We start from the raw sequence: 144,179 nt of genomic DNA, 5'->3' as shown, positions 1-144,179 counted from the left end.
ACCCCCTCCACCCGTATTATGATTTCTTTAATAGACTATATTTACAACCTAATGGAAATATCGATATGGATCTTGTCCAAAGACCATAAATAAAATAAGATAAACTTATTCCCCAGTAGACTTGTTAAAAGTGTTTGAATTTTGGTGTAGGTTTAGCTTGGATTACACATGAATAAATAGTGACTGTGAAACGCATACACTGATGAGCCAAAACATTATGACTACTTGCTTAAATGCTTGTTTATCCGTCTTTGGTACGAAATACATCACTGATTCTGCGTATCAGGGATCCGACAGTTTTTGAGGTATGAGGCAGTAGATATCTATGCACAGGTCACGTAACTCACGTAAATAACGGGCCGCTGATTTGCGTACGCGGTCACGGCGCCCGATAGCGACCAAGATGGGTTCAAAAATGGTTCAAATGGCTCTGAGCACTATGGGACTCAACTGCTGAGGTCATTAGTCCCCTAGAACTTAGAACTAGTTAAACCTAACTAACCTAAGGACATCACAAACATCCATGCCCGAGGGGGGATTCGAACCTGCGACTGTAGCGGTCTTGCGGTTCCAGACTGCAGCGCCTTTAACCGCACGGCCACTTCGGCCGGCAACCAAGATGGGATCCATAGGATTTACATCCAGCGAATTTGGTCGCCGAAACATCAATGTGAGTTCACTAAAATGCTCCTCAATCCACCGTTCTGGCTAAGAGACAGGGACAATTACACTGCTGCCGGATGAAATCGCAGTGGGAAAGACACCAAGCATGAACGGATGCAGTTGGTTCGCAGCTGTCAGCGCGTCTTCGACTGCAACCACAGGTCCCATGCAAGCGCAGGAGAATGTCTTCCATAGCATAATACGGCTCCCACCAGCCTGCGTCCGTGGCGCACTGCACGTTTCGAACATAGTTCACCTCGATGACGGCGTTTGTGGAGACGACCATCGACCTAGGTACCAAAATGTGACTTCCCCGAAGAGCCGACGAGTTTCCATTGATCGAAGGTCGAATTCCGATGATCCCGTGCCCGCTGCAATCGTAATTGACGATGTCGTTAGATCAAGATGTGCATATGTAGGGGTGGTCTGCTGCAGAGCTCCATATTCAACAATGTACAAGGAAGGGTGTGCTTCGAACCACTTGTGCGTGCACCAGCATTGTGCTCTTTCGGCAGAGATGCCACAGATCACCGTCCACGCTACTTTACAGGGCAGACAAGCCTCCGTCTGCGTAATAATAATCTGTCCTTTTAGAAAGTCGCTTATCTCAAGTGATTTTCTCACTGACAGCCCATATCTTCGCTTGCGTGAACCCCCATCCGTGACTACTCTGTTTACTTTTTTGTTATCGCGTCACGTGCCTGCAACGCAACCAGGCGGTATCCAACGTCGCGATGGGCATAGGTCATAGTGTTCTGGCTGTTCAGTAAAAAATTATCGTGTAACATTGTTGGCCGTGAGGCCCCTTCAGGGGAAGTTGGGCCGCCGGATGCAAATCTTACCACAGGTGACGCCGCAGTAGGCGACTTGCGCGTCGGTGATGATGAGGACAGCACAACACCCAGTCCACGGGCGTAGAAAATCTCCAATGCGGCCGTGAATCGAACCTGCACCCGCTGCATGGTAGCACAGCACATTACCACTCAGCTAAGTAGGCGGACGGCCGTTCGGAATATTGTCTGTTTAGTCGTCTAAAAACTAATAAAATAAAAATTAACAAAATGTCTAATTGATTATTCCACAACAACTTATTTTGAACTTCCCGAAAATAATAACACATCGAGGAATGTACACAGCAGTTGTTATATGTATACTGAACTGGTGGCCGCGGTTTCACTGTACAAGTTTTTAGCGCCTCACTGTTACTAGTATCCGTATGATAATGTTGTCTAGAGTCTGAAATTAGACTAAGTGATTATTCATCTTACCCTGCTCATCAACTTCTCCTGGTCCTCCCTCCTGCTAAGTGCGGTCCAAGAGAGCCCTGAAGTCATTGAAGCGTGTGCATATTCGAAAGATATGTCCAACTGCCCAGAAGCTGCGATAATAGTTTCTCGGTAGCCTGAGGGAACAGGGGCATTTTCTGCAAATCCCAGCATAGTGTGGCACTCGAGAATGGTGTCGGTGCACAATGTACTCAAAGGCTCGTTCGTGGCGCTATAAATATTTACTTATTATTAGTATTGCAAAATCCTATTACAAGAGATCCTGCTAAACGACAGTGTGAGGTAACGGGCGAGTCGTGGCGCCCTGGAAATATTCTACGTTCAGAGTTGGCGGACACCGCCCGGGCCGCTCGGCAAGGCACGGCTCGTTTGCAAGCGCGTGGTGCCTCAGAACGGCCGGAGCACGCGGTCCATCGAGCACGTGGCTTCGAATTCCTTGGTGACACTGTGCGCCGGGAGGGTCAAATTCCGTTGTGACGCTGTGTCGGTGAAGGAGACACGCTGGGAGTGTCAAAGATGGCGGACTTTGTGAAACCTTAATGGCAGACATTTCACAGGTCGTATAGAAATTAATAGCAGCCAGATGAATCATGATACCTCAAAAAGAAACATGTACATTACTATTATTTGCACGACGATTCTGATGGTGTAATGAGATTTTCAATATCTTTATTAGTTTAAAGTTTAGTATCTGAAGGTAAATTATACAAGTAACACCCAGCAACGAATTTCCAAAATCTAAACGCTTCGTCCGATTTTGTCGAGAGACGTGTCTTTAGAAAGCTATTAGTGTAAACCTAAATTGGTATAAATTACAGGCATGTAACATGAATCGTACATGAGTTATTGCAGGTCAAAGTGGCCGATTACTATCGATCAAAAATGGTTCAAATGGCTCTGAGCACTATGGAACTTAACATCTGATGTCATCAGTCCCCTAGAACTTAGAACCCAGGCCATAAGTACTCCACAGTTACACGAGAAAACGGTAGCAGCATGCTTATAAATATGTTTATTCATCTATGTCTTTGTTTATATCGAATATATGCTATTCACGAAGAAATTGGTCAGTTATTTACTGTGTTTTAGAAAGCACAGAGACATTAGGCTACTGGCCTACCTTTCGTTGCTATTCCTTTGATATATGTTTATTTAATTTGTTTATGTATTTAATAATGTATGTTAGAGTGTTTTTATGGTCCGGCCGTAGGAATATTTATTTAATTTCAAGTTATTTAAACATAAATAAAGTATTTCGAAAGTGTCTTATGTTTATGAGTGTGCATTGGCTTCAAGATATGGCGGGAGCGCTCTAGCCAATCACAGCGCTCGTGAATGGGGAGACTCGATGGAAGTGGGAGAAGAGTACGAGACAGGACACGGGGAGGGCTGGGCGCGACGGCTCGACGGACGCGGAGTCGGCGGAGAGACTTGGAGAGTGTGGAGCGGTTTACGCGTGGTCGCGGCACATAGAAATACTTTGGAGTGCCGACTTGTGCACTTGTGAGATTTCCGTGGCTTCTACAGTGGAGACGTAGTGTGCGTTTAGAAGTGAAGATCTCACAAGCTGTGTTGTTGTTCATAACTAATTACGTGAAGTAGGAAACTATTGTTTCCCTGTTATTCAACTTATGTTATATTTAATTGCTGGACCATCGACACCAATATGTGTTTTGCAGAAATATACCGTATTCTAAAAAGTACTTTTACTATCGTAGTCGTCATTTAAAGTCATTAAGATAGTACCTGCAGATTTTATTTAATTTCAATCTTTCATTTGTAAATTTATATGTTACATTCATAATTCGCAATTGCCGAGTGATAGAAACCTTCGACTATTCGATTCATCTGTGTATTCTTATCGTATACTGTAGACTCAGCAGTAATGCGGCAACTACGTATTCCAGCCCCTAGACAACGAAACCAGCCAAAATTATTAATATTGCAACTCTGAGTCGGTGGGTACGTAGTTGAGGGCCATCACACAAACCTTATTTCATTCATTTATTATTTTCACAATCAACATGTGTGGGCTGACGAGAATCCGCACGCAATTGGGCAATCACGTCATCAACACAGATTTTCTGTGAACGTTTGGGCATGCATTGTTGGTGATGTCTTGATTGGGCCCCATGTTTTTCCACCTACGCTCAATGGAGCACGTTATCATGATTACATACGGGATACTCTACCTGTGCTGCTAGAACATGTGCCTTTACAAATACGACACAACATGTGGTTCATGCACGATGGAGTTCCTGCAGTCGAAGTGGATGCATGTATCCTCGCTAACGGAGGACATTTTGAACATTTCCTCTAACAAAGTATTTGAAGTCACGCTGGTACGTTCTGTTGCTGTGTGTTTCCATTCCTTGATTAATGTGATTTGAAGAGAAGTAATAAAATGAGCTCTAACATGGAAAGTAAGCGTTTCCGGACACATGTCCACATAACATATTTTCTTTCTTTGTGTGTGAGGAATGTTTCCTGAAAGTTTGGCCGTATCTTTTTGTAACACCCTGTATCTTGCTGATAAGCGTGCGTGATCACTATCTGTCTCTATCATCTTTACCTGAACCTGCCACTATTTTCAGGAAGATTCCCTTGAAAACCACACAGACCTGTATTTATACATTTCGAGAGGACAAGAAGAAACTTTGAATGGTTGGTTGGTTGATTTGGTGGTGGGGACCAAACAGCGAGATCATCGGTCCCAACGGATTAGGGAATGATGGGGAAGGAAGTCGGCCGTGCCCTTTCAAAGGAACAACCCCGGCATTTCCTTGAAGTGATTTAGGGAAATCACAGAAAACCTAAATCAGGATGGTCGGACGCGGGTCTGAACCGTTGTCCTCCCAAATGCGAGTCCATTGTGCTAACCAATGTACTTTGAATACCAACATGTTTCCTACACCATATTAGGCATGGTAAACTATTGTGTTTTGGTGTTTCCATATTTCTGTTCAGCATCTGTATCTATCCATGGGTGGCCAAAAAGACAGTTAAAGTTTTCCTTGTAGAAGCTAGAAAGTATCCATAGGTGAGGCTACATACCAGCTGTTCCTGGTGATTCCATACACATATATTACTCAGATTCTTACTTCTATACGTACATCTTCCACATAATTTTCACGGTGAGGTCTGCATTGAGATATCTCGCCTTTCCCGCTTTTAAAACAATGAGCCATTCTGAAGGTAAAATTCGATGCGCTCTGTCATTTCAGCTTTTAAATCGTCTCCCTTGCACCAGATTTCTCTCTTACCAACACGTCTGTTAGTGGGAATAAATATTCCTTCATTAAGTAGAGACGCAATACGCCTAAGCCGGGAAGCGGAAATACCAGGCAAGGTCAAAGGCAATATTTTCATTATCCCATATCTTTACCTGAAGTCAAGAACAAGCCACTAAGTAGAATTACCCCGAATGATTTTTTAAAAATATCGTAGGCTTTATCCGATAGCGAAATAGATGAATGAGTTTTTCGCGATTCTTCTCTCTCTTGTTGACATAGAAACAGATATCAACCTTGAAAGGTACGTATTAGTGCATTCTTGGAACCCCTAGTGTTCTACTGTGTAATCAGGAAGTTCTTTGAAGTTCCAAATATTCGACATGTACTTGTGCTTGCACCTAAAACTAAAGATCAGAGATATTGTCAGTGATATCTCCGAGAACTGAAGTAGTGTTATAGGAAATGGTTAACTTAATTGGAATTTACCCTTTTCATTAAATGACATAAAATATCTGTTTTAATAAACTTAAAACTTACGTACAGTAGTTCTCTCTGGCATAGATTTCCCAGACGAGATTACGCGAGGCTGACCTGAAATTCGCAGACTTTTAAGGAGCCGGCCGGTGTGGCCGATCGGTTCTAGGCGCTACAGTCTGGAACCGCGTGACCGCTACGGACGCAGGTTCGAATCCTGCCTCGGGCATGGATGTGTGTGATGTCCTTAGTTAGTTAGGTTTAACTAGTTCTAAGTTCTAGGGGTTGGTTCAAATGGCTCTGAGCACTATGGGACTTAACATCTATGGTCATCAGCCGCCTAGAACTTAGAACTACTTAAACCTAACTAACCTAAGGACATCACACAACACCCAGTCATCACGAGGCAGAGAAAATCCCTGACCCCGCCGGGAATCGAACCCGGGATAAGTTCTAGGGGACTGATGACCTCAGAAGTTAAGTCCCATAGTGCTCAGAGCCATTTTTGAACTTTTGAGGAGGTCTTCCTAAACGACTACGGATTTGATTTTCGGTATTGGAACTGGTGCGTCTTCTGCACAACTATTACAGGCATTCATACTAAAGCTTCCTAAAAAAGGGACCATAACATTATTACTCCAACACCAACCGCATCTCAGAAATACATATACACTCAGTGCTGCAGTCTGTTTTTCCGCCAGACAGCAACGGCGCGTGAACAAATAAGGTTGAACATGTGCGGTTTTGAAATTCAACAGCATGAAGTGCATCAGCTCTGCTGACAATTAGAAGAGCACTAGGTCAAGTACCTGTGCTGTTATGAATGTCACTCCCTTTATAAAATGCCCCCACATTGAAAATTTTGTACTGTTCTCACTGTCAATGATTCGCCTAGCGTGTAATGAATACACTGACTCCAGTAGCTGATATAGTGACGAAAGGTGTGTCGTTTTGAAATTAATGGCTTCAGTTGCAACTTAACGCAAAATAACATCGGTCTATGCATCTGTAAGCCTACCTCCACAGAACTTTTCGTGCATTCATTGCTAGATTAGCCGGAATGTTAGCCGGAATGTTAGCCAGACGAGAGGGGTATCCCCAGAACATGGTCCATCCGCGTGGCTGGGAATTCCGTTGTGACGCTGTGTCGATGAAGGAGACACGCTGGGAGTGTCAAAGATGGCGGACTTTGTGAAACGTTAATGGCAGACATTTCACAGTTCGTATAGAAATTAATAGTAGCCAGATGAATCATGATACCTCAAAAAGAAACATGTACATTACCATTATTTGCACGACGATTCTGATGGTGTAATGAGATTTTCAACATATTTATTAGTTTAAAGTTTAGTATCTTAAGATAAATTATACAAGTAACACCCAACAACGTATTTCTAAAATCTAAACGGTTCATCCGATTACATCGATCTACGTGTCTTTAGAAAGCTGTTAGTGTAAACCTAAATTGGTATGAATTATAGGCATGTAACTTAAATAGTACATGGGTTATTGGAGGTCAAAGTGGCTGATTACTACTACACGAAAACACGGTAGCAGCATGATTGGCTGGCTCTGAGCACTATGGGACTTAACTGCTGTGGTTATCAGTGCCCTAGAACTTAGAACTACTTAAACCTAACTAACCTAAGGACATCACACACATCCATGCCCGAGACAGGATTCGAACCTGTGACCGTAGCCGTCGCGCGGTTCCAGACTGAAGCGCCTAGAACCGCTCGGCCACCCCGGCCGGCGCTATGTTGCTGCTCATAACTAATTACGTGAAGTAGGAATCTATTGTTTCCCTGTTATTCAACTTATATTTTATTTAACTGCTGGACCATCGACACCAGTAAGTGGTTTGCAGAAATGTACCGTGTCCTCAAAAGTACTTCTTCTATCGTACTCATCATTTAAAGTCGCTAAGATAGTACCTACAGAATTTTATTTCAATCTGTCATTTATAAATTTCTATATTAATTCGCAATTGCCGAGTGATAGGAACCTTTGACCATTCGATTCATGTGTGTATTCATATTGTATGCTGCAGACTCAGCAGTATTTGGCTTGTAATGCAGCAACTACATATCCCAGACCCTAGACAACGAAACCAGTCAAAACTTTTAATATCTCAACTCTGAGTCGGAGGGTACGTAGTTGAGACCCACCACACACCTCACCACACCATTTCATTATTAATTTGAAAGCCCGCAAGGGGTTGGACAGAACTATGGAATACAGAGTGAAATGCATGCTTGAACATAAGGGCAGATGTTAGCCAAGTATGCAGCTTGAGCTGTTGTATTTGACCGCGAAAGGCACCTGTACAATGCCATTACTACTTCGTAATTGTCAGTCGTGGTCAGCGTTCTCTGTAGTTGTGAGTGCATGATGTCGGAGCTAACTAAATTCGAGCGCGGACGAATTGTTGGGGCTCGTGTGGTGGGTGCTTTCGTAACGAACGGAGCCGAAGTGTGTGGTGTTTCAAGAGACACTGTTTCGTAGATTTGTACCGCATTCGAGAAAAGCGGAGAGACATCCGCTGTCACGATGCCGACAGAAGTATGTGCTGCGTAATCGTGACAGACGCTCGCTGAAGAGGACTATGACGAAAAATGAGAGGATGGCAGCTGCAAAAGTCACTGCAGAACTGAATGTCACACTCGCGAGCCTCGTCAGCACCAAAACAACACCCCGGGAGCTCTATTATCAGGGAACTGCAGGACGAGCTGGAACTCCAAAACATTCGTCAGTGACGCAAACGGCCAGAAAGACGAGAATGTGGTGCGAAGCCATAAAACTTATACTGTGGAGCAATGGGAGGAAGCCAATTGGTCAGATGAGTCTTGTTCCACACTGTTTCCAACTTCGGGCCGACTTTCGTTCCAAGACTGAGACATAGAGGGGGTTCGGTGATGATTTTGGCAGTACTCATTGAGTCCACAGTTAATCTGCAGGGCTGTATTACTATTAAGGATTATGGGACCAGTTTGTCTGATCAGGTCCATCTCATGGTATAATGTTTGTTCCCCAGTGGTGATGCTGTTATCCAAGACGACAGGGCCCATGTTCACGCAGCTCACATCCTCCAGCACTGATTTTGTTAACATGAGGATGAATTTTCGCAACTCCCATGGCCACCAAAGTCACCAGATTTCAATGTTATTGAGCCTTTCTAATATACAGGGTGTTACAAAAAGGTAGGGCCAAACTTCCAGGAAACATTCCTCACACACAACTAAAGAAAAGATGTTATGTGGACATGTGTCCAGAAACGCTTAATTTCCATGTTAGAGCTCATTTTAGTTTCGTCAGTATGTACTGTACTTCCTCGATTCACCGCCAGTTGGCCCAATTGAAGAAAGGTAATGTTGACTTCGGTGCTTGTGTTGACATGCGACTGATTGCTCTACAGTACTAGCATCAAGCACATCAGTACGTAGCATCAACAGGTTAGTGTTCATCACGAACGTGGTTTTGCAGTCAGTGCAATGTTTACAAATGCGGAGTTGGCAGATGCCCATTTGATGTATGGATTAGCACGGGGCAATAGCCGTGGCGCGGTACGTCTGTATCGAGACAGATTTCCAGAACGAAGGTGTCCCGACAGGAAGACGTTCGAAGCAATTGATCGGCGTCTTAGAGAGCACGGAACATTCCAGCCTATGACTCGCGACTGGGGAAGACCTAGAACGACGAGGACACCTGCAATGGACGAGGCAATTCTTCGTGCAGTTGACGATAACCCTAATGTCAGCGTCAGAGAAGTTGCTGCTGTACAAGGTAACGTTGGCCACGTCACTGTATGGAGAGTGCTACGGGAGAACCAGTTGTTTCCGTACCATGTACAACGTGTGCAGGCACTATGCGCAGCTGATTGGCCTCCACAGGTACACTTCTGCGAATGGTTCATCCAACAATGTGTCAATCCTCATTTCAGTGCAAATGTTCTCTTGAAGCGCCTAGAACCGCTCGGCCGGCTGTTGTTGAGCAATCCATCATCGAAGATTACAAAACTTTCTTCTCCAGTTTGAAAGAACCTGTTCCTGTGATAAATAATCAAGGGAAGTAGAAAGTGGTGATATACAGGGTGTTTCAAAAATGACCGGTATATTTGAAACGGCAATAAAAACTAAACGAGCAGCGATAGAAATACACCGTTTGTTGCAATATGCTTGGGACAACAGTACATTTTAAGGCGGACAAACTTTCGAAATTACAGTAGTTACAATTTTCAACAACAGATGGCGCTGCAAGTGATGTGGAAGATATAGAAGACAACGTAGTCTGTGGGTGCGCCATTCTGTACGTCGTCTTTCTGCTGTAAGCGTGTGCTGTTCACAACGTGCAAGTGTGCTGTAGACAACATGGTTTATTCCTTAGAACAGAGGATTTTTCTGGTGTTGGAATTCCACCGCCTAGAACACAGTGTTGTTGCAACAAGACGAAGTTTTCAACGGAGGTTTAATGTAACCAAAGGACCGAAAAGTGATACAATAAAGGATCTGTTTGAAAAATTTCAACGGACTGGGAACGTGACGGATGAACGTGTTGGAAAGGTAGGGCGACCGCGTACGGCAACCACAGAGGGCAACGCGCAGCTAGTGCAGCAGGTGATCCAACAGCGGCCTCGGGTTTCCGTTCGCCGTGTTGCAGCTGCGGTCCAAATGACGCCAACGTCCACGTATCGTCTCATGCGCCAGAGTTTACACCTCTATCCATACAAAATTCAAACGCGGCAACCCCTCAGCGCCGCTACCATTGCTGCACGAGAGACATTCGCTAACGATATAGTGCACAGGATTGATGACGGCGATATGCATATGGGCAGCATTTGGTTTACTGACGAAGCTTATTTTTACCTGGACGGCTTCGTCAATAAACAGAACTGGCGCATATGGGGAACCGAAAAGCCCCATGTTGCAGTCCCATCGTCCCTGCATCCTCAAAAAGTACTGGTCTGGGCCGCCATGTCTTCCAAAGGAATCATTGGCCCATTTTTCAGATCCGAAACGATTACTGCATCATGCTATCTGGACATTCTTCGTGAATTTGTGACGGTGCAAACTGCCTTAGACGACACTGCGCACACCTCGTGGTTTATGCAAGATGGTGCCCGGCCACATCGCACGGCCGACGTCTTTAATTTCCTGAATGAATATTTCGATGATCGTGTGATTGCTTTGGGCTATCCGAAACATACAGGAGGCGGCGTGGATTGGCCTCCCTATTCGCCAGACATGAACCCCTGTGACTTCTTTCTGTGGGGACACTTGGAAGACCAGGTGTACCGCCAGAATCCAGAAACAATTGAACAGCTGAAGCAGTACATCTCATCTGCATGTGAAGCCATTCCGCCAGACACGTTGTCAAAGGTTTCGGGGAATTTCATTCAGAGACTACGCCATATTATTGCTACGCATGGTGGATATGTGGAAAATATCGTACTATAGAGTTTCCCAGACCGCAGCGCCATCTGTTGTTGAAAATTGTAACTACTGTAATTTCGAAAGTTTGTCTGCCTGAAAATGTACTGTTGTCCCAAGCATATTGCAACAAACGGTGTATTTCTATCGCTGCTCGTTTAGTTTTTATTGCCGTTTCAAATATACCGGTCATTTTTGAAACACCCTGTATAAAGTCACTGACTACTATAGGCACTATATGACTAAGCAGTACTACAAGTGGCTGTAATTTAACGGACTACAACTAATTACTCCCCGATAAGACGAAACTGCTGCAACATACCAGGTTGGGTTAATGTTAACAATATTATAAAGTGAAATTAATCGCCAGATGAACTAATTTGTTGTTCTCCAATCACCAGATGGGAGAGCACACAACCATATACTAAATTTATGGATCGACTACTCGTCTTGGGGGTTCTGGCTGTGCACTGCTGGATTGTGCCCTAAGGAAATCTTTTAAATCATGAAAGTCTAGCCTAAGGAATGTTTAATGAACATTTATTACCAAATATGAAATATTAAACAAGATGAAGCAGGGAAATTTCGTAAGGTCAAGGATGTACTTTAACAGTATAATATTAAATTTCAATTTTATATGAGTCAAGAAAACACGTCATATTGAATGGTGGCCGTATAGAGGCTACTGTGTTATACTGTGAGACAAATGTGATTTGATATGGCGCAGTCAGCGGGACCAGACCGCACACAGGCAACGTTCGACACGTGGCATTGTGCAGTGCACCAGCACGTGAATCTGTCTCAATATCAGTTCACCAACAGCAACGTTCAGTGTAAAAACTAATTGCTGATTTACAATGAACATGCTATATCAATTTGTAAACCGATTATTGAAATGACTATGGTCAGTATAGCGACACTCCACGATTATAATTCAATACACACACGGCCGACAGGCCATACAAGCTTTTACCACCTCTTACCCCAACCAAGAACAGCGACCACAATATCACGACACATGCTCTGCTGCTCCCACCTCACGTTCTGCTGCTCCCACCTCACGTTCGTTTGAGCAGCCGCCAGTGCTCTTGCGAGCAAGTGCAGAGCTGAAGCCGCGTTTGCGTGGCGTCTTCACCCGATTGTGGCTACTTGAGTGTGGCAGTCAGCTGTTTGAGCAGCGGGTAGCATGTAACCAGAAGCTGCCCTGAAAAATTTTTCTGGGCCTCTCAAGCTGCAACATTCGCACATGCACGTAGCTGAGTTGTAGCGAGGATAATCTCCACGTTATCCACGTTTACTGCTTCGTTTTCGAAGCTGTTACAGTAGCCGTGTTAGCGGCATTTTCGTGTTTACGGTTCATACCTCACGGTATAATTGTAATGTTTTAATACAAATGAACTTTATACACTCCTGGAAATGGAAAAAAGAACACATTGACACCGGTGTGTCAGACCCACCATACTTGCTCCGGACACTGCGAGAGGGCTGTACAAGCAATGATCACACGCACGGCACAGCGGACACACCAGGAACCGCGGTGTTGGCCGTCGAATGGCGCTAGCTGCGCAGCATTTGTGCACCGCCGCCGTCAGTGTCAGCCAGTTTGCCGTGGCATACGGAGCTCCATCGCAGTCTTAAACACTGGTAGCATGCCGCGACAGCGTGGACGTGAACCGTATGTGCAGCTGACGGACTTTGAGCGAGGGCGTATAGTGGGCATGCGGGAGGCCGGGTGGACGTACCGCCGAATTGCTCAACACGTGGGGCGTGAGGTCTCCACAGTACATCGATGTTGTCGCCAGTGGTCGGCGGAAGGTGCACGTGCCCGTCGACCTGGGACCGGACCGCAGCGACGCACGGATGCACGCCAAGACCGTAGGATCCTACGCAGTGCCGTAGGGGACCGCACCGCCACTTCCCAGCAAATTAGGGACACTGTTGCTCCTGGGGTATCGGCGAGGACCATTCGCAACCGTCTCCATGAAGCTGGGCTAAGGTCCCGCACACCGTTAGGCCGTCTTCCGCTCACGCCCCAACATCGTGCAGCCCGCCTCCAGTGGTGTCGCGACAGGCGTGAATGGAGGGACGAATGGAGACGTGTCGTCTTCAGCGATGAGAGTCGCTTCTGCCTTGGTGCCAATGATGGTCGTATGCGTGTTTGGCGCCGTGCAGATGAGCGCCACAATCAGGACTGCATACGACCGAGGCACACAGGGCCAACACCCGGCATCATGGTGTGGGGAGCGATCTCCTACACTGGCCGTACACCACTGGTGATCGTCGAGGGGACACTGAATAGTGCACGGTACATCCAAACTGTCATCGAACCCATCGTTCTACCATTCCTAGACAGGCAAGGGAACTTGCTGTTCCAACAGGACAATGCACGTCCGCATGTATCCCGTGCCACCCAACGTGCTCTAGAGGGTGTAAGTCAACTACCCTGGCCAGCAAGATCTCCGGATCTGTCCCCCATTGAGCATGTTTGGGACTGGATGACGCGTCGTCTCACGCGGTCTGCACGTCCAGCACGAAAGCTGGTTCAACTGAGGCGCCAGGTGGAAATGGCATGGCAAGCCGTTCCACAGGACTACATCCAGCATCTCTACGATCGTCTCCATGGGAGAATAGCAGCCTGCATTGCTGCGAAAGGTGGATATACACTGTAGTAGTGCCGACATTGTGCATGCTCTGTTGCCTGTGTCTATGTGCCTGTGGTTCTGTCAGTGTGATCATGTGATGTATCTGACCCCAGGAATGTGTCAATAAAGTTTCCCCTTCCTGGGACAATGAATTCACGGTGTTCTTATTTCAATTTCCAGGAGTGTATATTGTGTGTGTATGGAAATTTTGAGTATCAGTCATTTCTTTTCATTGTATTACGAAGAGAAATCCTGTATCATTGTGAGGTGATCCCTAGATGATGGCTCGTTGCATACGTAAGAACGTAAGGCTCGGAAATTCTTGTGGTTTGCATTCGCATGAAACCTAACAACTCAGTGATTATCAGCACCATAGAAAACAAGCAAATGTTTCTTCAAGAGGCTTTTACAAATAATATTTCTCGAAATAAAACATAGTGCACAGCTGTTATACCGCATAATTGCCAGTATCTCAATCACATTCATTTATTTCACTATATGCCTGAAATAAGTAATGAATTCCCACAACTGTGCTAAGTTTCCTCCCAGCCAATTCCAGTGTAACACGTGTGGTCATATTTTCACTAGTTTCTCTAAAGTATATCCATTTGTAGATGCACTCCTGACTTTGCTAAATTGGTACTGATGTCCAGTCATCAGTTCAGGTTTCTTTGCGTGTGTCTGAATTGAACCTCATGCCAGAATAATTAGAACAGTATAAAAACTAAGTGTTAGTATGAACCTTCAGATTGTATCGGATCATGATAGGATCATGCAACAACTTTAAGGCTACTGTGTGCCATGTTAGTACAATTAGTAGGCAGTATTCAAATAATTTTTATTCTGCAAGATGCAGTAGTGTGACGAATTCATTCTAGAGACTGTATTTGAAGTGTGAAGATATGTACAGAGAACTGTTATTTGTAGTCGTAGTTCTTTTACTGGTGGATTGGCAATTTGGCCTTTTTGGTAGGTTTAGCTAGGGAATTGTCAGTAGTTAGTTAACAAAGAGTACCACAAGTGGGAAAGGTTAACGTAAAATTCATACTTCTTGCATGATAGCACCAGAGGTAAGTTATCTGCTTTAATATATTAGCAACATATCCTTCAGCTGTCACTGTCTCGTATTTCACCTTCTTGCAGTTGTGAGGTAACGGGCGAGTTGCGGTGACCTTGAAATATTCTACATTCAGAGTTGGCGGCCACCGCTCGGGTCGCGCGGCTGGGCCGAGCTGGTTAGCATCCGCGTTGTGCCTCACAACGGCCGCAGCACGTGGTCCATCGAGCACGTGGATTCGAATTCCTTGGTGACGCTCTATGCCGGGAGTGCCAAAGACGACGCTTTGTGAAACCATAATGGCAGACATTTCACAGTTCGGATAGAAATTAATAGTAGCCAGATGAATCATGATACCTCAAAAAGAAACATGTACATTACTATTATTTGCACGACGATTCTGATGGTGTAATGAGATTTTCAATATCTTTATTAGTTTAAAGTTTAGTATCTGAAGGTAAATTATACAAGTAACACCCAGCAACGAATTTCCAAAATCTAAACGCTTCGTCCGATTTTGTCGAGAGACGTGTCTTTAGAAAGCTATCAGTGTAAACCTACATTGGTATAAATTACAAGCATGTAACTTGAATTGTACATGAGTTATTGGAGGTCAAAGCGGCCGATTACTATCGATCGCGTCAGATCATAAGTACTCCACAGTTACACGAAAAAACGGTAGCAGCATGCTTATAAATGTATTTATTCATCTATGTCTTTGTTTATATCAGATACATACTATTTATGAAGAAATTGGTTAAATATTTACTGTGTTTTAGAAAGCAAGGAGACATTAGGCTACTGGCTTACCTTTTGTTCTATTCCTTTGATGTATGTTTATTTAATTTGTTTATGTATCTAATGTGTGTTAGAGCGTGTTTATAGTCCAGCCATAGGAATATTTATTTAATTTCAAGTTATTTAAATGTAAATCCAGTATTTCAGAAGTGTTTTATGTTTGTGAGTGTGCATTGGCTTGAAGACATGGCGGGAGCGCTCTAGCAAGTCACAGCGCTCGTTACAAAGAGAGACGTATGGAGGTTGGGGAGGAGCATCGTTTCCGGAGAGCACACGAAGTAGTCCTGGCAGTACGGGAGTGCTGTAGGGTACGGGACAGGATACGGGAAGTGCTGGACTCGACGGCGCGACGGACGCAGCGTCGGCAGAGACTTGGAGAGTGTGGAGCCGTTTTGCGTGTGGTCGCGGCACGTAGAAATACTTTGGAGTGCCGACTCGTGCACTTGGGAGATTTCCGTGGCTTCTACAGTGAAGACGTAGTGTGCGTTTCGAAGTGAATATCTCGCGAGATGCACTTGTGAGATTTCCGTGGCTTCTACAGTGAAGACGTAGTGTGCGTTTCGAAGTGAATATCTCGCGAGATGCACTTGTGAGATTTCCGTGGCTTCTGCAGTGAAGACCAGGGTACGATTTGTGCTTTTACCAGTGGGGGGGATGTCTTCGGGGGTTATTAGGATTATATATGTTACTAGCTTGGACCGTGGCGTTACGCATGGCTAAACAGCTATTTATAAATAAATGTTAAGCCGAAACTCACTATTCACGCGTATGCACTATCAGAAAAGCCATCCCTTGTTATATCTTTAAAAGTGCATTATAGGTAAAGCTTATTTACAAAATACTCTACATACAGGTATACGAGGGGAACTCAAAAAGTAGAGGCACATTTGTGAAAAGCTGTACTTATTCTGATGATAGAAAACTGAAACATATTAATAGTATTAATAGTAAGACTTCTTAAAAACTTTCAGTATTCGGCTCCACAAATTTAAATTATATGTAAAGTTTTACTCCAGTGCTTGGGAAATAAACATCCCAGGTTGGGACGCATAAACTAAAACCAGAGGAGGGGATTGTCTGATGCAGAGGGGGGGGGGGAATCCCCCCCCCTGCAAATCGCACACTGGTGAAGACGTAGTGTGCGTTTAGAAGTGAATGTCTCGCGAGCTGTATTTCCATAACTAATTACGTGAAGTATGAAACTATTGTTTCCATGTTATTCAACTTATATTTTATTTAATTGCTGGACCATCGACACCAATAAGTGTTTTGTAGAAATATACCACATTCTCAAAAGTACTTCTGTTATCGTAGTCATCATTTAAAGTCGTTATGATAGTACCTGCAGATTTTATTTAATTTCAGTGTTTCATTTATAAATTTCTACGTTATATTTGCAATTGTCGAGTGATAGGAACCTTCGACCATTCGATTGATGTGTATATTCATATTGTATACTGTAGACTCAGCAGTATTTGGCCCGTAATGCGGCAACTACGTATCCAAGCTCCTAGACATCGAAACCAGCCAAATCTTTTAATATTGCAACTCTGAGTCGGAGAGTATGTAGCTGGGGGCCACACCACCACCACATCCTTTCATCATTTATTGTTTTGAAAGCCCGCACAGTGTTTCGAATTAGTTGAACAAGTACCAGCACAAAGCTATTAAAATGTCTAATTTAAGGACACTGCTATAGACACAAAACCAAACATTTAGTACCTTCAAAGTAAACTCACACTGCCTCAAGTAGGTACTTTATGCCAAAAAATGCTTCCTTGTTTTCCATTCATTATCTGGACAGGCTGTGATAAAATAATTGCCCTGAGTTCAATAATTCCATCATTCCTCTCTGAAAAACATGCCACAGTACTGCACATGTTCACGCGATGCTCCAGTACAGACGTAGGGCCTAATTCGAAGCAGACAAGGGACGAGAAGCGTTTGAGGACAACAAACTCCGAATACGGGGTTCCTAAGTCCATATTTTCTCAGTATCCTATGTGCAAATCACGAGAATGTTTGTGGTCTTATTTACTACCCTACCAGGCTCCTTTAGCATCAAAAAGTGATTCGACTTCCCCAACCAAATCAAAGATTCTATGAAGTGTCTACAAGACCACTTCTTCCTCTTCTTCGAAATGCGTACCCAGAAAAAAAACTTCTGTCAACAGACAATGTGAAAGCCAACACTCATATATGCTAAAACAACTACACGAGGATTTTGAAGAAAATTATCGCTTACCTGGTAGTCTTCCTTTTGTACGAATAAGTTGTTGTTTAATGTTAGGTAGTCACACATTTCCATTTTGTTAAAAAATTTCAACAAAGACTTGCGTTGTATCCATAAGGTGATAATCATCTATAAGAAGCTGATGCAATAGTCCAGGCACTTAACCTACTAGATTTTAACGTTAGCCGACTCTACTTTATATGGCATAGCCATAGGGGTTTCATGTTTCCTCTAAAGGGTTCCCAGCACTTCTCTCCTAATTTTTCCCGACGTCCCTATTTCTGAAGCAGTACAGCCCACGTGTAGAGGAATATGACAGTTTGGTCTTTACACCATGTCTCTAGAATGTCCTGTCTTTCCACTATTAAAGCACTTGTATGTTGTATCATCTCTCTACTATGGTTACTTAAAGTTACTTAAAGTCCTACAGCTTCTACCGCAAATTCCGGTTATTCTCACTGTATTACGATTTTTTTCTAAGTGTATGTGTGGTGATTTGGTACCTGTATTCTCGTTTTGTATCACAATTTTTTCTACATTTCACATATTTTTTCCGTAATTTTCATAATTTTTCTACATTTTCCATGTTTTTCCATATTTTCTTCATATTCTATGTGAAAATGTACAAAAGTATTTGTGGTCTTGTTGCTTACCTTACCAGATTTTTTTTTAGCATCCAACAATTATTCGGATTCCCGCACCAAGCCAGAGAGAATCTACAAAGATATCAGCAAGATCACTTGTTCCTCTTCTTTTTTCAAATGTCAGTACAGAAAAAAACGTCAACGCACAATGACAACTGCCAAAGCTAACCCTTATATTCACCAAAACACACATGGGCTGCGGTTGAGGTGCAGCGCTAATTTAATTATCTTAAATACAACTTTATGTTTGCTGATTCTTCCAAAAACCACCTACATGACAAACTAACAACGATGCCAATGGTTCAATGGCTCTGAGCACTATGGGACTTAACATCTGAGGTCATCAGTCCCCTAGAACTTAGAACTACTTAAACCTAACTAACCTAAGGACATCACACACGTCCATGCCCGAGGCAGGATTCGAACCTGCGACCGTAACAGTCGCGCGGTTCCAGACTGCAGCGCCCAGAACCGCTCGGTCACAGCGGCCGGCAACAAAGATGGCATTCGTTTGTACTTTCTCGATTGTTGGCAATACAGAATACTATCCAATTACGCCTGTCAAAGCTTCGTATATACTCTAAAGATACAAGATGTACGTAACAGATTGAAATAATATTTGAAATGTATCCACATCATAAAAATGAGTGTATGTGTGTACGGATGTTCCTCATCTGCTCCTAAATCACTGTATCTATTTCAAACAAAATTCGGTACATATATCATTTTCTGTTTGAAAAGAACCACAGTGAGAATAAGAACCACCTATCTCCCAAAGGGGTGGGAGGGGGGAGGGGGGGAGGGTGAAGATGGATCGTAGCTCACGACGCGCAAATAGCCAAACTCTGTTCATAGACTACTCGAGAATGAGAGCAATTAGTGACTTGCAACCAACTTTACACATAATTATGAACATTTACGAGGCTTTTTCTCGCTGATACCCCACCCCTCCGCCCCAAAAAAATTATGAAAGGAAGAAAGTATATCGCTTACTACATTGCTGCTGTTCATGCAATGAAACTGCCACTTCAGGCTTGATCTTTTAATTTATCACTTTTTTACTACTTATTCTATTTGCAACATGTTTTACAGAAAATATTCAGGTATACCACTGAATGTACCTTGAAAAATGTATCTTTGTACGACACATAGTGCATGAGATATTACGTCATAAACACTGAGATGCGTGAAAAACTGCCGCACCATTCATGAAGTTTTAATTTATTACTTCTTTACTACTAATTCTAATTCTATTAGTAACATATACCACTACAGGTACCTGGAAAATTATATCATTTTACAACACAAATTTCAGGATATATGACGTCAAACTCTGAGCTATGCGAAAACTAAACTATAGGGCGAAATGCTCTAGAGATAAAGGTGAAATATATGTACAGATATGTGTGAAATATATTACATACGTGCGAACTATATTTGTGACATGTGTGCTGTGGGCCAATTCACGGGTAAAAAGCTCTTCCCAAACCTCTGAATGGATTTCAACAAAACTTGGTAAAATATTATTTAATATCTGGAAAAAAATACTGTGGGATAAGATCCAGCAACCACATATTGGGATGGTGGTGATGACTTTTAGGGAGAGAAGGGGGCAGGAGATGGATAGACAGAGGAAGAGAGGCGGAAGGAGGATATGGACACAAACAGTGGGGGAGGGGGTGGGGGAAGGAGGAGGAGATGGACAGAGAAAAGGAGAGAAGCGAAAATGAACAGAGAAGAGACGGAGCAGGAGACGGACTTCGAGAGTGAGGTGGAGAGAGAGGGGAAGGAAGAGATGGACTTTGAGGGAGGAGAAGATGGGATGAGGGGGAAGGAGCAGATGGACAGAGAAAGGAAGGACGGGGAGATGGATAGAGACAAGGAAGAGGAAGAGATGGACAGAGAGCAGGTAGAGGAGGAGAATGAGAGAGAGAGAGGGATGAGAAAATGGACACAGATAGAGGGAGGAGGAGATCGACACAGAGAGAGAGGTTAGGAGAAAGGAAAAGAAAGAGGGGGGAGAAGGAAAGGACTTGGAGGGGGCGAGGTGCAGACTGAGTGGGTAGGAGGAGATGGACAGAGGAGTGAGAGGGAGATGAACTGAGGAGGGAGGCGCAGATTGACAGAGAGAGGTGGGAGGAGTAGATGGTTGGCGAGAGAGGAAAGGAGTAGATGGATATAGAGAGAGGGACGAGCAGAGGGGCAGAGAGTGGGGCAGGAGGAGATGGACAGAGTGGGTGGTTGATGAGCTGAACAGGAGAGAGCGAGAGAGTTGGTTGGTTGGTTGATTTGGGGGAAGGGAACAGACAGCGAGGTCATCGGTCCCGTCCGATTGTGGAAGGATGGTGAAGGAAGTCAGCTGTGCTCTTCCAAAGGAACCACCCTGGCATTTGCCTGAAGCGATTTTGGGGAAATAGAGACGGACAGAGAGGGAGGCAGGTTTATATATATACATATATATATATATATATATATATATATATATATAAAATTCCCCCCCCCCTCATGGACTGAGTACAGAGGTTTTATTCATATACTGATTGGATAACCACCAATTTTCTGGGCTGTAATAAGTTTTTTGTGTCAACTACTGTTCTTAAGGCATTACACGTCTCTAAAGTGACCAATTTATTTAGATAAAATGGCAGTTTTAGAGTCTTGCCGCTCCCCCCCCACCCGCTCCCCAGCCGTTCACCCACCCGAGAAAACGTTCTGCGGACGACCATGGCTACAGGCTACAGCTCTGTCTCATTCCCTTCTCAACCACTGCTTTCTTGCGATTCTTAAAATTGTAGATAAAGGAAGATTAAGGTTTAACGTCCCTTCGAGTTCGAGGTCATTAGAGACGGAGCAGAAGGACGGAATGGGGAACGAAATTCGGCAGTGCCGTTTCAAAGAAACCGTCCAGAATTTGCCATATTTAGAGAAATCGCGGAAAATATAAATCTGGATGCTTGGTCGCGGATTTGAACCGTCGTCCTGCCGCATTCAGATCTACCTTACACCTGCAATAAGGATTCTGTGAAATTGAAAATAACCATTCGCTCCGTGGATTTTATCCCTGCTACCTTCAAAACATCAGTGACTATATTCCAGTCTACATTTTCGACAGCTTTCTATAAATTTGCAAAAGCTATAAACGTAGATGTGCCTTTCTTTAACCTATCTTCTAAGATAAATCATAAGCTCAGTATTGCGTCACGTGTTCCTACTTTTCATTGTATACCAAACTTATTTTCCCCAACGTCGGCTTTTACCAGTTTTTCCATTCTTCTGTAAATAATTGGTGTCAGTATTTTGTAAGCATGACTTATTACAACGACAGTTCGGTAGTATTCACGTCTGTCAACACCTGACTTCTACAGAATAAGAATTATTATATTTTTCTTAAAATCAGAGAGTATTTCTTCTGTCTCATATACATGGTTGTCAGAAACGGTCTGAAAAGCAGGGTAGGTTTCGCTGGGAAAAAATTCGATATGTTGTGCCGTTTCCTGCTTAATTAGCATTGAAGTTAGCCAATAAGACCGCTGCGTGCGTAATTTCAAGCGGCACGCCAGATACATTAAGCGTCAGTGTTTACCATAGCACCGGCCTCTGCGGCCGAGCGGTTCTAGGCACTTTAGTCTGGAACCGCGCTGCTGCTGCGGTCGCTGGTTCGAATCCTGCCTCGGGGATGGATGTGTGTGATGCCCTTAGGCTAGTTAGGTTTAAGTAGTTCTAAGTCTAGGGGACTGATGACCTCAGGTGTTAAGTCCCATAGTGCTTAGAGCCATTTGAACCATTTGTTCCCGTAGAGTACATGACAGCGCTCGAGACTGTTCAGCCTTTGAATGGGGCTCGATTCTTACTACCGTCCCATGTCCAACATTTGTATCGCTCCTTATTCGGTTTTAGAAAACTAAACGGAGGACGCCTTCGGCGACACCAAATCTGTCAGGCCGCTTGCATTTGCATGCGCTACATACTGACTCGGTAACTGCAATGCTAATTAACTCGGAAACGGCGCAACGTGACGAATTTTTACTTAACAATTATTTCTCTGAAACTTCCTGGAAGATTGAAACTGTATGCCGGACCGAGACTCGAACTCGGGACCTTTGCCTTTGCGGGCAAGTGCTCTACCAACTGAGCTACCCCGGGTTCGATTCCCGGCGGGGTCAGGGATTTTCTCTGCCTCGTGATGGCTGGGTGTTGTGTGCTGTCCTTAGGTTAGTTAGGTTTAAGTAGTTCTAAGTTCTAGGGGACTTATGACCACAGCAGTTGAGTCCCATAGTGCTCAGAGCCATTTTTGAACTGAGCTACCCAATCACGACTCAGGCCCCCTCCTCCTCACAGCTTTAATTCCGTCATTACCTCGTCTCCTACCTTCCAAACTTTGCAGAAGCTCTCCTGCGTACCTTGCAGAACTAGCACTCCTGGAAGAAAGAATATTGCGGAGACATGGCTTAGCCACAGCCTTGTCTGCGAAAGGCAAAGGTCCCGAATTCGAGTCTCGGTCCGGCACACAGCTTCAATCTGCCAGGAATTTCATATCAGCGCACACTCCGCTGTAGAGTGAAAATTTCATTCTAATTATTTCTCTGCACAATCTACCGTACAACACCCTTTACAAGCTTTTCAGACTGTTTACGACCTCCTTCTATGGTGCATACCACTTGGAATAGTTTTTTCATTTCAGGATCTGCGGGAATGTCGTTTGCTTCAGGAGCCTTGTTTCGACTTACGTCTTTCAGTGCTCTGTGAAAGTCTTCTCTTAGTATTATATCTGCCATCTCATTTCGTTTACTTCCTCTTCTGCTTCTATAATATCGTCTCCAAGTTAAATTCACTTGTATAGGCCGCGTGGGATTATCCGAGCGGTCTAAAGCGCTGCAGTCATGGACTGTACGGCTGGTCCCGGTGGAGGTTCGAGTCCTGCCTCGGGCATGGGTATATGTGTTTGTCCTTAGGATAATTTAGGTTAAGTAGTGTGTAAGCTTAGGGACTGATGACCTTAGCAGTTGAGTCCCATAAGATTTCACACACATTTGAACATTTGAACACTTGTATAGCCCTTCTATGTATTCCTTCCCCCTTCAGTTTTTCCTCCTTTGGAAGTATGTAGAAGCCCATGCATACGTAGGAGAAAGACTTATGCCGTATACAGGAAAATTAAAGTGGATTTTGGAGGAAAGAGAAGCAGTTGTAGGAGTATCAGAAGCTCAGATGGCAAGTCAGTGCTAACGATAGGCAAAGAAGGCAAAGCTGAAAGATGGAGGATATATACAGAAGGGATGCACAAGGAAAATGAACTTGAAAATAATATTATAGAAAAGGAAGATCGAGTAACTAACTGGGTGGTACTGAATCGAATTGGGGAAAAAATAATTTTTTGGTACAACCTAAATAATTTTTGCGATATTTCCAAGGCACTGATTGTGTAGTTCATTTTACTCTCTTAGAAAAACTGAAATTTTATGGAACTGATGGCTTTACAAACAAGTAGTCTGAGTCATATTCAACAAACAGAATGCAAAAGGTTGTGCTGAACAGTTCAAACAATGTTGGAAAGATAAAAAAATTAGAGATTAGGGAGAAATCACAACGCGACACCCACAGGACTCAATTTTGCGTCCACTCCTATTCCTTATGCTGGGTATCCCATTTGTCTTTTTCACCTAAAATAACTTTTTTCTGATGCATTAGATGAAAAATTGTTTCAACCAGTGTTTTTTAACATAATTTATTAGTTCTTGCTGAAGGTATACATTTTATGTATTCCCACAGATGTAGGAGATACGTGGTAAAGGTTAATTTTTTTAAAATGGAACCAATTACATTTCCTTCAAGAATACACTCACCCTCTCCAAGAAGTATTCAAAAATGTATCACACTGTACCATCGTATCCACGAAACTAAAGAGCACCTCATGTAGGAAGGGGGCCGAATTTTCAGCCGTTCTGCGCGTCCCCCCTGTATTAGCTGCTGAGAGCCAATAATAATCATTCTCTCTCCCAGCGGCTAGCAGCTAGACGGAGAGAATCTCGCTCTTGGATGCTGCACTGTTGCCGTACTTCGCAACAAACGAATTATTCATTCAACTGTCAGTTTTTGTGTTTTTTTTTGTTTTTTGTTTTTCCTTGTAGCTGCGAATTTGTATCTGTAAATGTTTTAGTGCGATTAAAAAAATTCATGTGATGGCAATAAACGTGAAATGGTTCACACGCAGGCGAGGTGTATTATTTCCCTCATTTATAACTTTTTCAAACGTGAATTTAGAAGCAGGTTTCCTACTGTTGACATTTGTAGACACAGGAACGGACTGAAGAAGCTTGTGGTGTCGGCAAGAGAACTGTAAACAGAATTGTAAACGAGATTGTCAGGGCTGTAGGAACAGTAGAAAAAGTTGGTTTCATGTCGTCGGGAAAGTATCGAATTCGCAAGAAACCAATAACACAAATGGATGGTTTTAACAACGATGTCTTAAACTGCTCTCTGTGAATGGTGAATACCCGACATCACGAAAACTTGTTATAGTTATGCAGGACAAAATTGGCTTCAAAGGTAAGCCCTTCATCAATATAAAGAATTTTATTACGTTGGTTCCAGATATGATAAGAAGAGAGAGTTTAGTTCAAAGAAGTGACATAGATGCCGTACGAACTACATTCCGAGATCCACGATACAAGAGGAGGAGGTACTTCAACAGGTCCTGGAATCATTCCAGAAAGAGCTGCTGGAAAATGAGTCATGGTACTGATGGTTTTAAAGTTCTAGATTCCCGGAAAGCACAATATTTCTCGTAATGACAATTGTCTAAAGACAAGTTCATTGCAGGCTGTTAACGAAGGTACGAGCATATGGAATAAGCTCACAGACATGCGAGTGTCTCGAAGACATCTTAAATAATAGAACCCCGTATGTTGTCCTCGGCGGTGAGTGTTCATCAGAAACAAGGGCACCGTCAAGAGTGCCCCACTTAAGTGTGATAGGACTGCTGTTGTTCTCTGTACATATAAATGATTTGGCGGACAGGGTGGGCAGCCAACTTCGATTGTTTGCTGATTATGCCATGGTGTACGGTAAGGTGTCGGAGTTGAGTGACTGTAGGTAGATACAAGATGACTTAGACAAAATTTCCAATTGGTGTGTTGAATTGCAGCTAGCCCTAAATGTGGAAAAGTGTGAGTAGGTAGATCACCCTAGTGTCCTGCCTGACACATCAAGTCCTTTCAATATCTGGGCGTAACGTTACAAAGCGATGTGGGATGGAACGATCAGGTGAGAACTGTGGTAGAGAGGCGAATGGTCGACTTCGGTTTATCGGGAGAATTTTTGGAAAGAGTGATTCATCCCTAAAGGAGACCACATATAGGACGCTGGTGCGACCTACACTCCTGGAAATTGAAATAAGAACACCGTGAATTCATTGTCCCAGGAAGGGGAAACTTTATTGACACATTCCTGGGGTCAGATACATCACATGATCACACTGACAGAACCACAGGCACATAGACACAGGCAACAGAGCATGCACAATGTCGGCACTACTACAGTGTATATCCACCTTTCGCAGCAATGCAGGCTGCTATTCTCCCATTGAGACGATCGTAGAGATGCTGGATGTAGTCCTGTGGAACGGCTTGCCATGCCATTTCCACCTTGCGCCTCAGTTGGACCAGCGTTCGTGCTGGACGTGCAGACCGCGTGAGACGACGCTTCATCCAGTCCCAAACATGCTCAATGGGGGACGGATCCGGAGATCTTGCTGGCCAGGGTAGTTGACTTACACCTTCTAGAGCACGTTGGGTGGCACGGGATACATGCCGACGTGCATTGTCCTGTTGGAACAGCAAGTTCCCTTGCCGGTCTAGGAATGGTAGAACGATGGGTTCGATGACGGTTTGGATGTACCGTGCACTATTCAGTGTCCCCTCGACGATCACCAGTGGTGTACGGCCAGTGTAGGAGATAGCTCCCCACACCATGATGCCGGGTGTTGGCCCTGTGTGCCTCGGTCGTATGCAGTCCTGATTGTGGCGCTCACCTGCACGGCGCCAAACACGCATACGACCATCATTGGCACCAAGGCAGAAGCGACTCTCATCGCTGAAGACGACACGTCTCCATTCGTCCCTCCATTCACGCCTGTCGCGACACCACTGGAGGCGGGCTGCACGATGTTGGGGCGTGAGCGGAAGACGGCCTAACGGTGTGCGGGACCGTAGCCCAGCTTCATGGAGACGGTTGCGAATGGTCCTCGCCGATACCCCAAGAGCAACAGTGTCCCTAATTTGCTGGGAAGTGGCGGTGCGGTCCCCTACGGCACTGCGTAGGATCCTACGGTCTTGGCGTGCATCCGTGCGTCGCTGCGGTCCGGTGCCAGGTCGACGGGCACGTGCACCTTCCGCCGACCACTGGCGACAACATCGATGTACTGTGGAGACCTCACGCCCCACGTGTTGAGCAATTCGGCGGTACGTCCACCCGGCCTCCCGCATGCCCACTATACGCCCTCGCTCAAAGTCCGTCAACTGCACATACGGTTCACGTCCACGCTGTCGCGGCATGCTACCAGTGTTAAAGACTGCGATGGAGCTCCGTATGCCACGGCAAACTGGCTGACACTGACGGCGGCGGTGCACAAATGCTGCGCAGCTAGCGCCATTCGACGGCCAACACCGCGGTTCCTGGTGTGTCCGCTGTGCCGTGCGTGTGATCATTGCTTGTACAGCCCTCTCGCAGTGTCCGGAGCAAGTATGGTGGGTCTGACACACCGGTGTCAATGTGTTCTTTTTTCCATTTCCAGGAGTGTATTTTTGAGTACTGCTCGAGTGTTCGGTATCCGTACCAGGTCGGACTGAAGGAAGACATCGAAGCAATGCAGAGGCGGGTTGCTGGATATGTTATCGGTAGGTTCGAACAACATGTAAGTGTTACGAAAATGCTTCGGAAACTCAAATGGGAATCCATGAAGGGAAGGCGACGTTCTTTCCGAGACACACTATTGAGGCAATTTAGAAAACCGAAATCTGAAGCTGACTGCCACACGATTCTACTGCTGCCAACACACATTGCGCCTAAGGACCACGAAGATAAGATATAAAAATTAGGTATCATATAAAGGCATATAGATAGTCGTTTTTCTCTCGCTCTATTTGCGAGTGGAACAGGAAAAGAAATGTCTAGTAATGGTACAGGGTACCATCCGCCACGCACCGTACGGTGGCTTGCGGATGTAGGTGTAGGAGTAGAAAATGTTCTCTGCTCTTCTTCTGGTTTTGTTCCTGAGAGTAAACCTGTATTTAGCTGTAAGAAAAACAGCAGTGACTACCATTCGGAAATGAACTCTGTCAGTTTTGTGACGTGGTTCACAATTCTTGTCTTATCTTGCCTCGAAGTCGGTCAGCCGGCCGGGGTGGCCGAGCGGTTCTAGTCGCTACAGTCTGGAACCGCGAGACCGCTACGGTCTCAGGTTCGAATCCTGCCTCGGGCATGGATGTGTGTGATATCCTTAGGTTAGTTAGGTTTAAGTAGTTCTAAGTTCTGGGGGACTGATGACCTCAGAAGTTACGTCCCATAGTGCTCAGAGCCATTTGAACCATTTGAAGTCGGTCATTGCCAGTTATAATTCAACTGTTACAGAGAAAGCACCAAGTACAAACACCAGAAAAACGGATTTTTTTTCTGGCTTAAAAATACAAATATTTCGCACAGTATAAACCAGTGACGATCTCCTGCATCTATTTAATTTATACAAGTCTCGCGACAAAACGTAAAAATTTGACTTCTTTGCTCGTGAATGCGGTCACACAGTTTTGCGTTTACCCGCGTATCACTGTCAGAACAGCTCCATGGAATTAATATGGGCAAAGGGTAAAGGCTATGTGGGAGAAAAAAAAAACATTCAACATAACAGACACTGAATTACTTGTGGGTGAGGTAACAGACAACGTCCTCCCTTTAACGTGGGCGTAGTCTATCCGGATGCTGAAAAGCTTCAGAAAGAAAAATCTGACAGGGAAGTGATGGTGGATGTAAGCCTTGAACCATCATCGTAAACTCACAATCAGATGGTTCGGAAACAGACTTAATAGCAGTGACGATGGTATTACGATGTAGACTTTGGATCAAAGTAAACTAATAATATGTCTTAGTTTTAAATACTCGTGGTTTAAAAAATGTGTTTGTCAACATATCAGTTGCATACATAATAATGAGAACTTCCTAGCCTTTACTGATTAGGACTTTGTATCCTATGAATTATGCAGAATATAACGTTCAACATATTGCCCAAGGAGAAATTAAGGTTCTCCCAGCATGTTGTATACTCTAATAACACGCGAGAATGCGGCCAGATAAATTCGTCAAAAGTCCGATATTTCCAGTGATTTCGATTTGTGCTTGAAGTTAATTTTGTTGTGTATTAAATTGTTACTTATAATACAGTACAAATCGCAGTAAATGGTAATTATTGCAAGCAGCTTCAATGAACTTGTCTTTAGACAATTGTCATTACGAGAAATATTGTGCTTCACGTCTTGTCAGCTGTTCTCACGTTCTCACCTCCTGACGTCACGCAGACTAAATCTGCGGAGCAGTGAACGCCACGTCGCACGGTGGTTCAGAACGGCCGATTCCCTGGCCAGAAGTCGAGAAATGAAGGTTGAAAGATCGATGTGTATGGAATGGATTCTCGTATGGGGCATTCAGATCGTATAAGCAGAGGTCACAATATAGTATACCTGCTTCCCTGCGACAGTCGTAAGTTGCCTCTCGTAGAAACACACGCGCGACGCTTCAGTGCCCAGTTATACAATGCTTCAGAAAATCATACAGAATTTTGCAACGAGGAGTCCGATTCCTATTTTCCAAAATGGAAAATGTTGATGGAGGTATATAGAAATATTTTATGTACTTTAATTTTCGAAAATGTTTGTTGTTATTTATGAAACGTTATGCTAAAGGTAGTCGTGATTATCATGTTGTTTCGCTTCTTTAGAAATTCATTTCTGTCGATACAAAAAATTTTTAACACATTTTAACGCTGGCATTGACAGAGACATGTTTATTGAACTATCTATTAATGAAATTTTCAAGTATCAGCTGCTCGAAAGTTGCCCATTTTGAATAATATCGATTTTAGTATTACCGTGCACGCTGCCGTGCGCATTACGCACTGTGGCTAATGGCGATATTCTCCCCTCAACTTTTTATACCTAAAGCTTGAAATGTTACAGGTATGGAGGGTTTTTCGTAAATGTTTTCTGTCTCTTTCTAAAGTATTGTGGAGATAAGTGCGGTATATTATTGCAACGGTGTAGCATTTGAATAGAGATTTTAAATAAAATGTGGGACGGATCCATCTGACCCAGATTATGATTTTTAATTAATCCTATGTATTGTATGGAATTAGGTACGTAAATAAAATAGAAATTTACATATTCTACAAAATTGTTTTTCATTTTGGAATTTCAAATGTCATGAATCTAATATCAAATTCGTAATCAGCGACTCCGAAAGCCCAATGGTGAAAATTTTCGGACCGATGAAGTGATAATTTTTCCCAAATGTCTGCCATTTTGAATTTCATAATTTTGATATCAAATTCGTAATCAGGGACCCCAAAAACCTAAGCCGGCCGCGGTGGTCTCGCGGTTCTAGGCGCTCAGTCCGGAACCGTGCGACTGCTACGGTCGCAGGTTCGAATCCTGCCTCGGGCATGGATGTGTGTGATGTCCTTAGGTTAGTTAGGTTTAAGTAGTTCTAAGTTCTAGGGGACTGATGACCTAAGATGTTAAGTCCCATAGCGCTTAGAGCCATTTGAACCATTTTGAACCAAAAACCTGAAATTGGAAATTTTGAAACTATTATTCTCACTTTTCGAGTTTTGGCCAGGGATTAGGCCGTTCTGAACCACTGTGCGTCGTCGAGACGTGAATTATTATTTCTCTCATGATGATTGATCGGATACGGTTTTAAAATTTATTATTCCCTTCAAAGATTTGATGTACCGTAGACATGGGACACTGTTGTCAGCAGCAACACAGTTCGGCGATGTGGACTTCCTCTGTTAGAGAATGGCGTCTGGTCGATAAGAAGAACATCTGAGAAGAAATTAGGATTAGTCAGAAGTTGTTGATGAGCCCACTGACAAAAAATGGCTCTAAGCACTGTGGGACTTAACATCTGGGGCCATCAGTCACCTAGACTTAGAACTACTTGAACCTAACTAACCTAAGGACATCACACACATCCATGCCCGAGGCAGGATTCGAACCTGCGACCGTAGCAGCAGCGCGGTTCCGGACTGAAGCGCCTAGAACCACTGACAAAATTGAACCCTGTTGTTGAAGTCATTTCCAAGAAGTTCTTTGTGTAAACAAACATGGTGACGATGGAATGTATGACGTTGCAGAGTGTGATGTGCACTTGATTTAGAGACACCAACTTCATGTTGGATTCGTCGTGTGCTGACTTGAGAATTCACGACTACGCAGCGAACGCAGCGATGTCAACAGCTTCGTCTGCTCATATTCTACGACGATTTAAAGGTCTTACATTTAAACTTTCCGTTTCACGTAGACGAGAAATAAAACGGCGAAACTTCCAGCGAGAAGGTGATGGCTTGTCAAGGAATCGTCTGCTGTACAGTAGTTGTGCCTGAACATAATTTCGGCCGCCGACATCAAATTACAGTACAGGTATGTACAGTAGAGTACAAGACAGACACAATACCGTAATAATCATTATGCTCTCTAACAGTATCGAACATAAAAGTTTCTAAATTATTTCCCGTCAATATATTTTCTCTGTAGATCAGCAGCGTTTCTACTTTATCGTCATGCGTGTATATCATACGCCTCTACAAACAAAAATTGTCCTCGCAATGTATACTACCAACTAATCTACCCTGATCCACAACTACACTGGTATGCAGTGGGCGGGGGGGGGGGGGGGGGGGGAGGAGGAGGAGGGGTTGTGCCTGTGTTTACATGAGTCGGAAATCATGGACAAAACCCAAACCTATACTACAGCACTACAATGGGTACATAATGTGTACAATCAAGGCAGTAAACAGCTCGTTTATACATCCACGTTTTATTGACAAAAATGCTACAGTGTGATACATTTTTGAATAGCTCTTGGAGAGGGTAGGTCTATTCTTGAATGAAATATACATGGTTAGATTTAAATAAGTCAACCTCTACCCCGTGTCTCTTATATCAGTGAGGATACATAAAACATATACCTTCAGCAAGAACTATCCAATGAAGTTAAAAAGAACCTGGTTGAATCAATTTTTCATTTAATGCACCAGAAAAAAGTTATTCTGGGTGAGCAAGATAAATGGGACACCCTGTATATGTGAATGGCCTACCACTTAAATCTCAACGAGCAGAATTGGTGCTTTTTTTTAATGCCTTTAGAGAGATAGCAACATAAGAGATTTTCCAAAGAACTATAAAGTGGCTCTCAGTGAATGGACTCTCCCTAAATTTTGAAAAAAAAAAAACTATATCCAGTTGCGTTCAACAAATAGTGTATACCAACAATTGAAGGGCTTATTTCAATAGTGGTACAAGTCCATTTTTGTTCATTCTGAGATACAGAGTCCTAAACTAAAAAGAGGCTGAAAAATCTGCAGTTGAGCTACCAGAAATATTCAAGTATTGAGAGGCACCCACATGCCTTGCTCATACTGTGGCATCAAGCAGTCAGGCCTGCAAGATGAGTGGTCTGCCAAGCGAGTGGATTTATTCTTATTTATCGAGTAACATGAACCCTCGTACTCACAATTAAGTTACAAATTATCCCCCTGTATGAATAATACGCAACGGAAACGCACATCTGACTATCAGTAATTTACGGAACTCTGACTGTTCACTACGCACTGGCAATACCACATTTTCCTTTTTTTTTTTTTATTTAACGGCTTTTATCAACACGTGGCCATCGCACTGAATATGAGTGGCGCACACATTATAAATTCTGGATATCACGACAACATACAATTCGAAGGAAAGGGCCACCAATCTTTTTTCTTTTCACTATCTTATTTATTCCGATAAATTCTATAACATAAACACACAAATTCTATAACCTACAACAATAACACATGAGAAATTCCGCCCAGTGGGCATGGCTTTACATTGGTGAATCTCTATCTTATGGTCTCGTAATTATTTAACGCTACAGTGCACTTTCTGGATAGGATGGTGGATCTTTTATTATTTCTCACACTTCGATTCTCACAATCATCATCACGAAACTTTCCTCCAGACCGAGCAGTACAAAAGGAACACGCATAACCCACTACCTCTGAAACTACCTTGCTACTCTCCCATGCAAGCCACACATACTTAAATTACATGACATACACCACACTACAATATGAAATACTACAAAGGGAATAGTCACAACATTATCACTTTCAGCTTTCCCACTTCATTTAATATATATCCCAGTTTCACACGACACTGCCCCACTTCGTAATTCTACTTTCCTACTATGAACTCTGGAGATATATGCACGTCTTCCTGTGCAATGCAAGCCAAGTGGCGTTGCTGGATAGACGGTTGACTCACCTTGTTTCTCTCTCAGAGTGTTATAGTTTGAATCAAGCGTCACACGGAAACATATCTCGCAAAGTAATATTAAGAACATATTCATCACACACACGAGTCCTCAACTGATACCATGGACGAGTACTTCTCTTTATCCTTTGTCTCATACACAGATTGAGACTCACACAGTACTCACCACGTGGAAGTATTCGCCTCTAATTTCAAGTCCTGCACACGCCATTTCTTAAATATTTCCAACTTATAGTACACACGCTAGTAATTCAGCTTAACTTAAGCACACGGAAGTATTTCAACTTATTGCTACACGTGGTTTCATTGTGACCGTTGGTCACTTCCGAAGATTACTACGATCCCATTAATATTACCTGCCTGACATTTAATTCTCCCCACAAAAGTTCCTGAAATAGAGAAATTATTATTTCAAACTACTCTTAAATATTCCACATGCATACCATGTCTCCACTCTTTTGTCTTTACAGAGCACAACTAAGACAGGTCTTAACAGCACAAGATCCAGCGGCAGAGTGCCGAAACATGGCCGTTCTTCAGGTCCTCTCACACCTCTGCCGAAGTGGGGGAGCACCTTGCTACCGTATTGGTCAGCCGCATTTCAGGCACGCAAAGCTCAGGTAAATTTCATCTCTTTGGTCCCACCAAAGGTGGCCAAAGGATCGTCTCAAAGATGATCATATATTGACATTCACTATCTGCGGTTAGCAGACGACCATACATTCATTCATTTCACAGATCTCACCAAACTGGATGTAGGGATTTATTTTGTGGGAGTGCACATGTGATCAGTTAAATAAATAAATTGTCATTCTTTCCCACACTGGTATCCGGCTTCGCTGTATTAATTGAAATTGAGTTATTTTACAAAAAAAAGTTATGTTCTGACAAAAATAATGAAGTATTTTGTACCTATTTTCAATGTCGGGCGGTACTGTAACCTTTGAGTATATATACCTGAATATTCGAGTATATATTCAATATTCAAGTATATATACTTGAATATTTCTGGTATCTCAACTGCAGATTTTTCAGCGTTCTTTTTACTTTAGGACTGTGTATCCCAGAATGAACAAAAATGGACTTTTACCACTATTGAAATAAGCCCTTCAATTGATGTAGCACATGAGCAGGAACCAGTAAATAGGGTAAAATGCTTCAAATTTTCGGGGATACATATTAATGAAAACTTGGACTGGAAGTAGCGTATTAATGAGCTTTTAAAACAATTAATTTTAGCTACTTTTGCTGTTTTTATAGTTACTGGTCTCGGAAACAAACGAATCAACGTGCTGACATATTTTGTATATTTTCACTCAATAATGTCTTATGAATAATTTTCTAGAGTAACTCATCACTTGGAAAGAAAGGACTGATTGCACAAAAGTGAGCAGTAAGAATAATTTGTGGTGTTCACGTCGTGTACGTACATCTTGGAGGAGTTAGACATCTTAACTGTGCTGTCACAATACATATATTCGCTAATGAAATTTGCCGTATGTAATCCATCATAATTTGAGAAGAACAGTGATGTCCTTACCTACAATAATAGAGGGAAAAACGACGTTTCTTACCCATTATTAAGGGGCTCCGGAACGCCCTATACTTGCGATGTTAAAATAACGCTTATAAATTACATTTTTCCTCACAAAGTATTTGAGGTAGGAGGTTGAACTTTTTACAGATTATTTATTGGAATATGGGCTACAACTTAACACAGGGATTTTACAAAATCTTAGTTCAGTTATTAAAGATGATTTTTTTCATTGTAATGAAAATTCACAACATTTTTTTGCAATTTTTTATTTATATATTCAAAAATATAGTTTTTTTGGAAAAAGGCTGTGTTAAATCATGCAGAAGGTACTGTGTAACATTTGCTGAAAGTTTGAAACAAATATGTTTGGAAGATCCTTAGAAAACATGTAATTAGTATGAGAAAATAAAAGTTTTGGGAATCGAGTGACAAAGATTGGATTAACTTTTTAGTGCATTCCAGGTCCATAGGATGGATTATCTTCATCCTCTGCAAACTCCTTCTCCAGCTTCCTCTTGTTCCTCCTCCTGTTTACTCTTGCTTGTATTTCTAGACTCTTTACAGCCCTGTCTGCAGCCCCTGTCTAAAGCAAGCATCGCTCGTACCATGTTAGAACCTATCTTCATTCCCATATTTCTAAATACCTTCGGCTTTCCAACATTTCTCCTTTTCTTAAAAGCCTTCAGAGGATTTCTAATAACTTTACTTTCACTCATTATTATACTTCAACAAAACAGAGACTCAAGAAACAGAATTAATTACGAATATTTTCGAGATAACGACAGAGTAAATAAACATGAAACAATCGACAATCACACCAGCGATATATATTGAACCATCACAGGTTAGCCACAACACATACTTTATCTCACATCACTAAAATGTACCTGATGAACACGGACGTTAATAATAACACCATTTGACAGCAGTTTAACAGCGCCACAGTGGGTCACGCCATGTAGAACACATTTCAAAAAAAATTTAAAAATAGTCGTAGTCTTCGGAATTTAATAAATTATATATCTATTAGAAGGTAATAGTCTGCAGATTCAGAAAACGCAAAAAAAGTAACAATTGAACTTTTCATGATTTTGAGCCTTTCCGGAGCCCCTTAAAGCTGCCAGTGGCTTAGAAAGGAGTTCAATATGCAGCAACAAAACTCCTTCATCATTTACCCAATAACATAAAATGTCCGACAGGGAGCAAAACAAATTTTAAATCTAGCTTAAAAATCTTTTCTCTTGGTCAAACAAACAAAAATCCTGAGACATGATGGATTCTGAGTGAAGACTACAACAAAATTAATAAGAGGCGCTTTATGTGTTGAAAAATACCGAGATACATTATAATAATGACTTAATATTGTAGAGCTGATTTATGTGATTGCATGTCCATAAAGTTAGGAGAGCAATGTTCACCTGCGGAGAATATTTACAAACGAAAGTTTGAAAATTTTTCCATTGTGCTTGTTTTCAAAAAGTGGCGGTAGGAAACTGTACTAATTCTACCTATGACACAGAGAACAGCTATGTGCAATTAATATTTTAGTTTCCTTAACGAAGAACAGAGATTAAAAGGATTGTACGAGAGTGTGGAAACGGAAAAATTTCATCACTAAAAATAATTAAAAGTATAATAAATCGCTTCTTCACTGCACGTCATAACTCGAAATTCGAGGATTTTTGTAACAGTTTTCCTTTGGCGTACTAGGAAATCATTACGCAGTGCCACCTTTGCAGAGACTTGGCAGTGCCATAGATTGCAGTACAAAACCCAAAAGGCAGCCTCGATTGTTCTTTCTTTCCCCATAATAAAAAATACTGGAACCTGAGCCGTGACCCTAGTCGCAAACAAGCGAAATGATCTATCTGGCTCATATCTTCAAAACCTTAATCCAAGTTAACAGCAGATATACACTCCTGGAAATGGAAAAAAGAACACATTGACACCGGTGTGTCAGACCCACCATACTTGCTCCGGACACTGCGAGAGGGCTGTACAAGCAATGATCACACGCACGGCACAGCGGACACACCAGGAACCGCGGTGTTGGCCGTCGAATGGCGCTAGCTGCGCAGCATTTGTGCACCGCCGCTGTCAGTGTCAGCCAGTTTGCCGTGGCATACGGAGCTCCATCGCAGTCTTTAACACTGGTAGCATGCCGCGACAGCGTGGACGTGAACCGTATGTGCAGGTGACGGACTTTGAGCGAGGGCGTATAGTGGGCATGCGGGAGGCCGGGTGGACGTACCGCCGAATTGCTCAACACGTGGGGCGTGAGGTCTCCACAGTACATCGATGTTGTCGCCAGTGGTCGGCGGAAGGTGCACGTGCCCGTCGACCTGGCACCGGACCACAGCGACGCACGGATGCACGCCAAGACCGTAGGATCCTACGCAGTGCCGTAGGGGACCGCACCGCCACTTCCCAGCAAATTAGGGACACTGTTGCTCCTGGGGTATCGCCGAGGACCATTCGCAACCGTCTCCATGAAGCTGGGCTACGGTCCCGCACACCGTTAGGCCGTCTTCCGCTCACGCCCCAACATCGTGCAGCCCGCCTCCAATGGTGTCGCGACAGGCGTGAACGCTACGGTCGCAGGTTCGAATCCTGCCTCGGGCATGGATGTTTGTGATGTCCGTAGGTTAGTTAGGTTTAACTAGTTCTAAGTTCTAGGGGACTAATGACCACAGAAGTTGAGTCCCATAGTGCTCAGAGCCATTTGAACCATTTGAACAGGCGTGAATGGAGGGACGAATGGAGACGTGTCGTCTTCAGCGATGAGAGTCGCTTCTGCCTTGGTGCCAATGATGGTCGTATGCGTGTTTGGCGCCGTGCAGGTGAGCGCCACAATCAGGACTGCATACGACCGAGGCACACAGGGCCAACACCCGGCATCATGGTGTGGGGAGCGATCTCCTACACTGGCCGTACACCACTGGTGATCGTCGAGGGGACACTGAATAGTGCACGGTACATCCAAACCGTCATCGAACCCATCGTTCTACCATTCCTAGACCGGCAAGGGAACTTGCTGTTCCAACAGGACAATGCACGTCGGCATGTATCCCGTGCCACCCAACGTGCTCTAGAAGGTGTAAGTCAACTACCCTGGCCAGCAAGATCTCCGGATCTGTCCCCCAGTGAGCATGTTTGGGACTGGATGAAGCGTCGTCTCACGCGGTCTGCACGTCCAGCACGAACGCTGGTCCAACTGAGGCGCCAGGTGGAAATGGCATGGCAAGCCGTTCCACAGGACTACATCCAGCATCTCTACGATCGTCTCAATGGGAGAATAGCAGCCTGCATTGCTGCGAAAGTTGGATATACACTGTACTAGTGCCGACATTGTGCATGCTCTGTTGCCTGTGTCTATGTGCCTGTGGTTCTGTCAGTGTGATCATGTGATGTATCTGACCCCAGGAATGTGTCAATAAAATTTCCCCTTCCTGGGACAATGAATTCACGGTGTTCTTATTTCAATTTCCAGGAGTGTAGAATGTAAAAAGATAATGCCTGTTAATTTCGTGTACAAAATTCGAGATACTTCTGAACGATATCTATTTGTACCAGAGATACCACGACATCAAAATCTGCAGTGTGTATACGCGCAAACCTTACGCTACGCCGTCATGTAATTGTAATTATGGAGGCAAAGTATGTTGGAGACAAAAATACTGTTCTGCGCATCTGAATGCTCATTCCGAAGATATTCATACTGCATGAATACGACAATGGACAGTACTGATATTGCTGACGAAATCATAGTTCGAAGATGAAATATTTGCTACATAATTTAGCATACATACAGCAGTCAATAAGAAACATTACTGGTAAGTAGTACCTTCGTCCTTAAGACCAACAAGCAGTGATATGCACAATTTCCTTTACGAAGTCTGAGTAATGTTTTGAAACGGAGTGTACTTGTTGTCGCACCCCCCCCCCCCCCCACCACTCCCCACCACGCACCCCCCGCCCCGCAAAACCATGTCCCGCTCTCTCTTAGGCCAGCAATATTTATATCAACAAACGCTAATGCCCTCTTTTTTCCAGCGGAAACGTAATATCAGATAAGTAGTTACAGAAGAGCATTGCTGCACTGAGTTTCAAAATTACATCCGACAGATAAATATAGATTTGAAGTTTTCATAAACCGAATCATGTTTTTAACGCTCACTCTAGAATAATATCAGTCAGAAGCCTTTAATGTCACGGGTCATGTCCACGTGAAATGAAGTTACACGGTACACGTTGTTACCTTTGTTAAATGGAACACAAAGTCTGTACCACTCTCGGTATTGCAGGTTTCACGGACGTTGGTGTATCGCGTTCGCATGCATTACGACCAATTTAGTTATCGTTTTCCCGCAGGTAAGCTCCCAGCTACCTCTGGGTTCCTGAATTCTAGCAATGGGTCCGTTGCAGCTGGCTGTGATGTAGCTAATGTGAATAGTTATCGCAGCAAGAGAACGGAGAACTTGGTGTAAGCGGTTGGTGCGAGAAGCGAGAGAGCGCAAAAACATCGATTCGGCGTTAGGCAGGCTGACAGCGAATCCCACTCACACGCAGCCTGCACTCTGCGCCTCGTATATACCGCGCTGTATCGTGAAGGCAGCCGTCAGAAGCAAGGCGGTAGTAAAAAAGCTAACAGCAGCCAGCGTAAAAGTTGGCCTGCAGCGAACATCAACGCAGCCACTAAAGCTGGAGCGAAGCCAGCGCTGTGGAGCCGTGAGTCATACACAGCCTTCGTGAATACGGCACCGCTACACGGGCAGCTTTTGCCATCTTGTGTACGCGACCTTCAGTGACACGTGTGGCTGAAACATGAGCAGAGCAGTGCGGCTCGTATGGCGCCCATTAAAAACATCCAAACTACGTTTTTAAAGTTTTGCTTACACAAACGCAGGTCGCTGCTATTTTGTTGTTGTTACGTAGAAGTCTAGATGCTTGGTTGGCTGATTTGGGGGAGGGGACCAAACAGCAAGGTCATCGGTCCCATCTACATCTACATTTACATCTACATGGATACTCTGCAAATCACATTTAAGTGCCAGGTAGAGGGTTCATCGTACCACATTCACAATTCTCTCTTATTCCAATCTCGTACAGCGCGCGGAAAGAATGAACATCTGTATCTTTCCGTACGAGCTCCGATTTCCCTTATTTTATCGTGGTGATTGTTCCTCCCTATGTAGGTCGGTGTCAACAAAATATTTTCGGATTCGGAGGACTGACTGAAATATCGTGAGAAGATTCCGTCGCAACGAAAAACGCCTTTCTCTAAATGATGTCCAGCCCAAATCCTCTATCATTTCTGTGACACTCTGTCCCATATTTCGCGATAATACAAAACGTGCTGCCTTTCTTTGAACTTTTTCGATGTCCTACGTCAGTCCTATCTGGTAAGGATCCCACACCGCGCAGCAGTATTCTAAAAGAGGACGGACAAGCGTAGTGTAGGCAGTCTCCTTAGTAGGTCTGTTACATTTTCTAAGTGTCCTGCCAATAAAACGCAGTCTTTGGTTAGCCTTCTCCACAACATTATCTGTGTGTTCCTTCCAATTTAAGTCGTTCGTAATTGTAATACCTAGGTATTTAGTTGAATTTACGGCATTTAGATTAGACTGATTTATCGTGTAACCGAAGTTTAACGAGTTCCTTTTAGCACTCATGTGGATGACCTCACACTTTTCGTTATTTAGGCTCAACTACCACTTTTCGCACCATTCCGATATTTCATCTATATCGTTTTGCAGTTTGTTTTGATCTTCTGATGACTATATTAGTCGATAAACGACAGCGTCGTCCGCAAGCAACCGAAGACGACTGGTCAGATTGTCTCCCAGATCGTTTATACACTGCTGGCCACCGTAAATGCAACACCCTGAAGGAAGCATCCGAATCGAGTGAAATTTACACCATGAGTTTGCAGCGATGAGATATGCAACTGATTAGAATTTCAGCGCAGACGCACATCACGCGCGCCTGTGGCGCCACCTCATAGCGCCATTTAAGGCTTGGCGATTTCGACGAGTGTACGTTCGGAACGTGTATTTACCTTGTGGTTGTTTCACAAGACGATCAGTTATGCATCGTAGACAACAGCGAACATCTTTTGATCAAGTATCCGAGTTCGAAAGAGGAAGGATAGTGGCTTACCGAGATTGTGGATTATCATACAGAGAAATCGCTAGTCGTGTTGGACGAAACCAAACAACTGTAATGCGGATATGTGACCATTGGATGCAGGAGGGTACGACGGACCGACGTGGTCGATCGCATTCACCTCGGTGCACCACTGCACGTGCTGATAGGCAAATTGTGCGCATGGCAGTGACGGATCGCTCAGTGACATCCCGAACCATAGCACAGCACATTGCGTCTGTAACGCATCATCCAGTGTCTGCGCGTACCATTCGACGCCGTTTACAGCAGAGTGGTCTGTCCGCAAGACGTCCATTGCTTCGTCTACCATTGACGCAGAACCACAGACGTCTCCGTCGCCAATGGTGTGATGACAGACGGATGTGGACGGCAGAATGGAATGACGTTGTCTTTACTGACGAGGCACGCTTCTGTCTGCAGCACCACGATGGTCAGATTCGAGTGTGGTGACACCGTGGAGAGAGGATGCTGGACAGCTGCATTATGCACCGCCACACTGGTCTTGCACCGGGTATTATGGTATGGGGCGGTATTGGATATTACTCTCGCACGCCTCTAGTACGCATTGCCGGTACTTTAAATAGCCGGCGCTACATATCCGAGGTGCTGGAGCCAGTTGTCCTTCCTTACCTTCAGGGCTCGGCCACAGGCATATTTCAACAGGATAATGCGCGACCACACGTGGCACGCATTGTCCAAAGGTTCTTCGTCAATAACCAGATTGAATTGCTTCCCTGGCCGGCTCGCTCTCCGGATCTTTCGCCGATAGAAAACATGTGGTCCATGGTTGCTCAACGAGTGACCCAGATTACATCCCCAGCTGCCACACCAGATGATCTTTGGCAACGTGTGGAAGCTGCTTGGGCTGCTGTACCCCAGGAACACATCCAACATCTCTTTGACTCAATGCCGAGACGTGTGGCAGCGGTGATCTCCAACAATGGCGGCTACTCTGGCTACTGATTCTGGCAGGAACCACATGTCACAGACGTCTGTAAACGTAATCATTTGATACTTGGTCAACATGTTATCTACAAAATAAATTTTGTTGTGCTACCTCTTGTCTTTCTTGGTGTTGCATTTACGGTGGCCAGCAGTGTATATATAAGGAACATCAAAGGGCCTATAGCACTACCTTGGGGAACGCCGGAAATCACTTCTGTTTTACTCGATGACTTTCCGTCAGTTACTACGAACTGTGAACTCTATGACAGGAAATCACAAATCCAGTCACATAACTGAGACGATATTCCATATGCACGCAATTTCACTACCATCCGCTTGTGTGGTACAGTGTCAAAAGCCTTCCGGAAATCCAGAAATACGGAATCGACCTGAAATGCCTTGTCAATAGCACTCAACACTTCATGTGAATAAAGAGCTAGTTGTGTTTCACAGGAACGATGTTTTCAAAAGCCATGTTGTGTGTCAATAGACCGTTTCCTTCGAGGTAATTCATAATGTTCGAACGCAATATATGTTCTAAAATCCTACTGCATATCGACGTGAACGATATGGGCCTGTAATTTAATGGATTACTCCTACTACCTTTTTGAATATTGGTGTAACCGGTGCAACTTTCCAGTCTTTGGGTACGGATCTTTCGTCGAGTGAACGGTTGTATATGATTGTTAAGTATGGAGCTAATGCATCAGCATAATCCGAAAGGAACCTGATTGGTATATAGTCTCGACCAGAAGACTTGCTTGTATTAAGTGATTTAAGTTGCTTCACTACTCCGAGGATATTTACTTCTACTACACTCATGTTGGCAGCTGTTCTTGATTCTAATTCTGGAATATTTACTTCGTCTTCTTCTGTGAATGCATTTCGGAAGGCTGTGTTTACTAACTCTGCTTTGGCAGCACTGTCATCGATAGTATTGAGAGGCACCCACTTGCCTTGCTCATACAGTGGCATCAAGCAGTCAGGCCTGCAAGATGAGTGGTTTGCCAAGCGAGTGGATTCTTCCTTAATTTATCGAGTAACATGAATTCTCGTATCTTACTATTTAGTTACAAATTATCCTCCTGTATGAATACTACGCAACGGAAACACGCATCTGACTATCAGTGATTTATAGAACTCTGACTGTACACTACGCACTGGCAATACCACATTTACTTTTTGTCTTTTATTTAACGGCTTTTATATAAATTCGGGACATTATGACAACATACAATTTAATGAAAAAGGCCACCAATCTCTTTCTTTTCACTATCTGATTTATTCCTAAACACACAAATTCTACAACCTACAACAATATCACATGAGAAATTCCGCCCAGTGGGCATGGCTTTACATTAGTGAATCTCTATATTATGGTCTCGTAATTTATTTACCGCAACAGTGCACTTTCTGGATAGGATGGTGGATCTTTTATTATATCTCACGCTTCGACTCTCACAATCATCCTCACGAAACTTTCCTCCAGATCGAGCGATACAGAAGGAACAAGCATAACCCACAAATCTTTCGAAACTACCTTGCTACTTCCCCATCCAAACCGCACATACCCAAATTACATCACATACACCACACAACAATATGAAATACTACACAAAGAATGGTTACAACATTATCACTTTCCGCTTTCCCACTTCAATCAATATTTATCCCAGTTTCACACGACACTGCCCCACTTTGTAATTCTACTTTCCTACTGTGAACTCTGGAGATAAACGCACGTCTTCGTGTGCAATGCAAGCCAAGTGGCGTTGCTGGATAGACGGCCGACTCACCTTGATTCTCTCTCAGAGTTTAAATCTAGCGTCACACGGAATGATATTTCTTAAATATTTCAACTTATGATACACACGCTATTTCTTAAATATTTCAGCTTATTGTACACACGCTAGTAATTCAGCTTAACTTAAGCACACGGAAGTATCTCAACTTATAACTACACGTGGTTTCATTGTGACCGTTGGTTTACTACAATCCCCTTAATATTACCTGCCTGACACTTAATTCTCCCCACAAAAGTTCCTGAGATAGAGAAATTATTAATTCTAACTACTCTTAAATATTCCACATGCATACCATGCCTCCACTCTTTCATTACGGAGCACAACAAAAAACAGGTCTTTACAGCAGAAGGTCCAGCGGCAGAGTGCTGAAACATGGCCGTATTCCGGTTCTCTCGCACCTCTGTCGAAGTGGGAGAAGCACCTTGCTACCTTATTGGTCAGCCACATTTCAGGCGCTCAAAGCTCTGGTAAAATTTTCATCTCTTTGGTCTCACCAAAGGTTCGACTCAAAGATGATCATATATTCCCATTCACTATCTGTGGTTAGCAGACGACCATACATTCATTCATTTCACAGATCTCACCAAACTGGATGTAGGGATTTATTTTGAGGGAGTGCACATGTGATCAATTAAATAAATAAATTGTCATTCTTTCCCACACTGGTATCCGGCTTCGCTGTATTAATTGAAATTGAGTTACTTTTACACAAAAAATGTGTTGTTCTGACAAGAATAATGAAGTATTTCGTACCTATTTTCAATGTTGGGCGGTACTGTACCCTTTCACCACCGGCTACCCATGCAGAAAAAAATGGCACGGTACTATCCTTGCAATGCGAGGGTAGTTCCGAACATTTTTTTTTTAAGAAAACTGTATTAGAACAAACGTAGCAAGTCATCAAAATACCCAGGAGGAGACCTTAGCCCCTGGTGACCTCAAATAGACGACCAAATATTGTTACTTTACCAAAATATTGACAGTTGTTGCATTATTGTACTCTCCACAATCCGGAGTAACGTACACATACATATTTACAACAATCCAAATGACAAATAAAACATCAGATCATACAAATAAAAAAATAATGTTGAGATAAAAATTTGCTTTAGTTACTGGGACCTTCGTTATTTTTATGAGTAATCCGAATTTCAATAATTCTAAAACAAATAAAAAAATACTAATTGTACTCATGAAATTTTAAATAGCTCACCGTCCAAACACAGAACAAGTAATCTGACATTCATAAATTGCGTTGTAATAATCTTTACACAGCAATGTCTAAATACAAAACAAAATCAACAAAAGAAAAAAAATTTCGTACACTAGTTACACGTAGAATGTCAGGCTCCATACCATTACTCTAAAGTGTACCTCAAACCTACAGAGAAATAAAACTGAGAAGAAAAACAATGAAATATAAGACATCATGCCATACCTCATTAACTATCATCACCTAAGCAATTGCCACAACTACTCGACAGTGAGTTTAACCTTATCCTCATCCACCAGTACAAATACCTGCTGCTGAGCTAGTCAGTCCATCAACTTTGATCAATACACGCAGTAAATAGTTTAGCAATAAGTGCTTGAATCCACCAGTAGCTCTCTTATCTTACTCTACTGTTCATTTCTCTGTTGTCACACATATAGACGACAAGAACTTGCATTTCGACTAACCTTCGTTACACTTTAATGTGAAATGTCACCACTGTGATAATAAAAATAAGTGGCTTCAGTCAAAACACCAACAAGATTATTACTATGCACGACATCAAAATGCATCAATTAATTCCGATATCTGTTGTGCAATGCAAACTCTTCTCCCCTGTGACAACCTTACTGATCAATGCTACAAGAGCCGCTACGTTAGTATTACGGCACTGGCTAATAGTTAAAGCATCATTGTACCAAATATTCTAATAAACATGCTACGTGAACTTGATAACCCAGAACAAACAAAAAACTAACACTAACTATTCTAAACACAAATGTTAATGAAATACAATTACACTTGCTGTCCCTTCAGGAATGAAACATATAAAAAAACATTTACACAATTACAAAAACATTATCCCCTATCTTGCGAGTCACACGGAAACATTTCATTCTGTGATTTTCTTGGCGTCAAAAATTTGCTGATAGTTTTCCTAGAAACACTGTCTCGGTGTCAAAGCTCTCCCTTGGTTACCCAGACGAAAGTCTTTGAGTCACTCAAATCGGCATTTTGAACACGCACTGAACAGTAAACTGTATCTCACATTAAACACAAATGTCATAGTCACTCTCAGCGCACCATCCACACGAATCTGGTCGTCCAGAAAAATGGCCCTACAAACTACTATTACCCACGGTTCTGTCCTTTCAGTTCATGGTGTAATTAAAAGTCGTAAGTTTCAACAAACAGCACTTATTCCCGCGCCAATTCAAGAAATGTCTCCTACTACAGACGCAAATGTCAATGTCCCACTCTAGTTTCTTGCCTTCATACAATAATTGTTCACCAAACGACAACTGTCCTCTAAGTATACCAAGTGTCCCACATGCAATTCACAAAGCACACTTAACAAGTCACTGCCAAAAGTTTATGGATCCCACCATTCAGTGGTCGAGGCAAAACAAAACGATCGTCCTCTCTGCTAAAGACAAAATCTTTTCCACCACTCACAACGTGGAAACACCAGTCCCTCACTTTCCACCTTATGGAGACATACAAGCAGTCATCTTGTTTCACGGCTCCACAGTCCAGTACTAGTTAATAGTTGCTGGTAACAAATGCCCGCCGGGCTCTGCCGCGCATCGTCCATTCTGCTGTGGCGCCTCTGCGCGCGCCGTTGAGCAGAAGAAACCACCCGCTGTTGCCTCTGCGGGATACTTTCCCCAGTCGTAAGGGTGGCGGAACTCATGAACGGCCAGTGGTACGTGCGTGTCGCCCCAGGCCGTTGACCTGCTGTAGCGGGCGCGTGGAGTGTACCTCGACCGGCAGTGGAGTGGGGAGTGCCGTGGCTCTGTCACCCGTCGCCATGGCAACGTCAGCTCGGCCCGCTAGCGGTATGGGCGTTACGACACCCAATCAGTCTGAGCCTTCCGTGCATCTCGCAACATTACAGACAAAAGGATATTCTTACATTATTTAAATACTCATTGATTACGTGTATGATCTCTTAGCTACATTGGTAATAAAAGAATCTTTGTTCTAAAAAACATAAAATTATACACCCTAGTTTTCTACACATACAACACCAACATTTATCTCTTTTCTATACACCGTCCACACTTGTACTATTCATTGTGCCTGTCGTCCCTCATACAAAACATGAAAGTGTAAAATAAAACAAAAGGAATAATAAGCAATCTATACTGCTCATAATTACAATATCAAATAGTAGGCTACTCTAACATTCCATCACAGCGAAAATATTAGAAACAGTTTATTCTAAACTACAATATACCGTGAAGTTTTGTGCTTGTGACAGACTGAAATTAATACCCCTTTAAAGTGTTCTAACAAAAAAAAATAAGAAATAATCTACACAGTTCACAATTACCTACCACATGTTATTAAACAGTAAACTACTTTAACATCCTAACACAACAAACATTTTAGAAACTGATGACTCTAAATCTACAACATACAATGCACCTTTGTGCTTGTGACAGACTGGAATTAGTATCTCTTTACATATTTTACCTTTTATTATATATAACAACATTTCTGGGACACGTATGAACCATCCACATGATGTCAGATCCTGACCTGCCATCGAGGTTCATCCCAATCAAACAATACATAATAATGTTTTAGTTTACAGATCGGTAGCATCCCCTTCACAGGAGTGTGCGCATTGGTCACACTACTCTACGACTCTCACTTACCAGACATCAAATTTTCCCTCTCATTCAATCCATTGATACACTAACAGAATAGGTCTAGAAGTCAGCTAACCTTAAAACCACCACACTCACGACCACATACCATACCTTTGCTCCCTTATACTCATCCACATAACACATGAAGCTGCTTCGGAGATAGCTTTCCCGTCTCCGAATTCGTCCTTTCACTCTGGCACCTCTCTCCATCGGCTTACCTCCGCATTCGCTTTACCCATTAATCATTCTGCTAAACACCAACTTAGAATTGCGACATTTCATCTAAGAACAAAAAAAATACACAAATTATTTAACCTGCAAAATAACTGTACACATTCTTGGTACCGTTTTGATTAGTTATACTGGTACCAGGCTTCAACAACAACAAAAAATATTATTTTTGCCAAATCGCAAATGTTATGCTAAGAATTAGATCTACACTTATATTACATCTTACGTCAGTATTCCACAACGTTCACCATCTGGATCTCATACTCCCTTTATGTCCTTACACATTGTGCAGTTGTCCTCGTCTCTTCATTCGTATTTCGGCTCTCCGTCCGTCCATTACTCCATCATTTCCTGGTCTTCCTTCGCCATTGGCATCAATCTCTATTGCAGCATACACAGGCCTCTCTGTAACATACATCTAAGACATCTCCACATTATTAATTCCACTCACCGTTATTTACCACTGTTTCATCACGTCGAATCTCTCTTTATTAATCACACTGCTTCACGTCGCTTCTTTCCTTACATATCACCTTTATCCACTACTATTTATCACGTCGCTTCTCTATCTACCATCTTTATCCACTCATTAATCATCACGTCGTTTCTGCTTGATCCTTATTCATACGACAAAAAATACGTACATACACCACTCTGTCGACTCCTGTTCATGACTCATTCGACCAGTCTATTCCGTCATACTTCCTGATATCCCGCCTGAAAATCCTTATGTTCGATTTGACCCTGCACAACGTTACACAACACAAATAAATACACTGACTATCTACCATAAATTGCCTACTTTCGATCTATCCTTAACTTTTCCATAATTTCATGTTAGAAATGTGATGAAGCCCACGAGACTGTTTTCCCTTGATCGTCTCAATCAGTACAGCATTTTAATGGACAATCCGCCTCACTCTGAATGGTCCACTATACACAATAAAGAATTCGCTAGTTAGGAATCTGTGCTTACACGAAAATTAAATGTGTGCCGAGAATATACAAGCTGGGAGAATTGGGCAGCCCAAGTGTTAGAAACTTAGGTGCTAGTGGCCTCTTTCACTAACACCAGATTCCGAACAACCATACACAGCACTTCATTATATTCTCTGTTCAGAAGTATGGTATTTGCGTTCCTACATATCAGTAGAGTATGTCTGCTACATAGACAATTTTCAGTGCCAGCTGCATGTGTTTTAAGGCAAGATGCTAAGGGCTGATATGTTGGATTAGTTTACACAAATTCTTCAATCTACTACGACAAGAAAGAAATGCCAGGATTCCACGCTCTCCTGTCATTCTGATAGTTTCTGCCGTTCCTATCCTCGACACTAACTGACCTATGAGTCGCGTTTCCGTTCACAATCTTGCTTTCATTACCCAGTTCCTGTAAGAAGCGCTGAAATGACGCAGAATCGTCTAAGCCGCTGCCTGCTATCGCTATATCTCTGCACAATTTCACTGGCAACTTCGTTATACAGATCCTAAAGAGCTCCCCAGGTTCGTATGGCACATCCAAATACCTATTTCGTCTCAGCATTTCCTGATAGCACGACACTGGATCTCTTATACCACCTTCGTTACGGTTTGGCATCATCAATATGCTTAGCGTAACCTGGTCCTGCTTACTTTTCGGCCAGAATTCATTTAAATAGCTACTACAGTCTTTAATGTCTTCCTGCATTTTCGCTCTAGCTTCGTCCCTCAAATGGTTATACACAAACTTCGTTTTGAGGAGCAGTCCCCTCGATGAAGGTAATGAATCTTGAAACTGAGACAGCCTTGGACTATACCCAGTTGGGTCTGCCACCTGTTTTATCCGACACAACCGTTCTTCTGACTCTCTGTATTCGTCTTGCTCTTTCTGCCTATTTTCGCTTTTTGAGTTTATCTCACTCTCCCTCTGCAATCTACCTGTTGGTGTGTCACCTTCGCTACTGCACGCTAATTGCAACTGTGCTAGTTCTTCACTATGTTTCCTACTTATTTCTAATTGTGCCTCTTTATTTCCCTTATCCAATGCCTCCATACTTTCCTCACTATCTTTATCCATTGCTTCCCATCTTTCCTTATTACCTCTACACATCGCATCCACCATTTCCATAAACTCCCTATGTCTCTCCTTAGTCTCCCTATCTCTCTCCTTATTATCTCTATCCATCGCTTCTAATCTTTCGTCCATCCTCTGTAAAAACTGCAGTATTGCTACTTTCGACGCGCTCACCTCGTTCGCCTGAGAAACCGTAGCCTCGCCAAGGGTAGCTTCACTTTCACTGAATACCTGACCTAGTTCCGAGCCCGCGGCGTCGGGAAAAGCCCGCGTTTGTGGACAAAGCCCGCCGCATAAAGGATCCCCTTGCAGCGGTCCACTGAACAATACAGCCTCTTCGGAGTGTTTGTCTTTCTCGCTCATTAACCCATGGTCAACAGCTACTTCCTGCTGCACTGCTACGTTCACCCCAGAATCGCTATTCTCCATTGTGGCTACGTTTTTCGACTGCGACCTAGTTACTACGGACATTACACAAAAAAAATTATACCACAATCTTCCAGCCTTGAACGATATAGCAATTAATTACATAAAAAAAAAATAAAAGATCCTCACCAATTCAGAAAGAAATTGCAAACAGAAAAAATTTTACTTCTTAGCGCTATCACAATACATTCCATAAAAAAACCCTTAACAGCAAAATAATCTAGAAAAAATATCCTGACAAAGATATCCTGGTAACAAAATTATCGTGGCAAAAAAAAACGGAATCCTGGCAGGGTCGAAATTATGAGAGGCACCCACTTGCCTTGCTCATACAGTGGCATCAAGCAGTCAGGCCTGCAAGATGAGTGGTTTGCCAAGCGAGTGGATTCTTCCTTAATTTATCGAGTAACATGAATTCTCGTATCTTACTATTTAGTTACAAATTATCCTCCTGTATGAATACTACGCAACGGAAACACGCATCTGACTATCAGTGATTTATAGAAATCTGACTGTACACTACGCACTGGCAATACCACATTTACTTTTTGTCTTTTATTTAACGGCTTTTATATAAATTCGGGACATTATGACAACATACAATTTAATGAAAAAGGCCACCAATCTCTTTCTTTTCACTATCTGATTTATTCCTAAACACACAAATTCTACAACCTACAACAATATCACATGAGAAATTCCGCCCAGTGGGCATGGCTTTACATTAGTGAATCTCTATATTATGGTCTCGTAATTTATTTACCGCAACAGTGCACTTTCTGGATAGGATGGTGGATCTTTTATTATATCTCACGCTTCGACTCTCACAATCATCCTCACGAAACTTTCCTCCAGATCGAGCGATACAGAAGGAACAAGCATAACCCACAAATCTTTCGAAACTACCTTGCTACTCCCCCATCCAAACCGCACATACCCAAATTACATCACATACACCACACAACAATATGAAATACTACACAAAGAATGGTTACAACATTATCACTTTCCGCTTTCCCACTTCAATCAATATTTATCCCAGTTTCACACGACACTGCCCCACTTTGTAATTCTACTTTCCTACTGTGAACTCTGGAGATAAACGCACGTCTTCGTGTGCAATGCAAGCCAAGTGGCGTTGCTGGATAGACGGCCGACTCACCTTGATTCTCTCTCAGAGTTTAAATCTAGCGTCACACGGAATGATATTTCTTAAATATTTCAACTTATGATACACACGCTATTTCTTAAATATTTCAGCTTATTGTACACACGCTAGTAATTCAGCTTAACTTAAGCACACGGAAGTATCTCAACCTATAACTACACGTGGTTTCATTGTGACCGTTGGTTTACTACAATCCCCTTAATATTACCTGCCTGACACTTAATTCTCCCCACAAAAGTTCCTGAGATAGAGAAATTATTAATTCTAACTACTCTTAAATATTCCACATGCATACCATGCCTCCACTCTTTCATTACGGAGCACAACAAAAAACAGGTCTTTACAGCAGAAGGTCCAGCGGCAGAGTGCTGAAACATGGCCGTATTCCGGTTCTCTCGCACCTCTGTCGAAGTGGGAGAAGCACCTTGCTACCTTATTGGTCAGCCACATTTCAGGCGCTCAAAGCTCTGGTAAAATTTTCATCTCTTTGGTCTCACCAAAGGTTCGACTCAAAGATGATCATATATTCCCATTCACTATCTGTGGTTAGCAGACGACCATACATTCATTCATTTCACAGATCTCACCAAACTGGATGTAGGGATTTATTTTGAGGGAGTGCACATGTGATCAATTAAATAAATAAATTGTCATTCTTTCCCACACTGGTATCCGGCTTCGCTGTATTAATTGAAATTGAGTTACTTTTACACAAAAAATGTGTTGTTCTGACAAGAATAATGAAGTATTTCGTACCTATTTTCAATGTTGGGCGGTACTGTACCCTTTCAGTATCTCCATTGCTATCGCCCAGAGAAGGCTTTGATTGTTTCTTGCCGCAAACATACTTCACATACGACCAAAATCTCTTTGGATTTTTGCCACGTTTCGAGACAAAGTTTCGTTGTGAAAACTGTTATAGACGTCTCGCATTGAACTCCCCGCCAAGTTTCGAGCTTCTGTAAAGGACCGCCAATCTTCGGGATTTTGCGTGTGTTTAAATTTGGCATGTTTGTTTCGTTGTTTCTGTTGTTTTCTAACCCGTTTTGTGTACCAAGCAGGATCAGTTCCGTCGTTTGTTAGTTTATTTGCTATAAACCTCTCAATTGCTGGCGATACTATTCCTTTGAATTTAAGCCACATCTGATCTACACTTACATTATTAATTTGGAATGAGTGGAGATTGTCTCTCAGGAAGGCGTCAAGTGAATTTTTATCTGCTTTTTTTAATAGGTATATTTTTCGCTTATTTTTCGAGGATTTGGGGATTACAATATTCAATCTCGCTACGACAACCCTGTGTTCACTAATCCCTGAATCGGTTTTGATGCTCGTTATTAACTCAGGATTATTTGTTGCTAAGAGGTCAAGTCACGAGGATGAGAGAGGATTGGGAAGGAAACAGGCCGTGCCCTATCAAAGTAACCATCCTGGAATTTGCCTGAAGCGATTTAGGGAACTCACAGAAAACCTAAATCAGGTTGACTGGATGCAGGTTTGAACTGTCGTCCTCCCGAATGCGAGTCCATTGTGCTAACCACTGCTCCACCTCGCTCGTTCAGAAGTCTACATTTCAGCCACAAAGTAGCTGAGAGGAGAATTCGATATCAACACGGCAGTGCAGTGGACGGCTCAGTTAACGTCTTTTCAGACTACAAAATGGTTCAAATGGCTCTGAGCACTATGCGACTTAACTTCTGAGGTCATCAGTCGCCTAGAACTTAGAACTAATTAAACATAACTAACCTAATGACATCACACACAGCCATGCCCGAGGCAGGATTCGAACCTGCGACCGTAGCGGTCGTTCGGCTCCAGACTGTAGCGCCTAGAACCGCACGGCCACTCCGGCCGGCTTTCAGACTACAATTGGGTTCTTTTGCAGTGTGTACCTACATGGGACGAGGTAGTATAAGTCTCTTACAAACGTGTTGCCAGACTGCAAAATTAATGATAAATACTCCTTCCAGAGGGTGTTAATATGCAGCAGTTTGTCACATCTCAACAAACAGGGAATGGATAGTAGAAAAAATTGTCATTGATATGTGATGGGTAAAATGTTCCAGCGCTTCACATTTTAACGCATATCTTATGAAAAGTCGGACGTATTTGTGCATCAGCACTGAAGAAGGTGGATTCGTTGCCCACGTAGGCGAATCAGATATATGAATGCGTGGTGTCTGCTCTTTCGGACCGGGACTCGAACGCAGGACCTCCTACTCACTAGGCAGTTGCGTCAACCACTGCACTATCTTGACACAGTGTTTACCGCAAATACACGGACTCTCTCGGCACGCTCCATCTAAGGCCACCTATCCGCAGTCCCTGGATTCGCCTCGATGGGCAATGACTCCACAACCTCAGTTGCGGATGCACAATATCATTCCACCTCCGACCGAATCTAAAATTAGCGAACATGGAGGACGTGGACGGGGATTGCGGAGAGGCAGCGCTAGGTGGGGGAGCGTGCCGAGGTAGTCCGTAGTCCGTGCATTTGCACTGCTGTGTCCGCATCGCGCAGCGCCTAACACCACGGTAGCTCAGCGTGTTCGTTCAGAGGGCTGGCTGCCTTCTCTAAGAGAAAAGACTGAGTATAGGAATCAACGATGAACTTGAACGGGTGTCTAGTGAAGTCTCCTCAGACCAGATGCAACGAACAATCAACAACAAAATAGGAAAAGAACGCGATAGCCTAGTAAGCAGAAGACCCCGGTTCGAGTCCCGGTGTGGCACACATTTTCACTGGTCGCCGCCGATTCCGTATAAAGTCCCGATGCAGTTCCATTGCTTTCCTCTTCTGTCTTCCCCGTCCACCTTCAGTTTACATAATCACTTTTTAACTGACTTTTTTCACACTAAGACCTTGGTATCGGAAGAAAAGTGAAGTTAACTGCGTTGTCATCAGATTTTAATTTTTCTTAACGTTTAGCAACTAAAGAGAAAGAGGAAAGCAGCAGTTCAGAGAAATAATCAAGACGTGTGATTTGAATCGGACAGTTAAATGCATTTTACCTGTACTTTTATCGATATAATTGTAAAGAAAATTGGGGAAAATTGTAAGACGACAAAATCTTAATATTACCTGACTCACTTAGACAGTTTTCTTAAGAATGTTCCTTTTGCAATATATTTTGTGTCTTGCCTTAACATTGCTTTTAGTATCTCTATTGGGTTAATACAAATTGTAAAACATAAGTCTGTGTTTTGGGGAAAACCAGAAAGTCATGGATAAAGGCGGATGTCATTTCTGTTTATTTTTTTAAACATTTTACGGATACTTTTGGGGATACGTTTGAAAACAACATGCATTCTATCAATACGTCCGCAGCTTGTGGTCTTGCGGTAGCGTTCTCGCTTCCCTCACACGGGGTCCCGGGTTCGATTCCCGGCAGGGTCAGGGATTTTTCCTGCCTCGAGATGACTGGGTGTTGTTGTGTCGTCTTCTTCATCATCATCATCATCATTATTCATCCCCATTACGGTCGGAGGAAGGCAATGGCAAACCACCTCCACTAGGACCTGGTGTAATACAGCGGTGCGGGTCTCCCGCATCGTCCCTTACGCTCCTCGGAGTATGGGACCTCATTATCATCTATCAATATAATATGATGTTCTACAGTCGTGTGTGAATATTTAACCAAATGATGAACAGTATAACCAGGGAGGGGATTCACTGCACGAAAGGTAATAAGGGCGCTTAGGAAAAGTAGAGCGAACCGTATGTTCAATGTTTGCAATTTAGTTCCTTCCGCTTTCTCCTGACCAAATGTTTAAGCAATAGCCATTGCATTAGTATAGGGGATTCCGCAGAAGTTTCGTTAACTGTGATGCTCCATATATAACACGAACACAACATGCCACTCTATTCTCAAAATTCATACTTGATTTCAGCTATAAATTCGAAAAACTGTGACAGTAAGCTCGACTTAACACAGTGCGTAATGACAGGCACTCGGGCTTATTCCATCCTTTTTGTGACTTAGCTGTTGTTTTCGAAGCTCAGCACTGCAGATAGAGGGACATGTAGAGTCTATATGTATCTATTGTCTTCTGTTGAAAGTTATTCAGCACGGGGCGCATACACCCGATTGCTCCGCTTCCGCGATTTCTGTCCGACTAAACTATTTATCTAGAAGGGTGTGCACACAGCCAGTTAGTTGCCTAATGTCCACTGGGTGCGGAACCTTGCGACAATATGTCCTATGATTTCGCACGACAGTGTGCAGTTAAAACAAACACGTGCAGGGGAATGGGAGCACTACTACTGCGGGCGAATCTATCGTCCCTTGTCGTGCATTGTCATGCGACCGTGCAAAAACTTCAAATGAAGTTAAATTTTGCGAGCCAGACGCCCGACACAGAGATGGACTGCAAGAAGCCCGCTGCAAGCACGAAAATTAGTTGTGGGGCCAAAAATCCCTCAGTATCACATGAGGAATGTTACTTTCAAGTTGTAGGACGAAGTAGCAGTGGAACTGCAAGGGACATATAAGTGTTTAATGACGAATATGGATGATAAATGAGATTTTCCCTAGTTTCTCCCAAATTCTTAAAAGCGTTTTGTGTTAGACACTGCCTGATAAAAAAAGTGAAGCGCCCAGAATGGCAGGAGGAAACGAAATCAAACTTTATGGATTGAGACGGCATGTGGTGTTATTTCAGTGATTCCAAAATCGAATTTTATGAGCCTACTTACTAGTTTAATTACACCCTCTGTAGCCTCGATGCGTGTACTTATTGGTTTGGGAAAGGTGTCATGAAGCCACTATATACTTGGCTGAGGCAAGCTGGCCCATTTGTGTTGTAACTGGTGTTTGATATGCTGGATATTGGTACCGGGACAGAGTGAACGTCTGGGCTGGTCTCACATGTGTTCTATTGGGGCAGATCTGGGAATCCTGCTGGTCACGATAATGTCTCCACTCACGGAGACAGTTCATGGAGACACGTACCGGTTGTTAACCAGCATTATCCTGTTGAAAGGTAGTACCATACTATTGTCCCACGAGAGGTAACACGTGAGGTCGTAGGGTGTCCGTGACATACAGTTCTGCTTTTAGAGTTCCTTCAGTCTCTACCCGCAGTGACCGGATGTCACACGCGACGGCTCTTCACACCATGAAGCTAGGAATAAGACCGCTGCGCCTCTGTAAAACATTGGAAGACTGGGGCCTCTGCCGAGGTCGCTGCCACAGTTGCCGAAAATGATGATCCTGGATCGTTCTGAACGGCGATTCTTTCGCTGAACACAGTGTGATACCATTCAATTGCAGATCGTCCTTCCCAGTCACGGGACCCGTTTGTGATGTGATGTTAACGACGGCCTTCGCACGGAACAGTAATTCCCTAGTCCAGCTGCTGCTAGTCATCGGCCAATGGTGTGGGATGACACAGGGCGTCCATTACCTGCTCCATCATGGCAGGCGCAGATGCGAAGAGGTTACAATGTGTTTGATGCGCAATCCGACGATCGTCTCTTGTGGTGGTCAGATGTGGTCGACCAAAACCTTGACGATTAGTATGCCTGCCCTCACGTTCCCATGCAGCCCAATATCGGGTCACTGTCACATCCGAATGGCCCACAAACTTGGACATTGCGCTGTTTGACTAGCCATTTAAATGGAGACCGAAAATGAAATCCTTTTCTCACTCTGTCAGGTGCTGATAACGCTGTCTCAGACGGTTACATGGCGTCTAGTTGTCCTTCCCAGTGTCCACTCAGCATCTGACTCTGACACTCCCTATGTACCCTACAACACGAAAAACAGTAATATACACTGCTGGTCGTTCTACTTGTCACAAAGAATTGCAACTCCTATAATTTACATACCCGCCGATGGTGCGTATGTGTAGGAAGTTATATCGACATCCGATCATGTCCTCTGCGTGACTGACTTTTCTTTTTAGCAGGCCGTAAGTTTAAAGAACTATTTCTGTAACAGTTCTTGCTGATGTCAAGGAGCAGGTATAGTCTGTCGAGTTCCCTTTCCCTCTCCAGTAAACTAAACTCAGTAGAAATTAATTAAGGCAGAAGGTGGTGCGAGCTAGTGTAATATGTCAAACCTAAAGACATACAGGGTGAGTCACCTAACGTTACCGCTGGATATACACTCCTGGAAATTGAAATAAGAACACCGTGAATTCATTGTCCCAGGAAGGGGAAACTTTATTGACACATTCCTGGGGTCAGATACATCACATGATCACACTGACAGAACCACAGGCACATAGACACAGGCAACAGAGCATGCACAATGTCGGCACTAGTACAGTGTATATCCACCTTTCGCAGCAATGCAGGCTGCTATTCTCCCATGGAGACGATCGTAGAGATGCTGGATGTAGTCCTGTGGAACGGCTTGCCATGCCATTTCCACCTGGCGCCTCAGTTGGACCAGCGTTCGTGCTGGACGTGCAGACCGCGTGAGACGACGCTTCATCCAGTCCCAAACATGCTCAATGGGGGACAGATCCGGAGATCTTGCTGGCCAGGGTAGTTGACTTACACCTTCTAGAGCACGTTGGGTGGCACGGGATACATGCGGACGTGCATTGTCCTGTTGGAACAGCAAGTTCCCTTGCCGGTCTAGGAATGGTAGAACGATGGGTTCGATGACGGTTTGGATGTACCGTGCACTATTCAGTGTCCCCTCGACGATCACCAGTGGTGTACGGCCAGTGTAGGAGATAGCTCCCCACACCATGATGCCGGGTGTTGGCCCTGTGTGCCTCGGTCGTATGCAGTCCTGATTGTGGCGCTCACCTGCACGGCGCCAAACACGCATACGACCATCATTGGCACCAAGGCAGAAGCGTCTCTCATCGCTGAAGACGACACGTCTCCATTCGTCCCTCCATTCACGCCTGTCGCGACACCACTGGAGGCGGGCTGCACGATGTTGGGGCGTGAGCGGAAGACGGCCTAACGGTGTGCGGGACCGTAGCCCAGCTTCATGGTGACGGTTGCGAATGGTCCTCGCCGATACCCCAGGAGCAACAGTGTCCCTAATTTGCTGGGAAGTGGCGGTGCGGTCCCCTACGGCACTGCGTAGGATCCTACGGTCTTGGCGTGCATCCGTGCGTCGCTGCGGTCCGGTCCCAGGTCGACGGACACGTGCACCTTCCGCCGACCACTGGCGACAACATCGATGTACTGTGGAGACCTCACGCCCCACGTGTTGAGCAATTCGGCGGTACGTCCACCCGGGCTCCCGCATGCCCACTATACGCCCTCGCTCAAAGTCCGTCAACTGCACATACGGTTCACGTCCACGCTGTCGCGGCATGCTACCAGTGTTAAAGATTAGCGATGGAGCTCCGTATGCCACGGCAAACTGGCTGACACTGACGGCGGCGGTGCACAAATGCTGCGCAGCTAGCGCCATTCGACGGCCAACACGGCGGTTCCTGGTGTGTCCGCTGTGCCGTGCGTGTGATCATTGCTTGTACAGCCCTCTCGCAGTGTCCGGAGCAAGTATGGTGGGTCTGACACACCGGTGTCAATGTGTTCTTTTTTCCATTTCCAGGAGTGTATTTCGTAAACCACATCAAATACTGGCGAACCGATTCCACAGACCTAACGTGAGGAGAGGGGCTAGTGTAATTGTTTAATACAAACCATACAAAAATGCACGGAGGTATGTTTTTTAACACAAACCTACGTTTTCTTAAATGGAACCACGTTAGTTTTGTTAGCACATCCGAACATGTAAACAAATACGTAATCAGTGCCGTTTGTTGCATTGTAAAATGTTAATTACATCCGGAGATATTGTAACCTAAAGTTGATCAACACACACACACACACACACCTAAAGTTGACGCTTGAAACCTCCGACGTTCAGTTGCGTGTTGTAACAAACACGGGCCACGGTCGGCGAGCAGCATCTGCAGGGACTTGTTTACAATGACGACCGTGTTTACGAGTGTGGCTGTAGTGCACTGCTGTGGTTTGGTCTAGCTGTCGCAGTGTCCGCATGTAGCGCTTGCTGCTATTGTTATTCTGCATTCGTCTCCGCACGCAGACCAACTTTAGTACACCGTGTTACCAGACGTCTGTGATAGTGTAGTGTTGTAGGAACTGTGACCATGGTGTATTCGAACTCTGAAAAGGCGGAGATGATACTCATCTATGGCGAGTGTCGACGAAATGCAGCTGAAGCCTGCAGGGTGTATGCAGAACGGTACCCGGACAGACCAACTGTAGTACACCGTGTTACCAGACGTCTGTGATAGTGTAGTGTTGTAGGAACTGTGACCATGGTCTATTCGAACTCTGAAAAGGCGGAGATGATAGTCATCTATGGCGAGTGTCGACGAAATGCAGCTGAAGCCTGCAGGGTGTATGCAGAACGGTACCCGGACAGAGAGCATCCAACGTGCCGCACATTGCAAAACATCTACCGCCAACTGTATGCAACAGGTATGGTCGTAGCACGCAAACGGGTCCGTAACAGGCCCGTCACAGGAGAAGCGGGTGCAGTTGGTGTGTTAGCTGCTGTTGCCATGAACCCACACATGAGTACACGGGACATTGCGAGAGCCGGTGGACTGAGTCAAAGTAGTGTCATGCGCATACTGCATCGTCACCGCTTTCACCCGTTTCATGTGTCGCTACATCAGCAATTACATGGTGATGACTTTAATCATCGAGTGCAATTCTGTCAATGGGCATTAACAGAGAATGCGTTGCAGTTCTACCTGTTTACCAATGAAGCGGGTTTCACAAACCACGGGGCAGTGAATCTACGGAACATGCATTACTGGTCCGTGGACAATCCTCGCTGGCTCAGACAGGTAGAGCGACAGCGACCGTGGACTGTAAACGTATGGTGCGGAATCATTGGCGACCACCTCATTGGTCCTCACTTCATTGCAGGGGCCCAAACAGCTGCAACATACATCGCGTTTCTACAGAATGATGTGCCAACGTTGCTCGAAAATGTCCCACTGGAAACGCGTCGACGTATGTGGTATCAGCATTCTGGTGCACCTGCACATTCCGCAATTAACACTAGGCTGACCCTTGACAGGATGTTCGACAGGCGTTTCATAGGACGTGGAGGACGCATAAAATGGCCAGCCCGTTCTCCTGATCTTACACCTCTGGACTTCTTTCTGTGGGGTACGTTAAAGGAGAATGTGTACCGTGATGTGCCTACAACCCCAGAGGATATGAAACAACGTATTGTGGCAGCCTGCGGCGACGTTACACCAGATGTACTGCGGCGTGTACGACATTCATTACGCCAGAGATTGCAATTGTGTGCAGCAAATGATGGCCATCACATTGAACATCTATTGGCCTGACATGTCGGGACACACTCTATTCCACTTCGTAATTGAAAACGGAAACCACGTTTGTACGTGTACCTCACCCCTCATGGTAATGTACATGTGCGTCAGTGAAAAAGACCGATAAAAAGGTGTTAGCATGTGGATGTAATGTGCTATTCCAGTCTCTTCTGTACCTAAGGTCCATCACCGTTCCCTTTGGATCCCTACGTAATTCGGTGCTCTCCGATACACACGATCCAACAGCGGAGGAGTGGTACTCAAGCGTCAACTTCAGGTTACAATATCTCCGGATGTAATTAACATTTTACAATGCAACAAACGGCACTGATTACGTATTTGTTTATATGTTCAGATGTGCTAACAAAACTAACGGGGTTCCATTTAAAAAAAAACGTAGGTTTGTGTTAAAAAACATACTTCCGTACATTTTTTATGGTTTGTATTTACCAATTACACTAGCCCCTCTCCTTACGTTCGGTCTGTGGAATCGATTCGTCAGTATTTGATGTGGTTTACGAAATATATCCAGCGGTAATGTTAGGTGACTCACCCTGTATATGCGAGCGGAGATTCACTGCCAAGTAGTTTGTTAGATCGTTTCACCACTTCTGAAGGAATCTGACAAGTTTACGCTAAATCCCATTTGCTTCTAGACCCTTAAATAACAGATGAACTTTGTAATGACAAAAATGAAGAGTAAACTAAAAGTTAATTAATACAGGGTGACAATTATTGAACTACGTTAAAAAACATAAATTAGTTACAAACTGCGGCGTGCACGTGCTTCATTCAACATGTAAACGTCACTACAGATATTTGGATTTAGCTTATGAGATGTTTGATATTTCTGCCATCATTGGAGATGATGTGGCGCAGACGAATAGCGAAATTCTGCGTGTCCTGTTGAAGCGGCGGAACATCGATGTTGTCTATGACCTCCTGAATGGCGGTTTGCAGCTCAGCAATGGTTTTGGGGTTATTGCTGTACATCTTGTCTTTAATATAGCACCACAAAAAGGTGTCGCATGTGTTCAGGTCCGGACAATATCGCGGCCAATCGAGGCCCATGGCAGTGGCCTCTGGGCAACGCAGAGCTAGAATGTGGTCCCCAAAGTGCTCCCCCAGGAGATCAAACACTCTCTGGCTTCGATGGGGTCGAGTTCCGTATTGCATGAACCACATCCTGTCGAAATCAGGGTCACTTTGGATAATGGGGTTGAACTAAACTTCCAAAACCTTCATATACCCTTCGGTAGTCACCGTGATATCAAGGGATATCGCACCGAATATTCCGTGACTGTACATTGCACACCACACAGTCACCCGTTGATGGTGAAGAGACTTCTCGATCGCGAAACGCAGTATCTCAGTCACCCAAATGCGCCAATTCTGCTTATTGGCGAACCCATCCACATGAAAGTGGCCGACAACAACAAGTCGCATGCGTGTGCGCATACTAATTCCCACCATGCCCCGCGGCCAACCGTAGAATTTTAACGTCCTAACGCAAACTGTTCAGAAGTTATGACGGTTTAATTTAATATAGTTCAATAATTGTCATTCTGTACGTTTACGTAAGCGATCTACTTATGTAATTTTAGGTAATGGGGGACTTAGTCGTCTTGTAAAACCATTGCTATTTTCCTCTGCAGTGTCCAATCACAGTATTTTGTTTAACGTAAGTATCTCACAGCATAAGATATCGTACTCATACAGTCTTGCTTTCATCTTTTGATTCTTCTTCCTGCAAACCGTGGTTTGTCCATTGCGTATACAAAAAGTAATGTGGACAACCTCACTACCTAAAATGCCGACTCCACTGACCTAGTTGGACGACATCGCTCGTAGAGGCCGTGGTACTGTCGTGCGATAACGTGATGCACTACACCGTGCGACGGTCTATAACATATTCACGCGTCCAGTGGACACCTAGCCTCAATGTACCTACACACTTGCGAGAAACGTGCTAATGAACGATTCATGAGACGCTCGACGAGAAAAGGTGAAGTGAAGACCTTCGAATAAGCATTCTGCGAGCCAAACTTCTCGCGAACACGTCAACAATTTAGAGCGCGTGCATTCACCATGCTGAGCAGTTAGGGTGTAATGCGAGATATTTTCTTGCGAACACCTCATAACCCGTTCGATTCGAAGTTTGTAAACACCTTCAGTGTGAGTACTTCCTACTCACGCTACACCCTACCAACGAATTAACAGAAAAGCACTCGCCTATTCTTGGCTTGTAGACCACTAGCCTTTAAAATTGCTACACCAAAAAGAAATGCAGATGATAAACGGGTATTCATTGGACAAATATATTATACTAGAACTGACATGTGATTACATTTTCACGCAATTTGGATGCACAGATCCTGAGAAATCAGTACCCAGAACAACCACCTCTGGCCATAATAACGGCCTTATGCCTGGGCATTGAGTCAAACAGAACGTGGATGGCGTGTACAGGTACAGCTGCCCATGCAGCTTCAACACGATACCACAGTTCATCAAGAGTAGTGACTGGCGTATTGTGACGAGCCAGTTGCTCCTGCTCGGCCACCATTGAACAGACGTTTTCAATTGGTGAGAGATCTGGAGAATCTGCTGCCCAGGGCAGCAGTCGAACATTTTGTGTATCCAGGAAGGCCTGTACAGGATCAGCAACATGCGGTCGTGCGTTATCCTGCTGAAAAGTAGGTTTTCGCAGGGATCGAATACAGGGTAGAGCCAAGGGTCGTAACACATCTGAAATGAAACGTCCACTCTTCAAAGTGCCGTCAATGCGAACAAGAGGTGACCGAGACGTGTAACCAATGGCACCCCATACCATCACGCCGGGTGATACGCCAGTATGGCGATGACGAATACACGCTTCCAATGTGCGTTCATCGCGATGTCGCCAAACACGGATGCGACCATCATGATGCTGCAAACAGAACCTGGATTCATCCGAAAAAATGACGTTTTGCCATTCGTGCAACCAGGTTCGTCGTTGAGAACACCATCGCAGGCGCTCCTGTCTGTGATGCAGCGTCAAGGATAACCGCAGCCGTGGTCTCCGAGCTGATGGTCCATGCTGCTGCAAACGTCGTCGAACTGTTCGTGCAGACGGTTGTAGTCTTGCAAACGTCCCCATCTGTTGACTCAGGAATCGAGACGTGGCTGCACGATCCGTTACAGCCATGTGGATAAGATGCCTGTCATCTCGACTGCTAGTGATACGAGGCCATTGGTATCCAGCACGGCGTTCCGTATTACCCTTCTGAACCCACCGATTCCATATTCTGCTAACAGTCATTAGATCTAGACCAACGCGAGCAACAATGTAGCGATACGATAAACCGCTATCGCGATACGCTACATCCGACCTTTATCAAAGTCGCATTTCTCCTCCTTACACGAGGCATCACAACAACGTTTCGCCAGGCAACGCCGGTCAACTGCTGTTTGTGTATGAGAAATCGGTTGGAAACTTTCCTCATGTCAGCACGTTGTAGGTGCCGCCACCGGCGCCAACCTTGTGTGAATGCTCTGAAAAACTAGTAATTTGCATATCACAGCATCTTCTTCCTGTCGGTTAAATTTCTCGTCTGTAGCACGTCATCTTCGTGGTGTAGCAATTTTAATGGCCAGTAGCGTATAAAGTAAGGCTATCAAACGTCCGGATTTTTCTGACGTGTCCTCTTCCTGGTCCCTGAAATTTGCGAACGGAAGGAATTTTAAAATTTGTTAAAATGTGCGGAATTTTGATTCGTTTTAGTTCAGAGAGACATTACACGACAAATTTTCAGCGCTGACGTTGGGAAAACAGCATTATGTAACAAGAGGTTGTTAAAGTCTGCGTGCAACGTTATGGCCGTGGCATGCATTGTTATGATCGTTACGTGCCGCTAAACTTCGTGCTGTAACGCACACTGCCAACTTTAATGATCTAACAGTGTTACTACAAGCTTATTTTAGCTTCATATTCGCTACTGCAAACAAGTACCACATTTGAACATAAAGGTTTCTACACTGCCCTTTCTCGGAACCTTGTTACTATGCTGTGTAACTTGTTTCACGATAGGTGATCGTTAAGAAGTGAGAACCGGGCTTCTATTGTCAGTGCTAAGCAAGACGCTGGAAATTATCTCCCCCGCACCACTCCTCTCCCAGCGACGGTTCACATTCTTTTTTCACCGCTCTCGACCCAACAGATAAAGTTTCATGACATTGCCCACAGACGTCCCAGTCACTGTTTGATCGTAGTTTGAATTAGGTCAGCTACTTATTGAGACTGCAGAAACTATCTCTTCGTTTTTAAAGAGTGCTCTTCAGATTAAGGGGCTCCATGATAAACGTATAGTATTTGCAGCAGATAATTGTAACACAATGTATGGTGGATTGCATCGGGGTTCAGAAGGGAAACGGTTTTTGAAAACTTAAAAAAAGACTTATAGGGAGAGAAGGTTTGACTGGGGACCTCCTAAATAATTGTATTCCTCCAGCTGTGAACACTTTAGACCCTGGTATCGAATATCAGACTGTTTCAATATTTCCAGAACTCTACAGTCCGATTATTGAACTGCAAGTATTTTCAAAATTTTTCGATACTGAACACAAAAAATCGTTTTCCCATAGCAAAACGAAGTAGTTATCACTACTTCTGATGATAAATGGATTGACAAATACACACATCAAGAAAAGTTTTGCATCACCTTGGTTCCCGAGAGTTCCGGAACCTGTACAAAAAATTGGAATAAGGATCAACATAAACATAATTTCCGTCCTTTTTACTGCTCATGGAAACCATACGTTGCATGTTGTACCACAATACAGCGAGACCTTCAGAGGTGGTGGTTCAAAAATGGTTCAGACGGCTCTGAGCACTGTGGGACTTAACTTCTGAGGTCATCAGTCCCCTAGAACTTAGAACTACTTAAAACTAACTAACCTAAGGACATCACACACATCCATGCCCGAGGCAGGATTCGAACCTGCGACCGTAGCGGTCGCGCGGTTCCAGACTGTAGCGCCTAGAACCGCTCGGCCACCCCGGCCGGCACAGGTGGTGGTCCAGATTGCTGTAGACACCAGTACATCTAATACCCAGTAGTACGTACGCTTGCATTGATGCATGCCTGTATTCATCGTGGCATACTAACCACAAGTTCATCAAGACACTGTTGGTTCAGATTGTTCCACTCCTCAACGACGATTCGGCGTAGATCCCTCAGAGTGGTTGGTGGGTCACGTCGTCCATAAATAGCTCTTTTCAATCTATTCCAGTCACGTTCGATAGGGTTCATGTCTGGACAAAATGCTGGCCACTCTAGTCGAGCGATGACGTTACCCTGAAGGAAGTCATTCACAAGATGTGCACGATGGGGGCGCGAACTGTCGTCCATGAAGACGAATGCCTAGTTAATATGCTACCGATATGGTTGCACTATCGGTCGGAGGATGGCATTCACGTATCGTAAAGCCGATGCGGCGCCTTCCATGACCACGAGCGGCGTACGTCGACCCCACGTAATGCCACCACAAAACAGCAGGGAACCTCCACCTTGCTGCACTCGCTGGGCAGTGTGTCTAAGGCATTTAGCTTGACCATGTTACCTCCAAACAAGTCTCCGACGATTGTCTGGTTGAAGTTATATGCAACACTCATCGGTGAAGAGAACGTGATGCGAATCGTGAGCGGTCCATTCATCATGTCGTTGGGCCCATCTATACCGCGCTGCATGAGTCGTGGTTTGCAAAGGTGGGCCTCGCCATGGACGTCGGGGGTGAAGTTGCGCATCATGCAGCCCATTGCGTACAGTTTGAGTCGTAACACGACGTCCTGTGGCTGCACGAAAAGCATTATTCAACATATCACCACCACATGGCTACTGTAATGTGTAGAAGACTTCTATAAGCTGTACAGCTGTAGCTTTGCTTGCACTGTAATAATAACAACGATATCCTCAGTATAACATCATACACACATAACAATAATAATAATTACAGATGGATGAATACTTCCTGATTTGTCTTTCTAGCAACTGCAGTAAGGGCCCAGCCAGGTAATGAATGCATTGCTATTATGTTTGTCGCTACTACTTCTTACACTGTAGGAGCTAGATAGACATTTTAAAAAGGTTATACAATCTCTGCATGTGCAACACGTTGTGTTGGTGAACCGAATCAGGTAATGCATCTTGTTGCCATTCTGTTGACTTACCATTATTTTTTGACTAATATTCCTCCTGTCTACAGTCATACGATCCTTAGCAATCATGCCTTTCCATTCTTACGTGACGTCCAATGCCTCGATACCGTCGCGTAGGAGGATGGCGGTTCCGCCGGCTCTGTCGGTGGATGGGATGCTGTAGGCCGTGTACCCATAAATGTTCAACTGCAGACCTGGGTGGACTTCTTGAAGGAGGATGATATCCCGGTCCACCGACCAGAGTTTGCCATGGAACATGCGCGTTCTGATGCCACACGGAAGGATTGGTTCGTTGATTCGATGGAAGGGACGAAACAGCGATGTCGTCGGTCCCAGCGGATTGGGGAAGGATGGGGAAGGAAGTGAGCCGTGCGCTTTCAAAGGAACCATGCCGGCATTTGCGTGTAGCGATTTAAGGAAATCACGGAGAACCTAATCTGGATGGCCGGACGCGGGTTTGAACCGTCGTCCTTCCGAATGCGAGTCCAGTGTGCTAATCACTGTGCCAACTCGTTCGGATCGGGACATCTTAATGTGGAGTATGTATGTGTAAATGGCAGCCCACCAGTGGTAATGGGGCCGCTTGGCCGCCCATCCTAGTGGCAAGCATGTATAGCGCGGCCCTTTTTGCGGGTGTTAGGCTCTCTGCAAGTGAGGCGCCAGCCCCTTGCAGCGGAGGAGCGTCAACGGCGTCTGGTGCGTCTTCTGCCTCCATTTCAGCACCCCAATCAAAATGGTTCAAATGACTGTAAGTACTATAGGACTTAACACCTGAGGTCATCAGTCCCCTAGACTTAGAACTACTTAAACGTAACTAACCTAAGGACACCACACACATCCATGCCCGAGGCAGGATTCTAACCTGCGGCCGTAGCAGCAGCGCGGGTCCGGACTGAAGCGCCTAGGACCACTCGGCCACACAGATCGGCCAGCACCCGAGAGGGGAAGGGATTGGTGACGGTGTGTCGTCGATGGCAATGGGCTCCATCGCCTGGTGTTTCTACATCTACATCGATACTCCGCAAGCCACCTGACGGTGTGTGATGGAGGGTACTTTGAGTACCTCTATCGGTTCTCCCTTTAATTCCAGTCTCTTATTATTCGTGGTGGTGGTGATGGTGGTTAGTGTTTAACGTCCCGTCGACAACGAGGTCATTAGAGACGGAGCGCAAGCTCGGGTTAGGGAAGGATTGGGAAGAAAATAGGCCGTGCCCTTTCAAAGGGACCATCCCGGCATTTGCCTGAAACGATTTTAGGGAAATCACGGAAAACCTAAATCAGGATGGCCGGAGACGGGATTGAACCGTCGTCCTCCCGAATGTGAGTCCAGTGTGCTAACCACTGCGCCACCTCGCTCGGTCGTATTGTTCGTGGAAAGAAAGATTGTCGGTATGCCTCTGTGTGGGCTCTAATCACTCTAATTTTATCTTCATGGTCTCTTCGTGAGATATACGTAGGTGGGAAAAATATTCTGCTTGACTCCTCGGTGAAAGTACGTTCTCGAAACTTCAACAAAAGTCCGTACCGAGCTCCTGTGCGTCTCTCCTGCAGAGTCTTCCACTGGAGTTTATCTATCGTCTCCGTAACGCTTTCGCGATTACTAAATGATTCTGTAACGAAGCGCGCTGCTCTCCGTTGGATCTACTCTATCTCTTCTATGAACCCTATCTGGTACGGATCCCACACAGCTGAGCAATATTCAAGCAGTGGGCGAACAAGTGTACTGTAACCTACTTCCTTTTGTTTTCGGATTGCATTTCCTTAGGATTCTTCCAATGAATCTCAGTATGGCATCTGCTTTACCGCCGATCAACTTTATATGATCATTCCATTTTAAATCACTCCTAAAGCCTACTCCCAGCTAATTTATGGAATTAACTGCTTCCAGTTGCTGACCTGCTATACTGTAGCTGAATGATAAAGGATCTTTGTTTCTAGGTATTCGCAGCACATTACACTTGTCTACATTGAGATTCAATTGCCATTCCCTGCACCATGTGTCAATTCGTTGCAGATCCTCCTTCATTTCAGTACAATTTTCTATTGTTACAACCTCTCGATATACTACAGCATCATCCGCAAAAAGCCTCAGTTAACTTCCGATGTTATCCACAAGGTCATTTATATATATTGTGAATAGCAACGGTCCTACGACACTTGTCCTGACGGGCGTCGGTCATGGGGACGTCTGGGGTGGGCGAGGCCGCCGTCCTGTCCGTGGCGTCGGATGCATGTCACTGGGCCGGCCGGAGTGACCGAGCGGTTCTAGGCGCTTCAGTCTGGAACCGCGCGACCGCTACGTCGCAGGTTCGAGTCCTGCCTTGGGCGTAGATGTGTGTGATGTCCTTAGGTTAGTTAGGTTTAAGTAGTTCTAAGTTCTAGGGGACTGATGACATCAGATGTTAGGTCCCATAGTGCTCAGAGCCATTTGAACCATGTCTTTGAGCGGTAGTGATAGAGGCTGTTGGCAACGACCAGTCGGAGACTGTGTCGTCAGCTTGGTCCCTGTCTCCGCCCCGTTGGTCGTCTTCCGCCGAGAGGCGGCGTTTCTTATGACGCTTCAGCGACCGTTGTTTCCGGGACCACGTGTCCGTCCCCGTCGGAGGGCTGGGATCAGTACTTTCGGCCATGTGGCCGGCGTCCGGAGCCGACGCTCCTGGTACGACGACGGTGGTGGTGGTGACGGCGTTGTGTCCTTCTAGTGCATCTCGTGCGGCGCGACCGTCTCGGCGTCATCGGCGGCTGAGCTCGCGGTCGCGTGTGGTTGCGTCAGGGGCGCAGCGTGTGTGCACACCGGCCGCACCGCTTCCACGTGCGTATGCGGTAACGCGATCGGCACCTCTGTATGTTCTGGTTCCGCACGTGGCACCTGGACAAGGTGGCGATGGAGGCAGTTCGATCGGACGTAGGCTTTCTGTCGAGAGTTGGCACACGTCTTTGCTTGTCCGTTATAAATAGAAGGCTCGGCAACCGCCGATGAACTCGCACGACGGCATGTATTTGCGGAGTTCTATGCGTACCTGTCGGACGCTATTAAGAACGTGATAGGTTTCAAAAATGTTCCACTTCTCTTCCATGTAGCTTAGAACGGTGCCATACGGCCGTAACGCGTCAGTGACGAGCACGGCCGGGTCTGCGTACAGCAGTTCGAATACGCGCACAGCACCTACCCCTGTAGCCGCGTGGTCCACGGTTACCGTGCTGACGTTGCCGTCACTAGGACAAAAGCGGTAGCCGTTGGTGGAACGCCGGGCTAGGTTGTCACACGCCTCTTCGTTTTTTATCTTGAGATATACTATACTGGATGTGATAGACAGATCGATGCCTATCAGTTCGCGGGAATCGATGCATGTCGTCTCTCTAAAATCGTTCGATTGTAAACCTTTGAACGCGCGTAGTAATCGTCGAACGTGAGTTTCACAGTGACCTGGCGGTAAAACGCCCTATCTAGTGAGAGCTCTAAATCACAACAACGAACGCAGTACCTCGCACAGCGAGTTAACGAACAAAAGTGCGGAGCGCTGCTTTTTTTTAATCTCATTTTCTTCTTTTTTTTTTTAGTCCGTTGCAGCTGCTCTGGGCTGACTTCGTAAGACACCCGTTTCAGTTCGTCGTTGATCCATTAACTCAGTTTTTTTAACACAGAGGGCAGCTGATCCTCTGACCGAACACGCTGAGCTACCGTGCCGTCATCTGCATGTCGCGGCTGAAGGCGGTCTGATGTCTACACACCATTTGTAACCCAATTTCCGAACCGTAAATTCCAAAACAAGGCATCGCTGTGAATTAGCGACATGACAGTAGGAGCAGCGAGCTAGCCAGTGACGTCACAAGCATCACATGAGTCGAATGGAGCGTTTTAGAGGGCTTTCATGTTATTTGAATTGCATTTCCGTTTTTATAAAAGAATACTGAAGTTCAAGAGGAAAAAAGCATGTTAGAAGCATAAAATAACGTAATTAATCATTTAAGTCAATTTCCGGAAAACAGCTAAATACCCTGTTACATACATTATTATTTGTCTCTTGCCGTTTGCTCCTGGTTAACGATAGTCAAAGAAATTTTTTTTGTAGAGCTTACCTTCCTTAACAGTGGTTTGTTGTTCATTAGACAGCTGTGGAGTGTCTTGCAAATAACCCACACTTACCAGCTGAATACCTGGCATTGCCCGGGTATGTATTTATTCCAGTCTTCTATTAGTCCAGCTACTTCACCCCCTCTCTCTGTCCCTCTTCCTTTATCACCCTCTCTGTCCATTTCCTCCATCACTCTCTCCTGCCCACTCTTCCATTCCTCACTCTCTGTGCATCTCTTCCTGCCCCTCTCTCTGTCCATCTGCTAATCCCCTCAGTCACTCTGTCTATTTACTTTTCCCCCTCTGTCCAACTGGTCCCCCTGTCTATCTGCTCAACTCTAAATCTACTCACCCCTATGTTCGTCTTGCTGCTCTCTTTGTCCACCTCATCTTCTCTCTAAATCTGCTCACCCCTGTGTTCGTCTTGCTTCTCTCTTTGTCCATCTCCTCTTTCCCCTCTCTCTGTCCGTTTCATCCTTCTCCTCTCACTTCTGTCTCCCCCTCCCGTACACTCTGTTCATTTCCTCCTCCTACTCTCTTTGTCCATATCTTATTCCCCCTCTTGCTGTTCATATCCTCCTTCCCCCTCTCTCAGTCCATCTCCTCCACCCCCCTCTGCCTGCCCATCTCTTCCCTCCCCTTTGCCTCTGTTTGTCTCCTCCTCTTTCCTTCGTCCATCCATCTGCTGCTCTCCCATCGCTGTGTCCATCTCCTCCTCTTACCTTTCTCTATCCATCCCCCCTCCCTGTATGTCTATCTCCTCCTCCTACTATCTCCACCCATCTCCTCATTCACCCTCTCTGTCTGCCCCTCTCCTCCGTCTCCCTTCTCTCTCCACATTATAACCTACACCCCTACAGTATTTCTTTCCAGATAATAAGTAATATGTGTATCAAATTTTGTTTAAATAGATCCAAGGACTTAGGAGAATCTTTTTACGCATGGCTTTGCCCACATACACGCACGTCACACTTTCTTCACAAGTATTTAACTTATTTCATACGTATTTGTACACATAGATCACTTGTATCTCTAGCGAGTGTCACCCTGCAGTTTCATTGTCATCACATCACATATCCTGAACGATGTGTCTTACAGTTCTATACTTTTGTAGGTACATTCAGTGGTGTATGTGGACACAGTCTGCAAAATGTGTTGCGAATAGAGTGAGTAGTAAAGAAGCAATAAATTAAGACGTCATGCATTAAAGACAGTTTTTCAGAGGTCTCAGTATTTGGCGTCATCTCTCTTGAGCTATGTGTTGTACAATGATATATTTTTGTAGATACCTTCAGCATCATATATGGGTACTGCCTGCGAAATGTGTTACGAATAGCATTAGTAGCAAATAAGCAACGATTTTAAACTTCATGCACGATGCAGCAGTTTTCCACGAATCTCAGTGTTTATGACATCATATGTCCTGAACAATGTGTTGTTCAGTAGAAGGCATCCTGCATGATTTGCCTGCCCCAGAGTAGTGGCCCAGGACGACGCCCTGCTGGCTCCCATAACTACTGAAGACTTAACAGCGGTCTTTGCCTCGGCGGCCCGAACAAATCACTGGGACCAGAAGGCTTACCGAACGAATTCTACCGCTCCTTCTATCCTCAAATGGGCGCTCAGTGGATTCAGATGTTTCAAGACCTCCTCCATGAAGATTTTACCGTTCCCGTGGATTTCCTCGAAGGCGTCATGATACCATTTACAAAACCTAGAGGTTCTCACCGTTGTCACGACTATGGTCCCCTTAAGCTTCTGAACGCGGATTACAAACTTTTCGCTCTTATCATTGGCACACGTCTTCAGGTCACAGACGGGCACATGATCCAACCTGACCAGACATGTTTAGGTGGCGACAACAACATTCACAGGGCACTTGGTGTCTACTTCGCCGTGACGGCGCTGACGGTGGCTTGCCGCCTCCGAGGCGCCCTTGTCGCCCTCGATTTTAAACAGGCCTTTGATCGTATCGACCATGGTTTCCTTCGCGCTGCGCTTGAGTGCATGGGCCTCTCACAGGAATCAACAAAGGTGATCCTACGTTTAATTCACGGGGCGCGATTTCGGATTATGCTCAACGGCCACCAGACCAACCACATCACTCTTGGAAGGTTGGTGCGGATGGGATGTCCCTTATCAGGAGTCTTATTCACGGCGGCCCTCGAAGCCACGCTGCACGGCCTTCGCCAATGACTGGAAGGCATCTGCATTCGAGGTGTGACCTTCCGATGTGGTGCTTTTGTAATGTGTCAGGCAAATCCAACACCTTCCACGAAAACCCTGACATGATAAGCAAGTCCGGCAGTATGTCACATAGCTCCGAATAAATCCTGACATTAAATTAACCAAAGTAATACGATCAACGAGTGAGCAAATGGAATACCGCCTAAATGCATGTCATACCTTCCCACCGTGAAACAGACGCAGTTCCGAGGGGAGAAACGAGAAGCCGAGAGCAGAACCGTGTTAAGCTAGAAGGCCCTATGATAAGGGATGGACACCCACATCGCCTGCCGACCACCAGTACCACGTCCCAGCCCATGTTAAAAGATAGAGCCCTCCAGAAGAACAGTATAGATCTTACGATAACACTAAAAGGGCCACACCAGCTGCAAGTTTTAGCGTGAGACTTTTTCGCGTCTCTGTTACGTTGCAAACGTTAAAAACATTGCCCCACCACGAAAAGTATAACGTTTCCCATTGGATAGACAGAATTTTTGTAGGCGGAGCTTAAGGTTAACATTGAGACCCTGATTGGTCAGATGTAAACACAGCCAGATAGTTTTTTTTAAACCAACTTCGGTAAATTGTAGTAAGGAGAAGTTAGGAGAGAGTTGCTTCCGAGACGGCGAGCTGTATGGAGCTGCGCCGCCCGCCGCCCCCTGACACTGCCTAACCAACGTCAAGGTAATGAACGTATGCGATGCCGCATAACAGCGCATAAAGCTTCACTCAGAACTGCAGAAGTCTCATCTGTTACACCCCCTTTTTACGTAATACTAGTGTCGATCGTCAATTAAATCTCATGATGTTCACATTTGCTACTTGAAGTAAAAATCTGAAACGCGATGATTTTTCTGTTATATAATTATTGAGAAGCCACATCAGCTACTGTAATTTACGACAAGTTAGATAAGTAATTAAAGATAATTGAGGGTCACTGTGGACCAATTTGATAGTTTTCCCTTTTGTGAAACTTAATTTAAACCTAGATTATAGATGTGATATGGCATAGGTCATCCTTCGATCCATTGTAGAACTTGGAAACCCATTCAGGGAATATTCGTTCACATTTTTGTTGAACGCAGTTGGTTTTTATCATCCTGTATTAAAATATTTCCTTTTATCAATAGTGCAAAAAAATGGCTCTGAGCGCCGGCCGCGGTGGTCTAGCGGTTCTGGCGCTGCAGTCCGGAACCGCGGGACTGCTACGGTCGCAGGTTCGAATCCTGCCTCGGGCATGGGTGTGTGTGATGTCCTTAGGTTAGTTAGGTTTAAGTAGTTCTAAGTTCTAGGGGACTTATGACCTAAGATGTTGAGTCCCATAGTGCTCAGAGCCATTTGAACCATTTTTGAAATGGCTCTGAGCACTATGGGACTCAACTGCTGTGGTCATAAGTCCCCTAGAACTTAGAACTACTTAAACCTAACTAACCTAAGGACAGCACACAACACCCAGCCATCACGAGGCAGAGAAAATCCATGACCCCGCCGGGAATCGAACCCGGGAACCCGGGCGTGGGAAGCGAGAACGCTACCGCACGACCACGAGATGCGGGCTCAATAGTGCAATTTATAAAGAATGTTTTGTGAGTAGAATAAAATTTCCAATGGTAAACTTAACTGTTTTTTCGACGTTATTTTACCAGCTAACTAAAAATAGGAAAGCCTTGAACCCCTTCCACTAAATTTAGTTAGTATTAAGATTCTTTTACAGGGAATGCAGTGGAACTGACGCTGAACTCATTAAGTATTTGTTTATATCATCGCTAGTCTCACTGAACTCTTCTAAACTCTTCATGTCATGTGTGGTCTGGCGTCTCCTTACCAGCAACAGGTCCCAGGTTCAAACTAGTCAATTCCCTAAAAAACACGCTCAGAGCGTCGTTGCGCGAATGTGGTAGGGAGACACGACTTAGAACAAACAGACACCATGCAGAATATTAGACCTTTGCTGACGACGTGGTGCACTTGGCGCGGTCGGGCGAAGAAATCCAAGCGACACTTCAGTGGTTGTGTCGCTATGGCGCGGCATCAGGCAGCGTCGTCAACATGTGCAAGATGACGTACATGGATGTCGGGAGAGTCCTTCTCTGCCCGACAGTGATCCCCTTCAAGAAGGTTCCAACACTGAAAGCATTGGGAGTGACGTTCTCCAGTACAGTTCACCGAACTCCGACAGCCACATATCGCCAGCAATTGCAAACAGACACTTGCTGTGCTCCGTGACAGACTATTCCGCAACATGGATATGATTCTCCGGACGCATTACGTCAACACTTACCTAGCGTCCAAACTTAATTATTTAGCCCAAACTTTTCCCCTAACGGTCACCATGACCTATTTTTTCCAGCCAGCGTACGCAAATTTTGTGAGCGCATGCCACATGTTCAAAGTCCGCTACACTACTTTAGCAAGGCCTCCGCTGGCAGCAGGCCTGGGGTTGACTAATGTACACAATCGCTCGTGGGCGTTATACATGCGGCCGACGCTACTCGCATGGACCACGGCCAGCACCAGCTTGGTGGGAATGCTGCTTGAGATCGTCGTGCCCCGAGATTTTCGACCGCCGGTCGCTGTGGGCCATATAGCTCCATCTCTCTCCCACATCCGAGATTTCCTGGTCGAGCTGACAGAGGATCTACCGGCGATGAGGGCGCCGAACACGAGAGACTATTACCGCATCTATGAAGTACGACAACCCTACAACAATGTTGAACAGCAACACCGAACAACCTGCTGGACCAGGGGGTGGCGGGCCGTCCACACCCCATGCCTTCCCGTGTACACTCGTTACTTGTGGTACGTGATGGTGAACGGCAAATTAGCCACATGCCAGCGCCTCTAGTCCATCCATCTTACGGATGACCCTTTGTGCCTACAGTGCGCAATCGTCAACTTGGACGCGTACAGTTTGCCATGTGCTGTGACGGGTAGCTGCTGGGATCTTATACAACGTATGCTGGTGCTCCTGTTGCGGCGAAAGCCAGAGTCTACCACGCTGCACGAACTCCTATGCCCAGATACTGTTTCTTCCCACTGCCAAAACGAACGCTGTCAACTGACTGAAGGGCATGACGCTATATTACGTTTCGCAAGCTGTGCCCATTGTTCTGATGTGTACTTGGCTGCAAAAATTGGAAGACCTCGTGTTGGATGCTGACACTTCCAGCTCCTACGACCTAACAACAATTGTTATACAGGTCTGTCCCAAAAGTTCCCAGAATGAATTTTTTAAAATCATTTATTCAATATCAGTTTACAATCTTTTCAGAACTTTTAGACGTATTCACCCGCATGGATAGTGATAGAAGCTGAAGAAATTAATTAAAATTTGTGCCAGGGCCAGGACTCGAACTGAAGTCTCGTGCTTACTTGACAAATGTGCTAACCACTACACTACCATGGCGCCACGCGGTGTGGCCGCGCGGTTTATGGCGTCTTGTCACGGACTGCGCGGCCGCTCCCGTCGGAGGTTCGAGTCCTCCCTCGGGCATTGGTGTGTGTTGTTCTTAGCATAAGTTAGTTCAAGTAGTTTGTAAGTCTAGGGACCGATGACCTTAGCAGTTTGGTCCCTTAGGAATTCACACACATTTGAACATTTGAACCACCATGGCAGTAAAGATAACACACCTGCATGGACTACCCCATTCCAGTGCCCTCCTTAACACAAACTCCAAATCACGCCTTCGGCCTGTTTTCCCCTTCTTAAACTGTCACTATTGCCGAGGCTCTCCGGTAGAGGAATAGCACCCCAGCTCTGTACATAATGGGGAAATCCTGCCTGTACATCAGGCATAGGTGATCTATTGATCTGATGGAATTACTGTTTTCTTGAGACATATGAGTATCAACTTTACCTTCCATAATGAGAGAAGAAATGAATTAAAATTTGTGCTACAACCGGAACTTGGACAGAGGTTTCTTGCTTACTAGGCAGATGCGCTAATCCTTTAACCACTGTAGCAGTATGGACAATACACCTGCACGGACTATTCTAGCCCACTGCGAAGGCGTGAATTGAAGTTCTTGTTAATGAGGATCCTCAACTAGGGAAGTCTATGAAGCATTGTTCTGAATAGTGCTATGGCGGTGTAACGGTTAGCATATTTGCATAATAAGCGGGAGACCTGGGTTTAAGTACAGGCTGTGGCGCAACTTTTAATTCATTTCTTCAGCATCTGTCATTATCAAAGATAAAGTTGAGACTCATATATCTCAGGCAAACTGTAATTCCCTCATTCTCTCCCTGCTTTAATGCACCATTGCCAATGCTTCACCCAGTCACTGAAGTTTTCAACGGGAATCTCCTTTCGTGTGATCGTCGAAGTTGCTTCTATTGCCTGCAGCCTCACATGCCGAGTTCCTTTCAGGATTCTTTTGATCCTTGAGAACAAAAATAATGGTGCTAGATCAGGGCTGTACGGCAGCTGGTGCAGCGCCGCCACACCCGTTTTGGCCAGCAACTCGGAGATAATGAGCGCGGTGTGGCATGACGCGTTGTCATCGTGCATAATCCAATTGTCACGAAATTATTTTCAGACGCATCGAACCCTGTTGTGCAACTGCTTGAACACTTCACAGTAAACAACCGTTTGAGCACTTCACAGTAAAACTCCTTTTGACTGTTTGCCCTTGTGGCACAAACTCACTGTAACATTTCTTCTGTCACAAAACACAATGAGCATTGCTCTGATTCACGATTTGCTCATCCTTGCTTTTTCGTGGCGAGGAGACTCCTTGGTGTGCCACTCGCTACTCTGACGCTTTTTTTCGGGATCACACTCAAAAATCTACGTCTCGCCCCCTGTGATCACTGTGTTCAAAAACTGTGGGTCTGCTCCGTAGCTCTCACGCAAATCCTGGCACTTCAACAATCGCTGCTCCTTCATCTCACTCGTCAGCACTTTTGGCACCATTTCCGCGCAGACTTTCCTCATTTGAAGATCCTCAGTTAAAACGCGGTAAACTTTTTTTTTTTTTTTTACTCCTCAGCAATCATCCGATCACTTAATTGTCGGTCCTTGTCCACAACTTCACGCACATTTTGTACCGAGTCGCCCATTTGTGTTGTCGATCGGCGTCCCGAGCGTTCGTCGTCGTTGACGAACACCCGACCTTCCCGGAATGTCTTGTGCCACATGAAAGTATGGCGTTGTTTCAACGCATTTAGAGCGTCTCCACCCAATTTTTCCCCAGTTTCACACAGAACTTGATTTCACAATGCTTCGCCAAAAACTGGTCTATTTTTTGGTCGATGAAGGTGCAGTAGTTACTTCTGCGCCGTGCGTGACACTGCCTCAACAGTTGCCCGCAGGCGACTGCCACCGATCTCGTTTCGAAGCTTAGATCCCCCTCCAACGTCTCCGCCCGAATCTTTGCCCCGCCAGTCAGAGTTGCCAACTACCAAAAATCATTCCGGGAACTTCTGGGACAGACCCTGTAACAGCCTCAATTTAATTTGATGTTCATTGTTACAAACACACACAATATTCGAATACGAACGTCTCTTTAATAACCTTTAGAAAACATTAATAATTTCTCGTGTCATTTCTATCACATGAGATTATCGGCACCATTGAGCACAATACCTGACCCCATCAAAGATCACCCGACAACAGTACATGAACAGTCAGTGGTTCTCATTGTAAATATTGCTACTGTAGTATTCGGGATGTTTGGAAAAACCTGTGTCACATGTATGAGAATTACCAATTTTTTCCTTTCTTTTCTAGGTCTCCATATTCATTAGATGCTAGTACAGAAAGGATTCCTGGAAAGTAGAACGTGGAGACCATTTGTGATAGTAAACTGCGCTCATTTGATCACTTTTGCATTTTTAATGTATAATTAATGGTCGTTCAGTGGCTACTGAATAGCGTGTCCTCTTTCTTTTAATTCTAAAATATGAAAGTGTCATAATTTTCATTATTAATGGAAAGTATCGTCTTTTCTGCATTCGCCGGCAGGGTGGCCGAGTGGTTCTAGGCGCTTCTGTCTGGAACCGCGCGACCGCTACGGTCGCAGGTTCGAATCCTGCCTCGGGCATGGATGTGTGTGATGTCCTTAGGTTAGTTAGGTTTAAGTAGTTCTATGTTCTACGGGACTGATGACCTCAGAAGTTAAGTCCCATAGTGCTCAGAGCCATTTTTTTTCTACATTCCAAAATAAGGTAGCCCCAGTATTGAGCATAATAAAAGAAAATGAGGGGATACTGTGTACATCCCAATTATCAGCGGTAGATTAAGAAACAGAAATTTACACGTGAATTATTCCAATCCAAAGAAATATTCAAAAAAGTTTTCGGTGTTTTATTGGAATGAATGGACAGACTATGAATAAAATTGATTCATACATACAACGTCGTAAGATGAAATTCGGAAATTCATGGTAAGGTCTTATGGGACCAAACAACTGAGGTCATCGGTCCATAAGCTTTCACACTACTCAATCTAACTTAAACTAACTTACGCTAAGGACGAAACACACACCCATGCCCGAGGGAGGACTCGAACGTCCGACGAGGAGAGTCGCGCGGACCGTGACAAAGCGCCCTAGACCTGGCGGCTACCCTGCGCGGCATCGTAAGATGAAAGAGCTCTGCAATCACCAGCTAAGTGGGACTTTTTATTAGTTAAACACATCGAAACAGTGACAAGTCGAGTATAACACATTGTAGTGAAGGGCTGAAATTAGTCACTTTCCTTCTCAAGTTCATTTGAAATATGTTTCTTTCACCAACAGCAACTTCTTCTACATCTACATGTGCATCTTAATCTATATCTGTACTCCGCAAGCCACTTTTTGGTGTGTACCAGAGGATACTTTGCGTATGACTTTCAATACATTCCTTTCCCGTTCCAGAAGCGAATGATGAAGGCTAAGAACGATTGTTGGTAAAACTTCGTGTGAGCTAGTACCTCTCTGATCTTGCCTTCAAGGTCTTTCCGCAAAGTATAAATTGGCACAAGCAGTAGATTGGTTGACTCTTTAGGGAACGTATTCTCTCGGAGTTCGAGAGACATCATGACGCATAACGCCTCACTGGCAGCGTCTGCTCCTGGAGTTGGGTGAGCATATCCGTGACGACAACGTGCTTACTACACGAACTTGTGACGAAACGCGCTGCTCTTCTTTTTACCTTCCCTGTTTCATCAATAAATCCCATCTGGTGAGACTGACTAGCAGCAGCCAAATATATGTCCAACGAGGGTTTTGTAAGCTACCTTCTTGGTGGGTGGACTAAACGTCCAGAGGATTCTTTCAACGAATCTCAGCCTGGCATCGGCCTTTCCTATGATTTGTTTTATGCAGTCCTTCCACTTTAAATCTCGTCCTTCACATACTCCCAGATATTTATGGATGTGACTGCATCCAGTTACAGTTCAGCTCTTGTGTAGTCACACAATATCCGTCTTTATGAGCAATACGTTATGTGTGTTTATGTTGAGGGTCAACCTGCCAGTCCCTTTACAAGACATATGTACTTTTGTCGTTTATTTATGTCCTCTTGTGATTTAATTAATTCAGCCTTCAGTTCCCTGGAGAAATGTGTTCTGAAATTGACATTTCTTCGGCATGTCTGCATCGTCTTACGATCTTTAAAAGGAATGTGACCAAGCATTTAGAACATTAAAACATGACTGAACAACTGCGGGTGAACGTAGCTCAGTGTACGGCTGTCGGCCGATAGTTGCACAACTGCTTGTTCGTAGTTCATTGAAAAGAGGGTGGACGGGGTTTTGTGATTTTTCTGCGAGGTGCACGACTTTCCTACCGACCAACTATTCTGTTGAGCGCATGCGCTCACCCATACTATTCCATTAATTTTCCCCATACAGCCAAAAATTGTATGTATGTGCTTTACCTACAATACAGATATTATGTAGTAATTAATCCAACGCAGAATCTTTCGATGGAAAGGAACGTAAGAAAGTAGAATAGAAAGATTAGGGGTCTGACGATATGATCATTGTAGGTGGAGCGAAAACTTGGATGGGAAGTGGATGGGAAAGAAATTGGCAGACGCCTTTTAAAAAGAACCCCTGTGGTATTCGCCTTTTATTCATTTAGGGAGATCGAAAGAAAACCTAAATTTGGATGCACCGATTGCGATATTGGTAGTCTAACCAATGTGGCATTTCGCTCAGTAGGAAGTTATCAACGTTTTAGTATCCCCGCGTACAGCAGGCATCGACAGATCGATACCAGTGGATACTCAGAGATGCTCCAAGTCTCTGGCACGAAAACCGTCATTGCTATTCGCAAGACCGGCATATCACATGGGCGGCGCCGTCAACACGCATGCAAGCCAGCCCCCGGATAGCGTCGGCACTAGGACTAATAATTAATGCCCACCACATTCACTATTCCTGATGTTTCACAGTAACGGTAGTTACTATTAGAGGTACGCGCTTGACCTCCGCCTACAGCTGGAAGTTCAGCACTTCCCCTTACGTTAGTAAGAAGCAGCAGGATCGGCACTTGTTTTGTGCTGCGAGAAGTGCTCAGTCCACTGTTATACTGCTACGCTTACAACGACCCTGCTTTGTTTTTGATCTGTTTGATTTTCGCTGACGCAGTTAATAAGTCTAGTTCCGTTAACAAATAAGATTTCAAATCGGGACTGGACACAAAAAAACTGAGATCAGTCAGTAAAGATGGAGCATTATCTCCATTGGACAAGAGTGGAGAGTGAAAGTGCTGTGGCCAGTTTTAAGAATCGGTTCCAGTACTTGCTAGAAGACATTCACGGAAAACCTACATCAGCACGAACAGGCAGGTAATTGAACTGCCCCTCTTAGCTTTATATTTTGACAGCAACTTACCAGGGAAGCCACCGTGCTCGACATAGAGTAGACCTGAACGCAGCCGACAAAATTTCGGCGGTTATTCGGGGATATTTTCTGAGTATTTCAGTATAAGTAACCCATGGCCCATTTATGGTTATAACATGTATTGCAATGTAAATATCAGCATGTCAAAGTAGTGCCATACTAAAATGAAGGTAGGAAAACCGCATCGTCGTTCTGGGCAAGGTCCTAATGGGAGGCGGTTTGGCGTTGCCTTTCTTCTTCGACCTTTTATGAAGTGTCAAATGTTTATCTGTCATTTCGATGGTTGTTATGAGGGCTTGTACATTGTAGCATCAGGTTTGTGACGGCACGTAGCCTGCTCCTTCGAACAGTATCAAGAGGCCGCCAAGCTTAATGTCCCTGTCGGACGGACGGATCACCATGAACAGTGTCACATGCCGTTACTCACACTGCGAAGAAACTTTAATCCAGGACAACGGAGCAAAGAGTGGTGGTCAAGAATTTTATGCCACTATCTTGTCCTCCCCTTGATGTCAAAATACAGTCAGCGTAAATTTTCTAGCACCAGGATACGAACCAGCTTATCTCCGAGTCGAGAGCTACCGCACAGGCGTGTGATAACGACCTCGGCTGCGGAGATGGATTTAAAAAATTCTGCACAACAGTGCAGATGTCAACGGTATGTGCTATGTCTCTTGTTTCGAAACAAACTTTCACTCACTCATGGTATCTGCTGCAGACAACGTGTCTTGGGTTTGTTTCTGTCGCAGTATTAGATGTAAGTTAACAGTGGTGCACAGTAGTATCGATAGGTTAACGTTGAAGAACTGGTCGGTATGCTTCTTGTGCGTGGGCTCACTGACTACAACGGAAGAGCGGCACAACGATTCTGTGATCAGCTGTTGCTGCAGCGACCGCAACATCACTGTATTTTGCATCTGACGGTTGTCGCATTACTATGTATTTTATGTTGTACATTTTGCTGATTGCATATTATAGGCTTCTGCACTGTTTTGAGGGTGTCTTCACAGAAACAAAGGCAATTGGGGTAACAAAGCGAATAAATTACAATTACACTGCCTACGGGCCTCTAATATCAAAATACACAGAACATATGTCTGAACAATCTCTGTAATTTTTCGGTGGAGTTCAAGTTCACCCTGTGTAGAGAAAGGGGGGAGTTCAGCAGCATATTCACTTCGTAAGGGACGACCAAAAAGTTTCCGTTCGAAGGCTGTACAGTCCAGAATCGGTGTGCCAATCAGGCAAAATCACCGTGAGCACTGAGGCACTCATCCCGCCAACGCGCCAGGTTGAAGATACCCGTTTGTTAATACACCATGTTCTCCCGCGTGAAGAACTCCGTAACTGCCTGCTGCACATTCTCGTCCGACTGGAATCGTCGAACCTTCAAGGCCTTTTTTAAGGAATCGAAGGCGTGATAATCAGATGGAGAGACGTTAGGACTATGGGGCAGGTATGGCTGGCCTCCCAGATTGACCACCGTCTTGTGACGAATCGCGACCAAACCCCGTACACATTCTTCATTCTCCGATGGATATGTTTGTCCTTCGGCAGCCAAAAACAAGAATAACAGCGCATTGGTTCCGTTTGGACACATTTGGTAATAACGTCACCATAGTTCACGTTTCCTCATTTACCTCTCGCACGTCGGAAACACACGAATGCCACACCAATCGCTTGCATACTACTCGGTGACGAGCGAGGTGGCGCAGTGGTTAGCACACTGGACTCGCATTCGGGAGGACGACGGTTCAATCCCACGTCAGGCTATCCTGATTTAGGTTTTCTGTGATTTCCCTAAATCGCTTCAGGCAAATGCCGAGATGGTTCCTTTCCCGGGGCACGGCCGACGTCCTTCCCCATCCTTCCCTAATCCGACGAGACCGATGATTTCGCTGTTTGGTCTCTTCCCCCAAATCAGTCCAATCCAATACTTCTACTCGGTGCTTATACACCCGCATCGAAGTCGGGCTACATTGAGTATACGCTCCAGCAACACCCTCAAACGGAAACTTTTCTATCACCTCTTATAAAATCTGAATGAAATTCGATTATGGTCTAGTGTGTGTTATGTTTTATGTTGTCTCAGTTGCTTTCAGTACCGGGGGTACTTGTATCAACATCTTCCAGCTGTGAGTTTGTGCGACTGTGAATCATTAGTAAGGTGGTAAATCCATTTCTAAATGAAGAAATTAATCTATCATTTTTGTCAGCTATTTTCTGTTTCAGCACCAGAGTGATTCACGAGAGACTGAATGGATCCGTTCATTGACTTTATATCCATCTTCCGCCTGGATCTGACAGCGAGAATTATTAGAGGTGGCACACACAGCTATTCACTATCAGTTTTCCTGCAGCCACTTTTTGCTTTCACGACAGTCTTCGAATGGTACCATTTTTCGCTGTCTTTTATTACTTTACTTGGCACGTATTTATCTTTACCACAATTTGTAACGTCTTTTATCTTTAACTACAATTATTTTACGTTTGTTGAATCTGAACTAAATGTTCTTAGTTCTTCTTTTAAGTAGGTTCTGAAGACTATCGATTCGAACATACAGAAAGATTCCCTTAACTTTCGAATTGACATTTTTGCCTTTAGTGCAATGGCATTATGCTTTTCGTGCAACAGTATTATGATCTTCGTTGCAAAAACTGAAATATGTTCTTAGGAATAAATCGGCAATCACTTGCTATACAACAGATTTTATTTTCCGTATAAACTGCGTTTATTTTTAAAAATATGACCGTTTGCACGTGAATCAGCTTCAGATATTCAGCTGGTTTACAAACAGTTCCTATATTTCATGCAGATGGTGCTCCCGTGGTTTCAGTATACGCTTGATTAACTTTGCAAACTGCTCGTCTCCGTTATAGGTGACATTTCAATTTAGGCTGCAGCGCACTGATACCAACTGTAAAGAAATACAGCGTCCTGATCGTGTAAATCGCGTTTGTTTCCTTCACTTTGACATTCCTTGTGCTACCAGCGCGTCGTGTTCAAATGGAACTCGGAGAAATCGTATATTTTTAATAATTTAATAAAGAAAAACTCTCTTGCCCGAGATTCATAGTAAGCACTCTGAAGAACTGAAGGTAGTTCATTTGGAACCGGAACCGTTCATAATGTTAAAAATAAATGCAATCTAGATGGACAATAAAACCTGTTAAGCATCACAACCGCTAACCTCACTCTCATTGGTGACACAATCGAAAAGACTGCTCCTATATGTAGCCAAGAGGTCTGAATGCTTCTTTCACGTGTGCTTGTCTTAAAAGTTCGCGCCGTTAGTTCCACTGTTAGCCACCGGTGAAGAGGTTTCAGACAGCCAATATGGGCAGGAATGTAAACAGCTGTTGAAATGGTTGCAATCTACCGCAGCAGGGAAGAGCGCCGCTGGGCCGGGAAGTAGGTCAGCGGCTGGCAGCTGGCGTTGCCTTGGCAACCAGCTGCGCCTCGCCTCGCACCGCACCGCACCTCTGCCTCGCCGCCACGATGTTTACGACCGGCGTCGTAATTCCTTTGTTACACAGCCAACGTCTGGACTCGCTCGTTTTAAGGCTCGGTGGTCTTCAGGTGTGCGAAGTACTCGAGGAAAGCAATTAATTTGAACCGTGTTAGCAGTGTAACTGAGGAACCTTAGATATGACGAGTGCACAGGATCGTGCTGTATGTGCAACACCATTTCTTCCCAGCACGCTAATAATCTCGCATACACGCCTAAAACTTGGAGATAAATTTAAAATGAAAAATAGAAATGTGACTTTCGCAACTACTGAAATATGGTTTTCATAGGGAAACATGAAATTTTCAATTAAGAAAGGAATTATTTCCAGAATATTTGCATTTTACAGGGAGAGTTTGGGCTTCAATTGAACCTAATGATCCCTATGGATAGGTAGCTCCATGGCCAAATGTAAATTTACATTTACATTTATATCCTACAATCCACTTTACGCTGAATGGCGGAAGGTACGTTGTATGGCAATAACATATGCCTCCTCCTTGTAACAGTCGCGAAGTATTCCGAGGATAATACCGGGTGGATGCAAATGAAGTGCAGCTACTCACGGAGGTCGACTGTGGGCTGTAATTCTCGTATGGCAGCGAAACTTAGTAGTAGATGTTCTAATACGTTAATGTAGAACCGATTTACGCTGAAAAAAAAATCGGTTCCAATTTTCGCCACTAGGTGCAAATCTGGCGTTCTGAATGCAAGAAAGCCGTATAGAAATGTTTCCATATCAAATGGATTAGGAACGAGACGTGGACAGAAAAAGTCAAACAAGTGAGAAAGGCATAATGTTGATTTTATTGTTAACAACTATCTACACAATTTGTCCAATATGAGCATCGGAGACGTTGGTGTACAACACCAGGTTATGCCTGGTGGCCAAAATTGGAATCAATTTTTTTTTTCAGCGTAAATCGGTCCCGTATTAATGCTTAGAATATCTTGCAAATTTCGCCGCCATATGGTAATTACAGCCTACACTGAACCTTCGTGAGTATCTGCACTTTACTTACAACAACCCGGTACATCGATCTAACTTCTTTTTTTTCTTTTTGGAACATTCGCTCTTGAAATTTTAACAGCACGCCTCACGAAAAAGTACAGCGTCTCTTTGGTAGCGTCTGCCACAGAAATTTGTTCAAATTTCCCGCGAGTCTTTCACGTTGAGGAAGCATATAACTCTTCTCCAAAAATTCTACATTATCTTCTTCTTCTGAGCGTCAGTCGCGACTAGTAAGGGGGCTGCTGTGCTACAGATTTTGAAAATTTATCTCATTTAACGTTGCTTCCGGAAGTCCTTCAGCCATCGCAGTCGTTAGTTACCTAGCACAGAGAACTCGTGAGCGTCCCCTGTCAATGAATTGTGTAAACTTTGTGCTGTGTGTCATCGTATTTTAACTGTTCGTTTATCGTATTTTCTGAAGCGGAAATTGGGGACCAGCACAGCATTTGCCTAAACGAGCGTGGGAAACCACATAAAAACCACACTCAGGATGCAGACACCGTTTCTCGTCAACAGTAACGATCAGGGTAGAATGGTCGGTGCTGTTCACAAGCCAACTGATCATGAGCAAGCAGAGATGCACATATGGCTGCCAGCTGATTTTTGTGATTTTGGCTTAGAGCATGCGGTACCCACACATTCCATTTTTGAACCTTCTCCATTGCATGCAAATGTCGCACGATGGTGAAATGATGACAGTTCATCACATTTGCCAATTCTCAAGTGCACTGACGTGTATCATTGTGGATTAATGCGTTAAACGAGTTTCATCAAACGCCGAAGGTCTTCCTGGATGTGAACAGTCTCTAACGTCATAACAATCCTACTTAAAACGAGAAAACGATTTTCTCGCCGTGCTCTATCCAATAGTATTATCCTCATACACGGCGCAAATGTTTCTGGCTACCTCCGCTGCTGACACCCTTCTATTGAACTCCAACAGAAATATGTTGAAAATGTTCCGATTACTTCATCTTGCGGGGCCGCCCGCATTGCCACCCACGCAGCCCCAGCCAGTCAGCCCGCACACTATTCGTTCGTTTCTTTTGTCAGTCGACTCGACTGAATCGAGTTATCGAGTAGTTGATGAGTTTTGCTAAAGACTGTGTTCATGAAACATACTTGGAGGCATTGGTAGGATCAGACAGTCAATACAGATTTTAAGCTGTAAAACATTTCTAGGGGCACATCCACAAACAGCTGCATGGACTTCCGACGTTTACAAATGGGTAATACTTCATCACAATGTTCGTACATTAAACATTCACATTCACATTCAACAGTGTAGGATGTGAGAATACCAAGAAAGTATTTTTCAAATTTCGGGTACTCTGTGGGTAGTAAATAATGAAACCTTATACTAGCAAAAGGAGGAAAAGGAAAAATAGGCGAGCATCATTGCTAAATTTCTTTAGTTTTAATCTGCAGTTCCTACCAATAAATTGAGATCTGAATCCACATTTGCCCCTGTACTGTTGTATTCAGAGAAATGACGACGCTAGAAAATAGTAGCGAACTGCAGGAAGACCAGCAGATGTTCGCCACTCGGCTCTGGAATTGGTGTTCCACCATCAACACAAACAAAATTTACCGATTTTATATAAATAAACACGACTGCCGGACAGTACAGTGTACGGGGGAATGTGTAAGAATAGATTTAAAATTAAATGACAGCATAAAGTTAATGCTAGGTAAGGCAGCTGCCAGACTGGAATTCAGTGGAAGAACCCTCAGTAAGTGTAGCAGCTCACAATAGATGTAACCTAGAAAAACCTCGTTCGACTGATACTTAAGTACTGGATCAAAGTTTGATGCTCTTAACATGCAAGACTGATAAGGAAAGTTGAAAGAAGGGTACACGTGTCGCTCTAGTTTGTTTTGCAATCGTAAAAGCGACACAGTCAATCACTAAAAGACACATATTGTGCAACATGGAGCGGTTTACTGTTAAACGTCCGAGAGAGTAAATTTATCGAAGGATCGGACAACATATTAATTCCTCTTATATATGTCTCGTGACAAGACTATAAAGGTAAAATTAGATATAATCGAGCTCATACAGAGGCTTCCCAGCAGACGTTCTTCCCACGCATTCTTCGCGACTGGAACTCTACAACTATAGCATATCCAAAGAAGAGCGGCGTCTTTCGTTTCTGTGAAAGATGGCCTGTGGAATATACGTGTAACCTTCTTGGCCGTTTTCTTATACCGATTTATTCCATGGAAGAAAATACGCTACTGGCCATTAAAATTGCTACACCAAAAAGAAATGCAGATGATAAACGGGTATTCACTGGACAAATACACTCCTGGAAATTGAAATAAGAACACCGTGAATTCATTGTCCCAGGAAGGGGAAACTATATTGACACATTCCTGGGGTCAGATACATCACATGATCACACTGACAGAACCACAGGCACATAGACACAGGCAACAGAGCATGCACAATGTCGGCACTAGTACAGTGTATATCCACCTTTCGCAGCAATGCAGGCTGCTATTCTCCCATGGAGACGATCGTAGAGATGCTGGATGTAGTCCTGCGGAACGGCTTGCCATGCCATTTCCACCTGGCGCCTCGGTTGGACCAGCGTTCGTGCTGGACGTGCAGACCGCGTGAGACGACGCTTCATCCATTCCCAAACATGTTCAATGGGGGAGAGATCCGGAGATCTTGCTGGCCAGGGTAGTTGACTTACACCTTCTAGAGCACGTTGGGTGGCACGGGATACATGCGGACGTGCATTGTCCTGTTGGAACAGCAAGTTCCCTTGCCGGTCTAGGAATGGTAGAACGATGGGTTCGATGACGGTTTGGATGTACCGTGCACTATTCAGTGTCCCCTCGACGATCACCAGTGGTGTACGGCCAGTGTAGGAGATCGCTCCCCACACCATGATGCCGGGTGTTGGCCCTGTGTGCCTCGGTCGTATGCAGTCCTGATTGTGGCGCTCACCTGCACGGCGCCAAACACGCATACGACCATCATTGGCACCAAGGCAGAAGCGACTCTCATCGCTGAAGACGACACGTCTCCATTCGTCCCTCCATTCACGCCTGTCGCGACACCACTGGAGGCGGGCTGCACGATGTTGGGGCGTGAGCGGAAGACGGCCTAACGGTGTGCGGGACCGTAGCCCAGCTTCATGGAGACGGTTGCGAATGGTCCTCGCCGATACCCCAGGAGCAACAGTGTCCCTAATTTGCTGGGAAGTGGCGGTGCGGTCCCCTACGGCACTGCGTAGGATCCTACGGTCTTGGCGTGCATCCGTGCGTCGCTGCGGTCCGGTCCCAGGTCGACGGGCACGTGCACCTTCCGCCGACCACTGGCGACAATATCGATGTACTGTGGAGACCTCACGCCCCACGTGTTGAGCAATTCGGCGGTACGTCCACCCGGCCTCCCGCATGCCCACTATACGCCCTCGCTTAAAGTCCGTCAACTGCACATACGGTTCACGTCCACGCTGTCGCGGCATGCTACCAGTGTTGAAGACTGCGATGGAGCTCCGTATGCCACGGCAAACTGGCTGACACTGACGGCGGCGGTGCACAAATGCTGCGCAGCTAGCGCCATTCGACGGCCAACACCGCGGTTCCTGGTGTGTCCGCTGTGCCGTGCGTGTGATCATTGCTTGTACAGCCCTCTCGCAGTGTCCGGAGCAAGTATGGTGGGTCTGACACACCGGTGTCAATGTGTTCTTTTTTCCATTTCCAGGAGTGTATATTATACTATAACTGACATGTGATTACATTTTCACGCAGTTTGGGGACATAGATACTGAGAAATCAGTACCCAGAACAACCACCTCTGGCCGTAATAATGACCTTGATACGCCTCGGCATTGAGTCAAACAGACCTTGGATGGCGAAAAAATGACGTTTGCCATTCGTGCACCCAGGTTCGTCGTTGAGTACACCATCGCAGGCGCTCCTGTCTGTGACGCAGCGTCAAGGGTAATCGCAGCCATGGTCTCCGAGCTGATAGTCGATGCAGCTTCAACACGATACCATTGTTCATCAAGAGTAGCGACTGGCGTATTGTGACGAGCCAGTTGCTCGGCCACCATTGACCAGACGTTTTCAATTGGTGAGAGATCTGGAGAATCTGCTGCCCAGGGCAGCAGTCTAACATTTTCTGTATCCAGAAAGGCCCGTACAGGATCTGCAACATGCGGTCGTGCGTTATCCTGCTGAAATGTAGGTTTTCTCAGGGATCGAATGAACGGCAGAGCCACGGGTCGTAACACATCTGAAATGTAACGTCCACTGTTCAAAGTGCCGTCAATGCGAACAAGAGGTGACCGAGACGTGTAACCAATGGCACCCCATACCATCACGCCGGGTGATACGCCAGTATGGCGAAGCCGAATACACGCTTCCAATGTGCCTTCGCGGCGATGTCGCCAATCACGGATGCGACCATCATGATGCTGTAAACAGAACCTGGATTCATACGGAAAAATGACGTTTTGCCATTCGTGCACTCAGGCTCGTCGTTAAGTACACCATCGCAGGCGCTCCTGTCTGTGATGCAGCGTCAAGGATAACACCAGCCATGGTCTCCGAGCTGATAGTCCGTGCTGCTGCAAACGTCGTCGAACTGTTCGTGCAGATGGTTGTTGTCTTGCAAACGTCCCCATCTGTTGACTCAGGGATCGAGACGTGGCTGCACGATCCGTTACAACCTTGCGGAGAAGATGCCTGTCATCTCGACTGCTAGTGATACGAGGCCGTTGGGATCCATCACGGCGTTCCGTATTACCCACCAGAACCCACCGATTCCATATTCTGCTAACAGTCACTGGATCTCGACCAACGCGAGCAGCAATGTCGCGATACGATAAACCGCAATCGTGATAGGCTACAATCCGACCTTTATCAAAGTCGGAATCCTGATGGTACGCGTTTCTCCTCTTTACACGAGGCATCACAACAACGTTTCACCAGGCAACGCCGGTCACCTTCTGTTTGTGTATGAGAAATCGGTTGGAAACTTTCCTCATGTCAGCACGCTGTAGGTGTCTCCACCGGCGGCAACTTTGTGTGAATGCTCTGAAAAGCTAATCATTTGCATATCACAGCATCTTCTTCCTGTCGGTTAAATTTCGCGTCTGTAGCACGTCATCTTCGTGGTGTAGCAATTTTAATGACCAGTAGAGTATCTTTTCGGGATTTTAGTTCACTTTTTCTTGATAAAAATAAGTTAAATCTGGTTCTTGTTCCTGGATTGTAGAAATGGTTGCGTGCAGTTTGAGTCGTAACACGACGTCCTGTGGCTGCGCGAAAAACATTATTCAACATGGTGGCGTTGCTGTCAGGGTTTCTCCGAGCCGTAATCCGTAGGTAGCGGTCATCCACTGCTCTCTTGAGCGGCCTGAGCGAGGTAAGTCATCGACAGTTCCTGTGTATTATCTCCTCCGTGTCCGAACAACGTCGCTTCGGTTCACTCCGAGACGCCTGGACACTTCCCTTGTTGAGGCACAAAGTAACAATGCGGACGCGATGGATACGTGGTGTTGACCGTCTAGGCATGGTTGAACGACAGACAAAACGAGCCGTGTACCTCCTTCCTGGTGGAATGACTGGAACTGATCGGCTCTTGAACCCCTCCGTCTAACAGGCGCTGCTCCCACATGAATGTTTATATCTTTGGGCGGATTTAGTGGCATCTCTGAAAAGTCAAAAGGACTGTGTCTGTGATACAATATCCACAGTCAACGTTTATCTTCAGGAGTTTTGGGAAGTGGGGTGATGCAAAGCCTTTTTTGATGTGTGTACATATCGAGAGTACGAGTGCAGGATGTAGACACATAGTTGGTGACATATTGAAGTATGGGTCTCGCTGTGGACCGTGCTCGGATAGCCTAATGGTAAGGCGACCGCTCGCGATAAGCGGGAAATGCGGAATCGAGTCCCGGTCCGGTGCAAATTTTCATTGTCCTCATTCCACTATACAATTGATGGTTGTCATTCATTAGAAAATAATATTTAGTCTCTTTGTTGAGTGCCTAAACCACAAGCTCAAAGGCTGTAAAGTTGTCAATAACATCAGTGAATAACACTTCAACATTGTATTGTATTAAACAGATCAGTACAGTCCTCATTTTGTAATTCCTTGTGGAATCATTCCAAAAAATAAAACATGAGCTTCTTCTCTTTCTTAATTTTTAGGCAACAACGAGAAATTAAGGCCTTACAGCTACGCCACATGGCAGAACTAGAGTACTTCAAACGTGTGTGGTGTTCTCGTGTGGATGATTATCCACAAGCAAGAGATCCAATGGTGTTCTATCAGCTACACCCAGGTCAGTAACACAAGGAGTTATAGTGCTTATGTAGCTCAGTATTACTCAAATGACTATTTTGCCTGTTGATCCTGATTGATAATTAAATGAGACTGCATGTTCTAAATAAATATCCACTTCCCCATATGCCAATAGGTCGTCATGTTGGAATTCCATCATTATCCAGTGTCTAGAACTTAGATGTAAAATAGTGTTAAGATAAATAGATTAAAACATAGCTACTTATTTTATTTACTAAATTAAATACTGAAAGCAAGATGAATTAAAGCTCTCCCCATTGAACAGTATATTAGCATCAGCCCCTAGAACAGCATTTTTCAAGAAGAGGGTAAATTTTACCATAATGGATAAATGAATCCAAAGCAGCCAACCAGCTGCAACAAAAGATGGTATTAATAAACCTTTGACCATGGTTTTGGTGCATGTAAACCTGTCTTCAGAAATTCATGTAACCTGGAGACAGTCTAACAGTAATAACGAAGACAGCGTAACAGCAATAACTAAAATGTCGTCAGGTTACATGTCCAGTGAAACCCCACTCTTCGACTTTTCAAGTAAACGTTTAATGTATCCGTAGATACTCGGCCGTTTCTGAGAAAACGACGGTTGAAGTTTAAGAGGTACTTTATGTGCCTTTTAGCTAGTAAATAGATCAACCGAAGTAGTGGCACAGTGGCTAATGTCGCAGCTCCACATTTTTGCGCCACGTGTTCGAAACACGAACATTATTCTTTTTTTATTTTTATTTTTCATTTATCTTACCTTGTCCATATTAAATTACTACACGAATCTTTTCCGATGTATTGTGAAATAACGTTGTCGTTATTTGTTTACTAACTGCAAGGTCAATGAATTAAAATGGGCCGCGCGGGATTAGCCGAGCGGTCTCAGGCGCTGCAGTCATGGACTGTGCGGTTGGTCCCGGCGGAGGTTCGAGTCCTCCCTCGGGCATGGGTGTGTGAGTTTGTCCATAGGATAATTTAGGTTAAGTAGTGTGTAAGCTTAGGGACTGATGACCCTAGCAGTTAAGTCCCATAAGATTTCACACATTTGAAAAAATTTAAATGGAAAAATAGACAATAAAAGAAGGGAAAAATTATTTGAAATTATTTTCGGTGACATTCCTGTCGTAGATCTTGATTCATAATCAATTGAAAAGGCCATTTCTTTAAAAAAATTGGTCCTTTACGCTTGATTTGCCTCGAAATTGTTGCCAAGGCGTGAAATCCTCAGCAGTGCTGACGACATTTCTTTTTCATGTGAAGAAATGTTTCGGTGGCAAACCTTCTTTCGCGCAGTTCTAGTATTGTTCGCAATTTCTGTGTTTCAAATATTTAGACGACCGGTATCAGCCAAGGGAATGCACCAAATCTTCCTGAAGAATAAACATAACAATAGGATATAAGAATTAAAAACTGACATAAGAATGAAATATAAGAATATGAGACTTTAAAAAGATTGGAACCCCTGAGTATACCATTACACATACACAACTGGCCATTAAAATTGCTACACCACAGAGATGACATGCTGCAGACGCGAAATTTAACCGACAGGAAGAAGATGCTGTGATATGCAAATGATTAGCTTTTTACAGCATTCACACAAGGTTGGCGATGGTGGCGACAACTACAACGTGCTGACATGAGGAAAGTTTCCAACCGATTTCTCATACACAAACAGCAGTTGACCGGCGTTGCCTGGTGAAACGTTGTTGTGATGCCTCCTGTAAAGAGGAGAAACGCATACCATCAGGATTCCGACTTTGATAAAGATCGGATTGTAGCCAATCGCGATTGCGGTTTATCGTATCGCGACATTGCTGCTCGCGTTGGTCGAGATCCAATGACTGTTAGCAGAATATGGAATCGGTGGGTTAATGCACGACCGCACGTTGCAGGTCCTGTATGGGCCTTTCTGGATACAGAAAATGTTTGACTGCTGGCCTGGGCAGCAGATTCTCCAGATCTCTCACCAATTGAAAACGTCTGGTCAATGGTGGCCGAACATCTGGCTCGTCACAATACGCCAGTCGCTACTCTTGATGAACTGTGGTATCGTGTTGAAGGTGCATGGGTTGCTGTACCTGTAAACGCCATCCAAGCTCTGTTTGACTCAATGCCCAGGCGTATCTTGGCCGTTATTACGGCCAGAGGTAGTTGTTCTGGGTACTGATTTCTCAGGATCTATGTACCCAAATTGCGTGAAAATGTAATCACATGTCAATTCTAGTATAATATATTTGTCCAATGAATACCCGTTTATCATCTGCATTTCTTCTTGGTGTAGTAATTTCAATGGCCAATAGTGTATATTACATTATTAATGTATGACACTTATTGTGAAAAGCAGCTGTAATTTTACAGGTGATTCATTGCCCTTGTATCGCCTAACTTGATAAGAAACATTCATGAAGTAACTTTTTACGGACATCTGCAGATAAACGAAATGAGAGGCCGCGTTGCTTACAACTGTGCCACCAGCTGAGCTGACGTCATCATCCGCTAAAAGGCATCTCAGTTATGTCGTAAACTTTGACGGTCGTTCTCTCGGAAACGGTCGAATAACTACGGATGAGCCGAGACACATGTTCCCTTACTTGATTCCTTTTCACTGAGCGAAGTTTCTGGGAAAATTTGCCGTGTTCTCCTCACCAGTCTACTTTGAAGCTTATGTCGTTCGCGTCACTTCTGATTATGAAAGTGTTCTCGCGTGGTGTTAGTGGCTTGTCTAGTGTAAGCTACACGACTCATGCCGTCTTAGGCACTCCACCAGATATTACGCGAGTTACGTCGAGACTAGAAAGCAAGATGATAAGTGGTAATAGCTCTCCTTTTTAAAGCTGTGCTACTGGTGTTACGTTCTTGGTTCCATTGTATCCCATCCTAAAAACTCTCTCTGCAGCAGCAAATGGATAATATCACAACACATAGTACATAACCTTCTGGACAATTGTCTCTTATCTCATTTTATTGTAGAGTAATGAGCTGCAATGACAATGTTTCTTAAATCTGAAATGTTTCTTTCATACAATCATAGCACTAAACTTCAGTTTCAGCCGCATTTCTATAACGACCAATGCGGCAGCACGCTTTCCAATTCCGGAATCTTTGTGTCGCGAATGGCTAACGCTTTATCAGCCAAGATGTTATCGGCAACGTGCCGCAAGTGGACTCTGCTCTGTGAGTGATCAATGTCGCACCCGCGATCGGCTTTGCCGCAATGAGTCAGCATCGCGTCTACATCGGTACGCATGCGCTACCTAATACACTCCTGGAAATGGAAAAAAGAACACATTGACACCGGTGTGTCCGACCCACCATACTTGCTCCGGACACTGCGAGAGGGCTGTACAAGCAATGATCACACGCACGGCACAGCGGACACACCAGGAACCGCGGTGTTGGCCGTCGAATGGCGCTAGCTGCGCAGCATTTGTGCACCGCCGCCGTCAGTGTCAGCCAGTTTGCCGTGGCATACGGAGCTCCATCGCAGTCTTTAACACTGGTAGCATGCCGCGACAGCGTGGACGTGAACCGTATGTGCAGTTGACGGACTTTAAGCGAGGGCGTATAGTGGGCATGCGGGAGGCCGGGTGGACGTACCGCCGAATTGCTCAACACGTGGGGCGTGAGGTCTCCACAGTACATCGATATTGTCGCCAGTGGTCGGCGGAAGGTGCACGTGTCCGTCGACCTGGGACCGGACCGCAGCGACGCACGGATGCACGCCAAGACCGTAGGATCCTACGCAGTGCCGTAGGGGACCGCACCGCCACTTCCCAGCAAATTAGGGACACTGTTGCTCCTGGGGTATCGGCGAGAACCATTCGCAACCGTCTCCATGAAGCTGGGCTACGGTCCCGCACACCGTTAGGCCGTCTTCCGCTCACGCCCCAACATCGTGCAGCCCGCCTCCAGTGGTGTCGCGACAGGCGTGAATGGAGGGACGAATGGAGACGTGTCGTCTTCAGCGATGAGAGTCGCTTCTGCCTTGGTGCCAATGATGGTCGTATGCGTGTTTGGCGCCGTGCAGGTGAGCGCCACAATCAGGACTGCATACGACCGAGGCACACAGGGCCAACACCCGGCATCATGGTGTGGGGAGCGATCTCCTACACTGGCCGTACACCACTGGTGATCGTCGAGGGGACACTGAATAGTGCACGGTACATCCAAACCGTCATCGAACCCATCGTTCTACCATTCCTAGACCGGCAAGGGAACTTGCTGTTCCAACAGGACAATGCACGTCCGCATGTATCCCGTGCCACCCAACGTGCTCTAGAAGGTGTAAGTCAACTACCCTGGCCAGCAAGATCTCCGGATCTGTCCCCCATTGAGCATGTTTGGGAATGGATGAAGCGTCGTCTCACGCGGTTGCACGTCCAGCACGAACGCTGGTCCAACTGAGGCGCCAGGTGGAAATGGCATGGCAAGCCGTTCCACAGGACTACATCCAGCATCTCTACGATCGTCTCCATGGGAGAATAGCAGCCTGCATTGCTGCGAAAGGTGGATATACACTGTACTAGTGCCGACATTGTGCATGCTCTGTTGCCTGTGTCTATGTGCCTGTGGTTCTGTCAGTGTGATCATGTGATGTATCTGACCCCAGGAATGTGTCAATAAAGTTTCCCCTTCCTGGGACAATGAATTCACGGTGTTCTTATTTCAATTTCCAGGAGTGTATGTTCCTAAACGCCACGAATGTAAACGGTTTTTTTTCCAGGTCTCAGTATTTGTTCTACAAACCTGCACAAAATTCTATTATTAGGCAATATGAAGAAAACTCTGTGAATACTAATTCGGCATTATCTCCACGGAAACTAGGCGGGGCGGTGTTGTGGTAGCACCCTCATCTCGCATTCGAGAGACCCTGGTTCAATTCTTGGGTCGACCATTCAGACGTAGATTTTCGACCATACATGCAAATTCTGGGATAGTTCTTTAAAAGGGCCATGGCCACTTCCTTCCCCTCAGTAACAAGAAATCCGAGCAAAACCCCATATCTGATAATCTTAACCGTGGACGGGGCGTAAAACACTAATTTCCCTTCCTTCTTTCTTGTTGTCTCTGGATATTGAATGAGAAAATTCAAGCGCGTAGTTCTTGAGGACAACTGTGTCCGAGAAACTGCCACATCGACAAATTACAATCTTATTGTGGCATGTTACGCAGCCAGCCAAGGCCGCGCGCCAGGCGTGTAGCACAGTCTGTAGGGTGTACACTTCCAGCCGCCTAGAGTACACGATATTCGTAATTTTCAGCATTTAAGAAGATATACTGGCAATCCGTCTTAACAACTTCTTTTAATTTACTCTTTCCGAGTAAACAAAAGTGGTACAGTGACAAGCATTTCAACTCTTATTTCATTCTGTACTCTCTGATCTTGACGACTGAGACTCCCGAAGCTCTCGATAATTTTTATCTTGTCTTCGACTCTCGAAAAGCCTTCAAGGCCCAGTGCCACACTGCCCGCGGCCCTCAAAGGTGTCGCGGACCATGGTCTGGGAAGCACTGTTCTAGGTCATTAATATACGGGGTGATTTTTTTCACTATATACAAACTCTAGGGATTGATCGATGAGAGGATATGGAACAAAAAAGTCTAATGAACTTATGTCCGGAAATGCATGGTTTCCATGCTAGAGAACATTTATTCAATCATACATTGTTACAGAGACTGCAGTCTAATACACGCTGTACCATGCAACCACAGCCACAGTATGCGCTGATAATGGTTTCCATGTGCCTCAACTCATGCGTGTACGTGCCGTTCTGTTCTGTCTCACACGTTCAAATTGGCCAGGCTGCAGCCGAACAATGTGAAAGGCAGCATGAATATGCTGATCCATTGTATCCACATCTGGAACGGGCTCTGCATACATGATACTTTTGAGATGGCCTCATAACCAGAAATCGCGCGGGTTGAGATCCGATGAACGAGCAGGCCACGCAACTGGAACCCCTCGTCCGATCCATCGACCAGGGAAGACACGATTGAGATGCCTCCGAACATTAACGGCGAAGTGGGCTGGAGCACCATCATGTAGCAGCCACATAACCCTTCGAATCGTCATTGGCACCATTACCAGCAGGGGAGACAAAGTCAACCGCAAGAAACGCCGATAGTTCCGGCCTGTTAGGCGACGTGGAAGGAAGACTGGTCCCAAAATACGGTCGCCAATTGTCCCGGCGCACACATTCCGGCTGCACTGATACTGATGATTCACTGTCACCATACCATGGAGATACTGCATACTATCCCACAGATGACTTATGAAAGTTGAAGATACTACTCCGCGTAAAGGTGGCCTCATCTGAATAGGATGGATGACACAAATCCCTGAATCATGATTGCATGGTGAAGAAACCAGTGACAAAACAGCTCCCGATGTGGAAAGTCTGTCGCTAGTAAACCCTGCACAGGCTGTAAATGATAAGGGTAGTAACAACTATCATGGAGAATGTCCCACTCGGTCGTCCGGCGGGCCAACTGCCTGGTTCTGACACGGCGGTCGTCTTCCAGAGTGTTTATCACATTTTCCTCCAAGTCTGGTGTCCGAACATTTCGGGCACGTCCTTCATGATTTCCTGCTTCCTGAAACGACCCTGTCTCAGACAAACGGCGAAACACAGATGCAAACATTGAATGATCTGGGGATAGGTCTTCTGATACGACCTTTCTGCCCGCCGCCCATTGGAATTTGCCTTTCCGTAAGTAAACACCATGTTGGCAAGCTCTCGATTCGAACCATGGTGTAAAACGCTGTATCACATTCACTACAAGATGAGTCAGCAAGAGAAGTGAATCGGAACGTTACCAATTACTATGGCAGGAGAGAGCGCTAGGGCATGACGTATGAGGATGAGTAGGGTACCACCCTCTAGGAGGAAACTATGCATACTGTAAAAAAATGGCTCTGAGCACTATGGGACTTAACATCTGAGGTCATCAGTCCCCTAGAACTTAGAACTACTTAACCCTAACTAACATAAGGACAGCACACACATCCATGCCCGAGGCAGGATTCGAACCTGCGACCGTAGCGGTCGCGCGGTTCCAGGCTGAAGCGCCTAGAACCGCTCGGCCACTCCGGCGGTCTATGCATACTGTAACTGTGGCTGCATGGTACAGCGCGTATTAGACCACAGTCTCTGTAACAAAGAATGAGTGGATAAATGGTTTCTAGCATGGAAACCATGCATTTCGGGTATAGGTTCATAAGACCTTTTTTGTTCCGTGTCCTCTCACCGAGCAATCCGTAGAGTTTCTACACGGTGGAAAAAATCACCCTGTATATTGTGAAAAATAATGGTCCTATTATAACACTAAAGGGGAATAATAACGTAAGTAATTCCACCGTAAAATGCTACCTCTTTACAGTGATTTTCAATTTACCATGATCGTGTGCTGAGCTAAGTACTGAAAGAAGAAAAAGTTATTTGAGTGGGTGTCGAACCAACGGTATGTAGTTGAAAAAACAGTGATGTGATCGTGCACAATGAAGACGGTCACCAACTTAAATAACACAAAAGTAATTTCAGTCATATGTATAGCAAAAGATAACACAGCTGCTCAATTAAACTTTACTTCAATAAGAACTTTATTTTGCAATCGGACAAGAAAACGATAGCTTGCAATAGCGATGTCAAAGCTCAAGAATTAATCAGCTTCTGGCTAAGTAACTATGACAGTAAACTACTTTACACTAACGTACATTGACTGTTTGTAATGAAACATTATAATTACATTATGTCTTTTAACAGGGGAAAGGTACTAATCAGTTTGACATAGGGTGGTCCTCAAACTGAACTACTAATAAGCTGTAATTTTAAGGTAGTTACTGAGCTATTATCCTAACATGAGCTCCAGTTATTTTCACTGAATTTATATGAGTCTTTGCTCTGTACAGATAACGATTCGTATGTGAGGATACTTAAACTGCTATAGTTTAGGTAAATTACTGCAACTCATAATTTTAAGACCATCAACATTTCAAAAATAATTAACTGGGCTCTACACAAACTTTTACTGTAGATCTAGAGAGGAAGGAGGGGGAAGGGTGGCAGGTGGTCCCTCTCATATTTTTCTGTCTCCTAAACGAGATTTCAACATGAAATAATGGCAACAAAAACACACAAATATAAATAAACGAAAGTATTAGTTACAAGCCTGTTGTGTACGTAGGAATTACTTTCATACCTGCATAGCTACTGCTCTTTACATTCAATAGAATCCGCTACATCTGGACCGAGCCTCGATCTCGGGACGTTTGCCTTTCACGGGCAAGTGCTCTACCATTTTTTTAAAGTGGAATAGAGGGTGGGGAGGGCAGAGCGGGCAGGGGTCGTAATCCCGAAGCCTGGCCACAGTGTCCCCATCGCCCGTCAAGGTATGGTGAGGGGAAATCAGTTGTGGGAAATTTTCTTTTTTTAATTATTTTTTATTTTTTTCTTCAATTTTATTTATTTATTTATTTTTTAAGTACACTTGTAATCTGTATTTACTTTACACCACACCGAAAATAAATATACCTAGCACTGCGTCGTGCTCTGAGTAAACAAAACAAATATCTCGGCACTTTCCTACACCGAGGTAATATACCTGTATATGGCGAAACGAAAAATGTGCTTCGTACACGAAACAGAATGGTGTGTCGCTACTCTCCTTAAGCTTCATCATCCAAGTACGTCTTCACGCACGTCGTATGTTATTCCACCGATAATCGGACATGTCCTCATCAGCTCAGTCAATGGGTCTCTTCTCCTACCTGTTGATCCAGCTGCGTGGAGGGTTGCGTAGGGCACTCCCTAAGTAATTAGAAAAAATACTGTCCATATTTTGGGTTCCGTAAAATCTTTCAATGACGTTCTTGTAGGTAGTTCCAGAAGCCCAATACATCTTTAGATCCATCGTGAAGTAAGCATTGTACCACATGCCGACGGACCCACGTGACTGCGTTGGTTTTGGTGCGCGGGAAATATTGTTTATCCGGAAATAGTAGAAGCCGAGGTGTGATATGTTCCGGAGTCAGTCGTAGAAAATACAACAAAATTGGTTGCAACAAGTGCCATACGTCTTCTGCCGCGCCACATGAGAGACAGTGTTCGTCCGTGTCCGGTACTCCACAGTCTGCACATACAAGTGAGTCCTCCATATTTATCTAGTCCTGGAGGCGTGATCGTGAGATTTGTTTACCGTTGACTGTGATGTACCTTGTGGATCGGACGTCTGTAGCCAGTGTAACCGCGTGTTTCGCCCGCCACACCACCTTCCAACTAACCTGAAGGTTTTTGGCTAAATGGTTCAAATGGCTCTGAGCATTATGGGACTTAACATCTCAGGTCATCAGTCCCCTAGAACTTAGAACTACTTAAACCTAACTAACCTAAGGACATCACACACATCCATGCCCGAGGTAGGATTCGAACCTGCGACCGTAGCGGTCGCGCGGTTCCAGACTGAAGCGCCTAGAACCGCTCGGCCACCACGGCCGGCGGTTTTTGGCCTCCACGATGTTTGGTGGGCGCCTCTGCTGTAGGACGCGATATATATCCCGCGCCGACGCCTGTTTCGTCAGTGATATTGCGATACGTACGTAACTTTGTTCAATGTAAAAGTGCTCGAAGTAGTAGAAGGGTGGGGTTTGTCTTGCGTCGTCAGTGGAGGCATAAGAGAGGACAGAGCTAAGAACTCCAGCAGCAAACCTGGTGGCGCCACAGCTTAATGTGCGAGCTGACAAACAGGGACACCGCTCTGTCGTGGACATGGACTAGGCCAAGACCTCCCTTTTCTGGGGGTAATGTCAGCGACTCATAACTGACTTTGAAGATCATGCCTATACTGACGTAGGCTCCGAATGCCGCTAATAGACGTCGAGCCATCAGTAACGGTATTGGAAGGTCACGCGCTATGTGTGGAAGGCCCGATGCGAGGTAAACATTGACGAAGTGTGTCCGTTGAAGAATGTCTAGGGCCGCAGACGAAGGTTGGAGATCTGGGCCCGAATCCGTTGTAATAAGCGGCGGTAATTATGGGCCGCAGTGCGACGTATGTCGTCGTGAAACTCTATTCCGAGACATTTGATAGTGCCACTAAGCTGTAGGGGGTCGACACACGCTGGGGTCAACCCGTCTCCTATGGTCATGGCGACCGATTTGGTGACGTTGAGACAGCTACCGGAAGCCACACCGTATGTGGTGATCCGTTCTAGGGCGTTGGTTCCATCGTCGCGATTGCGGAGCTCGAGAACCAGGTCGTCTGCATATGCCGTACAGCCAAATGTAACGTCACGTGAGGAGAGTCCAGTGCCAGAGTGTAGTGTAAGGTAGACAGGGGGCAGTCTTGACGCATCGATCTGAAAATCGGGAGGATATGCGTGAGACGCCCGTTAACGAGCACCTTGGAAGTCGCTCCTCCGAGGAGGTGCATCACGACGTATGTGACTGAGTCTTGTTCGCCGCTCCTTTACCTACTGCAGGAGTTGGAGAACGGACGTTAGGCACGCGTGATCCACTTGGTCGAAAGCTTGGCTAAAATCTAATAATGCCAGCGCTCCCGGGATGCGGCGTACCCTTGCTAGGGCTAGTATGTCACGGTATCGACACAGTGCTGTGTGGGTGCTATTGATACCCCCTAGGGAAGCCTGATCTGGTGAGATGACGTGAGGCAGGGTCGGTCGTATACGGTTTGCTAATAGTCTGGTGAATATTGTTTTGGTTGGCAGGAGAGCCAACACCGTGTTACTAGAGGAGGCCGAAAGGCAGGCTCACGCAGGCTGGCGTGAGGTCTGGAACAGGACAAGGAAATTAGAATTTAGAAAAACGGACGTAGCTGGTGGAATACTTAACTTTAATCCATTAATGGTGAACGTCGGTCTGGACGGTACATGAATCAATATCAATAGTAACTGATAATGGCGCCTTGCTAGGTCGTAGCAAATGACATAGCTGAAGGCTATGCTAAACTATCGTCTCGGCAAATGAGAGCGTATTTTGTCAGTGAACCATCGCTAGCAAAGTCGGTTGTACAACTGGGGCGAGTGCTAGGAAGTCTCTGTAGACCCGCCGTGTGGCGGCGCTCGGTTTGCAATTACTGATAGTGGCGACACGCGGGTCCGACGTATACTAACGGAACGCGACCGAGTTAAAGGCTACCACCTAGCTTCAAGTGTGGTGTTTGGCGGTGACACCACAAATATCTTCATGTCGCAGTTGACGAGTGTTAGCGGCCGGTAATCATGTATTCGAACCCCACCTGTGAAACGGTATGATTATTCCTTCTACGAAAGCCGCGGGGAGCGGCACCGCGGACGACATAGGCTCCGGACAGATGTCTGTCAACTCGGGAAAGTAAATACTGGAAAGTTCTATAAAACTCCACAGGGAGCCCGTCGGGGCCAGGAGACTTGTTCGCCACTCCTTTACCTATGGCGTCGATAACTTCGTCTTCCGTAATTCAGTTTGTAAATCCAATGGGACAGTGCCGTAAACTAGTCGTGAGACTCCTGTCACCGTTGTCAGGTCGGAACGTTGAGGAGAATAAAGTCGTGCGTAATGGTCTGCCGCCTCCAAGCAGCGCTCTCACGACCATACGTAATAAAGATTCTCCGCAGAGCCGGCTTGCGGCAGTTTAACCACCAACTGATCGATGTAGGATACGTCGGGGGGCAGCGGACACACGAACTCCAGGTGTCCTTGATGCCGCGTCGACAGTCCGGGGAAGCGAGATGATTAAGGTTTAATTTCCAGGGAAGTCGGCTGCGCCACACCCGTTGGCGACGAAGGGTTACGGCACGTATATAGGCCTCGTGATCAGAAAAGGCTATTGGCCACTCCTCCGCGTCGCTCACTGTTGCTCCAAGAGAACGGGAGACGTAAGCTCTATCAACGAGACTAGACGAGTGACTCTTGAAATAAGTGTATCCCGGTCGATTTCCCCGGACTTGTTCACATGTATCTACCAGCTGGAGATCACTGATGAGTGTTCCAAGTTCGGGGCACGGTGAATGGCGTGGCAGCTGATTTGTAGGTGTTTGGGTGTTATTGAAATCGCTCCATAATACGCAGTCATCGTGCCTGCTCTGAAAAAACGGTGCTACTCCTTCTGCAAAGAAGAGCGATTGGTCGTGACGGCGATTCGTTCCGGAAGGGGCATACACATTGATAAACTGGACGTCTAGCACCGTTACGGCCATTCCTCTAGCGTGGGGGAGATGTCGTACTTCGTCTGCCTCGAGGCCCTCCGTGAGAAGAACTGTGACCCCATTGTTCGTTGGCGAGGCGTGAGATACATGAGCCGTATAATCACACATACCCGGGAAAACGGTGACGAAGAGTATATGGCTCTGAGTACTATGGGACTTAACATCTGAGGTCATCAGTACCCTAGAACTTAGAACTACTTAAACCTAACTAACCTAAGGACCTCAGACACATCCATGCCCGAGGCAGGATTCAAACCTGCGACCGTAGCGGTCGCGCGGTTCCAGACTGAAGCGCCTAGAACCGCTCGGCCACACTGGCCGGCAGTTGACGAAGGCTTCTTGGAGAAAGACAATGGCAACGTCTGCTGCAATGTTTATGTCTCGGAGCAGAGACAGCTTTGTACCTGTCCGAATGGTTTTAATGTTGTTGGTCGCTAGGTGATAGGTCTGTAGATCGTCTCCTGCAATGGGGGCCTCCGTCAGCGTCACCGGCCTGTAATCTGCAGGCCGCGTCCGCGCCGTCATCTGTTGCTACTCGGGGGTGGCCGAGGTGTGGGAGGAGAGACTCCTCTCTTCATCCACCACAGTGGGCGTCCAATCGTCTTCAATGCTGTCCGCGCAAGGTCCGTAAGTTAATAACCTGCGGGAGAACAGTTGTGAGCTGAGTGGCTGAGTGACCAGGGGTGAATCCGCAGCTGTTTCTGGCTGTGTACCAGTGGCGGGCGCTGTGCTAGTGGCTTCATTCGAGGGAGAGGAAACGGGTGTGTCGAAATCAGAGAAAGTGACTGTTGACGGTGATCCTGTGTCATACATTTTTCTCGTCCGGTCGTCATCTGTAGAAGACCTCCTCTGGAGGCAATCGTCTAAGGGTGTGCGACGTCACTTTTTATGTTTCCTCGGTGACCTTTGTTTCCGGACGTGGGTGTTGTGTCCGAAAGAGTGTGTGGTTCCCGCATCTCACCCCCCTCAGGCAGAAAAGCGGAGGTCAGTACTACCCTAGAGTCGAGTTCCATTCTTTCGTCCGAATCTTCTTGTGGAGTCGATGGGCGGCTTTCTGCAATCTGTGTGGACTCCGTAATGGTGTTGGTCAATCCAGGACTTGCGATGGGTGTGCATCCTAATGCTTCCTGTCTTGCAAGTGGTCTAAGTCTGCCATGACGGTCGATCGTGCCACCCCTGCATAATTGAGGGGGAGGGCCATGAGCGTAGGAGGTGGTGCCGCGTCACCTAATGGGATTTGTGTGACCCGACGTCGAATACACGTCGAGCGTACATGACTCTCCTGGCCGCAACCAGAGCAAGTACGAGGCTGTCCAACGTACATTACGATTCTTTAACTCAATTTTGACTTGCCGGACGCCGTTGAGGACCTGCTATGTCTCGAAGGTGTTCCATTTTTCGGCCACGTGGCTAATTACCGTCCCATACGAACGGAAAGCTTCGGTAACTACGTCCGGCAGCACTTCGAACGGGAGTTCCAAGACTCTTAGTGTACGTAATCCTAGTCCAGTATGGTCAATGGTAACCACCCCGATGTGACCATCGGAGTGTTGGAACTTGAGAGTGTTCTAACATCTGCTCACAATAGCGTGACGTGACTCGTCATCGAGACGTAAACGACGCTACTTGTGATAGACACGTGGATACCGATGATGTGCTGTGGTGGTATTTGAACTTCGTCAGGGATGAATCGTTCGATTTCAAAGGCTCGTGATCTTGCGTGATCGGACTGGAAGCTGATCTTGATGGTAGCTTTTCTGTACGAATGAGCCATAACGACTCAATGTCAACGGACGCGAGTACTAGCTGCGGCAAGGACGTAAACAAACTACGCGCGCTCGCGACTCTGCGGATGGGACGTAAGCAAGGCGTCCTCCCCACTCACCTGCCGAAAGCAGACTGGCCATCTGAGCTACCCATGCACGACTCATGCCCCACGCTTGGGTAGCTCAGATGGTAGAACACTTGTCCGCGAAAGGCAAAGGTCCCGAGTACGAATCACTGTCCGGTACACAGTCTTAATCTGCCAGAAGTTTCACTAAATTAACTATTTCTTGATGTCTTAGATTGAGTCCCACCAATCAATCCCTTATTTTAGCCGACTTACGCCTAAACGTCTTTTTATCTAGAAGCGATTCAGTACGTCTTCATTAGTTACTCGATATACCCATCTAATCTTCAGCATTCTTCTGTAGCACCACATTTTAAAACGTCCTATACTCTTCTTGTCTGTGCTGTCTGTGGTCCATAGAAGGTACGCTCCAGACAAATATTTTCCCAAAATCACTCCTCTACACAAAAATTTATATTCGACTTCGCCATTTTCCTCCTTTCCTGAGAAGCTTTTCTTGCTACTGAAAGTATGCATTTCTTACTTCTTTACTTCTTCCATCGTCAGTTATTTCACCAACCACTACCAAATTTGTCTATTACTTTTGGCGTCTCATTTCTTAATTTAATTTCCTCGGCATCGATAACGCTGCAGTACGTTCATTTTACTTTGATTTATGTTCATCTTATCTCTTTCCTTTAATGGGTATTTCAAGCTCTCCGCCGTGTCTAACAGAATCTTAGAATTTTCCGTCCTACCGTGGTACAGCTGTTGCTGTTGTGGTCTTCAGTTCGAATACTGGTCTGATGCAGCTCTCCACTTTAGCCTGTCCTGTACTGGTCCCTTCATATCTGCCTAAATACTGCAGCCTACATACATTTTTACCTGTTTACTTCATTCAACCCTTGGTTTCCCTCTACAGTTTTTACTCTCCACAATTCCCTCCAGTACTAAATTGACGATGCCTTAATGCTTCAGGGATGTACAGTCAACCGATTCTTTTTTATAGTCACGTGACGTCATAAATGTCTTGTTTCCACAATTCGATTCAGTATCTCTTTATTAATTATTCGGTCATTTCCTAACCTAATTCCCTCAACATCGCCTGGCTTAATTCGATCGCAATCCATAACTCTTGAATTACTTTGATTGTTGCTCATAACCTGTCCCACTCTAAGCTACTGCCTGGCTTTCATGTCCTTTGACTCTTATAACTGCAGTGTAATTTTGGAAAAGTTGTTGATAACTTTTCACTAAGTGTATTTCAGCCCTGCTTCCTTCACAACAGCTGCTGTGAGCGTAACCGTAGAGAGCTGATGCAAGGCAGCGCGATATCGGCGACGGGTGACAGAATAACTCTAGCTGCTTGGCCACTTGCGTAGCGGCACCATACAACACACCGGACCGCACAGAGCTACCCCGCAGCTCCCGGCATAATTGAAGGAGATGGCGTGCGCCTGCTCTGCGCTTTGGGCAGCAACAATTTAGGCCCACACTGGGAGGCGGACAGTGACGGCATAGCTGCACAGCTAGGTTACCCAGAGAGGTGGCCGTCAGCAAAAGGTAGTCACCCAGCAAGTGATTCTACGTTACGACGACGCAAAGTTGACGGAATACAACGAGTAGCTCAGGCAGAGGCCTGTAGCTATTGAAGGTAAAGTTTATCGGCGAGAGCTGGCTGCTTTATCTGAGACTGTGATTGGTCTTCTTTTCGTAGTTGTCAGCTGGCACCGACTGCGTCACGGCACACAGTACACATCTGGAGACTATTGAGTACAGCGTCATAACGAGGGTCTGGTTTGAGTGGTACATGTGTGAGACAGCTGGTTAGTGTTTCTCGAACAAGCTGCGTCCCCACAATAACAGGCTGAAGCGGACAGGCATCGCTGTTGTATAACGATGACTTCATTTTCCTGTTTAGTCAGCTCCTCCACAAGCCCTGCTGGACCTGTAAGATGTCACGACTTTGGCCTTCAGAAGCACTGGCAGCTATATTTCACAGCATCAGTGTACTGAATGAGTGTTCTTGCAAACTTCAATACGCTTTCTTGCTCCATCGTGCCTGGCCATTAGGCTGACCGGCATTTCTGCCCTTAGGACTTCATTGTGCTGATCGACAAACGAGCAGTTCATCAGTTCATTGTTCCCAGCAAAGCCATGGTGAAACACTATTCATTCTCTTTGAAAAATCCCTCTTCAGATTGTGAAATGTTTATATTTCTTTACTTAAAAGGTCTTAACATATATTTCACGTGTTGCACTAAAAATACAGTCCTCTCCGCTTCTCCTTACTTTACGCCAATGCAGTGTAAACCACATAGTTCAGTAGCTGTTAACTAACTTCAGTGCAATTTCCTAATATTATCACTGTGTGTACTTGGTGCACTGGAAGTTGAACTGTTCAGGTTTTCCACTTGACGTAGTACAGATTATGCAAAGTGGAGTCAGAACCACAATGGTACCAGATACTGAGATACTCATTGCTATGACTACTGCACTGCTTATCATGGTACTGCCGTATACGCTGGAGCATCTGCTCAGTGGTAATGCGTCCGTTCTGAGTAGCTCTATGTTCATCCAGGGAATAGAGAAAGTCAACCTTCAAAGTGTTGTTTAGGGAAGTTAGGTTCTGATGTGGCAACACCTCCAATGGTTGTTCTGGCCAGTACAATGAGAGCTGTGTCAGAGTCATTACAATGGTACCAGTGACAGTAGTTGGGAGGCGAAAAGTAGTTGCTGCTATATAATATATAGTACCGTTAATAAATAACCCACTACCCTGTAACGTCAGTCTCATCATTCTGTTGTGTTGTCCTCAGCGGTGAGGCCAGCCGAGGAAAAGGAATCCACTTCTCTCTCTCTCTCTCTCTCTCTCTCTCTCTCTCTCTCACACCCTTCGAAAGACCAGACTCCCATGGACCATTGTCACACACAAACAATCACACAACTCATTCTGTTACGTTAGCGTACCCTTGGTCCACTTACAAATTGTACTGCTGAACTACTGAACAAGCCTGTTATTGAATCATATATGAGACAAAAACACAAATCACTACTAGCTAACGAAACAAAATAACCCCAACAAATAAGACGACTATATTAACACAGCACGGCTTACCACAAAGCTACACCATATATTTCGTAAGCCATGTTACTTATTGGCGCAACGTGAGTGCATAAGGTAGCTCGCTGTGGGCTCTGACCTAGCTTCTGATCACTTCCTTTCCCTCTTGTCCCCTATTCTCTTTCCAAGTAATTGTGGTAAACCATTCAGAGCACCTTTAAAAGTTTTACTGTGCCCCACGTGGACAACGGTGGTCGGCGTTCGCAACTGTAACGTAATGTTTACTGGAGACATCGTTTCTATAATTTGGTACGGGCCTTGATACCATGTCATAAATTCCTTCATTTTTACTTTCGGTATTATGGGCCAGCCCTATATTCTAGCAACTTAACAGTACACTGTCCCATTTCCTGTTGCCATCTGAGTGCCTTAGTATCTGCCTTTTTCTTTCACTTCCATACATCACTTACAAGGTACCCCTTGAGTGCGAGGTCGCAAAAGGCCAATGATGTTTACGGCATTCGAAGCCCCACACATTGTCTACCACGCAACCACGATATTGGTTGCTAATAGCAACAAGGAGCCGAGCTGGAGGTATCCAACGGTGGGCACAGCATGAGGCTACGGAGCGTAGTTGAACTGCTTAGTCGACGAGTAACTCGCAACATTGCTAGAGTGCTAGTGGTATTGATACAAAGCAGAGCAACAACAGTTGCCCAAGTTGACATTTCGTCAGAAAGGAACCCAAGGAACTTCGCAGAGTGAGAAAGAAGTGGCAGATGTAATATTAGCGTTTCTGCAAGATGAGCCAGTGGAAGGTGTACTGTCGTATACGCTTGACTGTACTTGAGGAATAGAATGAGGACGATACCTGGTTAACAAGTGAAAGTAATATTGAAACAGGCGTCGAACCATGTAGTTCATCATCCTTGTTGGACAGAGAGGCATAGATCCCGTCTCCAACGTACTAAAGGACAATCGTTGTCCAAGGAGCGGGTACTAAACGTAATGACATACATGGAATATCATCCGCAACATAGCAAAGAACAGTTATCAACAGATATCGAATAAGTGCGTAGCAATATGACCGTGTCGTGCTTAAGAAAAGCTACGGATATTCAACGGAGGGCAAGGCGCATTTGTTACAAAAACTGGTGTTTGCGCGTTTTGAGAATGCTTGGTATTATTTACAGGATGTGCATGATAGCGACCAACTACATTATCAAACTGTGCGCGAAGTAGACCGCAGTGATTTCATGGGAAGCAGTGGATGGTTGCATAACTTCAAACGGTGCTGCAGAATTGGAAGCCGTAAGATAACGAAATTTGAAACGAAGAGTCAACTTGATGATGCACAGCAGACTACGGAATCGGCCCGAAAATTTGTAGATGAGGTAAATAACTTTATTCCATCGTTCAGTAAGGTATTTGTATTCAACTCCGACCAGTCGGGATTTGAAGAAGAAATGCATATGAAAGGAGCCCTAGAAATCAAAGGTACCAAGATAGTAGTACCAAGATTAACTGACATCAATGCCTTAACGCACTCGTATACAATTATGCCGACTGTTAATCTGGATGGTAAATTGGCTGGAAAGTTATTTATTGTGCTGCGAGAAAAAAAATGGTTCAAATGGTTCTGAGCACTATGGGACTCAACTGCTGAGGTCATTAGTCCCCTATAACTTAGAACTAGTTAAACCTAACTAACCTAATGACATCACAAACATCCATGCCCGAGGCAGGATTCGAACCTGCGACCGTAGCGGTCTCGCGGTTCCAGGCTGCAGCGCCTTTAACCGCACGGCCACTTCGGCCGGCTGCTGCGAGAAACTGGAGGTGCTATGTCCCTATGATTCTTTTTGTGTGCGTGACCTTGCAATGACGGTAGGGAATATTTACATCGCAGCAAAAAAGAGTGGAAAAATGGGCGTAAGAAAACTACAACTGTGGTATGAGCACTGCTTTTGGCTAACAGCTGATCAAAATAACTTGCGTTTGCTTGATTCCCAGTCCGCATATAAAGATCATACTTCTATCAAGCAAGCTATCCATCCTGAAAAGTGTGTGACATTGCAATTCATACCACCTGGGACCACAGCACAAATTCAGCTTCTGCATGTTTGTTTTTTCCGTGCCTATAAAATATATTATAGCACTATCTGCTGCGACACTTTAAAGGGAAGCCAGGTTCACGATAAGCTCCACGACAGACTGTTTCACGTCAGTTCTCATCGCCTAGTTAAAACAATATAGTTCTATATGCGTTCTTTAAGAGTGGGTATCTAGCTGAACGTCCTGCACAATTTGTAACTTCCAAGGAGTTCGCCTTCGACCTTGATGGTGCGAACCTTTCTGATCATTGTGTAACTCCATTTTTCATTCGTTGTTCATGGTGCAAGTTAATGGTTTGTTTTGAACATTCCTTGAATGCAGACGACGTCCATTTTGTGAAGTTTAATACATACATTCCATAGAAGACTGACTTCTGAACCTCCCAGACATTCGTGAGTCGCTAGCAGCTAGTATTTCTCCTGTCATAATTGTTGATACTTTCAAATGAGCCTTACGAAAGATTGAACTTGTGACCTCGCACTCAAGGGATTCCTTGTTAATTTTCACTAAATTTTTTATCAGTTCGCCGTTCTTCCTTATTTTAGGTTTAATAACTTCAAAAGATGAAGGCATCTCCCTTCCATACACATCTTGTATAGCAACAGCCCAACACTGTTCTGCACCTTTGAATTTTATGCAGGCACAACATACACTCCTGGAAATGGAAAAAAGAACACATTGACACCGGTGTGTCAGACCCACCATACTTGCTCCGGACACTGCGAGAGGGCTGTACAAGCAATGATCACACGCACGGCACAGCGGACACACCAGGAACCGTGGTGTTGGCCGTCGAATGGCGCTAGCTGCGCAGCATTTGTGCACCGCCGCCGTCAGTGTCAGCCAGTTTGCCGTGGCATACGGAGCCCCATCGCAGTCTTTAACACTGGTAGCATGCCGCGACAGCGTGGACGTGAACCGTATGTGCAGTTGACGGACTTTGAGCGAGGGCGTATAGTGGGCATGCGGGAGGCCGGGTGGACGTACCGCCGAATTGCTCAACACGTGGGGCGTGAGGTCTCCACAGTACATCGATGTTGTCGCCAGTGGTCGGCGGAAGGTGCACGTGCCCGTCGACCTGGGACCGGACCGCAGCGACGCACGGATGCACGCCAAGACCGTAGGATCCTACGCAGTGCCGTAGGGGACCGCACCGCCACTTCCCAGCAAATTAGGGACACTGTTGCTCCTGGGGTATCGGCGAGGACCATTCGCAACCGTCTCCATGAAGCTGGGCTACGGTCCCGCACACCGTTAGGCCGTCTTCCGCTCACGCCCCAACATCGTGCAGCCCGCCTCCAGTGGTGTCGCGACAGGCGTGAATGGAGGGACGAATGGAGACGTGTCGTCTTCAGCGATGAGAGTCGCTTCTGCCTTGGTGCCAATGATGGTCGTATGCGTGTTTGGCGCCGTGCAGGTGAGCGCCACAATCAGGGCTGCATACGACCGAGGCACACAGGGCCAACACCCGGCATCATGGTGTGGGGAGCGATCTCCTACACTGGCCGTACACCACTGGTGTTCGTCGAGGGGACACTGAATAGTGCACGGTACATCCAAACCGTCATCGAACCCATCGCTCTACCATTCCTAGACCGGCAAGGGAACTTGCTGTTCCGACAGGACAATGCACGTCCGCATGTATCCCGTGCCACCCAACGTGTTCTAGAAGGTGTAAGTCAACTACCCTGGCCAGCAAGATCTCCGGATCTGTCCCCCATTGAGCATGTTTGGGACTGGATGAAGCGTCGTCTCACGCGGTCTGCACGTCCAGCACGAACGCTGGTCCAACTGAGGCGCCAGGTGGAAATGGCATGGCAAGCCGTTCCACAGGACTACATCCAGCATCTCTACGATCGTCTCCATGGGAGAATAGCAGCCTGCATTGCTGCGAAAGGTGGATATACACTGTACTAGTGCCGACATTGTGCATGCTCTGTTGCCTGTGTCTATGTGCCTGTGGTTCTGTCAGTGTGATCATGTGATGTATCTGACCCCAGGAATGTGTCAATAAAGTTTCCCCTTCCTGGGACAATGAATTCACGGTGTTCTTATTTCAATTTCCAGGAGTGTAGGTAAATGCTCCATTCATTTTGATGACTGTTTACAAAATAGCTTATAATTTTACCGATGGTTCAGTGAATGCATCAGTCCTTCCATTAACTCGTGGGTACAAGGGACTGGTTCTGACTTGTGGCTTCGTAACAGGCAACATAGCTATTTGATTAGTTCCAATTTGAAGTTGGTGTCCTACAAATAATTAATGTGTCAGGGCCTACATACTTCGATAACCAGTTATTCGTGAATGATTGTGCTACTGTACTCGACTACTGATTTGGAATGGCAACTGTCATGATGCATTGTAGAAAATCGTCTATGATAGTTAACATGTAGCGATTATTCGGCAGTGTTTGACTAACTGGACCCAAACTGTCCATCCCTACCATTTCCAATGGTTAGGATGCTTCTGGTAATCTATTAAGTGGTATTTGTTGATTGATTAAACAAGAATGTTGTGTACGTGGCACCAAATTTCTCACAGACTGGTAAACATCCTGTCTATGATGTCATGCAGCCATCCTACGATATATTGTCTTGCAATCTCTGTTTCATGATAACACATGCTCATGGCTTCTTTCAATACCTCCACTTGTAGCACTCCAGGCTCCATGATGTGCATCCAAAGTTTAGTCGTCCTACGTAGCAATCTATTGTGCATGGTGAAATGCGGTTGTGTCTTGGACTGGTGGCAGCCTGCATCAGTGATCTGTCGTTCTGCAAGGCTTTGACAAAATAGCAATCTGACGCCAATCTTTTTGCTCAGCCCATCTGTGTTATCATGCTTCTTGTCTGAGTTGTGGATTACCTTAAAACCAAATACGCTTAACTTCATTAGCCACAAGTCAACATGTGCGGACGATATTTCAACCCTAATAGCCATTTTAATGTTGTATGGTCAGTTATAACATTGAATATCTGGCTAACTGTGTAAAACCTAACGTAACACTGTATATTAAGTGGTACCCTTTTCCACTGCTGAGTAATTTTTTTGGCTTTATTTAAGTTTCTTGATGTGTATGTCAGTGGGTGCTCTTTTTCTTCCACTTCCTGGCTTACAATGCATCCTATCACCTGGTTGCTTGCATCACAGGACACTATAAATTCCTTTTCATAGTTTGGAAATATTCATACAGGGCTAGTTGTTAGTGCCTCCTTTAATTTCTAGAATGTGGCTTGACGTTCAGGCATTCACTGGAATTTTACATCCTTTTTTAAAAAAAAAAATATGTCAAGTCTGGCAACATCAATAAATCCATAAAATTTTTTTTAATGCTAATTGAAGGCTCCCAATAATGACTGTAGCTGTATTGTAGTCTGCACTGGTGATAAATCATGCTCTGCAGATATCAACCTTGGATTAGTCTTTACACCATCTTTGCTAATCACATGGCCTAGATAGTTTACTTCTGACAAGACAGAGTGTCACTTCTTGATACTCAACTTTAAGCACATCATATGCAACCTTTTGAACACTTCTTCTAGGTATTGCGTGCGATTCATCGTTTCCTTGGAAAAGACGGCAATGTCATCGAAGCAAACCATGCACTGATGCAACTTCAGCCTTCTCAATAAGCCATTTAGTGATCACTGAAGTATGGCCAGGCCATTCTTTAGACCATACGGTATCTGTCAGTATTGGTAATGCCCCATGGAATTGTAAATGTGGTCTTTGGTCAGTCATCCGGTACTACTTTCAACTTCTTAGATCGAAGGCGGAAAAGTACTTGCATTGCCGTAAGTTATCTAACGGTACCATAATATTGGCATTGAATATTCATCCATAACTGTTGTAGAATTTAAGCATTTCAATAGCAATATTCGCAACAACCTGCACTTTTTTGTCGCATTCAACGTTTTTTTGAGTATAATGACAACCAATTCTCCCTAGGGTCTATTACACTCTTCATTAACACCATCATTCAATAGTTGATTGCCGGCCGCGGTGGTCTCGCGGTTCTAGGCGCGCAGTCCGGAACCGTGCGACTGCTACGGTCGCAGGTTCGAATCCTGCCTCGGGCATGGATGTGTGTGATGTCCTTAGGTTAGTTAGGTTTAAGTAGTTCTAAGTTCTAGGGGACTGATGACCACAGCAGTTGAGTCCCATAGTGCTCAGAGCCATTTGAACCAATAGTTGATTGATAAACTGGTACATAATTACATTATTGGTTTCAAATGGTGAGGTATTCTGTACAGTTTTATGTACACAAGTTATTTGCCCCCAGTCGAGATTCTGTGCTGTGTTGGGGGTGTTGCCAGCAGTTGCCCACTAGGACTTTATAAATAGCTCCTCCATGGGTATCCTATCCTCTGCCTTCAAATGCTAATCTTTCTCGCACAATACAACTGTAATGATGGCTTGTTTATGGCAGAGGTCTACAGCTGACCAGTCTCAATCGTTCTCATCTGGAACATCCAAATTGGCCACTAATAACCCTTTTCCCAAAACGTTTTCAACAGCTCCGAAATGATCGACACTAATAGGAACCACATATTCTCTATTCACTTCTAACATGCATACTATGCTTCTACATACAAAACAGTATGATGCAGCCAATGTGGCATTGTGAACCAGCGGCTCTACCATACACAAGATACGATATGGTAGTCCATGGGGCCAGGCCGAACAGTGAGGATGGAGGTCACCATGGCGTCACTATCTGGAGGCCCACCCACTGTCATCCGCGATGGGCCCAAGGAATCATCCTGCCGCCGTTGCGATGACCCAACTACGGGCGGCTTCGGCGCGGCACTGCGGAACCGCGCAGGCGCGTCGACTCGCGGCACGGGGTCTGAAATCATACGACTAGCGGCAGAGACTCCTCGGCGCACAAGGCGCATTTGGTTCGGATGCCGGCGCACCTCTCCAGATGGGCCAGAAACGACGTACAAGGCGTTGCCAAGGCGGCGATGAACCAGACCTTGTAACCAGCGGCGAGTGCCGCGATCGTTGCGAAAAGATACAAAGTCGTCGGGCAAAAACTTGGGAATAGGTCGTGGCGCAGACACACGGTTCAGTGGATGTAGCAAATGCATCAATGTCCGATGCGGACGACCGTGTAACAATTCAGCCGGTGGCGAGCAGGAGTGTGGCTGTGACCGATAAGAGGCCAAAAACAGTAGTAGTGCGGCTTCCCGAGAATGCGACTCGCGCAAATTAGATATTTGCGTCTTAAATGTGCGAACGAAACGTTCAGCAGCACCGTTCGACTGAGGCGAGAACGGAGCAGAAGTGACATACTGAACACCTTGCGAGTCACAAAAATTCTCGAACGCTGAAGAGACAAACTGGGGTCCATTGTCGGTAACGATAATGGAGGCAAACCTTCAATGCAAAAAATTGAAGTCAAGGCACGGATCGTTGCTGATGAAGTCGTTGATGGCATCTGCGCCATGAAGGGAAAATTGCTATACCAATCGATGACAATCAACCATCGTGCGCTCCTAAATGGACCAACAAAATCTAAATGCATGCGTTGCCAAGGTGCGGTGGCACGGGGCCAAGAGAAAAATGTCTGTGGCGGAGCAGATTGATTGGCAGCACACGCCGTGCAAGAAGAACAAAGCCTGTTAATGTCAGCATCGATTCCAAACCAGGTACAATGAAGGCGAGCTAACTGTTTCGTCCCTACAAAACCCCAATGACCTCGATGTAGCAAGCGCAACACAGCGGGTTGCAAAGAACGTGTAACGACAACATGGGACTGATCATTCTCCGTGCGGAGCAAAAGAACACCACGTTGCACAAATAACCGCTGTCGGTGTGCAAAGAAATGGCGAGCAGCAGGATCTGAAATCCGTGAACTAGAAGAAGGCCATAGCGCAGCGATGTATGGCAAAACAAGTCTAACAAAGGAATGGTCAGACTTGTCATGCCGAAACATGTATTGCTTTTTTTAGCACTGTTATTTAACTGTGCAATAGGTCCGTATGCAAAATTGTAGCTGCTGTCATGAACAGGAAGTCACCCAAAAAAAAAATCACGAACACGGCTGTGTTTCCTGCTTGGCGCTTGCAGTGACGGCTGGCCACCCCTGGAAATAGCGAGTCGCGAGCGTTGTGCGCATGGTCTGGAAGTGCGGCCGTCTTATCGCGGCGTTCACTAAAGAGGAATATCGCTGCACGGTTTTGGTGGAAAGGGGAAACGAATATTCGTTTCTGTGGCATGCACGTCCTTTTAATTTCTGGTACGTATTTTGAAACATACCGTCCTGAAACTGGTTAGAGATGTGAAAGATGTTCTGTACATGTTCATCTATACTCCGCAAGCCACTTTACGGTGAACATTCAATCTCCCCTCACAGGTGATGGCGAACCCTGTAAATGTTTTGCTGCTTTCCATGGAGATATACCACAGACGTCAAATGAAGCAATCAACAGAAAACACGCGTGAAGACTATGTGTTGTGCGACATGGTTGTTAAACTTCTAGACGAGCACGTAAATGGCTCAGACATGTGGCTAGAAACAACTGAAACACTCGATATTGCAGACTATGAATCTACAGACGGCGAAGCCACCGACTAGAGTTGCACTCATGATGAATCTTCGAGTGATAGTGCCACGTACCATCATCAATTATCTCCGAAAGCAACACCAGCAACTACAATTACCTTATCAGACAAACAAAAAGCGGTGACGTATTGGTTGAACGAAACTGGTAAGAAACCCCTACGTGTCAGTACTGTTCAAAATAAGTATCGCTTTGTCCGTTCTGAACTTGAATTCTATATATGGAAAAAGGAAGTCGCTGGACGACGTAAGAGTCGACTGGAAATTGCGACGGAGATAAATGCGCGACTTTTAGAGCTATTTACCGATGCCAGACAACAGTTATTTAGTGTCAGCGATACAACTTTGCGTGATTGGGCGTTAGAGATTGCCAACGCGATAGGAGCTAAAGAATTTACAGCTTCTCAAAGTTGGATTAGTCGCTTCAAAAGATCACATAAAATTATGGCAAGAAAAATAACAAAATTTGTATGGAGAAACAGGTCGGAAAATGAAGTGACACAAATCGAAATGATAGAAGCTTTTCTTACGAATGCAAAAAATAAGATCGCTATTTTTAGTGAATCGTACGTGTACAATGCCGATCTGTCAGGTTTTAAAAAACAAATGTGTGCGAAAAGAACACTGTCATTCAAAGGGGAAAAACATATTGAGACGATTGCGCAGTCCACGACTGCACTCACCCATTCATACACTATAGTGCCCATAATTAGTCTGGATGGTTCATTGCTTCCTAAACTATATATGTGCCTTCAAGAACAAACTGGAGGTTTTGGACCACGTGTCAAAAGAACAATGTTCTACGCAAACACTCTTGTGGTAGACGCATCGAAGTCTGGAAAAATGGGAAATGAAAACGTTACACTTTTCATGCGTCATGCTTTTCTTCCGATCTGCGGGAACAAATCTCTTCTCCTTCTAGATTCGTGATCAGGTCATAAAAGGTCTGATTCATTAAAAGCTGTATTTCGAGCCCACCCTGACAAAGAAGTAGAGATACTTCAGATCCCACCCGGCACGACGAACGTAATTCAACCTTTAGACAGAGAATTTTTCCGTCAGTGGAAGGCATTTTACAGAAAACTAACAGAGAAAATTATTGTGTGCAGATCACTGCAATTTTCTGTCTATCACAGTGACAATATTCTCAAGCTGCAATCAGTAGTACATTATCGATTTTCCTCCCCACGCTTTCAGAATTTGATTAAATATGCGTGGCACTCCTCGAAATATACTGATACTAGGCCTGATTCATTCCTAACACCAGCCCAGTTTTGTCTACGGACATCTAACAACGTCTGTGATTCGCAGTGCTGTCATATGTCGTCTTTGCTTGTATGTTCTTGGTGCACAAAAAACCTATGTTTTGAACATTGTATTAATATTTCGCATTTTTGCGGTAATTACAAGAAATAAAATTTGGACGTGTTCTAAACCGTATATTTATTTGTGTCTATTTCATAGCTATTTGGAAAAAATGTTGTAGATAAAATATCAGCCATATTTGTCAACGAATGTTTAATTATCATACGATCGCTTTCACAGGGGGAATCAGCTCTCTCACTACTGTCACTACTGTGGCAAGAGAGCGGCGATTAGCTAACACCACCTTGTCCCTAGATGGCGTTGGTATAACGTAGCGAGCGAGGTCAGGGTTGTACAAGAGGCAGTTATAAGCGCGGAAACCATGCGACAATAATGTCTTACTTTATAAAATTATTTACATACTTCCAGGTCATGTCAGCAGCTAAAATTCTGCATACAGACTTCTTGCAATGTTAACTCACAGTGGTAAAAAAAGCAACACAGGTTTCGACATGAAAAGTCTGACCATTCCCTTATAAGAGAAGAATCGGCAGGAGTAGCAGCCGCTACGCGACGGTAGTCGGGCGGAAAACCATCGATCACATCATCGTTTTGTAAATCAATAAACATACAAGCCTGATCAGATTCATAAAAGGTTGTTTATTCGGAAATGGGAAGACGAGATAACGCGTCAGCGTTACCGTACTGAGTAGTAGACGGATGGAGTATGTCGTAACGGTACTGAGAAAGAAACGATGACCACCGAATCAATTTTGGCGCCGTACGTGGAGGTACGGGCTTCGATGGGTGAAACAACGAAGTCAATGGTGTATGGTCGGTGATGAGAATAAACTTGCGACCATACAAGAAATTATGGAATTTTGTCACACCAAAAATGACAGCTAAAGCTTCCTTCTCGATCTGAGAATAATTTTTCTGAGCAAATGAGAGCAATTTAGATGCAAAAGCAATTGGACGATCGCGAGAACCGGTTTTATGGGCAAGAACCGCTCCGATCCCAAAATGAGAAGCATCAACCATGAGAACTAATGGTTTCTGAGGATCAAAGGATGTTAAACAAGTACTAGATAACAACGCTGCTTTCAGCTTCTGGGCCGGCCGGTGTGGCCATGCGGTTCTAGGTGCTTCAGTCTGGAACCGCGAGACCGCTACGGTCGCAGGTTCGAATCCTGCCTCGGGCATGGATGTGTGTGATATCCTTAGGTTAATTAGGTTTAAGTAGTTCTAAGTTCTAGGGCACTGATGACCTCAGACGTTAAGTCACATAGTGCTTAGAGCCATTTAACCATTTTTTTTCAGTTTCTGGAAAGCCTTGTCACATTCTGGTGATCGAGCAAACGGAACGTTTTTCCGTCGAAGACGATGAATAGGAGCTGCGGAGAAGAGGCGGTGGTAGTAACTGATCTTGCCTAACATCGCTTGCCGGCCGGTGTGGCCGAGCGGTTCTAGGCGCTTCAGTCTGGAACCGCGTGACCGCTACGGTCACAGGTTCGAATCCTGCCTCGGGCATGGGTGTGTGTGATGTCCTTAGGTTAGTTAGGTTTAAGTAGTTCTGAGTTCTAGGGGACTGATGACCTCAGATGTTAAGTCCCATAGTGCTCAGAGCCATTTGAACAAAATTTTTTGAACATCGCTTGCAGGTTCCTTTACCGTCGTTGGAGCTGGCAAATCGGCGATGGCTCGCAAATGTTCCGGCGATGCGTGTATGCCCTGAGAATTGATTATATGTCCAAGATAAGTCAGTTCACTCGCGAAGAAGGTGCACTTGTCTCTGTTTATTTTCAGTCCACCGTCCCAAAGCACTTGAAAGAGATGACGCAAGTTTTGTTCAAATGGTTCAAATAGCTCTGAGCACTATGTGACTTAACTTCTGAGGTCATCAGTCAACTAGAACTTAGAACTAATTAAACCTAACTAATCTAAGGACATCACACACATCCATGCCCGAGGCGGGATTCGAACCTGCGACCGTAGCGGTCGCTCGGCTCCAGACTGTAGTGCCTAGAACCGCACGGCCGCTCCGATCGGCGCAAGTTTTGTAAATGGTCCGTCGGTGTCAATTCAGACACGACAATGTCATCTAAATAGTTAAGGCAAGAGGGTACCGATGCCCAAAGAGTTTGTAGATAACTGTGAAATATGGCTGGGGCATAAGCACATCCGAAAGGAAGGCGTTTGTATTTGTACAACCAGAGGTAAGTATTCACTTCCAAGAACTTTTGGGTTTCTTCATCAAGTGGTAGTTGAAGATAGACATCCTGCAAATCTATCTTGTAAAAAAGTTTTCCGGTTCCCAACCGATCAAACAAGTCTTCCTGGCGAGGCAATGGAAATGTTGCTATAACAGTTTGTAGGTTGACTGTGGCCTTGTAATCCACAGACAGTCGCAACTTTCCGGGAGGGTTTGTTAAGATAACAAGTGGTGAAGCCCACTATGATCTACATCTACATCTACATTCATACTCCGCAAGCCACCCAACGGTGTGTGGCGGAGGGCACTTTACGTGCCACTGTCTTATACCTCGCTTTCCTGTTCCAGTCGCGCATGGTTCGCGGGAAGAACGATTGCCGGAAAGCCTCCGTGATGCTGAAATATGTTGTATTACATCTTGTTTTTTCCAGATCACGCAAGGTTTATGCAACACTGTCACTCAGCGCGTGTGGGACTGGGCGCGAACGGTAAAACTTCGGCCATGTAGCTTCTTTTAACTCGACATGAGCTTGAAAATTCTTCGCGCAGCCTAAACCCGGCGAGAACAAGTCTGCAAATTCGTTACACAAGGCTTCGATGTTGGTCGTTGACACACTTGAGGTGATGGACAGTACTTGAACACGCACTGTTAACGAAAACACATCGAAGGCGTCCAAGCCGAAGATATTGACAGAATTACGGGAATGAAAAACGTGCACAGTTAACACTTGCGTTTGTCCACGGTATGTCGCTGGCAAGCTACACAGTCCTAATACCGGGATGTCATGACCACTGTATGTTGCAAGCGACACATTGGCTTCATACAAGGGAGGGCTTCCAAGCAAATGATACGTTTCCTTGTTAATAAGAGGAACGACAGCTGCAGTATCTAGTAGGAAAGTATTTGGGCGTCCGTGTATAAGCAAAAAATGGTTCAAATGGCTCTGAGCACTATGGGACTTAACTGCTGTGGTCATCAGTCCCCTAGAACTTAGAACTACTTAAACCTAACTAACCTAAGGACATCACACACATCCATGCCCGAGGCAGGATTCGAACCTGCGACCGTAGCGGTCACGCGGTTCCAGACTGTAGCGCCTAGAACCGCACGGCCACTCGGGCCGGCTGTGGATAAGCAAATCAACAAAAAGTTTGTTCTGACGTCGTGAAAAAATGTCAGAACTCGTGGCTACATGCACTTCAGCATCCTGATGAGCAAAACGGGCACGTCGCGACCGAGGCTAGCGTCGCGTGCGCAGCGTACGTTGCGTGCGCAACTGACAAAGTTCAGAATCGAATCCGGGCAAGTCACAATTCGGTACGGCGAAGTTCACTTGTGGAGCAGAAACGACATTAACGTCCGTAGGTACAGCCTCTTTAAATTTGGTTTTGACCTGAGAACCGTTCCGGGAGATACTGTTCTGGGAAACGGAAGGCTGATTTGAACGTTCGCGTTTCAAACATACAGACTGGACGTGTCCTTTTTTATTACAAAAATAGCAAGTAGCGTTCTTGGAGGGGCAGGATTGACGCGAATGCTTGCGGTGGGAATTAGGACACGACCGCACAGCGGACGAGAGTTGTTTACGCTGGCGGCCTGGGACCGATGCGCGAGCAGCATGCGCAGAAACTTGGCCACGTGTAGGTCTGAGCGCACGGCGAGCAGACGGCGAACTAATGCCACAGACTCCGGGCGGCGATTCAAAGGATTTTGCTGAAAAATCGAATGTGTCCTGTCTTTCAACAATGTCTATCACTTGTTCCAGGGAGGGCTTTGACAATTCCACACGAGCAAGAAAAATTGCAGTCACGCACAGTCCATGCAGTTCCGCTGCCCACTCCCTGTTCGATTGAAACTGATTACGGGAGGTTCGGAAAAATTTAAATCTCTGTGCGACCACACTGATAGTGTCTGCGAAGTACAGGGTGTCCGAAAAGACTTTCCCTGATTACATAAATTGATAACTCAGGCTAGAAGTAAGATACAAATATGAAACGTGTGTCGAATTGTTTACAACTATCAAAGTTTTGTTCTGTTTTAGGTTCGCAGTACGTAAGTAGTGGATGAGGTGTAGTGCCCAAGAAGCCATGTTAACCAATCAGGAGAAGGCACAGTGTGTCCTGTGGTACCACGAGACACGATCACCAACCACAGTTCAGAGACACTTCCAGACCACATTTGGAAGGAATCCACCTGATGTCAAGAGCATTAAAGCCTGGTATGAGAGGTTCAAAAACACAGGATCGGTTGCTGACCTTCAGAGGTCTGGTCGACCAAGAACCTCAGCAGACAGGGTGGAAGCTGTAAGGCAGTCTTTTCTGCGAAGTCCGAAGAAATCGGTGCGCAGGGCCTCAAGTGATTTACAGATGCCAAAAAGCTCTCTCCGTGACATTTTACACAAACGTTTATTGTTTCGTGCATACAAAGTGCAAATCGCTCTGGCCTTGTTGCCCAATGACAGTACACGTCGATATGGCTTTGCGGTCGAAATGCTATCACGTATTGAGGACGATGATGGTTATCTCAGGCCGGCCGCGGTGGCCTTGCGGTTCTAGGCGCTTCAGTCCGGAACCGCGCTGCTGCTACGGTCGCAGGTTCGAATCCTGCCTCGGGCATGGATGTGTGTGCTGTCCTTAGGTTAGTTAGGTTTAAGTAGTTCTAAGTTCTAGGGGACTTATGACCTCAGATGTTAAGTTCCATAGTGCTCAGAGCCATTTGAACCAAGGTGAATGTTTGGTGTGCGCTATTGCACGATCGAATTATCGGGCCATTCTTCTTCGCTGAGGCTACCATCACATCTGCAGTGTATCTGGACATCTTGCAACTGTATGCTGTTCCTGAGCTGCTTCAGTATCACCCCGATGCCTTGTTTCAGCAAGACAGTGGACCGCCTCATTGGGGTTTGGACGTCCGTGCCTATCTCGATATGACCTTTCCTGGGCGATGGATTGGTCGTGATGGGCCAACGGTTTGGCCTCCACGCTCTCCTGACATAGCCCCATTAGACTTCTTTTTATGGAGTTATGTCAAGGACGAGGTCTACCGAACACGTGTATGGGATCTTGATACCCTGTGGCAACGGGTATCGATCCCTCCAGTGATGTTGGCTAATGTGTGGACGGAAATCGAATATCGCCTAGATGTGCTACGTGCTACCAAGGGTGCTCATGTGGAAGTTTACTGATGTGTGAAAAAAACTTTGATAGTTTGTAAACAATTAGACACCAGTTTCATATTTGTATCTTACTTCCAGCCTGAGTTATCAATTTATGTAATCAGGGAAAGACTTTTCGGACACCCTGTATTTGTCCAGTTTTGCTATAACTTCTTCGAACGTTAGGTCGTCTAGAAAGGTTCGTGGATATAAGTAACACAACACTCTGCAGGTGGCTACTCCCACTCCAGATAAGAAATAGTGGAGACGACGTTTACCAGTTATGTTGAATGCGTGGAGGTGGTGCTGCAGTTGAGCCTTGTATCCCTCCACGATTCACCGGTGGCGTCGAACGGGCGAAATTGCGGCACTGGCTGTTGTGGCGGCGGAGGGGGAACAGCAGCAGGCGGCGGTTGTCGTGGCGGAGCGAGAACTTGTAGCAAGGACCTCGGTGCCTGCATTTAAGGCATTTGTCTGCTGCGTCTGTACATAAACAAGATCTGCTAGCGTAGCTGCTCGGCGTTTGGCGAAGCCATTTTCACGATAAATGAGGAAGCAAAGGAAAATGTACATGCAGTCAGCCATTCACATCGGGCAAGGGAAAGGAGGCTCCGCGATGGGGGAACATACACGAACATTGAAATACGCTGCAGCCCCCAAAAAGACAAAATTCATGTAAATCATAAAGAATGTTACACAGTTTTTGTAAGAGTTCCACTGAACTGAAGTGTCTTCACAATCCCATCCTTCCACATCCTCACACAAATGCAGGATGCTTTCGATCTGTACCCCTGGGATTTGCAGTGGGATGATAGAGGCTAGCACGAGTGGGAGGGTTGTAGGAATCTAAAACATTCTGTAATAATTAGTACTGGAATACTTTAGTGAATAACTTTTACTTAACTTTGTCCTGCTACTGCACTCCAGGAACATAAATAATAACAACTATCTTTCTTGAATACAAATGACTAATTAACAAACATTAACTGGACTATACAAAAAGCAAGACAACACAATTCTGGTATTACGTGCGTAATACATGCGCGAACTAGAGGCTACGAACCTAGCGAGCTGAAGGCTACTCTATTCTGACTTCGCTCACGACCTGTAGCTGACTCGACCGGTGCGATCTGCAAGTCTCTGTCCATGCCATACGGAGGCGCTGCAAGCGCCAGCGAGTCCAGGAAGGTTGCAAGTGCTGGACCGCTATCGATTATCGCAACCTCTGGCGTGGTGTCTAACGTTGACACAACAACAGGCACTCAAAAATAGCAATAGAAGAAGTTCTAGTCTTTGTGGTGAATCATTAACCAGTTTGACTCTGAACACCAATGTACTTTTTGCCCATAGCATCGGAACATACCGCGTGTAACAGGTGCTGACTGTGTACAAGGCGATTTCTGACCTGACGAATTCACTGTGTGCATCTTACTGGTCGTATCCTGTTATAGTCCTCTTTGGAGTTACCTCTGAATAGAACTAGGTTGGCTTTTACAAATCGCACCTTTAGTTTCCTATGAAAATCTGTTCTCCCCAGAGAGACATAAAAATAGCAAGTAGACTCACCACTCTGTGCTGCAGAAACCGTAACCTGGAGCTGGTGCTGACGTCGCAGCTGGAGGGTGCTCACCACGAATAGCAGCCACTGATATACTAGTGACTACTGCTGTCACCAGAATCTTCTGACACTAAACTTGAGAGGTCACTACGTGACCCTTATTGTGGTGGGTGGATTGGGCTACTGATATGACAGGATGGGGCACAGTTCCCTTAACAGGACACGGCTGCAGTGTTGCTGATGATTAGAATCGTACGGCGGACCATCTGTAAAACATCCCTGCTTAAGAAACTCTTTTGCCTATGACAGTTACAGAGACAGAATGGTAGGTAGAGAGGAGGCCACTGCCTGCTGGTCACTGCCCTCTGGCGACGGTCGCTGGAGGATATCAGCAGTAGCTCACAAGGAATGTGGTGCATGCTGCTGATCGAATGTGCTGATTTCAGCACGGTTATAGAGAGGTGACGTAAGATGGCGTCTTGTCAGTGATGGGTGGCAGAGAACAGCGCAGGCAGCATGGCCACTCCTATAGTGGCTCCCGGTATGGCTGAAGACAATGGCATGCACCCCTTCTGGGCACTGGACAGCAGGAATGTGGGCCTGTGTGTGCTGGTTGACAATGACAGTCCAGCTAGAAAACTAGGTGGCCCAGACTCGAACCCACAGATGACCAGGATGGTGGCCGTCAGCAGAGGGTTGACACCCAGCAGGTGACTCCATAGTTCGATGGCACCAAGTTGACCAAATACAGTCTTTAGCTCAGGTGGAAGCCTGCAGCTACTGATAGTAAAGTCTATTGGTAGCAGCTGCCTGCCTCATACCATACACGCCTAAACAATACTGAGCACAATCTGCGAATGAGGGCCAGGTTTTGGTGGTATATAGATGAGCCAGCTGGCTAGTGTTTCTCCAAAGGAAGGACTCCCATCCCAGAAACCACGACTGGTTAGCGCAGGAGGACATCGCCGCTGGGCAACGATGACATCAATTTGTCAGATTTTTCTGTCTAGTCGGCAGCTTCAGAAGCCCTGCTGTAGCTGTAAGATGTCAAAACTTCAGATGTAAGAGATGCTGGCTGGTGTATTCAGCAGTGTCAACGTCCTGAATATGTGTTCTTGCATCCTGAATATGTCCCCTTGCTCCATAGCGCTTGTCCATCAGGCTGACAGGCACTTCTCCACCTATGACTTCATCTACATCTACATCTACATCTACATTTATACTCTGCAAGCCACCCAACGGTGCGTGGTGGAGGGCACTTTACGTGCCACTGTCATTACCGTCCTTTCCTGTTCCAGTCGCGTATAGTTCGCGGGAAGAACGACTGCCGGAAAGCCTCCGTGCGCGCTCGAATCTCTTTAATTTTACATTCGTGATCTCCTCGGGAGGTATAAATGGGGGGAAGCAATATATTCTATACCTCATCCAGAAACGCACCCTCTCGAAACCTGGACAGCAAGCTACACCGCGATGCAGGTCGCCTCTCTTGCAGAGTCTGCCACTTGCGTTTGCTAAGCATCTCCGTAACGCTATCACGCTTACCAAATAACCCTGTGACGAAACGCGCCGCACTTCTTTGGATCTTCTATATCTCCTCTGTCAACCCGACCTGGTATGGATCCCACACTGATGAGCAATACTCAAGTATAGATCGAACTAGTGTTTTGTAAGCCACCTCCTTTGTTGACGGACTACATTTTCTAAGGACTCTTCCAGTGAATCTCAACCTGGCACCCGCCTTACCAACAATTAATTTTATATGATCATTCAACTTCAAATCGTTCCGTACGCATACTCCCAGATATTTTACAGAAGTAACTGCTACCAGTGTTTGTTCCGCTATCATATAATCATACAATAAAGGATCCTTCTTTCTATGTATTCGCAATACATTACATTTTTCTATGTTAATCACTCTGTTGATCTATGCAGGAACAGTTCATTGCCCCAGGCAAAGCTGTGGTACAACAGTATGTTCTAAGATAAATCTTAGGGTTAGTATTGTCTCAAGTGATCTCATGTTTATCCATAAATAATTGATGTCATATTTTGCAGCTATGACTTATTAAGCTGATAGTTTGGTAATATCCACATCTGCCAGCTAGTGCCTTTTTTAGCATTGAATTTATTGCATTCTTCTTAAAATCACAGAATATTTCGTCTGCCTCATATATCCCGCATAGTGGGTGCAATAGTAATCACATGCCCGTGCACCGTCTGCTCATTGGCGATGGGTTGGGCATACACCAATGTCTTTAAATGTCCCCACAGGCGGAAATCCAACGGATTCAGCCCTAGTGAATGGAGACGCCACGCCAGCGGATCATCTGCAGAAATCGTTGATACACAGCACCTGCTAATCTATTGGGTTAAGTGTATGGCTCTATGAGTCTAAATGATTCAAATGGCTCTGAGCACTGTGGGACTTAACACCTGAGATCATCAGTCCCCTAGACTTAGATCTACTTAAACCTAACTAACCTAAGGTCATCACACACATCCATGCCCGAGGCAGGATTCGAACCTGCGACCGTAGCAGCAGCGCGGCTCCGGACTGAAGTGCCTAGAACCGCTCGGCCACAACGGCCGGTTCCTTGAGTCTGTCATTGACAGTTCATGCCCCTATGTTGATACCGAAACTATCCTGAAACCTGATCTTCCTGACTGCTCAAGCGTTTGCAGCTGCCCGTACTTTCATGGTGGTAATTTACTATGCCACCTCCTATGAATCCTGCCTCATCTGTAATTAAAATTGTGGATCTTCAACTGCTTGTTTCTCAAAGGGTATTGGTTTCTAGACATATCATTATAGGAATTCTTCTTCTAGTTTTGACAAACACTTCCTCCTGTAGGAACATATAACACGTTTCTGAAAACACCCTGTAATTTATTGATGTGACGGACTCTATACGTTCACCATTAATCTCAAAATCGGATACCATCAGGTTCCTTCACTTTGTTATGGCCATTATCTTGCATTTATCTGCTTTTAGTGGAATTTTTCACTCTTCATCTCCATACGATAGTGCAACAATGACACCTTCCTGGGGACAGCAGAATCGTTAGTGACCTATCTGACAGTGTTGTTGATCCTATACGGTAACTTGGTCATGCCTACTGGGAATATTAATTGCTCTCTTATACTTACTTGGAACACACTTGACATGGCTTTGGTTTCTGATGAACATACAGTGTTTTGTGTCATGACTGAGTTTCCTTACTCGAAAATTCCTCGTACTAATCTATGAAGAAACTATGTGTGAATGTGTCTGGATTATTATTCGACTGTGTGGTACATGTCAAACGTTCGTCGGAGATCGCGGAATATGTAGACTAGCCGTTCACCTGTATCCACTTACTTGCAGGATATCGTGCAAGAATAAAGCAAGCTATATTTCACCTATGAGGTTTTTCCTGTACCCGTACTGATTCTTTGAGAAAAGCTTATATTCCTCCAAGGTAGCCATATTGTTCGAGCTAAATATATACTCTAGGATCTTGCAGATGGGCATAACATAAGGTCTTAAATTTTGGGCGTATATTCTTTTACCATTTTTGTCAATTAGAAATTAGCACTAGTCACTCCTGCGTGAGACATACATGCATATTATAAAAGTGAATGTATGTTCCAAGTCATCTCCTAAGCCACTTGATAGATTTCAAGGGTAAACATCACCTACCTCTCAAAGGAGGAGGGGAGGGGGGGAAAGTGTAAAAGGAGCTTAGCTCACGACTTGCAAATAGGCTTATTATATTCATCCAGTATTTGAGAGTGAGAGCCCTTAGTGACTTGCAACCCACTTTACACAATATTTTTAAACCCTTACGAGACTTTTTCTCGCTGACATCAGCCACCATATGAAGAAAGGAGAAAAGTTTTCGCTTATCACGGTTCTACTTCTTTACTACTAATTCGATTCACTAAACATTTTGCAGAAAGTATCACATATACCACTGCAAGTACTTGCAAAATTATATCATTGTATAACACATAGAGTTAAAAAACTTTTCCTTCCATGTTTAAATTTGCATAATGACAGTTACATCAGAACTTCATTTCTAGTACTTAAAATTTTTTGAACTCATCCTTTCATGTATAAATTTACATAATAATAATAATAATAATTGCATCAGTACTTCTTTCCGGATTTTGTTTCTATTGGGAATTCACTTGAGGTTTATAACGTTTCATATGTCATTGATTTGTTTGTTTACTACATGCACATTCACTACTGGTTATTCCAGAGAAGTCTACTGATACCTTGTAGACAACTCACTGTTACTAGTGTGCTTTTAACTACTAATATCCATAAACCCACATCTGCTGTGTCCACCCTCTACGTTCTACAACCTTACCATCCTACCCTTCTTCTTTTATCCTCATTTTCTACCATTCATCCGATGAGTTAGATTTTCCATTCTTTCATCACGTTCCATCTTATGAATTCTATTTATATCTTACTGTTGGTTCTCTAAACTGAGGCGATTGTCTGTCTGGAACATAAGCACATAGATAATATGGTTCTATACCTATACATGAAAGTTATAACACGAAGTCCTCTTAAATTATACCTTATTCTATTCAGTGGTTCACTCTCACCTTTTATTTTCTCTTACTCTTACCGTTGTGTATGCTGTTTGACATTTTGATGTGGTTTGTGGTCTGACCATCTTTGATTTATGTTCTATTATTACCTCACTCTTTTGTTTCCTAGGTCATGTCAAGTTCACACTTTTATCATCTTTTATTTCTTTCCTTTCGTCATGGTCTTTCCACAAAAGTTCGGCTATCTGCCCTGTTAACAGTACATGGAGATCCACAAAAAATTACCTTGTCGTACTCTTATCAAACTAGCGTTTAAATCGGCATATTGTTTTAATCATCAACTATATTCTCTCAGCGCAACGTTCCTTCACTTCTGATTTGCTCAAGCTCTCATCATCTCAGATCTACATAACATGTCATTCACATAAATCCTAATCATCAATGTCCATGGCTTCTTGTTCAGTGCTCCTTCACATCTGGTGGACACGTGAAGTAATAACGTTTAACAAATACGCACATCTTCACCAATGGGCAACTACAGTCAATTACTAGTTTAATATACCTTTTTTTCGGTATCTCATACACCATCTTCTTGACTTCACTTGATGATAATTGGACTTGTTGTATGGAAAAGTTTTCTTTAATAAGCTCATGATCTCTTACATTTTCATGGCATATCTTCATATTATTAATGCATCTTCTTGCAACAGACCTGAGGCTGTATATCGCCTCCATTCGTTTCTACAAAACTTCTCATTCCTTGAACATCTTGACATGCGAAATATCCTGTTTTCCAATTGGTACACTGCTTTGTAACGTTTGGAATTCTACGATGTCGCAATGAACGAAAAGAACTGTTTTCCACACATGGTAAGGTCCAGAAAATACAGAAAAGAACTTGCTGCTCAGATATCTTTTCTTCTTAGATCGTCTCCGCGATCGTAGTAAAACTTTGTCGCCTACAGCAAGCTTAACCTCTTTTTTGTCCTCTTTGATTTTCGTTCCTCTTCTTTGCTTTTGCGTTCATCCTCTCCAGCGCTGATTTTGAAATTTCTTGGTGGCCTTTATGTCTTACAGGTGGGTAACCTACAATCTCTCTTTTTCTTTATTCTTCTCTTGTTAATATCTCTCACGTCCCACTAGTTTATCGACAAAAATACAATTTTTTCCCATGAGTGGCTTCACTAAGTTTCCTGACCTTGCTTGGCCTCTGCACATTTCCCGTTCACTGTGCCTCGTATTTCCATTCACACCATGAATTTTAAACAAAGGCGCTTCTTTTCTCTATGACATGAGTCATAGACTTTCTTAATTGTCACTGACATTTGGCTCTCAGAGTCGAGTGTACACTGTACCACATTCTCACCCATTTTCACACTTAGTTATAGGATATGCAATGTCCTCCATTCTACTATAAATATTTTCATACTTATCGCTAGTATTTCTTTTAATTTGTCGCATTTTACGAAGACGGCTCCTGAAAGACTTCTCGTTACTAATTGCAAAGTCGGAGCCTCTGTTGCTGGTCATCTACTTCGATTATTCCCTCGTTCTTCGATCCTCTGATTATATCTTGGGTTTTACCCACATACTTCTACTATCTCATCTTGCTGATCATTTCATCTCTAATTGTTTCTGCTATGATCTGTTTGATACTGTGGTCTCCATCATCTATGATCATTCCGACTATCCCATCCAATTCCATTTCTTCTTGGTGGGTGTCTCACTCTCCAGTTTTGATTCTTCTGTTGTTAGTTTTGTAGTGGAAAATGTGTCTGTATGAAGTGCACAAGTTCCCTTGCTTCTGTACTTCGAGCACATCTTAATTCTTGCAATAAGTGTTGGAATCCTTGTTCATCTTGCATGCTTTCCCACTGTATCTGAAGTGGTAGCTTTGTCAAACAAATTCGAATTAATTCTGCTTTCTCATATGGTTCGTCTAAGACCTGGTTCCTGTAGACCATCTCCTTGGAATATTGTACTGGTCCTGCCACCTCGATTCTACATAATGATCCATTATTTGTATTCCCAACTTGACTTGGTCCTGCTTCGCTTTAGACCAGTATTCACTGGGGAATGTGCATATGAACTTTTCGTACGTCATACACACACTGTAACCACCTTTATTCTTGCGGCTATCTCTTCTCTGATGTGTGCGCAGACAAAGTCTATCTTTAAAACATGTGGCCAGAATCTCGGTAATGGTTCTAGAAAATGCTCCATCCAAATCTATAGGTGCAAGCGGTTCGGTGTACTTCTAAACCCTTCCTCATCCACATCGCATGATAAAATTCAAACGGTTGTAGTTCAGTTTATCGGTGGTACTCAATGTGCCAGCACTGACCCATTGCATCATTATCTGTCCGAAAGTTCTTTCAACTCTTCTTCTTCTTGACTTTTCTCTCCTTTGCTTCTATTCATCTCGTTTTCTCTTTCGTTATTGGTCAAGTTTCCATTGCTTTCTTTTCCTTTGATTAGCGCATCTAACGTTTCCCTGTTCCTTCGGTTGATGTGGGACAGCGTCTCCTTGAATTGTTCTAAGTCTCTAATATCTTTGTGACCCCGTAGGTTTACTGGTACCATTATTTCATTGTGTGTTGATAACTGCACGATGGTGGTGGTTAGCAGTGCGACTTGCTCTATGACTTTGCTTAACGTATACTTCTATCAGTCAACGTTCTGTGGACAACTGGACAACTTTTGCTTCTTCACCAACTTCTCCCTTTCAGGTTTTGATTGTTTCGATGTTCTGAGAGGTCATGTTAATGTGTTTCCTTAAACTATCCGTAGTTCCTTCTGCATTTAGCGTCAACGTGTCTATCTTCATATCAAAATATTGTACCCGCTCATCTACTTTCTTCGACACTGCTTCTGTACTCCGGTAACCTGATCATTAATCTTTTTATTTAACAATTTAATTTGTTCCTCGCAATTATTTATGTGAGCGTCGAGATCCTTATCTACTGCCCCAACTCCTTCTGTTCAAAAATGGTTCAAATGGCTCTGAGCACTATTGGACTTATCATCTGTGGTCATCAGTCCCCTAGAACTTAGAACTACTTAAACCTAACTAACATAAGGACATCACACACATCCATGCCCGAGGCAGGATTCGAACCTGCGACCGTAGCGGTCACGCGGTTCCAGACTGAAGCACCTAGAACCGCACGGCTACACCGGCCGGCCCCTTCTTCTATCTCTTTATTTATATTCTCAAACTGCTTCTCATTCAGATAGCACGTCTCTTTTTTTCTCGCTTTCCGCAAATCTTTCCTCTTTTTTCTTGAATACTTCAGTTAAGAAACTTTGTGGACAGAATGCTACCTGTTGTTGAGGTGTGGGCTCGCGAGTGACATCACTATGTCGCGTCTTCGTGGCCTGTTACTTTGGACGTCTCCGTTACTCGTGCAATTTCTACATCTTATTCTTTCCTAAACTCAACTTCTGAAACTTCCTCTTTATTCTGTGCCTGATTTTGTTCGCTCTCTATATTAGTTATATTTTGTGGTGCTCCACCTTAGCCGCGCAAGCAATTCAACAAATGAAATCAAAATCTAAGCAGCTACGTGTTGGCAGTCACTAGTACTAATTCATATTTCATTATACGGACAAATTAATTTATTCCGATTTAAGTTTGCTCTCTCTTACAGGTCTTGCACAAGTTACAGGACAGTTTGGTTAAAACGGTCGCGTAACACCTATATAATTCCAGTATTTCTGTTGTTAGGGATAGATTGACAACGCATGTAATGAACGCTCTGTTTACCGTATACCGCCCACGACTAATAGATATGAACCACAGGCACTTCAGTTTCACTTTACTTATCTCACAAGTAGAATTGTCAAAATTTTGTTACTGGTTTCAAGATATACAAGTAAAGATTTATTTCTTTTTTCCTATAGTAGTATCTGAATGCAGGCAGAACTGGTTGTCATTGTGCCATTGAATGTGGCCGCGTCAAAACTGAAGAAGGTTCAAAACACTGGCATGGCAATATTCTCGTACGTGATTACATTTTTCAGTGCGGAATTCAATATTGCGGCCCCTGTCTGCAGTTCCAACATCCCACCAAGACATATTACCCGGTAAAGCGAATAAAACACCGGCCCACGGAAAACAGGGAGATGAGTCAGATAGTAATAGCGTACAATCAAGTATTCTTACGAAGGAAGAGATGTATCACTAAAACCATGCATAGCACAACAACTAAACACTGACTGGAAGTTTCATTTGACAATATTTCTAGCGCAATATTTCTGTTACAATATTTATTCACAATGTAACGTGTCCGAATAAACCTATGGCTGCTTTAATTCTGCTGCTTTATTTTTTTTCTTAAGAATTTAGTATTTGAAATTATGTGCTCAAGTTCGCACACATTTATCCCATAGATAGACTATTTTTTCCACGCAGTTTTGCTAGACCTGAAGATCAGTTCTGAGCACAAAAAAAAAAAGGCTGTCAGTTTTTCCCACAGTTGTTACCTTCTGTTACTGGCAATACAGCAGAAACTGCTGTGTAGAAGGATGATGATAATGTTTTAGTTTGTTGGGCGCTCAACTGCGCGGTTATCAGCGCCCGTAGAAAAACCAACCTTTTGCTCAGTCCAGTCTCGCCACATTCATGAATGATGATGAAATGATGAAGACAACACAAACACCCAGTCATCTCGAGGCAGGTGAAAATCCCTGACACCGCTGGGAACCGAATCCGGGACCCCGTGCTCGGGAAGCGAGAACGCGACAGCGAGACCACGAGCTGCGGAATTGTCTAGGACACTTACTCCTGTCACGAAAGGGATATATGTTGTGTGAACATTGCTTCTACTTCTTCACGGTAGGTACTTGAATTCCACTTGGCAGAGCATCGTGTCCCTCCTTCCGCAGTTTACACATCATCGGCTTACTCAATTATAACATTAAGTTAAATATATTTAAAATCTGTTTGTGTAGTTACTAGAAAGTACGTATTTACTTCAGGACGTTTTATTGTTATAAAATGTTGTCTGTGGTCCGCAATAAAACGTGTTTACAACTTTGGTTCGCTTTCCAGATCTAAAAACAATACGTTGAAAACACATCGACATGTGAAGTTAAAATTTTCTGAGTTATTAGACCGCGTCATATTTCTTCTAAAATGATTGACGTTTCGGCCCCTGTGCTGGGATCTTCCTCAGGATATTCTGGTGTACACTACTGCTGGAACACTGTCAGAGACGAGTGTCGCGTACTCTTACAAAGGGGAGTTATTTCGCGTTCGTGCTGGAGAAGTGATAGTATTGGTTAAACTTAATATGGTTACCATTGGTGGGCCATTGTCGTAGGCTAATGTTCCCACTCTGATGCAGAAGAAGGTGCGTTGTTGGCTAATCACCTGTGGATACCATTGGCGGCGTATCTTCATTGGACAGAAAGGCACTATTCCACACTTACGCTGGAGAAGGGTTATTGGTTGAAATTCCTGCTGCTGTTATTGGTTGGTCGTCATCATTGGCTAGATTCGAAACGGACAGAGCAAGATAGGGGGAATGTTTACCCAAAATACTATTGTCCGCCGAGGTGACTTGCAGCACGTTGTTTATGTCGCCCGCACACCGCTGCTGCGTATTCACTTCCTTGATAGCATGGAGCCGCGATGCCGGAAGCCTATAGCCGTCCTCTGTATCGAAATTAGATGTATTCTTGGAAATTTCAACCGCTTCTTGGACCTTTTTTCTATAAATATTTGTTTCCTTAGCCAGTACACGTACGTTATTAAAATCTATGTCAGAGCCACAGTTCTCATGATGTTCCGCTACTGCCGATTTTGCACTTTGTTTCAGCCGCATGTGCCGTTCGTCTTCCTAAATGCCTTCCTTAACAGTTCTTCCCGTTTCGCCTATATACACTTTGCCGCAGCCACATGTCACTTGATAGACGCCTGCATTGTGGAGGCAATCAGGTGCATCCGTTTTCCGCCGGCCGGAGTGGTCTAGCCGTTCTAGGCGCTACAGTCTGGAACCGCGCGACCGCTACGGTCGCAGGTTCGAATCCTGCCTCAGGCATGGATGTGTGTGATGTCCTTAGGTTAGTTAGGTTTAAGTAGTTCTAAGTTCTGGGGGACTGATGACCTCAGAAGTTAAGTCCCACAGTGCTCAGAGCCATTTTTGAGCCGTCCGTTTTCCGTCAGAAAAAATCTTTTATTTTGTTTTGACTAAAGAAAGATGTATGAATACCATTTTACTTTAGAATTCTGCTTATGCGGTCAGTGACTCCAGAAACGAACGGTAACCGTCATTCTTATTAGCGTTATAAATATTCCGCCTAAAAGCCCTGTCGACTGAGTAACTATCATACCCATTTGCCTTCAATGTCCTCTTTAAAGTACTCCACACTCTGTCTTCACGTGCCTTCCGTATCAGCGACGACGACAACTTGGAATCGCCTATAGCCGTGTTGTTTTAGTGCTGACAATGTCTGCGAGTGTGACATTCATTACTGCAGTGATGTTTACAGCTCAAGTCCTCTTATTTGTCGTCACAATCTTCTTCCATGACCGCCCGTCACGATCACTCGCGTTGTGGCTTGGCCGATGATGTTTTTCCGCTTTCCTCGCTTGTAGTATAAATCTCCGATACGGTGCCTCTTGAAACACCAGACTCATTGGCTACCTTGGTGACAGAAGGACCCACCATACAAGCACCAGCAGTCTGCCCATGTTCGAATTGAGTTGGCTCCGACATAATGCACTCACAACTACACAGAACACTGTTCTGATCACAACTGACATTTACTACATATTGAGGGCACTGTACAGCTGCCATTCGTGGTCAAATACTACGGCGCAACGTCCAGGCTTACACTATGTGATCAAAAGTATCCGGACACCCCCAAAAACATACGTTTTTCATATTAGGTGCATTGTGCTGCCACCTACAGCCAGGTACTCCATATCAACGACCTCATTAGTCTTTAGACATCGTGAGACAGCAAAATAGGACGAACCACGGAACTCACGGACTTCGAACGTGGACAGGTGATTGGGTGTCACTTGTGTCATACATGTGTACGCGAGATCTCCACACCACTAAACAACCCTAGGTCCACTGTTTCCGATGTGATAGTGATGTGGAAATGTGAAGGGACTCGTACAGCACAAAAACGTACAGGCCGACCTCGTCTAAAATAGAGATGGGGCCCCTCCACGCCCGCACCAACGTGGTGACCAAACCAAAAGTTCTACTGTCACCTCCGTAAACATGTTAGTTATCTAGTAAGTGGATCACAGGATGCTGGGCTGTGATGTTGTCCGTGCGTCTGGGTAAGGCTACGCATTAACACGGTCCATCAGGTGATAGATAGTGGACGAAACGCGAGAGCGGGTAGCGATTTGAAGAGCAGAGGGAAAAAAGTGCCATGTCTCGTGCCGTGGGAAAAAAACCTCTGCGACAGTGGGATGGGTAGTAAGAGCAGTAGTGGCTTACTAGCTGCGATAGCTCATGCAAGGTTGGATTTGTTAGTATAGGTATCATGCATCACTACCGTGACAAGCGATGGCGATGTGTCCCAGTTGCTGCAGCTGCTACATTCCTGGAACAATCAAGATCGTTATACAGTAGTGGGAGATCAGCCATAGATCATCTCACTGTGTGGGGGATGTGTGGAGCTTGTTTGCATGCAGTGTACGGTACGGCTTCCCTGTGTGGTGCCAGTTATTCGGCAGTGTATTTCAACTGGATATCCAGTAAATGCGTCTGATTAACAGGGGCTCGCCTGTGCCGTTATGTTTCCGTATGCTTGGCCATAGATGTTATGTCCTTACAAGTATGTCTTTTGGTCTTTTGTGTTTCCATCTATGGTTGTGGTCATAGTTCCCCAGATTCAGAATAAACGGGTTCTGAGAATGTCTGGAGTTTCTGTATAGTCTTGTGGTGAGTTTGTGGATTACCTCCGTGAGAGTATCAAGTCGGTATTCCTGGTGAAGGTCCGCGATGCGTGTGTATCGTGGAGCATTGCTTATGATTTTGAGTACTTTGTTTTGTATGAGCTGCAGACGGCGCAGGCGTGTCGGCGCAGCGTATCCCCAGACAGGAGCTGCGTACGTCATCAGGGGTCGGATAAGTGTCATGTACATGGACCTCGACACCCTTCTGTTCAGTGTGCTACGCCTGTTGAGCATAGGATAGAGCTGTTTGAGCCTCGCGCTAGCTCGGTTGGTCATGTGTTGTATGTGGTCCCCCCAGAGTAATTTCCGGTCCAGCCAGACACCGAGGTATTTGACTTTCTCGCGGAAACGTATTGGACGTGCATGTAGAGTTATTGGTCTGTAGTAGTGGTGTTTGCGCAGTTGCTTCGGTCTTCTAGTGAACAGAACGGCTTCGCACTTGTCGACGTTTACTCTAACACGCCATTTCTCCCAACCAAGGCTCAGCCACTCTGAGTGCAGTCTGTAGGCGTGACGTAATGTTTGATGGTTTCCAATCTTGCGCAAGGATGGCTGTGTCATCCGCGTAGATTGCCATCATTGTGTTGTGTGTGGTTGGGAGATCGTTTATGTAGAGGTTAAACAGTAGGGGCCCTAGGATGCTTCCCTGGGGTACTCCCGCGTGTATACCGTGTCGTGTTGATTGTTTTCCCTGCACGTCAGTGTTGAAACTCCTGTCTGTGAGGTATGAGTGTATTAGACGCAGCAGCCCGTCGGGGAATCCCGCGTCGCTGAGTTTGCGGATGAGGCCGTTGTGCCATAGACGGTCGAAAGCCTTTTCGATGTCCAGGAACACTGCCCCTGTAGCTTTGTTTATGTTGAAGCCATGTGTTTTACGTTCAACGACCGGTAGGAGTTGTTGTGTTGTGGAGTGGTGATTCCTGAAGCCGAATTGCTCCGGTCTCAGGATGTCATTTGTTATGCAGTGCCTGGTGATGCGTTTGAGAATCACCTTCTCAACAATCTTACTGAGCGAGCTCAGAAGGCTGATGGGTCGGTAATTTTGTGGGAGGCTGTGGTCTTTCCCCGTCCGACCTCGTCTGTTGACTGACAGAGACCGCCGACAGTTGAAGAGGGTTGTAATGTGTAATAGGCGGACATCTATCCAGACCATCACACAGGAATTCCATACCGCATCAGGGCCCACTGCGAGTGCTATGAAAGTTAGGCGGGAGGTGAGAACTCTTGGATTTCATGGTCGAGCGGCTGTTCATAAGCCACACATTATGCCGGTAAATGCCAAACAACGCCTCGCTTGCTGTAAGGAGTGTAAACATTGGACGATTGAACAGTGGAAAAACGTTCTGTGGAGTGAAGAATCACGGTATGCAATGTGGCGATCCGATGACAGGGCCTGAGTATGGCGAATGCCCGGTGAACGTCAGCTGCCAGCGTGTAGTGCCAACAGTAAAATCCGGAGGCATCTTCTTGCTTCCCACTGTTGAAGAGCAATTCGGGGATGGCGACTGCATCTTTCAACACGATCGAGCATCTGTTCATAATGCACGGCCTGTGGTGGAGTGGTTACACGACAATAACATCGCTGTAATGGACTGGCCTGCACAGAGTCCTGACCTGAGTCCTACAGAACACCTTTGCGATGTTTTGGAACGCCGACTTGGTGCCAAGCCTCAACTACCGACATCAATATCTCTCCTCAGTACAGCACTCCGTGAAGAATGGGCTGCCATTTCTCAAGAAACCTTCCAACACCTGACTGAACGTATGCCTGCGAGAGTGGAAGCTGTCATCAAGGCTAAGAGTGGGCCAACACCATATTGAATTCCAGCCTTACCGATGGAGGGCGCCACGAACTTTCAGCCAGGTGTTCAAATGGCTCTGAGCACTATGGGACTCAACTTCTGAGGTCATTAGTCCCCTAGAACTTAGAACTAGTTAAACCTAACTAACCTAAGGACATCACAAACATCCATGCCCGAGGCAGGATTCGAACCTGCGACCGTAGCAGTCTTGCGGTTCCAGACTGCAGCGCCTTTAACCGCACGGCCACTTCGGCCGGCCAGCCAGGTGTCCGGATAGTTTTGATCACATAGTGTATCTAGCATCTGAATTTGTTCAAGCATGCGTTTATCGCGATGTTTCCATATTTTTTCCATCCCTGTACTTTGATCTGGAATATGACCATGTTGATTCCGCTACGGCCGAACTGTGGTTCGCTTTATCGAGAAATAGTAAATGTATAACAGGTGAGATGATATACTACGATCTTTTTATTTGATTCTCCGGGAAGTGATAAGCAGAGTAAACGAACACCGGGTGCCTTTGTGAATAGCTTTTGTAAATTTTGAACTATTTTTTATTCAGTTAACCATCCTACTGTCGTGCAAACCTTAATCGAACGGGAGGTAGAGGTGGTCTGTGAAAATACTGTACCATATATGCGAAACTGCTACAGCTTTTGTTAGTGTAAAGGAACCAACCCACGAGTTTCTAATTCACAGAGGAATGAAACAAGGTGACCCTATTGCTCCCAAGCTATTCTCTGCAGTCCTGAAAATGGCAGTGTTTAAACTGAACTCGAAGGAGAAGGAATTAGAATTAATGGGAAGAGACTTAATAACTTGAGGTTTACAGATGGCATTGTACTACTGACAAACAATCTTGAAGAACTACAGACTTTGGTATCGGGTCACGTCTTGGAGCGTTAGCAGTGGGACTGAACATAAACCTTTCCAAGGCGAAAGTTATGTGTAAACAAATGGAGCACGGTAGGAAACGTACAACCAAAAAATACACTACTGGACCCTGTTAGAGAAGAAATACATCAATCATGGCCAGCTTCTAAATACGGCTGGAGGCATAAGATCTGAAATCTTTCGAGGCATCAAACTAGGCTGTTGAATATTTGCAAGGCATTCACTTATCTTCAGGTCAAACATGACAGTAAAACTGAAAACAAATAGTTTGATCAGTATGTTCTTCCCGTGTTGGCTTATTGCTGTGAGACATGGACACTTCATGAATATACAAGACGGAAACTTAGAACTGCACAGCGACGCATGCAAAGGTCTATGTTGGGATGTACAAGGAAAAAAAAAGGGGGGGGGCAGAAGACAGCAGATTAAATACTGACGTCAAAGACATCCAGGTGACAACATCCACTATGAAATGGCAGTGCGCGGGCTATGTTGTCAGAAGAAATGATGAACAGTGGACAAAGACGCTGCTGGAATGGAGTCCAGGAGATAGAGACAGACCAGGAGGAAGATCGCCAGAACAATGCAACAAAGACGTGGAGTTAGCTGACTGAATATCGTCCAAGACCGTCGCTCATGGAAGAAGAAGTCGCAGACGTACCTGGAATCCGTACATACAGAGGCTAAACCGTTTACTGAGAGGAGTGGCTGTTGTTGATTATGAAGTAGCCAGTCTGTAACTGGACATAAACCTGAATGGCATCTATCTAACTTGTTAAAGGAATAAATGCACTGACATTGTTAAGAACATTGTGTGCTGAAGATATTTTGCTGACCAGCTATCATAGTGTGCTGGAAAGAATTTGCGCAGAAACCGTATTTGGCTTACTGAATACTGCCGACGTTTTCGCGGACCGATGTAAGCCAGCGCAAGTTTAAAGGAAGTTGATAAGAGGCGTGAATTGAGTTAACACGATACAGTGACGTTAATCTGCGCGCGGGAGATAAGCCGGTGTGTGCTGCGAGAGGCCGGGTGGTCGCACGGTTGCCAAGACAACGCTCCGCGCCTTTACATGCTCTTCGAGGTCACCGCAGGTGCGCGCCCGTCGCCGTGCACCTGCAGCTAAATTCAAAGCGAACATAATTCTTTTGACACTGTTGCTCGTTACAGCCTCTGCGAGATCCCACGTGACGAATTCAGTGTTGTCTGCAGTTGTATGCAGCAATTAAAACGTGAACGTGGTTTAAACAAATGTTTATTATGCGCATTTGCATCTACATATTTTATACACTCCGCAAGACACGTTACAATTTTTGATGGAGGGTACTTCGTGTACCATTGTATCTTCCCTGCTGAGCCAGTCGCGAGTTGGTTCGTGGAAAGAAAGATTGCCGGTAAGCTTCCGTGAGAGCGCGAAGCTCTCCAATTTTATCTTCATGGCTTTTGCGCGAGATACAAGTAGGAGGAAGCAATATATTTATTGATTGGCGACTCCTTAGTGTCCTGTGCACTACGACCAGATAATGGGTATACTTGAAAGGAGAGACAGCACTGGTCGTATATTTTTGGTTATTATCGCAAAATCGATTTTCGGTCACTTAGTGACCATCTTCAGTGCTGTAATATATAACTTAAATTAGTAAGCACTGGTGTCAATAAGCTTACGGCGATCACATAGAGTCTATGTGATCGCCGTAAGCTTATTGACACCAGTGCTTACTAATTTAAGTTATATATTACAGCACTGAAGATGGTCACTAAGTGACCGAAAATCGATACTCTATGTGATCGCCGTAAGCTTATTGACACCAGTGCTTACTAATTTAAGTTATATATTACAGCACTGAAGATGGTCACTAAGTGACCGAAAATCGATTTTGCGATAGTAAACAAAAATATACGACCAATGCTGTCTCTCCTTTCAAGTATAGCAATATATTTGTTGATTTTTCTAGAAAAGTACGTTCTCGGAAATTTAACAGTAAGCCACATCGTGATGCAGAATGCCTCTCTTGCAGCGTCTGCCACTGGAGTTGGTTGATAGTCTACGTGACGCTGTCCTGCATACTAAATAAACCTGTAACGAAACTTGCTGCTCATCTTTTGATCTTCTCTGAGTTTCTCTATCAATCCAGTGTGGTACGAATCCCACAGCGACGAGCAACATTCAAGTCTTGGTGGAAAGGGGGCTCTGTAAGTTACCTACTTTGTTGACGGACAATATTTCCTGAGGACTCTTCCAATGATTCTCAGCCTGGCACCTGCCTTTCCTGCAATTAGTTTTGTGTGGTCGTTCCACTT

The sequence above is a fragment of the Schistocerca nitens genome, chromosome 3 (genome assembly GCF_023898315.1).
Source record: "Schistocerca nitens isolate TAMUIC-IGC-003100 chromosome 3, iqSchNite1.1, whole genome shotgun sequence".
Taxonomy (NCBI): domain Eukaryota; kingdom Metazoa; phylum Arthropoda; class Insecta; order Orthoptera; family Acrididae; genus Schistocerca; species Schistocerca nitens.
Note: the sequence above shows the minus strand (reverse complement) of the source record.